Source organism: Bos indicus x Bos taurus, chromosome 16, assembly GCF_003369695.1.
Source record: "Bos indicus x Bos taurus breed Angus x Brahman F1 hybrid chromosome 16, Bos_hybrid_MaternalHap_v2.0, whole genome shotgun sequence".
NCBI classification, from domain to species: Eukaryota; Metazoa; Chordata; class Mammalia; order Artiodactyla; family Bovidae; genus Bos; species Bos indicus x Bos taurus.
The window spans coordinates 54453327-54566273 of record NC_040091.1 but is presented as its reverse complement, the minus strand read 5'-3'; the positions used below and the strand labels follow the sequence as shown (position 1 = coordinate 54566273).

The 112947-nt window shown below is 40.3% G+C and overlaps 4 protein-coding genes, 1 long non-coding RNA gene, 10 other non-coding genes and 1 pseudogene across 23 annotated transcripts; 13 read left to right on the top strand and 3 right to left on the bottom strand.

Moving 5' to 3' along the window:
* Positions 1-11021: 11021 nt before the first annotated feature.
* SERPINC1 (serpin family C member 1) lies at positions 11022-21713 on the top strand. Its single transcript, XM_027565377.1, has 7 exons — positions 11022-11196; positions 13155-13524; positions 14188-14403; positions 15218-15355; positions 17431-17821; positions 18736-18800; positions 21456-21713. Exons 1-7 carry the CDS (start codon positions 11156-11158, stop codon positions 21630-21632), a joined length of 1398 nt encoding a protein of 465 aa, XP_027421178.1. The 5' UTR covers positions 11022-11155; the 3' UTR covers positions 21633-21713.
* Positions 21714-35038: 13325 nt separating this feature from the next.
* Positions 35039-50649, bottom strand: ZBTB37 (zinc finger and BTB domain containing 37). Of its 5 annotated transcripts, XR_003514971.1 has the most exons (6): positions 50365-50649; positions 49635-49833; positions 47660-48616; positions 45884-45983; positions 45605-45734; positions 38985-39247 (listed from the first exon to the last, which is right to left on the bottom strand). XR_003514971.1 is itself a non-coding variant. In XM_027565373.1 (5 exons), the coding sequence occupies exons 3-5, from the start codon at positions 48580-48582 to the stop codon at positions 38759-38761; spliced, it is 1512 nt and encodes a 503-aa protein (XP_027421174.1). In that variant the 5' UTR covers positions 48583-48619; positions 49635-49833; positions 50365-50646; the 3' UTR covers positions 35039-38758. The 5 variants fall into 5 exon arrangements, 4 of the variants coding, with proteins under 4 accessions (XP_027421174.1, XP_027421173.1, XP_027421175.1 ...); XM_027565373.1 differs by lacking the exon at positions 45605-45734 and having other exon boundaries at positions 35039-39247; positions 47660-48619; positions 50365-50646; XM_027565372.1 differs by lacking the exon at positions 45605-45734 and having other exon boundaries at positions 35039-39247; positions 50365-50645.
* A 73-nt stretch (positions 50650-50722) lies between these two features.
* Positions 50723-54539, top strand: LOC113906770. 2 transcript variants are annotated; one of them, XR_003514972.1, is made up of 10 exons: positions 50723-50837; positions 51363-51415; positions 51603-51635; positions 51837-51878; positions 52175-52206; positions 52514-52557; positions 52820-52860; positions 53141-53196; positions 53923-54168; positions 54349-54539. It is a non-coding gene; the product is annotated as an uncharacterized LOC113906770 (long non-coding RNA). The 2 variants fall into 2 exon arrangements; XR_003514973.1 differs by having other exon boundaries at positions 50791-50837; positions 51837-52206; positions 53923-53953; positions 54139-54168.
* Positions 51035-51114, top strand: LOC113907139. Its single transcript, XR_003515122.1, has one exon. It is a non-coding gene; the product is annotated as a small nucleolar RNA SNORD74 (small nucleolar RNA).
* LOC113907099 lies at positions 51469-51531 on the top strand. The gene has a single exon (XR_003515093.1). It is a non-coding gene; the product is annotated as a small nucleolar RNA SNORD75 (small nucleolar RNA).
* On the top strand, positions 51691-51772 carry LOC113907133. The gene has a single exon (XR_003515117.1). It is a non-coding gene; the product is annotated as a small nucleolar RNA SNORD24 (small nucleolar RNA).
* Positions 52038-52106, top strand: LOC113907096. The gene has a single exon (XR_003515090.1). It is a non-coding gene; the product is annotated as a small nucleolar RNA SNORD77 (small nucleolar RNA).
* Positions 52382-52442, top strand: LOC113907140. The gene has a single exon (XR_003515123.1). It is a non-coding gene; the product is annotated as a small nucleolar RNA SNORD44 (small nucleolar RNA).
* Positions 52684-52748, top strand: LOC113907098. The gene has a single exon (XR_003515092.1). It is a non-coding gene; the product is annotated as a small nucleolar RNA SNORD78 (small nucleolar RNA).
* On the top strand, positions 52990-53070 carry LOC113907135. The gene has a single exon (XR_003515119.1). It is a non-coding gene; the product is annotated as a small nucleolar RNA SNORD79 (small nucleolar RNA).
* LOC113907089 lies at positions 53241-53321 on the top strand. The gene has a single exon (XR_003515083.1). It is a non-coding gene; the product is annotated as a small nucleolar RNA snR60/Z15/Z230/Z193/J17 (small nucleolar RNA).
* LOC113907138 lies at positions 53992-54068 on the top strand. The gene has a single exon (XR_003515121.1). It is a non-coding gene; the product is annotated as a small nucleolar RNA SNORD47 (small nucleolar RNA).
* LOC113907134 lies at positions 54202-54278 on the top strand. Its single transcript, XR_003515118.1, has one exon. It is a non-coding gene; the product is annotated as a small nucleolar RNA SNORD81 (small nucleolar RNA).
* A 2394-nt stretch (positions 54540-56933) lies between the features above and the next one.
* On the bottom strand, positions 56934-84683 carry DARS2 (aspartyl-tRNA synthetase 2, mitochondrial). 3 transcript variants are annotated; one of them, XM_027565367.1, is made up of 18 exons: positions 84567-84682; positions 83966-84123; positions 83225-83324; positions 81903-81969; positions 80058-80159; positions 79576-79671; positions 78005-78128; positions 76295-76341; positions 74042-74148; positions 73185-73254; positions 72237-72416; positions 70848-70955; positions 67932-67994; positions 64101-64253; positions 61361-61579; positions 61058-61168; positions 59058-59133; positions 56934-58155 (listed from the first exon to the last, which is right to left on the bottom strand). In XM_027565367.1, exons 2-18 carry the CDS (start codon positions 84081-84083, stop codon positions 57941-57943), a joined length of 1956 nt encoding a protein of 651 aa, XP_027421168.1. In that variant the 5' UTR covers positions 84084-84123; positions 84567-84682; the 3' UTR covers positions 56934-57940. The 3 variants fall into 3 exon arrangements, with proteins under 3 accessions (XP_027421168.1, XP_027421169.1, XP_027421167.1); XM_027565368.1 differs by having other exon boundaries at positions 56934-57909; positions 83966-84683; XM_027565366.1 differs by having other exon boundaries at positions 83966-84682.
* Positions 84684-84933: 250 nt separating this feature from the next.
* CENPL (centromere protein L) lies at positions 84934-109204 on the top strand. 2 transcript variants are annotated; one of them, XM_027565371.1, is made up of 6 exons: positions 84934-85410; positions 86350-86393; positions 94890-95066; positions 103282-103533; positions 106841-107383; positions 108605-108725. In XM_027565371.1, exons 3-6 carry the CDS (start codon positions 94893-94895, stop codon positions 108674-108676), a joined length of 1041 nt encoding a protein of 346 aa, XP_027421172.1. In that variant the 5' UTR covers positions 84934-85410; positions 86350-86393; positions 94890-94892; the 3' UTR covers positions 108677-108725. The 2 variants fall into 2 exon arrangements, with proteins under 2 accessions (XP_027421172.1, XP_027421171.1); XM_027565370.1 differs by lacking the exon at positions 86350-86393 and having other exon boundaries at positions 84948-85410; positions 108605-109204.
* LOC113906768 lies at positions 97268-97891 on the bottom strand (annotated as a pseudogene).
* Positions 109205-112947: the final 3743 nt, after the last annotated feature.

The following is a 112947-nucleotide window of genomic DNA, read 5'->3' as shown; positions in this document are numbered from 1 at the left end:
GAGACTCATTGATTAATAAGAGTTTGTGTCTGTGTGTATTAGCATTTCAGTCCCAGTAACCAGCTAGTCTGCATGATCAATTTATAAACTCTGCTTTCCAACATGGTAGCTCAGTTAGAATGACTTGCCACCCTTATTGGGACCACCTAGCACATCAGAACTTGCAACTACTCACTGAATACTTACTACAGTATTTACTAAAGTAATTTACTGAGTACTCCCCATATGGCACAGTACTGTAGAGAACAAAGAATATTCTCTACCCTCAAGGAGCTCAAACTCCAGTTACGGAACTTGACGTGTACATTTATGGATAGGTAACAATCATCTACAAAACACCACAGACAGAATTACCAAAGGATCATTGTTGTGTTAGTGGCTCAGTCATGCCCAACTCTGCGACTCCATGGACTGTAGCCCATCAGGCTCCTCTGTCCATGGGATTCTCCAGGCAAGAATACTGGAGTGGGTTGCCATTTCCTTCTCAACCCAAAAGATTATTCATCCACGATTATCTTCAGAAGAAAAGAGCAAGGAGCTGTGAGACTATACTCAAGGAAGATTTAATCTTGCCTGGCTGGGCACCAAAGGCTTTCCTGAGACAATGGCCTTGAAGGTAAGAAATGGCTTGGGGCAGGGTGGGGAGTTCTGGGGGCGGTGGTGGCGGGGGTAAGGAGACCCCTAGTCAGAGAAAAAAAGATGTGTGAACTCCACAAAAAAAGAAAGACTGTTACGGAAACTGAAAGAAGGTCATTGAAGTGAGAGAGTGAGATGGCTTCAGATGCAGAGCCAGATCACAAAGCTGGGTTTTATTCTGAAAGTAAAAGAAGGGTTATAAGTTGGGGAACTAAAGTGATCAGATGTGTGCCTCTTTAGTCTATTGAATAGGCTCTGTGTCAGCAAGCTTCTCAATCCTAAGGTGAATATAGTTCACCCGGGGCTCTGGTTAAAGTGCAGCTCTTGTTTCAGCAGGTCTGGAGTGGGTCCAAGATTGTCCAAGAGGCTCCCAGATGATGCCGGTGCTGTCTGTCCAAAAACCAGCCCCAAAGAGACCACACTTTGGAGTAGTAGGGTTTTCTTGATAGGCAATTTTAGAAGCAGAGGGATCCAGTTTCTGCCTGTTTTAGTGAAGTGAATAAGATATGAGGCGTAACGAGGGTAACTCGGAGACCACTTAAAGACAAATGTAAGGCTGGAGAAGCACGGTGACTCAGCAAAGTTTTTACATTTCAGGAGTTGGTCCTGAAAGGCACAGAAGTGTTTGTATGGGGAACAGAGCAGAAGTAGAAGTTCTAAGCCTGGGAGCACATAGTATATGGCCTGGAACAGAACTTCAAGGAGTTGGGGATATAGAAAAGTTTGGTTGAGGACAGGACTTGGAAAGCTTTATGTACCCCTTCTGAGCTGTTGTGATTTTTTTCCCTTAGCAATTAAACACTAGTAAAGATTTTCAACCTGACAGTGATGTGATGATTGTGATTTGAAGTGGAACAGGGCCTAAGGCATGGCTTCCTTGGTGGCTCAGTGGTAAAGAATCTTACCTGCGATGCAGGAGACTCAGGTTTGATCCCTAAATCAGGAATATCCCCTGAGTGGAATGACAGTTCACTCCAGTATTCTTGCCTGGGAAATCCCATAGACAGAAGAGCCTAGTGGGCTACAGTCCCTGGAGTTGCAAAGAGTAGGACACAGCTGAGTGACTAAACAACAAAGGGCCTAAGGCAGAGAGCTCAGTTACAAATCTGTTGCAACAGACTTAGAAGAAATGATGAGGGCTCGCAGCAGGACAAAGAAAATGAAAAGGAGGGGAGGAATTTCTGAGACAGTGTTTAGGCCATACTTGAGAACAGCACGAGTATGATTGGCATTTCTAAATACCCAAATGGGTGCCACCAAAGTCAGCTTCTCGTAATTCCCTTGACCAAGTGCACAGCCTGATCCAATATTATCAGGTTAAAGGGGAAAAAATTACCTTTACAGTTTCAAAGCCCTTAAAAAATTCAATTTTAAGGAAAACGCACAGCGACCTTAGTTTGTCATCATCTTGTTATCCTCTCAAGTACAAAAATGTTCAGGTTATTAGGATCTAAAGCATACCCTCTAATTTTCCTCAGTCCCTATGCTTACCATTATCATCTAACTGGACATTTTGTTAACCTGACAACAAGCTAGACAACCAGATGAACTCCTGGCCTTAGGGCATGATACAGGCTGTCTCTCCAGAGTGGGCTGGCCCATTTCTCTCTGAGCGGCTGGAGGGTTTGGTATCCAGCACCATTTCCTGGTAAGCTGAACCTGTGAAGCCACATGAGATGTGGTTCTTAGAACTTGTTTCTGTTCAAAGTTAGAAGCCTGCACCCGTACAGTATCTGTTGATTTTTAGCATTGGCTGTTTGGGAAGGACCTGAAACCAACTGTGTCTTGATGGGATAAAAGCTGCCAAGGTACATTCATTTCTACCCCCTCATTTCCTCCTCCACCCTCAAGTGGACTTAAATTTGCTAAAGCAACCCTTGGCAGAAGTAGGAAAAGACACCAGTCACATAATTGACCTGTACTTGTCAAAACATACACTCTTGACTTCAGCTTTATTGCTAGTTCCTGCCTGTTGCTTCTTGGTCTGTCTAACCCACCCTCTCTCCGTGGAACTTTCTCCCACTACCTCCAACCACTGCCTCTGCTGTCTTCTCAGTTTCTCTTTTACCACCTACAAGTTGCTTAGAACTTCGACCCCGTGCAGCCCTCTCTTGCTCAACCTTCCAAGAGGTGTCTCTATTCATACAAGGTGTCAATTCCTCTGGATAAGTAATCTTTTCTACTTTACTTGATAATCTTAACCTTCCATTTGGGAGAAATTTAAAATACTTCCTTCTTAATAAGTCAGCCAAACTACTCTGAACCTGGGTTTCTTCAAACACAAATATTTATTGAGTACCTGGTACATTCAAGACCCAGTGGCATGTGCACTGGGCATGTTCAGTAAGTATTTGTTTTATTTGATTTCCATGAAACTGAAACGGAACTTTCTCACATTTGTGAGAATTTGGACAAATACCAGTGAGATGCTTTGAGAGTAGCTGCCAAATGATACTGCAGGATTTAGTTTGAAAATTTTTCTTTCACCTTAATTACTAGATGGCCGTAGCCATCTAGTAAACTAGAAACCCAGGAGAGTTGGAGACAACTCTGTGTGTGTGTGTGTGTGTTTGTGTGCTAGATGTTTTGCCGAATTTCTGTGGAAGAATTAAGCTTTGAGTTACTCAGTAACCACAGCAGGAGCTCATTTCTACTGTTTGTTCTCTGCCAAGGTCTTTCTCTTGGATCCAAAGACAAGAATAGAAAGAAAAGCCTAGGATATGTGGTAATGGTGAGGACCAGCTCGATTTCCTGCTCACAGGAGTTACTACTGAGACCAGAGGCAGGGCTAGGGAAAGAGTTGTATATTTTATTACTGGCCTTGAAGGAAGCATTAAAGAGAGGACAATTGAATGCTACATTCTTTCCTCTCCATGGCTCCTCAAACCTATACACAGCGCGCAAAACGTAGAGAGGCCCTCTGAGCTCCTTCCAACCTTGTTTATGCTCAGCATAGAAGTAGTGCTACTTTTTATCTAATAGAAGTTCCGAAAGTCTGCCTCCACTTCCAGAAACGGTTAGACCTTTCCATGAAGAATTTGATTTTAAGGTACATAATTATTAAAACATCTCACAGGGCTTTCCTGGTAGCTCAGTGGTAAATAATTGGCCTGCCAATGCAGGAGACAAGTGATTGATCTCTGATACGGGAAGATCTCACATGCCACAAAGCGACTAAGTCCATGTACCACAACTATTGAGCCTGTGCTCTAGAGCCCACATGCTGTACCTACTGAAGCTGGTGTACCTTAAAGCCCGAGCTCCACTGCAAGAAAAGCCACCACAGTGAGAAGCCCACACATTGCAACTAGAGAGTAGCCCCTGCTCACCACCAGTAGAGAAAGCCCGCATGCAGCAATGAAGACCCAGCACAGCCAAAAATAAATAAAGTTATTAAAAAAAACATTTTACAGAATACTAATGACTCTGTGTGTGTGTGTGTGTGTGTGTGTGTGTGTGTGTAGACAGAGACAGAGACCCAAATTAGTCCACCCAACATACCAGCTGCTTTTTCTTTTCCTCATCAAACCAGTCTAAGCTGTACCAAACCAGTCTAAGCTGTACCAAGAGGAAAGGGATTTGGGGTCATCAAAATCTTCACAATGAAAGCCAAGAGGAGTTGTGTGCAAGAGAATTAAAGACTGGGCTGGTATTAAAGACTCTAAAGGACTGCCTGGAAAAATCACATTTGGAATGTGCCTCAAAGACAAATGCTCTGTGATAAAATTTGGGTAGACAAAGGAAATGGTGGCAGCCCCTGAGTTTTCTTCTGGGCCCTGGATTTTGAGGGACTCCTGGACAAAGTTGATAGAGACTACTCACAGGAGGGTGAGTATATTCCTTTGTGGTTCAGACAATAAAGAATCTGCTTGCAATACAGGTTCCATCCCTGTATTGTATTGTTCATCCCAGGGGTCAGGAAGATCCCCTGAAAAAGGGAATGGCATCCCACTCCAGTATTCTTGCCTGGTAAATTCCATGGACAGAGGAGCCTGAAGGGCTACAAGTCCATAGGGTCGCAGAGTCAGATGTGACTGAGCGACTAGATAGTGACTTAAACCCTGCCTCAAGAAAAACAACTGGACACTAAGTTTTAACCTGGGAAAACAGACATTTTCTTTGTGTGTGTGTGTGAATTTTTATTTGATTCTAGGTAACTTTGGTTTGTTTAGTTGTGTTTTTTTTTGACCTTTTAAAAAAATTTTTTAATTTATATATTTATTGGCTTTGCTGGGTCTTCATTGCTGCTCAGGCTTTTCTCTAGTTGTGGAGAGCGGGAGCTGCTCTCTAGTTGTGGTACAGAAGCTTCTCATTGCTGAGGCTTCTTCTGTTGTGGAGCATGGGCTCTAGCAGTGGGGCTTCAGTAGTTGTGGTTCTCAGGCTCTAGGGCACAGTCTCAGGAGTTGTGGCACACGGGCTCCATTGCTCCAAGGCATGTGGGATCCTGCAGGATCAGGGATCGAACCTGTGTCTCCTACACTGGCAGGTGGATTCCTATCCACTGTGCCACCAGGGAAGTCCCTGGACATTTTCTTGATAGCTGTCCTGTAGGAGCCCAAGACCTGTGAGACAGGCAGACAAAGGTTTGAATCTCTGCTTTGCCAGCTTTGTAATTTGGGGCAAGTCTTTAACCCTTGTAAATAGTAGTTGCTTTGTCTGTAAACTGGGCATAATATATTCCTGGTAGAGCTGACAAGAGAATTGTAGAAGCAAATGCCTATAAAGCACTCAGCATAGATCCTGGTGTGTAGTAAATGCCACATATTATTATTATCTCATTCAAAGATTTAAAGATTTTGACCTAAGCACAATAAACTGGAAAATTCTGAATGAGATGGGAATACCAGACCACCTGACCTGCCTCTTGAGAAATTTGTATGCAGGTCAGGAAGCAACAGTTAGAACTGGACATGGAACAACAGACTGCTTCCAAATAGGAAAAGGCGTACGTAATAAGAAAATAAGAAAATAAGCTTATTTAACTTCTATGCAGAGTACATCATGAGAAATGCTGGGCTGGAAGAAGCACAAGCTGGAATCAAGATTGCCGGGAGAAATGTCAATAACACCAAATATGCAGATGACACCACCTTTATGGCAGAAAGTGAAGGGGAACTCAAAAGCCTCCTGATGAAGGTGAAAGAGGAGAGTGAAAAAGTTGGCTTAAAACTCAACATTCAGAAAACGAAGATCATGGCATCCGGTCCCATCACTTCATGAGAAATAGATGGGGAAACAGTGGAAACAGTGTCAGACTTTATTTTGGGGGGCTCCAAAATCACTGCAGATGGTGACTGCAGCCATGAAATTAAAAGACGCTTACTCCTTGGAAGGAAAGTTATGACCAACCTAGATAGCATGTTGAAAAGCAGAGACATTACTTTGCCAACAAAAGTTCGTCTAGTCAAGGCTATGGTTTTTCCAGTGGTCATGTATGGATGTGAGAGTTGGACTGTGAAGAAGGCTGAGCACCGAAGAATTGATGCTTTTGAACTGTGGTGTTGGAGAAGACTCTTGAGAGTCCCTTGGACTGCAAGGAGATCCAACCAGTCCATTCTGAAGGAGATCAGCCCTGGTATTTCTTTGGAAGGAATGATGCTGAAGCTGAAACTCCAGTACTTTGGCCACCTCATACGAAGAGTTGACTCATTGGAAAAGACTCTGAAGCTGGGAGGGATTGGGGGCAGGAGGAGAAGGGGACGACAGAGGATGAGATGGCTGGATGGCATCACTGACTCGATGGATATGAGTCTGGGTGATCTCCGGGAGTTTGTGATGGACAGGGAGGCCTGGCGTGCTGCAATTCATGGGGTCGAAAAGAGTCGGACGTGACTGAGTGACTGAACTGAACTGAACTGACTGTGAAGCAATGGTTAAAATTCTAGACAGTGAAATATGATACAGTCATTAGCAATTATCTTCCCAGGCAGAGCACACGTAAACACCACAGTTCCACCTGCAGACACTGACCTTGGCTACTCTCATTCTTCTTTCCTCCTCTGTCACCAGCCAGCGGCTCAAGCTGCGTCTAGTTTCTCTTTGGTGCTGCCACCACTTTTCACGTCATGCCCTTATACTCCTGTCTCCCCAAGCCTCTGTGGAATACAACACTGATGCCCTTGTTGCTCACAAAGTCCATACCGTCTTGACTAAATGATGCATTGACATGTTCAAAAATAGAAAATTAATTAAGATTCATATTGACAAAACTCACTCCCACCCTTGTCTGTCGACACCTACCCCTATCAACCCCAATATGTGATACGAAAGGTAGCACATTCTAAGCACTGCTTGGCAGTGCTTGCTTCTTTCTACTTAGTGGTCCTAGAAACCCTTCCATATCAGCACATAGAAAAGAGCCTCATTCTTTTTGACAGTGGCATAGTCTTCGATTGTGGGGATGTATGTTGGTTTAACTAGTTTGCTGTAAGTGGAAATTGTTTCTAATCTTTTGCTATGCAAATCAAGTTATAACTGGTAACCTTACTTATACCCATGCAGATATATCTGTAGGATACACTTCCTGCAGTAGAATTTCCAGCTCAAAGGGTAAACTCATTTGTAATGTTAGTATTGCCAACTTTTCCTTCAAAGGGTTATAGCAGTCTGCGTTCCCACCAGCAATGAGTGAAAGGGCATTTTCCTCACACCCTAGCAAGAGAGTGTGTTGTCTAACTTTAGTTGAAGTCTGAATTCTAATGGTTTCAATGATAATTCTTCTTAAGGAATCAGATGGGAACTAGGAAAAGTGCTTTAAAAGCCTTACAGAAGAACCACTGAGGGATGCTAAAATTAGCATGTGACAGTTGGATGAAAAGTAATGTTATCATGTTCTCAAGGTATCTTCTTACAGGATACTTACTTAATAAAAAGGGAAATGTTATAATTTTACAGTCCTGATCTTATTTAACTTAAGTGATCAAAACTGACATCAATTATCCCAATTAATGGGATAAATTGATACCTCGTGCCTCCTGATATGATGCACTGAGAATGACACAGTATTATTTCTTTAGTATTCCTACCAAAAAAAAAAAAGTGTAACTTTCAAATCCTGTAGAAACCTCAGATATACTCAAATTGAAAGACATTCTTCAAAAATAGCTGGCCCGTACTCTAAAAAATTCCATAGTCATGAAAGACAAAGAAAAGAGAGCAACTGTTTCAAACTAGAGGAGACCAAAGAAGCATGACAGTTAAATGCAGTGTGTGACCCTGGACCTGGAAGTGGTGGGGCAGGGACTTTCAGGGCCTGAAAATTAATGTTTCCCAAGGTGTGATCCTGGGAGTTCCCCCATGCAAACCTTTCAGTGTATGCATGAAGTTAAAGTTATTTTATGTATGTATTATTTAAATAATTATGTTTAAATGTAATTTAGCAAGACTAAAAAGAGATCCTAAGACCCAAATTTTTGAGAACCAGTTGCTATAAAGAATATAGACATTTGGTAAATTTAGAATAAGAGTTATGGATTTGAAAATGGTACTGTATTACTATCAATCTTGTGTATTTTATACTGTGATCATATAAAGAGATGTTCTGGTTTTTAGGAACCTCACTCTATATAAGGATAAAAAGGCATTTATATCTGCAAATTATTCTAAAACAATACAGAAAATATAGAGATGGGGAGGAAGAGAGGGGTATGAAACAACAGAAAGCAAATGTAAGATGAGAACAGTGTGAATATTTGGGGAATCTGGGTAAAGGATGTATAAGAATATTTTGTATTACTTTTGCAACTTTTTTGTTACTTTAGAATTATTTTAAAATAAAAAGACTTTGTATCTTAGTCTTGGAAATCTCTTACACTATTATCACCTCCTGATCTTCCCCTCTCCTGCTCCAGCTTTAGTCAGATGACCAGTAGCATTGATGGGCATGTTTATCATCATGTCTGGGGTCTACTGTGAAGCATGGAGCTCCTGGAGAGCAAAGTCATCTTCATATACCCAGGCCCAGCACCAACCATGCCTGGTACCTATAGGCATTTATTAAAAGCATGTTAATTAAATGAGCATATGACTCAATGAATGAACATATTAAACCCAGTTGCTGATGTATAGTTCTTCACTACCTGGTCTGGTGGTATCTGCATCCTCATCTCTTTTCCCACAAATGTTCACCAGACCCTCTTCACCCCTTGTGCTCCATCTCTTCGTCTGCCTTCCTCCAAGGCATGTCTCACAACTTCTACAAGTTGGAACAATAGGTCTGAACTGCATATTCCACCTCAGGATGTTTGTTATCTCCTGTTTCTTCTATGTGGAAAGCTCTTCCTGAAAGTACTATGTGGTTCCTCCTCCCCCCGCCCCCAACTTTATTCTGTTTCCTTAATGTTAGTTCATGAGGGAGGACTTTCCTACCACCGTTCTACAATAATGTCCCTATCTCCTCTCATCACTTTCTACTCCCTTGCCCTGTTGTATTTTCCTCTGTAACCCTTATTAATACCTAATGTGGGCTTCCCTGGTAGCTCAGATGGTAAAGAATCTGCCAGCAATGTGGAAGACCTGCCACCAATGTGGGAGACCTGGGTTTGATCCCTGGGTTGGGAAGATCCCCTGGAGGAGGGCATGGCAACCCAATCCAGTATTCTTTCCTGGAGAATCCCCATGGACAGAGTAGCCTGGCAGGCTACAGTCAATGGGGTTGCAGAGAGTGGGACATGACTGAGCAACTAAGCACACACAACATGTTACAGATTTTTTTTTTAAGTTTATTTTATTTTATTTGGCTGTGCGGGGTCTTTGATGCAGCATGCTAAATCTTTAGTTGCGGCATGTGAGATCTAGTTCCCTGACCAGGGATCGAACCCAGGCCCCCTGCATTGGGAGCACGGAGTCTTAGCCACTGGAAGGGAAGTCCCAGGTTTATTTTTTATATATTGGTTCTTTATGTGATCGCTGCATGTCTTCCTGACTGGAGCTCCCAGCCTCTACAACAGTGCCTGCTGTCTAGGTAGTGCTCTATGTTTGCTGAGAACAAGTGGTTGAACAGGAGACTTTCCAATTGCCTTTAATCTGGAGTGACAAGAGACTCTGACCGTTCTGGGGCTTTTTAGGACTGTTCCTTGTAACCATTCATACCATACACAGAGGCCGTCATAGTGTCCAAAGTTTAAATCAGCCAAGACTTAGACATAGGAACTTCCCCAGTGGTCTAGGGAATAGACTCTGCCTTCCAATGCGAGGGGTGCAAGTTCAATCCCGAGTCCTGAACTAAGATCCCACATGCCACAGGGTGCGGCCAAAAAAGTTTAAAAATAAATTAGACACAACTGCAGTCTGGGTAGAGGTTTCTCCTGTCTAATGAATAGAGAACTCTTTAGAATGCCTATGACAATACCAACTTAATACTAGTCTTCAATCACACAGAAGGTGGCTTATATCTACATTTGTAGCAATCCTTGTCATACTGTTTTTGGTTTGTTTAGGAAGAGGGAAATAAATATAAACCTTGCCCTTTATCTCCACTAATTTGACTTCATCTCCCCAATTACTAAAATAAGTAAAATTAACAATATACATAAATATAATTCATTCTGTTTGCTTTTTAGAAGTATTTCAGCAGTTGCAAGCTTGTTTTTCGCCTGCCCCACACTGTCTCCCAATCCCCCAATAGAATTTTTCTAAGTATTCCTCACCTAGCTCCTCCACCTTAAGAAATGTCTGTGGTGGCACCTTGAGGCCCCTGCTATCGTGTCCCTCTCAAATCACTTCAAGGCTGAATGGGGAATGAGGCCATTTTACACAAAGGTGTAACCTGTCTGGGTCACAGACACATGGTCTCTCAGAGGCCTGAAGGTAGCGCCTGTTTGATTTCTCTTCTCTCCCCTCTGATTAGATAACATCACCTCTTTTATTCTGTCTCCTTAAAAAGCTATGAGAAAGAGGGCATTGCACTGAGAGGTAGAAAGCTAGAATTTTCTGGACATTCAACTTGGCTAGTTATATACTGGGCTTCCCTGGTGGCTCAGATGGTAAAGAATCTGCCTCCAATGCCGGAGACCTGGGTTCAATCCCTGGGTCAGGAAGATCCCCTGGAGAAGGGAATGGCAACCAGTATTCTTGGGACTTCCCTGGTGGCTCATACAGTAATACTATTTTATTTATATAGAGTATGTACTATTTTCTACTTCCCGGTTTGGTTAACCAGGAAAAAAAAAGTTCCTGCAGACAGAGTTCTCATCTGTCAGGTATTTTCTGATGAAATTTTGTGAACATGTCCTTTTCCTTTTCTGTAAAGATGAAAAGAGGAAGAAAGGTGGGCCTTTTTCTCTGGACCTGACTGAACTTTAAAACTTCTCTACTAATTAACCAACACTGGGCTCCACACTTTACTTAACCCTGGGAGCCGGTCATCAGCCTTTGACCTCGGGCCTCCCCTCCTCACCAGCTCCATCCCCCACCCTAGCCTCTGGAACCCCAGTCAGATGTAGAGGAAAGAACCAGTCCAGAGGGATTGCCTCAGACCACACTATCTCCACTCGCTCAGACCTGTGGAAGATTAGCGACCATGATTTCCAATGGGATAGGAACCGTCACCGCTGGAAAAAGGTAAGAGGGGTGGGCTTCCCCTCCGCATGCCCTCACTGGGTTTCCTGACCTCTGAGGGGCTTGCCGGGGTGACCGCGACACCTTCAAGAAGACCGGGCCCTCTCACCCTGGTAGTTATAATGAGACTCGTTTGGAAGACATCATCCTGAGTACCCTCCCTCCCGCTTGGTTCCTGGGATAAGGCCTTTCCCTAAGCCACACCTTGGATTCCCAACCCAAGAAACAAGGGGGATGTGTTCCCTCAGAAGAGATGCTGCTCTGCGGCAGCCCTCTCAGCAGCCCAGGAGACACTCCAAGGGGAAGCGCTGGGCCTGCCATATATCTGGAAAGAGGGAGCCAATGTAATGCGTGAGGATCTCCTAACTCTCTTTTTGCTCCTTCCACCCAATTCCGCCCTGCCCACCCCGCTTTCCTGTCACAACCCCAACTCCCTCCCAAGGTCTCAGTGACCTTTGACAAAGGATCATCTCTTAACATCATACACATTCCTTCCTTTTTTTTTTTACAGGAAGCTAAAAGTGAGGCTCTGGCTTGATCACCTTGGTTTTTCTTTGTGCTTAACAAAGCTCCCAGGGCCCCCACAGCCTCCACTTGTATTTCTAAGGGTAGCTGAGGGATAATACGGGAAACAGAGGCAAGCCAGCTGGAGAGATGAATGGCAAGTTTCTCCCTGCTTCCTCACCCTGTCGTCCACAGCTCGCTCAGCACCTCCGCTCTCCCACTCAGTGCCTCTGTTCTTAAAAAGACTTCAGGGTTGACTTCAGATCATGCAAGAAACCAAGTACCCTTCAGCTGCCCCCAGCTTCCAGCCAGCCCCACACTTGCCCGGAAGACCACTCTGGCGAGTCCTTTCTACACCACCTACATGTCTTGTCTTTTTCTGCTGCGGGAAGATTGTGAAGAGTCAGTACCCATGTACAGACTCCTTTCTGTAGGCCTAGGGCCCCAAGTCAACCAGAGGAAGTGTCTGGCTCCTCATGTCTTATCTATAAAAACACGATAATAGAGTTTATCACTTTGTTTACTTAATTGGGTGTCCCGATTTTCCTAGTTTGTCAATTTCATGATATCCTTTTTTTTTGAAAGTGAGACTGGTTTTATTTACTTTAGTGAACACACTTTGGAAGTTACTAAAATTTGCAGGCAACAGAAAATGATGAGGACCTGATCTAAGGCAGTGAGAGAACAAGAAAACAATGCATAGCATCTAGGGTCTGACTACTGAGAAGGGAGAGAGGGAGAAATCCTGGATGGCTCTCAGGTCTCTAGATTGGATGACAGGGTACCTGAAGGTCCCATTTGCTGAGCTGGGGGACATAGAAGGAGAAGCAGGTGTTTGGGTGAGAGACAAGTTCAGTTTATTTGTATTTCACTAAGGGATCAACAGGACATCCAGGTGGAATTGTCCAGCAAACAACTGGTCTGGAACTCAGTGGAAAGACTAGGACTGGAGCTAGAGATTTCAGAGTTTTCAGCACATAGATTGTAGTTTTGCCCCAGACATTCCTTCTTAGCCCTCTGGTGTTGCTGTCAATCAAACTCTTCCCAGTCCTTTAACATCCAGGTTAAAATCCCTTCCCTAAATAGCTTCTGTTAATGGCTCCTCCAACTGACCTAAGTTTTCCCTGGGCACTAAAATTCCCTGCCATATTTCATGTATGCATTGTCCATTTCACCAGTTGGAAGCTTCGCATTCTTCATTTCTTCCAGCATGAGGCATTGAGCACACAAGACTTCTAATAACATCGTTACTCCCACAGTTGACTCTAATTTCAACAGGACTATGTCCAGGGTAAGGAGTCCAGGAATGAACTTGTCCTTGGCCCTTGTACTTTTCAAAGGTGTTGGCCCTCTTGGCCACACAGTGTGGGCTGGTGATCTACTAGGGTAAATCTGTGGTGGACAGTGGGGAGGGGATTTCTCAGCCTAGCTTAACTCAGGTTTCTGTCCCCCTATAGGAGTATATGTCTTCTCCCTTTGCTGCTTATTGGCCTCTGGGGCTGTGTGACCTGTCATCGGAGCCCTGTGGAAGACGTCTGCACAGCCAAACCTCGGGACATTCCTGTGAATCCCATGTGTATTTACCGTTCCTCAGAGAAGAAGGCAACTGAGGGCCAAGGCTCCGAGCAGAAGATCCCTGGGGCCACCAACCGGCGGGTCTGGGAACTGTCCAAGGCCAATTCCCACTTTGCCACTGCCTTCTATCAGCATTTGGCAGACTCCAAGAATAACAATGACAACATTTTCCTGTCACCCCTGAGTATCTCCACAGCTTTTGCTATGACCAAGCTGGGTGCCTGTGACAACACACTCAAGCAGTTGATGGAGGTACAACTCAAAGCCCTTCTGCCCAGCTCCTTGCTGTAACTCCTAAGAGAACATCCATGTGCTTAAGCACCCTTTCGAGACTTTGGGTAGTGTCCCCGGCTCTTTGTGTTTCTTTTTCTCTCTCTCCTTCCTAACCCCACCACCCCCCCGCTTTTTTTTTTAACACATCCTTTATTTATTTATCTATTTATTTATTTATGGCTGTGCTGGGTCTTTGTCGCTGCATGGGTTTTTCTCTAGTTGCCCAGAGAGGGTGACACTCTTCCGTTGTGGTGCTCGGGCTTCTCATTGTGGCGACTTCTCTTGTTGCAGAGCATGGGCTCTAGCGCTCACAGGCTTCAGTGGTTGCAGCACACAGGCTCAGTACTTGTGGCGCATGGGCTTAGCTAACCCATGGCATGTGGAATCTTCCTAGACCAGGGATCAAACCCATGTCCCCTGCATTGGTGGGCAGATTCTTAACCACTAGACCACCAGGGAAGCCCCCGCTTTCTTCTTCTTTTTTCCATGTATTCCTTTAGAAAGCATGAGTTGAATGTTTATGCTGTGCCAGGCACTGTGCTTGATGACTATTGGTCAGGGGCTGCCTGGCATGATGCTCACCGATCATGTGAACCAGGCTGTCCCACCAGACCCACCATTATTTTCTTTTGGCTTCTACAGGTTTTTAAGTTTGATACCATCTCTGAGAAAACTTCTGATCAGATCCACTTTTTCTTTGCCAAACTGAACTGCCGACTCTATCGAAAAGCCAATAAATCCTCTGAGTTGGTATCAGCCAACCGTCTTTTTGGAGACAAATCCATTACATTCAATGAGACCTACCAGGACATCAGTGAGGTGGTATATGGGGCCAAGCTCCAGCCCCTGGACTTCAAGGTGAGTTCCAGATGTCATCCCAGACCTCAGAGTTCTTCCTCTCTACTCAGAAGTTAAAGAGACAAGGAAGCAGGATCCTAATGAACACTGCTATGCTAATTGAAGGCAGGAAGAGGTGTTTTAAGTCAGAGCCCCTGGGATATGTATTCTTATTTGAAACCTGAGAAATCAGTGCTATCTATGGATTGCAGAGGCTCCTCTGAAAAAGTTATAAAAATCCTGTAACAGTGGCATTCAGAACGTGGGCACTCGTTCACATAACAGAGCAATTGTAGACCTTAAATGTTGCAAGCATTATTACTATTTTCAGATCCTTTCAATAAACAGACTTACTTAAAAAGTTAAAAAAAAAAAAAAAAAAGTCCTGCAACAAAGAAGTCTACTGATTTTATTCAAAAGTATTTCTCAAACTTTTTGGATCACATGGACATCTCTCCTGTGCCCCCTGCACCTCCACCATCACTCCTGGGCTTCCTAGAGAACACATCTCATGAATACTCATAAGAGTTCAGGTTTCCAAAGTCAAAGAAGATAATATTTTGTTTTCTTTTTCTAGACTATTTTTCTCTTCTTCTGTTTCTTTATTTCTTCCTCTTTTTCTTTCTCTTTCTTCTGTTAATATTTATTAACTCTATGGAAGATCCACAACAATATGCTAGATATGTGTGGTTTCTCCAATCTGGGTTAGAGTGATGGTTTAACAAAATGGTGGGAAAGAGTGGAGGGATGATGGACAAAATAAAATTCTGCATGGGGAGATGGAGAAGCCAATTGAATAGCACAGTTGGGTAGGTTTGTTTCCTGTTCTCCTCAGGGAAATGCAGAGCAGTCCAGATTGACTATCAACCAATGGATATCCAATAAGACTGAAGGGCGTATCACTGATGTCATTCCCCCACAAGCCATCAATGAGTTCACTGTCCTGGTGCTAGTCAACACCATTTACTTCAAGGTACTCAAAAATGGTGCTGGAGGGAGGCTCAAGAGGGAGGGGACATATGTATACCTATGGCTGATGCATGTTGATGTATGGCAGAAACTAACACAATATGGTAAAGCAATTATCCTCCAATTAAAAATAAATATATTTTAAAAAAATAAATGCAAAAAAATAAAATGACCCTGGAGAGACCTCAGGGATGACATATTTCCCTCCAGCTCACTCTCCTTCATACCATTGGGCATGTGTAGGCAGATCATTTTGAGAAATAGTACATGCGTGGTCTGGGCATAAATACAAATTTGCTGAGTCTAGAGTCATGTCTAGGGCTGTGGTTGCTGGACTGAGGTCCAAAGGGGGCCTGGTAATGTCTCTGGGCCCAAGGCAGCGTGTACACATTCATAGACCAGCATGCTCAGCAGCAAGGTGTGCATGATAATAAATTCTCATAAGTATGTGATGATTTCTTCTGTCCAGTTAACTTCATTTTGAAATCTGGAACAAAATGACAGAGTCTATAGACAATCCTCAGTGATGAGGTTTTCTCCATCATCTAGAGCAGCTTCTGCAGCATCTCAAAATTCCTCTTGCCTGAAGCTTCTGAACCTCCTGGTACCAGACTAACCTCAAATTTTGCAGAGGACTTGTGACATGATCATGCAGATGGCTTTGTCTTTCTCAGAGAGTCAAGTTCTGAAGATTGTTCCAACTTGATTACATTTAGGAAAAAGGATGAGGGGAGAGGATAGTGGGAATAAACAGACCACTGACACTCAGGAGGCCCACCAGCTTAACACAGGTTGAATTGTGCCCTCCCGGGTCATGCTCTAGATGTGTTCTTCTCCCCGACTGGGCCTGGAGGGTTAGCCCGTCACTGCTGTTGCCAACTGCTTTGTTGCTTGGGGGTTCCCTCATGCCAAGAACGCAGTAGGTTGCATTTCTACAGTGTGTACTGACTGCCCTTTGCAGTTTATGAAACACTTTGCCTTCTGATTCTCATGACATCACAAATGAGAACTTGAGCTGCTCAGACAGTATTTAGTTTAAATTCTGACTCTTCCACTTGTGACTACAAACTTGAGAGAGTTACTTAAGACCTTTCCGTGTCCCAGTTTCTGCATCTATAAAGTGGTAACAATGATACATCTGCCTCACAGGGTTACTGAGGGGATTAAGTCAATGCATACAAAATGCCTGGAGCGGTGACTGGCACACAGTAAGCATCCTACAAATATTAGGGATAACCAGCTCCTAATTTTACAAGCGAAGAACCACCACTGAAAGAGTTAAGTGACTTGTCCCCAAATCAAAGAGCCAGAAGATGACAAGGAATGCTAACTACATCTTGGAAATGTCAAAGCAGTATCTTGTATCCCTTCCCTCTTTGAACAGGAAGTTGGCCAGGCCTCATTCTCTGCCTGGCAGGACTCCCAGATGACTCCCTGGGATTACTACCTTTGTCTGGCTTTATTCATCAGGGAGAAAGCCCAGCATTTTGGAGGATGGTCTTTGAGAAGGAGGCTGGTGGGAGGCAGAAGGCAAAAGGCAATTAGATTTAAACTCCAGAAGAGACTTGCCAAGAGGCCAGTAGGTTATTTTTGTTTTTATGTTTTTCTTGTTATAAAAGCAAATAGTCATTGATGAAAAATCTAGAAAATACAGAAAATTCATTGAAAAAAAAAACCCCACTCATGATTCTGTCACTCTGACACAGTCAGTATTAAAAAGCCTTTTTATGCACATCCCTCTAGGTCTTTGTTCTTAAAAATTGCACTTCCATGGTCGTCCCTGGTGGCTCAGATGGTAAAGTGTCTGCAATGAGGGAGACCTGGGTTCAATCCCCGAATTGGGAAGATACCCTGGAGAAGGAAATGGCAACCCACTCCAGTACTTTTGCCTGAAAAATTCCATGGACGGAGGAGTCTGGTAGGCTACAGTCCATGGGGTCACAAAGAGTCAGACACGACTGAGCAACTTCACTTTTTTAATGTAATAAAATATTTTGACTGTTTTTCATGTCAGCATTCTCCTACGGATGTTTCTGGTCTTCTTGCTTTGTGATTCTCGCACCTGGTGTCTTCCTCCAGGGCCTGTGGAAGTCAAAGTTCAGTCCCGAGAACACAAGGAAGGAACTGTTCTACAAGGCTGATGGGGAGTCATGTTCAGTACTCATGATGTACCAGGAAAGCAAGTTCCGCTATCGGAGAGTAGCAGAAAGCACCCAGGTGCTCGAGTTGCCCTTCAAGGGTGATGACATCACCATGGTGCTCATCCTGCCCAAGCTGGAGAAGACCCTGGCCAAGGTGGAACAGGAACTCACCCCAGACATGCTGCAGGAGTGGCTGGATGAGCTGACAGAGACGCTGCTGGTGGTCCACATGCCCCGCTTCCGCATCGAGGACAGCTTCAGCGTGAAGGAGCAGCTGCAAGACATGGGCCTCGAAGACCTGTTCAGTCCTGAGAAGTCCAGGCTCCCAGGTGAGGGCAGGAAGGGTTTCCTCCTTTCTCTACCCTCAGAGTTGTCTGACCAAAGGTGGAAGAGATGGGGAAGGAGTAGACGAGAGGGAGTCCAGACACCTGGATTCTAATCCCAGTCCTACTGCCAACTCAGGGGAATCCCTTCCCTCTCAAGGGATCAGTTCTCTCCTGTGTACGAGGGGAAGCTGGCTCTTGGATCTCCATGGGCCCAGCTGGCACTGGAACCTTTGGAGTCTGTAACTCATAGAAGAGGTGGGACCAGGTAGAGAGAAACTTGAAAACCACCAGAGTTCAGAGCAAAGAGACAGCTAGGATTAAGAGCCAAGGACATCCAAGTCCCACCAAAGAGCTGTAGCTGACATTTAATAGCCCTTCCTGATATTCTAAAGGGCTTCTGGACAGATGCAGACAAGCCTTCCCAGTTGTGATTCTCTGATAATAGTGTTAAGTTGTTTTGGTTCTTCCAACACACCATCCTTGAAAAATATGCATTAAAATATCTCATTTTTAAAAAGAAGTTTACAACATTAGTTAAGTGGATTCATGTGTAATGGGCTGCCTTTAAACTAGGTCTCAGAACCATACCCTTTCTTCAAGGTGTTGTCACCCTGGAAGGAAAGACATTGCTACTAGATGGAGTGAGCATTTCTTTAAGAACAGGGTCCTCAGCCTTAACCCCCAAACCCCCATAAGCTAAAGCACCAGATTAACTTCATAGGAACCAGGCTGAATAAACCCAAAGTATTTTATTATTTTTAATGTGTATTGATTTTGAGGGTATCATTAGGTGAGGGTCCAGGATTTCTATTTTTCTAAAAGTCCCAAAGGACCTCTTAATCCAAACTGAATTCCTCTCTGTGGGTTGAAGCCAACTTTCTCCCATTTCACAGATCTTTCTCTGGTCTTCCTTCTAGGTATTGTTGCAGAAGGTCGGAGCGACCTCTATGTCTCAGATGCATTCCACAAGGCATTTCTTGAGGTAAATACACCTCTCTCCGCTCTCTCTTCTTATGCTTGCTTTTTTTGTTACCATGCTGCTTTATTATTCAATACATCAGTATCTCATATGATGAGTAACTTTGGAGTCATTCCTTCATTGGCTCTTACGGTGTAGACAGCAGATGTTTGAACAGTAGGTGACAACTGTGATAAAAGGCATGTTTCCAGGTCCCTCAAACCCCAAGTCTATAGTGTCCTCCTCTATACATAACTCTAACTTGAAGCCCTCGTGGTCTAATTGTTCTACCCTCCATCCGCTACCTCTCCTGGGAACACAGACATTAAGGTGAAGGTGATACCGGAAAAGCAGCCAGCAAAGGCATTAAAAGGAGAACCAGGAGATGATGAGCTTATGGAAACCCAGGAAGGAGTTTTAAGAAAATGGAAAGCATCTAGTGAGAAGACTGAAAAGTGACCGCAGGTGACTTTCCCCTGAGGCATTTGGACAGTGTAGTGGGGGCACGTCCTAATTGTAATGATTGAAGAGCAAATGGAAAGTAAGAAAGAGCTGGTGAGTGTAGACCATCACTGTAGTGTCCTACAGTGTGTTCCAGAAAACTAGAACTCTAGACTACGCTGCAGGTAATAAAAAGTTAGGTGGTCAAATAAATGTATATCCTCTTCTAGGGAAGTTAACAGAAAATCAAAGCACATTGGAGTGTTGATGTCTGAGCAGTTCCACAGTGAAGAAAATGATTCAATATTGCTTAACCCAGTGTTGCCCCAACTAAGATGCCCATGGAAACCTTTACTGGAGTAAGAGCTGTGTAAAGCCTATAGAACTTCTGGCTCTCAAACAAATACTGAACTATGGATCAATAGCATTAGTTATCTAGAGAGCTTGACTCAAGGTCTGAATATCTGTATATTTACAAAGCTCCTCAAAGAATTCTGATGCGCATCCAGGTTTGCGAACCACTTATGTAGACCATTCTTTGGGGGACCCAGGCTGTGAGGGAAATGTGATAGGCCAATGTTAGAGGTCATAAAATTTAGAAATCTCAAAAAGGAGACTGTGGTCGAAGAGATAGATTTCAGAGCATGGTGCTAGTAAATATAGTTACAAAGTCCAAGCTCAGTGGGAAATATGTCATTAGGAGGAAAGTGGAAGGATCAAGGGACAGGAAAAAGCCAGGGTAATTTTAATGGGAGTGAGGAAATGTGATAGTTTGAAAAAAACAGAAGGTTATAGACTGAGAGGATAATGTAATTATAATTTCAAAGGTCGAGATGTTCTGAGAGATGGCAACTTCAAAGTGTAGCCACGGACTGGTTTGCTGAAGTGAAGGCAATGCTCATTGGGTTCAATGAGATGAAAGAAATGGAAGTTTAGAGTATTGAATGGGTCTCCTACCAAGACATTTTAATTGTCTAGGTCACACGATAGCAGGAGTTAGGTTAGAAAGGCAATGGGCTAGGCAATAAAATCCTCAATGCGGGACTATATTCTATAGAGCAATAGGACCAAAGCAAGAGTAGAAAGATATATATCTTAAAAGATTCTGAGGTCAGAACAGGGGATTTTACATGAATACTGGATTAATGATTTTGGAAGTGAAAATACTGAAGCCATATTGATTATGGAAGAAATAACATTTAGACTGCAAGAGAAGATGAGTCCTCAGGATTTTAACTATGACTGAGAATCTTCTTCCATGGACCCCAAATGGAAGTGGTCAACTCAGACCTCCATGAGGGCCTTGAGTTACGATCAAGAAGAAGCAAAAGTTCAGTTTCATTTTGTCTACCTGAGCCCACTAAACAATGATGCAAGGTTCCTCCATGGCTCTTGGGAGCCCTATACACAAGGACCCTAATTGATTGTCTCCTGAGAAGCCACTGAAAACCAGAATCTGATTTGAGTAAAAGGGCCCTGGTCTTACAAAAGTTCATCTGCTCTTAGTACTAAAACGATCGTGAATTCGATAGCATGTGTAGAAGGGAGAGGTGGTAAGGAATGAGGAAGGGGAAATCATCAACCAGCTTCTCTCAAAGCTCAGGGGTCTGAAATGCTTTCCTTGGAGGCAGGGACACAGTTTTAGTGACATTCTAGGTGCTCAAGCAAAATTTCTAAAGGTGTCTCCCATCTCCCTCCAGATCTGTGGCAGTTCTACTTATCAGTAAGCTCCAACACCATCCTTTCAATCTATTACTCTGAGAAATATTCATCTCATCCAGCCAGAGGACCATCCTCTTTTCACAGGCCCTAGTTCCTGAGTGGCTGTTGACAGTAGTTCTATCTAGGATCTTGATGATCCAGAGTGGAACTGTCTCAACTGCGGTGCTCTAATTTTGAGTCAATAGGTCTTTCAGTATACAGTTCAGTATCATGTACAACATTGCCAGCCAGAAATGTGACAACTTTGTGTACATCCAGATTTCTGGTTCAGAGAGTATCTGAATGGACCCTGGCACTTTCTTTCAGCACAAGGCTTGGATGAATACAAGTCTTACATCAGTACAGTGGATGAAAGAAAAGACTAAAAGTAAGGTTCCAGAGGGGATCCGACCTAACTCATAGCAACTGGAAAATAAGTGGCATGTTTGAGGAATTGCTGTGTCCATGGATGATGTACCTCTTGTAATGAGCTGCAGAGTAGCTAACGTGGCAGTCTGTTTCCCATTTGACCTGCAGGTAAATGAGGAAGGCAGTGAAGCTGCATCAAGTACCGTCATTAGCATCGCTGGTCGTTCGCTGAACTCGGACAGGGTGACCTTCAAGGCCAACAGGCCCTTCCTGGTTCTCATCAGGGAAGTTGCTCTGAACACTATTATATTCATGGGTAGAGTAGCCAACCCTTGTGTTGATTAAAATGTTATCCTTTGTACTTCTTCCTATTTTGGTTTGTGAATACAAGTAAAAATAAATACAACTTCCCATATCTGACAATTATGAATGGACTTTGCCATCTGAAATGAAGGCAAGGAAAGGAGAAATGGATAGAGATGCTGCTCGGCATTTGGTATAACGAGGCTTTCGACTTTTCTCTACCAGTGAACACATCTGGGTCAAGAAAGTGAAGGAGGGAGGTATGTTACTACTTCACCTTGAAAGACAGTAGGCATCTTGAGAGGGCAGGGTGAGCTTGAAATCTAGATAATCCCTTTATACTGAAAAAAAGTCCAAAAATTTAAAAAGAATTAATATCTATACAGAAGAGACAGAAATGCAAATATGAATATTAAATCATTTAATTCTCAAACCACTCACATGCATAATGTTCTTTTACACAGTGTTAAAATAAAGAGGAAAATGTATTTTTATACAAACAGAATTTCAAGTATACATTAATAGACTTTTCAAATTACTAACCAAGTTGCTAAATTTCATTCACATTGTTCTTAAAGCTGTTCAACGAGAAAGCTTTTGCTAAACTGCTTTAAATATGTTTATATAAACCCATATATCTTCACTCTTTCTCTGAATCTCCCTCCCCCAGCCCGTCTCTGCCCACCCTCCTACCCTCCCCGCTTCCCCGACACAACAGGGCTCCTGGGGCTCTAGGAGACATGCAACCCCACCAAGAACTATTGGCTTGTCATCAGGGGAAGGACAGAATCTACAGGAGGAGAGACTTGAGAACACCTGTCAAATTAAGGGAGAGAACGAATCAGATACTTCACAAATCAGGATCGTATTTTATAGCCTGTGTGATTCACTTGGCCTTTTCATTTAAAAAAGGAGTCTCAGCCTCCCACAAAATCACCCTCAAGTTTCTGATAATTTGGTAGCTGAGAAAATATTGGGTATATCCCCTAGTGAAACATCTCAAATTAAGGTAGGCATTTTGAACTTTTGCATTTGGTTGTTTCTTTTGCCCTCTGGCTGGGGGTGGGGGCAGCTTAAAAATGGTTGACTTGTGTGTTTACATTAAGGAATTTGGTTAATTTCACAGGGTCTGCCTAGGGTTCTCCCTCCCCAACTCTCCTCCTGAAGTAATCTGGCTTAGGGGCCAGGAACAGCCACTCTCCTTAGGAATTAAAGTGCATTTTTTTCAGTAAAAGTGGGGACAGGGGGAGGTGTGGTTTACACTTAAGTGATAATGATTACAAGAGGGTGGGGTGAAAATCCTATTCCTATATATAGGTATTTATAGTTAAGGGCATAATAAAAACAGATATTCTCTAAGGAAATAAGATGTACAAACCCAGTCCAGCACCCTCAGGGGCATGAGAGCGCTAGCCTTGGCTCACTGACTGTTCTGAGACATCTTTATGGAGCGATCATTGCAGACGAAAGACACAAACCTCAAGTGTTAGTTTTTTCAAAGGGAAAAAAAAACAGGTTCTTCTAGTTAAAAACTCTATCTCATTCCCTTTCAGGGATAACAACATTTTAGAAACTGATTGTCGGTTTTAATATGAATCCTTGATTAACAAGTTGTGAAAAAAATGTTAGATAACTTTGTTGCTTAGAAATATTATGCTATCCTTAGAAACTGAGGATGAGGAGGCATAGTTGGTCCTTGCTATCAATAAATATCATCTAAGGGGAAGCTAAAATGTTCCTGTCATCTTTGATAGCTACCACCAGAATCTTACTTTTCCTTTAAATGCTTTACTATTTCTTGGGGGGGTCAAACCCAAGAATTTTCCAAAGAGAAGTATATGCTACATTATTAGCTGTATGAAGAAGTGATGAGAAGGGGGAAATCGTCCTGGATTCTGGCCTCTGAGTCCAGTGTGATCTGCTTTTCACAGTGACCAGTGGGAAGGCACAGTGCCAGGGACGGGAAGATGGGAGACAGCTGTCACCCATCGTGTAAGCACCATTGAGAACAGCTGGACAGATGTCTTTGAGATTATGTCCATCTGAAGGAAACCACATTTTGACTACATTGACTTTTCTATCTTTGAACCCTCTGTCTTTTCTTCTCAGACACAGAGCGTAAGTGGGTCCCACCTGAAATTATGAGAAGCCAGGAAATCTAAGTGGCTTGCAGGATCCTATTAGTTCCTCAACCAGGGATTGAACCCCGGCCCTCAGCGGTGAAAGCACGAAGTTCTAACCCCTGGACGGCCAGGGAATTCCCTGTGTTCTTTCAACGTACTTCTCCCTTTACTCACTTGTGCTGACAAGCTAAAGATTGAGAGTTCTGGTGTTAAGATTTCTTAAAGGAGAAGCCAATGGTTCCTGACTTATGTGGCAGATCTACTTAAGTTCTGCCATTATATTGCAAAACAATGCAATAGGCTACAACAGTGAACACAGACCATAAAGGATGAAAAGTTAACGTACTGAGACTTTTTTTTTTGCCTATAGTTTGGGTATGTTTTTCTTTTGTTGTGAGTAAGGGAATGGGGCAGGGTGGTGAAACTGCAGTCAGACTAGTTTCTGTTTAGCTCTTTCAGAAAGGATTACTTAGAGGTTTAAGAGGAATCACAAGCCAATCAGTAGGACAGAAGAATATGGCTGGTTAGTCCTGACAGAGAATTCCTGATAGGGAATTTGTTTCATTACTTGTGTAAAATATAGTACAAGTTCATATATATATACTTTACCATTAATTACTTCCCCTTCTCCTCCTCTACTTCCGTCCCCTAAATCTTTAAAATCCAGTGCGATGTGATCTGCATAAAGTTCAACATTTCACAGTACTCAAGGTTTCTCAGTATGAGAACCCTAATGGGCTTCTCTCTGGATGCAGACAAGTCTCCAAGGCTACTATTGCTTTTCTGTTCCACCCAACGTAAGGAAGCCTTCTCAGATCTTCTAAGGCATAGGAGGCATTTCTGACATTGCAGCATACACATGCTAAGCAAATAAGTCAGGCCTAAATGTTATTTTAATGAAATGTCAGAGTCTGATGCTAATTCAGTCCTCTGCACTTAAACAATCTTTCCTTCCACCCACTTGTTTCTTCTCAAACACACCACCTATTTGAAATTTAAATCATCGATTATTTGCAGGCAGTATAGGAATCAAAGTTTCCACAGTGCCAGCAGTCTCTCAGATGAGACCATCACATTTGAACTTGCTCTTGAACACAAATTTCTTTCATGAATTAGAAATCACTTAGTAGTTTATTAGTTTGAATGGTGGCTCTCACTCTTTAAAGGCTAATCAAACAGTCCTCCTCTCCCCATTACCACACTGAGGTTGCCATGGGCAGGTTTTTTACACCTGGGTGGGTGAATGAATCGACGATATGAAAACTTGTTTGGGAATTACTGGGTTAAGTCTTTGACATCCTGGAACAAAGCTGCTAAAAGGACTCATTTCACATTTCATGTAAAACTCAGAAATATTTACGCCTTAGCTAGTGCATTTAATTCACAAAGGAACATGGAAAAGTGAAAGTCACCGTACATTGAAATCCCACTTAGAAGACAGGCTAAGGGACAAATAATCAACTACATCACCATCACACCAGGAAGGACCCTTCTATTTCATTAACTTTAACAATGCTACCTGATTATTTTACAAATAAAAATCACCCTAGGTGGCTTGGGCCTGGCTCTTTTTTTTTGGGGGGGGGGGGGCGGTGCCTGGCTCTTTTAATAAATTCAAGTGCTCTATTTTAGCTAGCAGAGTTTTAAAAATCTCCACTTAAATCACATATGAAAGGGAAAGAGGATTCTAGGGAGCAGACTCAGAAAATGTCTTTTGCTGACTTGTGCAGGCTTTGGTACAGAGAGGAAACTGGGTGCATGGCAACAGCTCTCTGCTGAATGACTCTGCGGACAAACGGATGGTCCATTTTACCACCTGAGCCGTGGCCCGTGCTAAGTTTTAAATGCCAAGCCATGCCTGTGATACTAATAAAGGTACCTCTGACAAAAGACAACCGGGTGGAGGTTATCCTGCCACAGACCCCTCAGGACTACCTAGAAAATGATTCTCAACCTTGGCTGCCCATTAAAATCACCTGAGCAGCTCTTAAAGCCCAGGCTGCACAGCCAGCCAATTAAACGTGCATGTCCAGAGGGGGCCCTAGGCGGCAGTCATTTTGTAAAAGCCCCAGGTGATTCTAATGTGCAGCCAAAATTGAGAACTACCTGCCAAGGTCAACTAGCTCTGCAGTATTTTAATAGAAAGCATTAAAGTCACTGTTCACCCAAGCCAGACAGAAGATAAGACTCTATGCTTCCTCCCAGATTCACAGGTTGATTCAACGTGCCTCCCAGAAATGACCTAGGCATCTCTCACTTTTTTTGTTTTGTATTTCAATAAATCACTTTGGCTATAAAACAGACTGCATGGCTGACAGTGTATTATTGACTTAGGTAAGACTGCACCTTAAGTATGTGTTTGTAGCAAAACAGCTGGGGACAGGTCTAGGCCAAGACTCCGGGCACAAACAAAAGATAAGCCAGAAGGAAGAATTTTCCTAAGCAGAAGTTAATTCCTGAGTCTAGGTTCTTAGTAGCATGGCTTATAGGCTGACAATTATTCTATAGTTAGAAAAAAAACAGCTGTGGTGAAGAGATTCACATGATTTTAGTATCTCATCTCCTTACAGAATTCATACTGTTACACGGATGAAGGTTACTATTGGGCTGGCCAACCCAATACATCAGTCGTCACCAATGAGTACTGCTTACTGAATTTGGAATTTCACACTGGCAGTACTGTCACTTGCCCTATCCAGTCAACAGGAAAAGTAAACACTTATCAGTTAGTACCTAAAACACGGATGTGAAAACTCTCCAAGTCTGCAAATGGGTCCCTCTCTCGTTTTCACTACTAACCAGCAAGTCCCTGTTTGGACATTACAACCAGCTATTCTAACCAGTGCATTTGAATGAAAAGGTGGAAAGCATTCTGAGATATTTCTGAAAGGCCCACAGTCCTTTCTCAGCTGTAACAAATGTTCAAAAGGTAGGTAACCTGATTTGGCTCAGTGGACTAGGGTGCCCCCAACAGCAGATCAGCTGAGTGCTCCAACTGCATTTAAAGATTAGGTGGTCTGCCTAGTGGCATTTACTACCGAAACTGAATTTCCTGACACCCACAATAGGCCATCCTAACTATTATAACATTCTTGGCATTATAAAGAGAAGAATTTCAGAGTGTCTAAAAGCAAAATAGGTCATCCAAAAATCCAGGTCATGCAAAACTGCATGTCAAGATACTGGCAGAAGGCTCAACATCAGGAAAATATGGTTGATATTCCAGTCCCCAAAATGGGCTGCAAATGGCAATTAAAAAATAAAAAAAGCTCAGGATTCAAACAAAATTTTCACATCATTAAAAGGAATTGAGTGCATCTTTAAAAACAGCAGAAAGACTCCACTTCCAAGGGCTACTCTTGCCAAACAGAGGCCAGTGGATAAAAGTACTAAACCCAAGTGTTCTGACACTGATTTGGGCAACAAAACCAAACATTAACATGTGAAGATGACAAAGAGACATGAGATACTGCAACCTCTATATTTCGGGTCTGGCTTTCCTTTGCTTGCTACAGAAAGCTACACTTTCTTCAGCCAAGTGCTCAGAGGTAGAGGAGCTAAAGCGAGTACAAAAGAGAATGAGGTGGACAGTGGCTGAGGAATCCAGCCTCCTGCGTAAGGGGCTACAGGGCAAACTTGGAATATTCTGTCTTTAATGGGAGGTAGAATTTTCTACACTGACTTATCTGCCTTCATCAGACATTTTTTTCTCACACACATACATACAATCACATACATATAGCGGGCAATTCATAATGATATTGCAACTTGCAGTGACTGCACACCTATTCCAACATATATTTTCAACCTAAATTTTCTATTAACCCCCAGCTTTTCTCTGGTAGATGCAAGCCAAATTTGTTCTTTTGAGAACCCTCCTTTTGCCGGGCTTCTAAACATACATTTCACTTTAACGCCTACATCTTTTGTCACTAAAGAACAGCTGCACTAAGTGGGTGCAAAGTGTTATAACATCTTTATAAATACAAAGTGCAAGAAATCATTTTCTTAGCCAAAATACAAACAAAGCAACTAAAAGCTCTCATAGCCTACTATGCCAAGAAATTGATTTTTATAATCAATGATACAGCTAACAAAATGCTTCTAAAGCTACCAAGGTTATAGAGGATGAGTAAATATATTTATAAACATACATTTATGAAAACGAGATATTAAGAAAATAGCCAAACTTCCCACAAAAGTTATTTGCATGAACTATCTTTAGTATACCACTCTGTGTTCAATGCACATGCATATACAATTGAATTATATTAGTGTTATTTTTATTGGCCCACTTTTCCAAAAAGAAAACAGGCTCACTTTTCAAGTTACATGATTTAAAATCATTTTTGTAAAAATAGCAAATACCATATAAATTTTACATATCTTTGCTATCTGACTGATAGCCATTCTTGAAGTGGATTTCAGCCACACTCTTAGTGACCCCTGCTTTAGCATTTTGGCTTCCAGAGGAAACACATTTTAAGTTTTGTTCCCTGTGTTGTAATTCGGTTTTTGCAATAGCTCTTTAAGAACCACTAGAGTTAGGATTCTGTTAATTTACAGGAAACTCAGTAGATCATCTTCAAATATGTCAAAAATATCTGCTTTAAGATGTGCTAAATGCAGAAATCTAAACCATAGTAATTTCTCAGGTAGTTGTTATTAGCTTTAATAGTTTAGACTTATGATGCTGAAAAGAAAAAATAAGTATTTTGAAAAAAAAAAAAAAAAGTATTTTGTCAATCTACAGGTTCCCTTTCTTCTTTGTCCTCTTTTTCAATTTGAGACCACAGTACACTGACCCTTGATCAACAAAGGTTTGAACTGCATGATCCACTTATACCCACGTTTTTTTCAATAGTAAATGCTACATTACTAACCTCCAGCAGTTGGCTGAATCCCCAGATACAGAGGAACCTCAGAAACAGAGGCCCAACTATTAAGATATAGGTGGATTTTCCACTTGCAGAGGGCTGCATCCTAACTCCCACATTGTTCAAGAGTCAACTGTACTTGGTTTTTGTGCAACCACCAGATGATTTCAAATTTAAGAGTCAGAGTCTAGAGGAGGGCCCAAAGGGCTATAAGACACCGAACGAGAGGCATCTTCATAGATTATCAAAGATTTTTCAAGTAACCAGTATTTTTGCCATGAGCTTCTTTGCTGCAAACATTTTTGCACCATGACTAACTGGCCATAAGACAATTTTGCCACAAAAGATAAAATAACTGGGTGACAGTTTTGCTTTGATAGTTTGGTTTTGACAGGCATGTCTCCCAGTTAGTGACATTACTGATGGTTTTATTGAGCTGACAGATGATAATGATTGGCCCCATGAGTTGGTGTCTTATTTTGAAATACACTACACTGGAGGATAAACAGGCCAAAAGTCTCAGGTGCAGAGCTGAACCCACATTTCCTGTACAACTATGGAAAGTATGAACAGACATATGACCAGATGCCAAGAACAAACAATAGTGCAGAGGCTTTCAAGATGCGACAGAAAGCATGGCTACGAATATGCATCCTGGTTATTTGGAAACTGACACCTCTCTCAATGAAAGAAGTAGTTTAAGGAAAAAGAAAATGCACAATGCTGATGAGGAGATGATCAAAATACTCAATACTAAGAATGAAAGACTTGGGAGACAAGTACTTAGGTACAACACACAAAATATGAAAATCAAGTTATTCGTGCAGGATTGCCATGAACTACACACATTTTAGATGTATTCAAATATTTTGTAATTTGCTTTCAAGTTTTCTAAAAAAACTGTCATTCATTTATCATGTTTCATTATGTCCTCTTTAATATCCCTCTTTTATTTTTTACTATTTTATCTTTTATGGGAAAATTGCCTTGCAGTGAATTAGTAATTAAGGTGAAAATGCCTGCAGCAGAGATGTCTACGGCGAAGATGCTTAGAGCAAAAGTACCTAGAACCACTTTTTCATTCCCTGGGAATATATTTTCAAAGGTTTTCTCTGTCACAATGGGCAGACTTTGAGGTACAGCAGAGCGGAAAATGTTAAGGCTCACTGATTTTTATTCATCAAAATTTGCCCCAATCATTATATGATAAAATCTAATTAATCCGGATGCCTAAATGACTCAAACATTCCATACCTGGTTATTCAACCACAAATGCCAAAGTCCTTTTTTCCTGTCCCAGGATTTTCTAGAGTCCTAATTTAAGTTTTCAGCCCCGAGTACCCTTTTTATTTCCTGTATTTGTAATTCCTGAGGCCTGACCCAAGAACAGAGATCCCTTCGACTATATGATCTAATTGGGACTGACCAACAAGAAGCCCTCACAACTAATTCTCTAAGAAACCACTGCAGATGGAATGGATAGGTAACACCAAACCTTTCTTCTCTTAGAAAGTTGATTTGGGGATGATCATTTTTCCAATATAATTTATTCTTTGCCCTATTTCTTCTGAAAGCAATAAAAGTCCTTTTATAAGCCAGAAGGAGTTAAAGCATCCTAAACTTGACAAATCTAACCCCAAATCATAACACTTCAATGATATGTCATTTCAGACAACAAAAGCCAGTAGCAACTGATAATTTTTAAAGGATTAACAACTATAAAATGGAGCAACAGTGTCCAAAATGGAAGGTAATATAAATGGAATGAACCTCTTTTCCAGCACAAATTTGTGCCAGAGGTGGCAGTAAAGATAGGTAGGGGGCTTCCCCAGTGGCTCAGTGGTAAAGAATCTGCCTCCCAATGCAGGAGACACAGGACACGAGGGTTCAATCCCTGGGTTAGGAAGATCCCCTGGAGGAGGAAATGGCAACCCACTCCAGTAATCTTGTCTGGGGAATCCCATGGACAGAGGAGCCCAGTGGGCTACAGTCCAAAGGGTTGTTGTGAAGAGTTGGACATGACAGAGACTGAGCACAGAACAAAGATATGCAGTATATGCAGGCAAAATTTTCAATTATGTCAAAAATATAATCCATCTAGCCACTTAACAGAAACTCCTGTTGAAACAGATTTAGCAGCTATATGAATTTTCCATACCACAGGAGTTTATGCCTATTTGAAAATGAACTACAGCTGACATCTCTAATAAATCAAGGTCTGTAACAGCAAGGTTTTTACTCCCTCTATAGATTATTTCTGGTTTAGCATGGATAATTACTGTTGCTTCACAGGAAAAAAAAAAAAAGGGCAAATGCAATAATTTGGAACTTGTACAAAAGAAAACATGGAAACTTTGCTGTAAGTGAAACTTGGGGGTGGGAAGCTAATGAAATCTGTTCCAGGTATTTGTTTCATTCTCCTTCTAGCTTCTTCTAACTCATGGTAAGTAGAAGAAATGGTTTCTTACAGCACAAACAACTGACCTAAATGAACACACGAGTTAAGACAAATCCAGAACACATACTGCTGCCTGTAAAGATGGTCTCAAATTCTTGACACACCTTCCATCAAGTGGTAAGGTATCTCCTCTCCCTTCGAATCTGGGCTGACCAGTGACTTCTTTGACCAATAATGTGTGGTGATGACTCTTATGAAAGCTCTGGGCCTGGCCTTGAAGAGGACTTGGAGGCCTGAGCTGCGATCTCCTAAATTTGACTACTCTGACAGAGAGATCAGATGGAGGGTCCCCGAGGCTCCAGAGATGCGGACAAGGCCTGCTGGGCCAAGTTTTCTGGTCAACCAAGGTGTCAGGACCGTGAGCTCACCTTGGACACCCTGACCAGTCCAATCACCTGCTGAATACTATCAGATGACCTGAATCATCACCACAGGGAACATGAAACTGCCTAGACAAGCCTGTCCTGAATTTCTGATTCACAACATCATGAAATGTATAAAGTAGTTGCTGTTTTAAGTCACTGAGGTTTAGAGAGTTCGTTACATGGCAACAGGTAACTGGAATGCAATCTTTCAATTTCTGTCTTGGTAGTAGTAACTCAAGCAGTTGTTCACAATTAGAACCACCAAATGGGTGACTCCTCTAAATTGGTGGGCAATATCCCCAAAAAATGTTCACCATGCAATATCTGCTCGAAATCAACTGCATTATCTCTTAGAGAAACCTTCTGATCACTTATTCCTGAATTTAAAGTTCACTAAAACCAGTGCTGTTACTGGTTATAGTATATTCTAGTTTACTTCAACTCTGTTAAGTAAACAGAGTTAACATGATGTACTGGAGATAGTCTGGGCTTTGGAATCAGATTGGTAAGTATTGGCTCTGCGATTTATCGATCGTATAATCTTGGGCTCAACAGTTTCCTCATCTATAAAATATGGTATAATTATACCTGTTAAAGGCAACATAGTCCATTAAAGAGTGTCAAGTCTAGAGAAAGACTGCCTAGGTCAACCTCTCTGTCTGTTTCTTTTTAAAGCGAGGATAGTAACAGCATCTACTCTAATGGGTTTGTCTAAGGAGCAGCAGAGTTAATTAATGTGAGGAACATTAAACTGTGCTTAACACATAGTTAACACTCAAAGTCAGTGATTTTTAGCTACTTCTGTTACTACCTCAGAGAGTTATTTTGAGAATTTACTGCAGTTATGTCTCTAGAGCACTTAGTATGGTTAATTTCGTCCCCTTCTTTTTGACCCTCATGGCTTTTAAATACATATATCAGCCTCTAACCAAGTGGGTTTAGGACTCTCAAGTACAGGAAGCCACATCTAAACTATGTATAAAATCAGTTTTGCTATACAAATCCCAAGCACACTGTCTGGTACCAAAAACTACTTAATGGAACAAAAATGTACTTAATAGAACAGATTCTCCTCTTGCTACCTACCATATAAGTGATTTCACAGGGTAGGAAACATTTCCCCATGAGATACATACTTTGACTTCCGGCATTATGGATAAATTCAGATTCTAAGATTCACAGTATATTAAATTGTGCTGTTGGTCGTATGAGATGCTGAACAAATATCTTAAGTGGGTGGTGAATTCTAGTTTCCTTAACAGGACTTACTGAGTCGACATAAAAAAAGCAAGCATTAGAAAAGTGGTTTTTCCCCCCTTAACTGCTCTGCCTTTGTAACTAAGCTTTGTGTTTAAAGCTTCCACTATTTGAGCTAATGGACCTTTCCTAATTACGTTACAGATAATGGGGAAGGTATAAGATAAGAAATTTATTTATATGTGTACCCACTGTGAACGTAATGCATATTTCAGGCAATGCTTGCCTTCTAAGCCACTGCTGTTCTTCACAAAGGGAAGGATAGTCTGCCTACACAAAACCAGATAGTCTGTACAGATATCTTGCAGGTGTGGAATGTAATTAAGTCAGGTTTGAAAGTATGAAACTATCCAACTTTGGTTTGTCCTGAGCAAGAAAAATTACTTAATGCAAAGTAAAAAGACTGGTCCCAGGAAAAGCACCACTTTATAATAAGAAGAGTGAAAAACAGAAAGACACTAGAAAGCAAAGGAGGCAAAACCACATTAAGATTGATAGTTATCAAAGAAGTCATAATGCTCGGCAAACTCCATTATTTTCAACAGATTCTTATTTAAATGACATCTGTTACCAAGCCCTCAAATGAAGGTGTATGCAAATGATTCACTGGACTACCTAAATACAATTTCTTTCAAAGTCCTATACCCTAAATTAACTGGAATCCCAAATTAACCAGAAAAACTACTCTAAAATCTCAAGAACTCATTATTAATATAAGTGCTCCAAGACAAAGCAGATCTGACCTATGCAAATATACTGGAACCTTCTAGATGAAGATTATTACTGAGGGTGTAACATATAAAACCTAATTTCCAACTTAGAAAAAGGCAACTTTAAGAATAAAACCTATAGTGAAGAGGTGCTGTATATGCGACTAGGTAACTCATCCAAACTTTGCATGTGTTGGTAGAACTCACAACAAAGTAAGAATCAAACTCACTGTATTGTATGAGCATGGCCTAGAACACTCTGCCCAGATAAATTTAACTCAGAAGTCCATGCACTGTTTACAAATGGGGAGCCATTATATTTTCCTCTTGCAAGGAATTATGTTTATTATCATCCTAACATTTTCCATTTACTTTTCCACATCTAGCATAAATAAACTAATTGAACAGTAAGAATGAACATTCACAAAGCAAATATATAATGTCCCAATATATATTGAGAATTATAAACAATAACAGAAATTGGACGATAGTTCTAAAAAGAACTTTCAATCTTCAGATATTTAAGTTTTAAAATATTCTTTTCTTTTTTTAAAAAAGGAAGATTTTGGCTTTTTACTACACCACATAGAACAGAGTGAGTTTACTTGAGTAAATTAAAATGAAGATTTATAGTGAAGAAATGGATAGTTTCTAATCTAGAAAAACAGATTTCGGATAGGAATCAAACCACTTATTCTTAAGAGAAATTAATTTTAATACTAGAGAGAATAAATCCATTCTTGCCACCATCATCTGTTAACTTAGAGAAATGGCAAAATTTACTTATAAAAACATTACTTCTCTTCCCCAGTATTTTCTCTAAAGATGATATTCATTTAACTTTACATTATTATGCATGGGAGTTATTTTTAAAAATTACTTTCTTAAATCTGTAATTACCATCCTCAACTTAATCTACCTTAAAGGAAAGGACAAATCATAATGCCTGCTCGAAATGCTTTAAAGCAATGGGATTCAAGAAGGAGCACAAATGAGACAAGCATCTAGAAAAAAATGGCAACTTCTTTCAAGAAACCGATGCACACACGGCAGTACAAACTTAAAACCTCAACCAACCTGTTATAAAGGCAAAATGACAAGAGCGACAAATTGAGGGGGATGGCATAATTCTTTAAATCTATTAATAATTCTGGACGTGGCGACCTTTTCTGTCAAGAGCCAGACAGCAGGCCCTGTGGTCTCCGTCAGCTTTGCCAGGACTGTACAAAGTAGCCGTAACACCTAAATGGATAGGGGTGGCTCTCTTCCACTACCACATTCTTTATACATAAAGGTGACCTCAGGATTTGGCTTGGGCACTGTGGTTTGCTGAAATCTTGATCTAATTCCTAAATCCTAGAGATATATTTTGCCCCCTTAGGGCATCCTCTCAAATGGAGGGATTTATCTGGCTTAATTGCTACTTATTCTTTTTCTAAATCTCAGCAACCAAAATACTGAATGAATGAATATACAGATAAGGAGAACATCTGAGGAAGAGAAAAAACAAAACAAAACAAATCCACATGCCGGTTACAGCTGAAAAAATAAAAACTTCCAAGACTCCAACTCCTCCCTGATTAAACGCCTTTCCACTATGACTACAACTTTTTATCTTTGTTCAAATTTAATTTCCTTTCTATTGCTCATTGCTTTCATTTCTTTAAATTAGATCTTTTAGTCAAACAAAATGTTGTTTTTACCAGTTAAAATAAAATTAATGTTAAGAAACAGTTAAAACTTTTGAAAGTTATTTCCTGACCAAAGACTATTCAGCTATTAAAGATGAAGTTCGCTATTTCACTCTTGTATCAAACCACTTCCAACCAAGGTCAGATTTCAACTATGAAGTTAGTAGGAAAATGGTTTATTTCTATTGTCATGCCATCTTTGGAAAACCCTGTTTCACTGATACAGAGGGAATTGGAAACACTAAAAAAAACAACCCCCAAACTTCCCTTAACTGCTATCTCCCTTATTTACCAATCTTTATCCTTCAGGAACTAATTTATGCTTACATATCCAAGACTAGCTTTGACCCTCTGGTATAATGAATAACTAGGGGGTAGTTTGCAACTCACAGAAAACTCAACTCTGTTCAGAGGTAAATACGGTTCTGAGTAAAGAGAGGACAAGTCATTAGAAAGAGCCTTCTGCCTAAAGTACAGTATTACTGTTCATGCCAATGCCATATTTTAAACTGGTATCAGAATTCTGAGAGAGAAATAAAAGGTACCTTTTAGAATGAAAGTAGATTAATGTCATCTCTCTTCTTTTGCTAAGAATATTAGGTAGCTCCTTTGCAATTAAGGGCCACTCAACAAATGAAAACAGTCCCAGTGTTAGCTATTTCACGGCATTAGAGTATTTAATGATGATTTAGCTCTCACTGCTAATGCTGTTCCCTTCACAAGGTGACACGTGCAAGCTAAAATTTGGTAATGAGTTTCAGCGTTAGCTAAAAGTCCATGTAGTACATCCTTAAGAGAGGTATCCTCTGTGCACATACCTATAGAGCTTTCCATTAATGTAGATAGAACACTACTAACTCCTATGTCCCTACAAGGATGTTAGCTAAGAACTAAGACAATGTCACAGTGAATCTGGATAAGAATCTTGGATAGTTATTTAGAATAATAATCTCTCTTCTAACTAAAATGAAGAAATTGTTTTCAGAAACTTATGTGTTTAAAAGTTAGGCTGGTTTGAATTTTCATGAATTTCATGGCTCTGCACTAGGCCAATTAAGAGGCGAGAACCAGCAAATATGATTGTGCTGCAGTGGTCCTAGATGACCGAAAAGCACTCTATTCACAGTATAGATACAGCAAAAACCTGTTAGCAGTGAATAAAAAGGGAGGGGGGAACCCATCAAACCCTCACAGCATTTCCACGTCTATCAAACAGTTCCCAGTTCACTTAAAATGTCTGTTGCTCACCCCGGATGGAGCACTGACAAATGCTGAAGTTCCTCTTCACAGAAATGACTGCACCTCACTTTTACAATTTGGTAATAGTTTTAAAAGCTGTATTTTCTCATATAACATCTAAAAAACTAACAAAGCAATACAGAACTTCCCAGCATACTTCTCACAAGTAAGATGGACGTATATATTTTTGGTAGGCTTCAACAGTCCTTCTAAAGCAGCATACTCTGTACCTCTCACCTCTGGCCTATTTAGTAACGGCAGAATCTGTCCACTGAAAACCTTGACTGCCAGCTAAAATGCTTCTTTAAAGATTTCAGTCTAATTTCAGCTCCACTTTTTCTATGCCACAGAGCACAGTTGCTCCCTAAGATGGCCCGCAGCGGCAGTTTTCACCCTATCATGCTGTTGCGCAACTAAAGAGAATGCCAAAGTCTGTTTTCTGAAGACAAACATGGCTTTAACATGACTTTTAAGGGTAGGCGCTCATCAAATGGTAGTAGCCTTATTACATTCCTGTTACAAGACACATTCTGTTTTTCCAGAAAGAAAAATAACCATTCACTAGTGATAGGGCACAGATGTATGTATATATACAGGTCTCAGATTGCTTAAAAGTTACCCTCTACATTCTAACTTCCGATCATCAAAGCAAGGCCATTCTTTCCTACCCACTTTTCCACATAACCAAAGCATTCCCAGGAAGGGGGCACACCACTAATGTTCTCATGAATGGCTCACCACCAGTGCAGGCATGATCAAATTCTCTCCCAAATCTCTTTTACAATCATCTATGCCCCTGTACCAAAACAATTTCTTACACCACTACGTATTTAAATACTCTCTAAAAGATCAGTGATCAATTATGAGAAGCCAGAGAGTTTTCTTTCTATTTGCATTGTAACTTGTAAGCATCTACTTGCCTGCATCCCTTAATGATCCTCCTTCATTCTCTGCATGCAAGACAGGGCATCTGAAGCTCTACATTTGGTAAATTCTTTCTGACTCTTGGTGCTGGATTAAGAATCTCAGAAATACCCAGAATTACCAAAAAGGTCCCTTGAAGTTTCAAAAATCTTAGGAATGATTAAGTAACCAAACCTGATCAAAATTGATCCCCTTGATCAATTTATTGCAACATGATTGTGCATGATGTTTTCTGGTAAATGCCCTGTTGTGTATTATTAAAAAGCAAAGCTCTTGGAGTCACCAGCAATTTGCTAATGGTTGGTTTATGAATTACTAGGTTTGCAGACGCAAGACATGGATTAGTGAGGTTCTTCTATTGGACTGAAAATATAAACTATCACATATGCAGGAGGAAATGGAATTGTGGTTGCAGTAAGAACCATAGTGTTGAATTTCTACAACCACAATATTGCAGAAAAAATGTTTAAAATGTCATATAAAAGTTATCAAATATGGAGACCTGTGAATTTAAAAATAGAATCCAGGCTCATTTCACTGTAAAGTGACATTTTTGATGTATAATATTGCTGTTATGTGAAACTAGGAGCCGAAGAGACTAGATGAAACTTTGGTAGTCAGCCTTACACGTTTATCCATCTGGACTAGAGCCATTTCTTAACACCCGAAGATATGCAAGCATTATGGCTTACAAACACTGATCAGGAAGTTGCAGTACAGCTGGCTCTGTGTTACTCGATATTCGGTAACTGCGACACAAAAACACTTCCTTCCCGTGCTCCCCTCTTGCTCGACACAACACTCAAGCCCCCAAATGCAGGAATACCTATTGTAAACACTTGGCTGCTCATTTCATTTCCAGGTGCCTAAAGTGCTTCAGATGCTGCTGCCCATTAGAATACTGCTCCAAGATGGCCAATTACGTGAAACAATCAGGCAAAGCATCCGGTGCCCTGCCTGGGCAAAGATTAAGTCTAATCTTTCAAAACAAAAAGAACTACCAGGATTCTTTTTTTTCCTTGAAATATGAAACTGCAAGTTCTGGCAGGGAAGGAAGAAGAGAAGCTCCCCCTTATCATCACCATCATGATGACTTCCTTCTCTTTCGTGGCTGGCTGGTTCAGATGACCGAGGCTCCTGCTTTGTGTTTTACACCTGGGCAATGACAGCCACCAGGGTGATATGGACCAAAGTACAGTGTTCAAACATGACTGGTAGAGAAATGATCATCTGTCACTGTTTAGTTAAAAAAACTTTTATAAAGTTAACAAACCAAGGCTGTTGATCCCTGAATTACAAAGTTGATTTGCTTGATTATTTTCCAAGTGTGAGGTGGGAAGAAAGAGGGGAAGAGCCTCTAGTGCTTTTGTGTATGTTGCTGATGCTCTAGTTTGGCAACATCTTGGGAGCATCTTCTGATCTGGTGATGTGGCATTTCATGAATCTAAGTACCAGTCCATGGCCCTGATGCTGGTTACTTATGGCCCAAAGGGGAAGAGGGTCTGCCCCCTTCCCCTCACTGTTTCAATCTGGTCCAGTAGTGGACACAGAGCCCTGGGCAGTTTCCCCAGAAGCAACTGTCTCTTCTTGTGAAGGTGATTCTTCCTCGGCTTGTCCCCGAGATGTGACAGTCGTTTCAGGGGAGATGCTATGAGGCCCCTCCAGGGGTATACAGCCAGGGTGGTTTTTGCGAAAGTGCTGATTCAAGATGGCCTGAAAGGGGAAACTTTTGCCACAAACATGACAGTGAAAAGGCTTGTTGCCTGTGTGTTTGCGGATGTGGTACTCCAGCTGATCTTTCCGGGTATATTTCTTGCCACACATGCGGCAGACAAACGGTGTGATCCCCATGTGCAGGCGCATATGGCGGTCCAGGCTCCCCTTCTGGTTGAAAGATTTGGCACAGTAGATGCAGGTGAGACGGGGGTTGTACCGGAACCACCGCTCAGATACTTCCTGCTCTCGGAGATACTCCACATAGCCACTTACTCCCATCATTGCTGACTCTTCTACCTGTACCAGGTGAGGACAACAAGCAAGTGAAACTATGTAAGTATATACAGTAAAAGACATCAAATCGTTTTTTACTTCTGTCTCTACGCTAAATAATTTTTAGCAGAGATCCAAACAGTGCATTAATTACTACCCAAAAGTAAAGATTTTAAGATAGGAATCTTAGAACACTGAGGCCACTCTACTCTATTACCATAAAAGAACAGGACAAATGAGTTACTTTCTGGCTGAAAAACCTCACGCTTATTAACCTCCTGCTAAATTTTTAATTTACAGTGATAGGAGAATCTAAGCCCCCTCTTACCATCCATTTGGACTCTAATTTGCAATCAGAATCTAGACAACCAGGTAGGTACTTTGGCAGTGTTGGTCCAGTAGAACTTTCTGTGATGATGGAACTATTTGATAATCTGCACCATCGAATATAGTTGTCATCAAACACACGCGGCTATTGAGCATGTGTAATATGCTAGTGTGACTGAGGAACTGAATTTTTCATTTTAAATGCTTTCAATTAATTAAAATTTAAATAGCCACATGACATGGCTAATAGCTATTATATCTGACAGTACAGAATACACTATGGCAAGCACATTATAAATTGTATTTTTTGCATTATCATTAATACCAAAATTTAACCCAGTAGTAACTAGCTTTATAAAAATGTGTATAACTTGTAGGTGACAGTATTCCTTTTTATCCCAAAATATTTTAGTACCACATCAACATATTTTCTTTATTCTAAAGACTGATCAAAATTTAAGTGACCTCAGAGAAAATTAGCAAAAGAACTGGGAAACTAGGCTGAGATATAAATTTACTAACTTAGTTATTCCTTCCTATAACCTCTTCACAATTTGATATCCAGTATTTACCAACTGGCTATTGTCTACCAAATACAATGACAGGTGCCACAGAGAAAGAAGTACAAGACCTGATTTCTGATTTTGCCTTCTGAACAGAAAGATAAAACTGAACAAAAAACAGACAAAACAAAGAGAAGGGGAATACATATTCCTAATGATTTCGCTAGTTCACTCTAATCGCTCTTAATTTATCAAGTATCTCCCTACTAAGCTACATTTCTTGCATTGTGAAAGAGAATTACTTAAGACATTCAAAAAAAGCAATTACCGTAAAAGTATTAAACCTCTGCTGTTGCTACTTAGATAACTAAGCCTTTACATTATTGAAAAATAAATGCTTTCCTTTTCTGATTTAACTTTTAAATCTCACTGATTTACTTATGGCTGTGCCGGGTCTTCACTGCTGCGTGCAGGCTTTTTCTAGTTGTGGCGAGCAGTGGCTGCTCTTCATTGTGGTGTCCAGGTTCTAGGCATTTGGCTTTAGCAGTTGTGGCACACAGGCTTAGTCTCTCCATGGCATGTGGGATCTTCAGGGACCAGGGATTGAACCATGTCCCCTGCACTGGTAGGCAGACTCTTAACTAATGGACCACTAGGGAAGTCCCTAATTTTTTTTTTTTTTAATTGAAGAGGAAATATATATAGTTTTAAAACTTTTTATTAAGTTTTAGACACAACAGTATATTGAATCCTCATCACCCAACAATTTCAACCCATGCAATTTTGTTTTTTCTTTACCTTCACCCATTTGTCTTTTTCACATTATTTTTTGAAGAAAATCTCAGGCATAATTTCATATGTAAATATTCTAGTATGTATTTTTAAGAGATAAGGATTCTTTTCTTCTTAATGTAATTAAAATACCACTATCACACCTAAAAACTTCCCAGTAATTCCTAAATATCAAGTAAAATCTTAATTTTGTTTTACCTAATCTGAACATAATCTAAATAGTTAAAGTATTTAATATGTGAAATAAACAAGTCTTCCTCCTATCTGAAAGCTAGAAGGGAGAGGGAATACTATATTCTTTTGAATGAATAATTGAAAAACCTTGCATTTATAAAAGCTTTGCATTTAAAATTCTGTATTAAAATATCACCACTCATAAATTTCTGATTTATCCTGATGACTTCTGAAGTCATTGTGTGTGTGTGTGTGTATATATATATAACACATGTATGTTTTATGTATAATGTTTTGAACAAAAATTATATACATATACACAAATATATATAAGCATTTAAAGTATGTAGGAGGGAAACACATATATCTAGCAGAGGCAAAGTACCAGTGCAAAGAGGAGAATATGTGAAAGCTGACTCTGGATTAACTGGAGAAAGATGAATCTAGCAATTAATCTTACATCCTTTTCTTGAACTTCTAAAAATGCATTTTATCTCCTTTCACATTTGTTAGCCAATAGCGCTCTTCAGTATTTCCAACAGAAGAGAGGCAGTTCTCAGCAGGTTTGGGAAGCAGTATGTAAAGAAAAGCATGGACTGGTAAGGCTTTAGATGATTCTGATTTATTTCATATAACATTTCTACTCTAATTCACTGGATAATCAAAACTGAACTCACATAAAGAATGAGGGATTATCCCAATAAAAGGTCCTGGATGAGCACTGACAGAGCACAGAACAACTTCTCTGAGGCTTAGTTTCCTCATCCATAAAATAAAGTTAGCGTATGTTTTGCCAATTCTATTATATTCTTATGAGAATCAAATATGATAACAGTATACCTTGAGATGTCCCTGAAAGCCTCTGGTTATACTTTACAGCAATTTAAGAGTGCTGGAACCTGGGTTTAAATCTGGGAACTTCCCTGGTGGTCCAGTGGATAAGACTCCATGCTTCCAGTTCAGGGGACCCAGGTTCGATCCCTGGTCAGTGAAGTAAGATCCCACATCCTGCAACTAAGCCTGCATGCTTCACCTAGTGGTCCTGCACACTCTAGAGCCACCACACCACAGGGAGAGAAGTCCATGCACCACAACGAAGACCCAGCGCAACCCCATCCCCCAAAAAAGGAACAAGCAAACAAAAAATCTCCATCCCACTTATTATTTGATTTTGAACAAGTTATCTAACTACTCTGTGCATCAGCCTCTCCATTTGTAAAATGAATATAATAATAGCATCTACCTTGAGCAGATGCTATGAGCACTGAATGAATTAATAAAGTGCTTAGCATAACTCAATGTTAGCTATTATTAAACATTACAAAAATTGCTAATACTATTCATAATCTTGAGGATACCAATTCCCTAAAAAAAAAGGCCTAACTTTAAGGAAAATAGTGTCATAGCAGTACTGTCCACAAAAAGAAAGTAAATTTGTTCTAGTTATCTATCATGAACCATAATCAGAAAACTCACACATTATGATCAATTTCACCTAAAAATTACTGCAATAAAGTTGCAATAAAAGAGCAAATAAATGAGCATAAAATGTAGATTGGTCCTTGTCATAGGAAACAATGTCTCTTTGGTAGTTTTATTCCTTTGAACTCTAAAAAGAAGCAAGGACAAAAACAGCTGCCACCTAGTTGTCTCTGTCACAAAGAGCTGGATCAGGCTTCCCTGGTGGTCCAGGGTTAAGAATCTGCCTGCCAATGCATGGGACACACATTTGATCCTGGTTTGGGAAGACTCCACATGCCTTGGAGCAACTAAGCCCTCATGCCACACTACTGAGCCCACAGGCTGAGACTACTGAAGCCTGAGCGCCCTAGAGCCTAGACTCCGCAATGAGAGAAGCTACTGCAGTGAGAGGCCCGAGCATTGCAACTAGTGAGGAGCCTCTGCCTGTCGCAACTAGAGAAAGCCCATGCACAATGATGAACACCCAGTGCAGCCATAAATAGATGAATAAATAAAAAAGTTGAGTTTTAATGAGGTAGATGAAACTGGATCCTATTATACAGAGTGACATAAGAGAGAAAGAAAAACACCAATACAGTATACTAACGCATATATATGGAATTTTAGGAAGATGGTAACGATAACCCTGTATGCAAGACAGCAAAAGAGACACAGATGTATAGAACAGTCTTTTGGACTCTGTGGGAGAGGGAGAGAGTGGGATGATTTGGGAGAATGGCATTGAAACATGTATAATAGTCCAGGTTCGATGCATGATACAGGATGCTTGGGGCTGGTGCACTGGGATGACCCAGAGGGATGGTACAGGGAGAGAGGTGGGAGGGGGGTTCAGGATGGGGGACACGTGTATACCCATGGCGGATTCATGTCGATGTATGGCAGAACCAATACAATACTGTAAAGTAATTAGCCTCCAATTAAAATAAATAAATTTGTATTTTAAAAAAAGTGGATAATTTCACTTTTTCCACTTGGCAATTCCCTAGTAGACTGTAAACTCTTTACACACAGGGACAATCCTACATTGCTGAATATGCTAGAACCTGACAGTCCCTGATATGTAGCTGGTATTCAAGAACTGTTTTCTAAATGAATTATTCCATACAATGAATAAATTCCATATAAATGGATGCTTTCCATATTTTCTAAAACAAATACCCGTCTAGATTCTTGACAAGGGCTTCATAGCTGTCCACAATCCCAATCTTCAGTTACTAATCAGAGACTCGAAGAACTGAAGGGAATTCAAAAATCATCTGATTAGTTCTTAATTTTATTTAATGATCTCTAAAACTGAGGACTTAATTTAGTAGCTGTCTCTTTATTGGGCCCCTTTTCAGTAATTTTAGCTATTCAGAACTACTTAGAGGTAAAACGACTCCCATTTAGTGGCACTTGATAAGACAACACGAGATACTAACAAGATCAGAAAATGTGGGCTTTGCTATCAAGGAGATTTCAATTTAGGAGACAAATTAATGTAAATCAGAAAATCATTTATATGAGTCAGTAGAGAATTAGGAAAAAATTACACGTTGCCACGTGTAAATGCTATAGTGGTTTAAGAAGGGGAGATCAAAAGGGACAGTTAGGACAGATGGAACTAAGAGTCGGGCCTTGTGTGGACCCAGATGCCTGAGTGAGTATCCCTGACTCAAAGGGCAGAGACAGAAGTTTGATGTGGTTCTGAGGCATAGAATCTGTCTGTTTGGGATGGTTAATGCTGATGAACGGTAGGAAAAGCCAGGTTTGAAAGATTATAAATGACTTAGAAAATCAGGCCAAGTATTTTAACCTTCCTGTGAAAGAAAAAGGAAAAACACAGAATGTTTAGAATAAAGGAGTGCCCTTAGTAGTCTTTTCCAGTCAAATCACGCTTATAATCAAGAAGCTCTTCAAACCTATCAAAATTTGTTCTTAGTATAATGTAAGTCATGTCCTGTTTTGGTTCTCTGTGGTGAGAAAACAATAACTGGTGAGTAGACTCACCATAATAAACTTTCATGCATGTCAAGGCATATCTTACACTCATCTTTTAATATCAATTCCAGACAATACTACTTATCTTCTATTTCTTTACAGCCTGTTCCTTCTGTTTCAGTCTGGTAAATACCCTTGTAGAATTCCAAGTTTTACTCCTATCCTATTCACATATGGAATAAATTATCTCTTTCTAGTTACTTTAAAAACCACACTTAAACTCTCCTGAGTAACACTTTCCTTAAGCAGATACTGATTCCTATAACTGCATTTTAAGCACTCCTATTCCCACAACACCATTACTTAAGTTTATATAGTCTTATCTGTATGTGTTTTGTGTATTTGTTAGTTTGTCTTATGCCCACATTAAACCGTAAGGTTGGTCTCACTGCTCTATTTATTTTTACAATAGTTTTGGTCACATAATCATCACATTCTATTGGAGAGATGAGAAGAAAAAGAGCCCTAATAATACGAGTAAATTTACTTTTCCTTCAAGTTCATAAACACTTTTTATGACACCTTACTAAAACTAAAAAATTCTTTCATGGTTACAATTCCTTTTCTGGTACCAAACAGCATGATAATATACACATAGATACAGTTGATAATAATGTCTTGCTGCTGTTACTACACTATATACATAATAAACATCCAATGGTTTAGATAAAAATTTAAAAAGATACTATCAGTATTGTGCAGAAGATAAAAAATTAGCTATGTAATCTTAATCTACCAGTGTTTCCTTTTAAAGGGCCACAGTGTTTATAATTTATTGTGCTCTACTTGGTGAGTTCACAAACTTTTTAAAAACCAATCTTCAAATGATAGACACCTGTGAGAAAATATAAACAAAAATATCAACCAACTACATACTTATACTATTTGCTAAGGAGTCACAAATTAAAGACATAATTTCTATCCTCTCTCAAACATTTTAGTCTAACAAGACATTTAGGAAGAAAATAAATGAAAGGATACAAACATACTAAAAAGCAAGCAGGATATAAAAGGCATAAGCAATTTGTTTACAAAGACACAATACATATCAACTAGTAAATATGTAGTCTTATAACCACATATGTACAAAATCAAACTTTCTCCATCCCAGGTCCTAAATTACCTGCATGAAGTTTTCAGAGGTTATTTTTATTACACTTAGGGCTACAGACTGGCTCCTATAATCAGGAAAGAGTTCCACAATCTTATCCTTTTCTACTTCCCAAACTCTGCTGACACCAAAAGTGCATTTCCTGCATGCTCACAAGCAAAAATAAAGAGAAAAGTCATCAAATGCAGCATTTATTTAACAAAACATCTTTCCTTTCTTATTCGTTATGCTATGTTCACACACAGTGGCAATTTCTTCAACCACCGCAGCAATCTCAAATCCACTACATACCTGGGAAGTGGGTTGCTTAGGTTCATCCATTCTCCCAGGAGACTCACTTCTGGCTCTGTGTCTCTCCGTCAAGGGAACAACACTGCCGGAGGGGCTAAATCTGTTGGAAGAGGAGCAAAAAGGGGACTAACAGGAAAGTAGTGTCGAGGAGCTTAAAAACTGCTGACGTCTGCCTCCTTTATAGTCTAGGAAGGGGGAACAAATCGAACAACAGATTTCTAAGAAGTCCTTCCATGGAGTCAATATAGAATCATATGCAATAAGAAGGCTTCTCAGGTGGCGCCAGTGGTAAAGAACCTGCTTGCCAATGCAGGACACATAAGATACACAGGTTTGATCCCTAGGTCAGGAAGACCCCTGCAGGATTGCATGGCAACCCACTCCAGTATTCTTGCCTGGAGAATCCCACTGACAGAGGAGCCTGACTACAGTCCATGGGGTCACACACAGTTGGACACGACTGAAGCGACTTAGCACGTTGGCATGAAATAAGACAAGTTTGCCCTACTAAATTTTTAAGAAATAAAAAATGACACAGCTGATAGACCATATGATCTGGTGAAGCTAAGGCTAAATATAAGCTTCTATCCTTATGTTAAGTACTAGAAAACCAAAAAGGAATAAATTAAAACTAGGTCTTTTGTTTCTTCTATGTAAATTTTAGGTTTTTGGTTAATCCTTTCCCCAAGTCCCATGATAATTTGCTATATATTTCAGATACAGACCGTGGAGATCAAAAACCTTTGCCTTTAAAGCTATTTAGTTCCTGACACAGTTCTAACAAGAGGGACAACAATGCTCATACAGGTGACAGTAAGTATTAGGCTCAAGAATATTTTAACTATGAAAGACAGAAGAAGGAAAATACTCAAACCAAGACCAACTGAAGTAGATACAGTATATCCTCTCCGAATTTATGACACATTTATCTCTCAAGAACAGATGCAAACCAAAGGAATAGCTTCTTTAGTTACCACTGTTCATTCACTCAATTTTAAACTTTTAAGAAAGGAAAAGAATATTACCGATCTCAGTTGGTAATACTTTTCTCTTTAAGACTTTCTTTCAACTTAGATTAAAATTATTGTTATTTCCCCCCAAAAGAAACAATCACAATGTATTGCAAAGAGAAAAGTAAGGCATAGCGCATAGTAGCACTGGTGAAAAAAAGAAACTCTCAGGTTTATGGTAGCAGCTGTCATCAATGAAAGAAATGGAAAAGATATAGTCAAATGACAAGTGAAAAAAAGGAATGAAAAACACTCAAAAAGCTTTTCTTTGGAATTACTGTGATTACACTAAAAAGAACCATCACTGCTAGTACCATACTTCCTCAAATTTGGTAGCAGGGGAGGCAAAGAAAGGTAAACTGCTACAAAGGAAAGTGAGACTCCCAGAGGCCACCTACCTGTGTGAGACCATACCAAGGAAGGGCAATGCTGTCAGATTCACAGCTGATGATCAGCTCTCTTCCTCAATTCTGAAGAGGCCCTGGCAATTACTGATCCTAGTGTGACTGCAGATGCTATTCTGATTCATGAAGTGTCTAACTTTACCATAGTTCTCACAACACTGTGAACACTTCAGGAGTAGGAGCTTCCTGCTTTAAAAAAATTAGAATGCAAGTCTTTTGGCACACTTTCAGTTTCCCCAACATAAACTTATTTTGACGAAGAACATCAAGTAAGGAAGAAGATGCTCTTTGTGTCACACAGAGGGCCTGCTTTAGCTATGTCTACACAGTAAGCCACTAGATGGGCAAACAAAACAACTTACCTGTCAATCTCACTGCTTGTTGGCCTAGCCACCTTGGCTCCTGAAGATCCTAAAGCATAATTTTCCTGTCCTACAGAACCATGGCCTGTGGTGTCAATCACCATGGCCGTGACTTCCTCTGCACTACTCCCATCTTCTCCGGAAGGCTGATTCTCAGGCCCAAGCCACTCCTCTAGATTTTCCGTTTTGATGTGTACTGCTCCCAGGACTCTAACTTCATCGTCACTCCGGGCTCCTCGGTCTGCTACCCCTGTCTCCACGTACCACTGTCCTGCTCGGTTGATTCGAAGAATGGGTTCCCGGCTCTCTACATCAGAACTCTGTTCAATAATCTGCGGGCTGGTGGACTCCTCGGGAGGACTGAGCTCCCGGATATCCAGGACAGCACTCACCTGACCTCGCCGGTTTCCCTTGGGGGTATTATGTCGGGGGCTGAGGGAGCGGTTTAGATTTGGTGTAACTCTGTGAGACTCCGGAGGTCCCTCTGCATGCTTGGTCCTCGTTTGACTTAATTCGGCTTCAACCTCAGCCACGTTAATTTTGAAATGAATGCCCTCCAGGATCTGGGTACATTTGTCTATAATGTGCTGCATCTGCAGAAAACTGGCAGCGGTCAGGTAGCTGATGATATCCGCCAGTTGCAGGCAGATCCGCCCCGTGTAACAGAAAGAAAGGAGCTGTTCAAAAACAGTAGGGTTCTTGATGACTGATATGGAGACAGTACTCATCTCATTCAAGGACATATGATCCCGGAAGTAGGGGGAGCTGGCAGCCAGGACCACTTTGTGAGCCCGAAAAGCTTGTCCTTGCACGTTGACCACGATGTCACAGAGACGGCCCTGCATGCGCAGCTGGTTCAGATGGCTCAGGACAGAGTTGCTGAAGTCAGGGATCTCCAGTTGTATGTTCCCACTTTTCTCCATGGTCGTGCCTGAGGGTGTAGGCAGGCATTCAACCCTGCTGCGAGAGACAACCGAACCCTCATCAGTAATTACAACCACTCCTTTGCAATTCAAACCTATTTTAAAATATTATTCAGTGAAATTTCAATTTCACTGCTTGAAATTTCAAAATCTCCAAGTAGATTAAGATACCTTCCTTATGTTTAAATATGGAAAAGAAATAGCAACAGGTTTAGTAGGTTAGGTTTCTAAGCAAGATACCATTACAACCAAAAACATTAAGACTCCTAAAAATTCAAGTTATGCCCATACTTTCCTTATTAACAAACTATGTAACATCAAAACTGAAGTTCAACAGAATAGAGGGGATAAAAAACCAGTGTGACAATTTTTATTTTCTAAATGTTGATCATAACGTATTTGCATACAATATAATGAAGCAGCTTTCTGAATAAATTTAATTATACACAGGTGGGAAATCTGAACATTTTACTACTTGCTGCATGAATTAACGTTTACTATTTTACAAAGTGACCAATATCCCACATAAACCATTATTTCTAAGCTGAAGAGTCAGAGCCCACACAAAAAGACTTTGGGTTTAGCACTTGGAGGGAGATGCTAGGTTAGGAAAAACTCCAAGTTTTGTCAGCACGAAAATAAAGATTACTTGAAGACGTTCACCCTCAGGATTAGGAAAGGGTAGATAAAGCTGCCTCTACCTAAATCCAAAGTTGGAATTTTCAGGGTGGTAATACTTTGATTCTAAAGTTTAGTTGCCCAAAGCTGGTGAAAAACAGCATTTGCTAAGTATGGCCAATATTTTTACTTTAAAAGATTTTTTAAAAAACAAGCCTGTAACTGCATCCAATAATCTTCACCGGTTGAGAGTAGTTTGCATAAATCCCATTAGAAAGACACTGACTTGAGCACACGTAGTTACCTAAGATCTGAAAGTTCAGTAAGTTATCCTGACAAGCTCACAGTATTGCCCGAAATTACAACACACTTATCAGTAAATAGGGAAGTATTTGTATACACTGCGTTCAAGAACCAACTTTAGTCAATCTGACCTTTTTCCAAAGCGTTTTTGTTTGTTTTGAAACTTTTAATCCAATAAGAGCCTCTGTCGATGCCATCATGAATTCAGATGTTTATTTTGGAGCCTACACCAGCGCCTTTTTTTTGTTTGTTCTTTCCGGCAATTCCCCAGTGAGGAGGAAGCCCCTGGAGTAAGGTCTTTTTCTACCGTCGGCACTGGAGGGGTGAGAGCTGCAAGAGGGAGAATCGGGAACGGCATGGGGTTGGCCACTCCGGTATTCAAGTGGCTTTAGTCCGCGGTGGGAAGCGTGGGGAACGGAGAACAGGCAAAGGGGCGAAATGTCACTGAGGTGCGGGGGCGGAGAGCAGAGGAAGGCGAGCCGATCGGGAGCGAGCAATCAGGTGAGGGTAGAGGACCGGGAAGGGGGCGGCGCCCCGGGACCCGGTCCAGGCGGCAGGCGTAAGCGGGCGGGGAGCTGCCCAGAGGTGGGTGTGTGTATCTGGGTGTGTCGGGCTGCGGTGGGGGAGGGGGCCGCCCATCCCGGGGTCCTGAGGGAGGGGCCCACGAGGGGGCGGGTCCCGCAGCTCGACGCGGCCCGGGGCCAAGAGGGTGGAAGGTCTCCGGGTTCCTTGAGGCGGGGTGGAAGGAAGTGGCTGAGCGCCCCAGGGGCAGGCTGCGGCGGAGACCGGGCGAGGCGGCCCCAGTGCAGGGCAGCGGGACTACCGTGTGGGGCCCGAGCCCAGTCAAAGAGCAGCACCTACCTCCGGGGGTGGAAATGGGCCGGAATGGGCCGGAACACCGTCCCGGAAGTGAAACCCCCCACCCCCTCCCCCGGAGCGGGCGACGTGCCGGAAGGAAATCACTCACCCTTATACCGCCCCCCTTCCCCCTCCCCCAGCGCTTTCCGTCCCTCGCGCCCCCTCCCCTCTCTTCCCCTCCTCCTCAGTCTGTAGGAGGGCGGGAATCCTGCATCACGTGGGCAACTGTATCCCCGCCCACAACGGCGAGGTGAGGCGGGGCCGAGGGCGGGGCCGAGGGGCGGGCTTGGAGGACTGGACGGGGGTGCGGATAGAAGAGGAGGAGACTGAGGCGGGGGGGAGGGGCTGAAGCCGTCTCTGGCGGAGAGTGTGCGTCATGACGTCATGGCGCAGAATACTTATATACAGGCGCCTGGGCGCCATCTCGGTCTTTCGTGGCTGCGAGCCGGGTGTTCTCCGTTTTTGTATGCTGCTAAGTAAGTACTTAGCCTGAGTCCTCCAGCCCTTAGCAGTTTGGGTATCCTTGAGTTGGCTGGTATGCCTAGGCCACTTGCAGGCCTTCGCAGGGCTCTCTCAAGATGAGATGGTGGAGGATTGCGAGTTGAGTGCGGGGAGGATCTAGTTTATACTCTGTTGATTATAGGGCCTAACTGCGGGAAAAACCGCAGCTCGTTTGCTCTGCCTCTGATGAAGCCTGTGTTGGTAGGGACATCTGAGATTGTTGATGAATGCCAACGGCTCTGATGGCGGCGTAACCCGACTCACCGGATGGGTCTTTGTTAATAACCTGGGAATGAACCTTCCTCGGTCCCTGTTTTCGGGAAGGGCACGTGGTTCTTTAAATGGCGGCGTTTCGCATTGCACCATTTTGTCATCGTCTAACCTTAATTTTGAGGGGTTCTCATGCAGTTATGGATGTGTAAACGATTTGTGTACATGATATGTAAGTGACGTAAACTTACAGCAAAATACATTTTAAAAATTCCTCAACCTTTTCTTAGGAAACGCGGCAGGCATGACTCCAGTGTGGATTTTGATGGCTTCTGGTGGGCAGGTAAGAAACTGCTGGATACGGTGGGAAGCGTGAAATCTTAGACGTGGTCTTTAAGCCTGTGATGGTTTACAGAGTAGTGGACAGAAGGGATTTCTGAAAATTTATATTCTGAGGCTTAAATACTTGAGGCAATGATTAGCTTAGCACCACAGTATGTTTCATTGTGTACTCTTTGTCTGTTTTCTAGTTGTGTACCAGAAGGATGACAACTACGGCTGTGGTGAGTTACTGAAATTCCCTTGCAAGGGAAAGTTAGGTTGAAAGTCCCCTGAATGTGCCACAATGATGAGAGTTTATTTGCTACTCTTGACTGTGAGGATGACGAGAATTATTACCACCATTATTCTAACTGAGGCACACGAAATGGCTGTTCAGAGAGCGCAGAGATTGCACCTACCTTGACATGAAACTTTCTTCCCAGGTCTTAAAGCTCAAGCTTGATGCTCTATCTATGAGCAGACAGGTGAGAAACCATTTTTTAATTACTATGAATTTTTTTCAAAAAGGGACTAGTGAGTGCCAGGCGGATACTGGTGCTTATATTAGGAACTTCTCCCTTTTCAAATGTTAATCTTTGCGTCCTTTTATTATAATGAATACTAGGGGGAATCTGAAGAAACAGATACTGTGATGGTTGCATAGTTCAACAGATAGGAATCATGAAAGAGAAACCATTTTATCTGATGTATCTGATTTAGTAAAACTTGCTGATAGTAGATGTAAACTACTACTACTAATCTGGTTTCTCTTTGTTTGTAGCCATTAAGCAGACTTGACTGGAAGTTGAAGAGGTAAGTAAAATTTCCAGTGAACTAAACATTGGTGACTGGGCAAACACGACAGAATGCCACTAATGATTTTTGGGTTGCCTTCCAATGCACAGGAAGCAGTCCTACCTTGAAATGTTTGAAAAGTGTACTGAAAGCATTAAATAAAAGCCAGGTCCTTGTCCTTTCTTAAAAACAGCCTGTGTGATGATAAGCAAATGCTGACTGAATATGAAGGTCTTAATTAGCTCTATCTGATTTCAGGCATTTTAAAAATTTGTGGGGCGAAAATTTGTCTTTGGCTATAGAAAACCACTCTTTTATTTCTTAGGTGAACTTGAATCCTTGACCTGTCAAAAGCAGTTGGCCTTTTTGGTGAGTATTAATGGCAAAAACATTGTTATAGAGACTGCTGATGAAGTTGAATGTTTAACTACCAAGCTAATCTGCCTGGTTTGTAATTGCATGTCGAGCATGGTATGAAAAGGATGGAGAGGGTTTTTGCAATGATGTTGAGCAAATGTCTGACCTGAAATTAGCATGTTGACAAGTCTAACTCTGAAGAACCCTTTGACAAAACACTTGAGGATTTAACAATAAGATTGACCTTTTAATGAAAAGGTCTTTTTCCTTACAGATGATGGCTACATGTTTTTTTCTATGGATGACTTCTTTGGGGTAAGACACGAAAACACTCACTACTGGCATTTGGGCTTACATTGTTTCTGAAATGTGCTGGTCCAAGTAGTTGACGTTTGATAGTGTTCTCTGATGGACAAATCAATCTTGCCTAATTATTAAGCAAGGTACTGTTGGTGATGATTTTTATAATAAAACAGATGGGAATCTCTCTGAAAAAGAATGAAGTTTTTAAAAACTGAAACAGTATCTTGAATCAGTATCAATAGTATTTTGAAATCTATTACTACTTATTTTAAAAGTAATTTAATTTCTGCAGGTGTGAAGAGAGGTAGAGACTACGTCCATGCAAGGAACCAAGAGTTCTAACCAAAGGTATGGAAGTCTCAAATTTGGTTTTTGTGTTTTGTGATTTAAAGCCGATACAATGATGAAAACATAGTTCAGCAGACTAACAGTGATGAGCAAATACTGTCTTTCGCTCCTATCTGATGTATCTGGCTACAACAATTCTGTTTTATACCTTTGAAAGTGGAAATTAGTCATATTAGTCTTTGTCTCACTGAAATGTTCAGGATTTGGATAAGTATAATGTAAGTGTCCTATATAGTTAATTTCAGGATTAGGAGTTAACATTTTGATAAGAACAGGCTAAAACTGAGGAAATTTCCATGTCATAACTGTAGACAACACCAGAATGAGTAGTTGATGTTTGATAGTAACTTTTTAGAGCAGTTCAGGTTCACAGCAAAATGGAACAGTAACTTCCTATGTAGCATCCTCGTCTCACTATCAACATCTAGCATGAGATTGGCACGTCAGATTCTGAATCTAGGGCTACAGTCCGTGTGATCACGGCTGAGCTTGTACACTGCGTATTGACTTGCATTGGAGTTAAATCAAGGTGTTGTATATTCTGGGTTTGGCCAAATGTATCATGAGAAAGATTCACTTTGCCCAGAACAGACTCACTGACCTAGAATTTTTTTTGAAAAATGTTAAAATGGGAGAAAGGGCAAATTTTTAAATGAAGATTTTAATGGTATCATATATACAAGGCCATGTTGTAAATGAAAGTCTTTATTGTTCATTTTCAATCAGGCAGATGTTTTGTTGTCCTGAAGATTTCAAGGTAAGTTATTTTCTGGTATTTTTGATGAGTTATAAGGTAACCAGTGATGTGATGATTCTGCCAAATGAATAGAATGATATCAACCAAAAAACCGTTCCATTTTGATTCTGAGGTTACTTTAGCAACAAGTATCACATTTTTTTTTTTCGTTTACTGTGATTTAACATATGGTCGTGTCTTTTCAGGGCATTTATGATACCAGTCAGATAGAACAGGTGAGCCTTGAAAATAACTGTACTGTTTTGTTTAAGAATATGTGATGATCTCAGCCCAACTTGAACTCTCTCACTGATGCCTTGATGATGTTCAAAGATCTGATATTCTTTGTGTATCCCAAATGGCATTAGAATTGAAACATGGAAAGGGGACTAAAAATGGCTTCTCTGTTGTTACAGGCAGCCTGATGGATGCACATGGGATAGAAGAGCAAACAGCTATTAATTGACTGCTGCTCTGCACAGCTTTTGGGATCCTAGCTTCCTGACAAGGGATCAAACCTGTGACTGCTGCAGTGGAAGCTCAGCGCTAACCATTGGACCCCAGGAAATTCTCCAGCTTTCTATTTTAATAAATGTTTATAAATCATTCTGAAGTATGCTCATTTTAATTTCATAAGGTGTAGGTAGGAAAATAGGACACTTGTAATCAAGAAGATCCCATGGCATGTTTTTTGAGATCTTTAAGGTAAATACTGCAGTTGTAACATCCTTCTCTAGAAAATGGATACTGGTTTTGCAGATGTTGGGTGTGAGTGTGGTTCAAGTTAATGAGAAAATTAATTAGTCAGTGAGTTGCTAATTCCTAAATTACCAAGGAAACCATTAGCTCTGGCAACATCCAAAAGTGTAAGTACCTGCTAATCGAATTTAAGCTTTATAATTTGGCACTCAGGTGTGTAGCCACATTAAGTTGGGGTTTAAGTCTTGGTTGCTTGCCAAAACATTTAAGTTCCCAATAGCTAAAATAGCCAAAAATTCAGTTAATATTAGCTTAGCAGTTTGGGATTTATTTCTGTAAAAGGTTGACATTTTTTTTTTTTGGCCACACTGGTTGATCACTGTTGACCCAGGGATCAAACCTGGACCAGGACGGTGAACCTGAGTATACTATATTACATGCAGATTCTTTACTGGCTGAGCCACCAGGGAAGCCTCAAGTCGCATTACCTAGCACTAGGGGTCCACTACAGACCCTCAGATTCAATCCCCGAGTTGGGAAGATACTTTGGAGAAAGAAATGGCAGCCAGCTCCAGTACTGCCAGGTGTGCTCTGGCCCATGGGGTCACAAAGTTGGACAGGACTAAGTGCATATAGTATTACAGTAGGCCCGACGTGGATTTTGAAACTTCAGTTTGAACGTTTATTTCTTGGAATATTCTAGACCATGACAGTTTGAATTAGCCTTAAGATATTCTGGGCATAAAGATATTCATGATGCAGAAAACAATACATTGTAAAGCAATTATCCAATGTCCAGAAGGATCTTACCTGGTGGCCGAGACAGGAAAGAATGCCCTTGCGATTGGGAGATAGAGTTTGAACCCTGGGTTGTGAAGATCCCCTGGGGAAGGAAATGGCAACCCACTCCAGTATTATTGCTTAGAGAATACCCACAGACCATGCTTGACAGTCCATGGGGTCACAGTCAGACATGCCTCGGAGTAAGCAAAGCATGGTTATAACAATTGTTCAACTAAGCTCTTCCATCCATGAGATTTTCCAAGCAAGAACACTGGAGTGGGTTTCCTTAGCCATTGTTAGCTCTAAGATACTGAGAAATAAGTCGTGTTCGGCTCGTGCGATTCCATGGACTCTGCCCACCAGGCTCCTCTGTCCATTGGATTCTCCAGGCAGGAATACCGGAGGGGTAGAGAAAAAACCCCTAAGCAAACAAAGGTATTTTGGGCCAAATTACTGAAACCTCGCTTAGAGTTTACAATTAGCTTGTGTGCTTCAAAACCCTGGTTGTGTTATTTCTGATTTATGATCCCCTGTGTTTCAGCATAAGCCTCTTTTTGCCCTGACAGGACTGAACGACTGATAGCAACATGGCATTGTATGAACCTCTGGGGACTTGGGGTGTGGTGTCTAGGCTACAGTAATTCTTTGGATTTAGGGAGTCACTTGTAACTCATTTTGAGGACAGAAAGACATTATTGTGGTCAGGATTAGGTTCTAAACAGTGAATTGTAAGTTACATTTAGAAAGTAGGTATTGTACTTGTGGGATAAATAAATGTAAAATTGCATTTTCTTAACTAACAAAGGGCATCTATAAATTACACTGAGAAAGGGTAGGCAGAGCTGGACACCTTTCTCATAAGATCTCTGCCAGCAAGGATTTTTCTGGCTCCAGAGTACATCCACAAATGGGAAAAGATAGGGTTAAGGGACAAACTAGGGAAAAGCTCCACCTCCCTGATAAGCTCAGCTGGTAAAGAATCCGCCTGCAATGCAGGAGACCTGGGTTCGAGCCCTGGGTTGGGAAGATCCCCTGGAGAAGGGAAAGGTCACCCACTCCAGTATTCTGGCCTGGAGAATTCCATTAACTGTATAGTCTATGGGGTAGCAAAGAGTTGGACACGACTGAGCGACTTTCACTCAAAAGACCCTGATGCTAAAGGTGGGAGGAGAAGGGGATGACAGGATGAGACAGTTGGATGGCATTAACGACTCAATGGACATGAGTTTGAGCAAATTCTGGGAGCTGATGATGGACAGGGAAGCCTGTCCATGTGTGCTGCAGTCCATGGGGTTCAGAGTTGGACACAACTGGGCAACTGAACAGCGTCATGAAGGACATGCACTCTTCACAGCCTACTGAACATCATAAATTAGACCTGGACAGGTGATTACTGTATCACACTGCTTATGGCAATGTGAGAAAAACAGACTGGAATGTAAGAATATTTGGTATTTATAAATTGTAAATCAAAAGAATGTCAAGGCAAAAGATAAAGTAGAAAACAATCAAGACCTTATTCACATTTTATAAGTCTTTATTTGTGTCAACAGAATGTGTAAAAAAATGAGTAAATTCCAGTGTTCACTTTTCTACATTTGAGGTTGGTTTAAGGTTAATATTTTCAGTTATAATTGAGGAAAATTTGTTCAGGAATTCATGATTATTTTAAAAAATAGAAATATAAATAATAATGATTAGTGAGATTATTGTTTTCCTTTTTACCATAGATGTCAGTTTTAACCTAAAATTATAAAGTACATAGTATTTTAGTATTTTACATAAAGTATTTTACTTTATATACTAAATAGTATTCTATTTCCAGGTGCATAATATTTCATTTAAATAATGCCTGAAAGGTTTTCAGAGCATATTTACTCAAGTTATCTTCCACATATATTTATCTCCTAGGATTCTGACAAGAAGAGAGATTCAGGGAAAGTACTATTTATATTTCATATAGGCAGAAAGGGAGGCCAAGAGAGATTTACACAACTTGTGGGGTAAAGCACTGATTAACATTTGTGACCTTTATTTCAGTGATTTTTTTTTGCTTTATGTCGTGTTGCTTCTCACTATATTACATTGATAGTATAAATGTCATTATCCAGGTTATTTTATAGGATTCTTGTGGTGAAGCTGGTTGCACTGACCCCTCCGTCAACTGACCAGTCTAATGGGGCAAGAATTTTTCCACATTTTTACATGTGATTTGACTACCTCTGTCCTAAGAGAACAGTCTACTATCTGAGTATAAAAAATGTGATTAGAAAATACTATGCCTTTATGTTACTCCAACAAAGAGCCATCTTTCACACCTTTCCAAGTAAAAAGAAACTTTAAAAAAGTTCCAAATAATCCCAGCATTGCACGCTATCATGAAAACTGGATACCTTTTATCTGTTTATTCATTGAGGTGAAGAATGTAGCCTGGATTTCTTCCATCGAAAAACTTGAAGTCAGATCTGTGGCCGAACTCCAGATCTGATTTTAGCCTTGGGGAAACAAAGGACAAAATTCAATAGCTCAACTTTCTGAACGGCATGGATGATTCGATGAGCTCTTTTCTGTTTCTGCATCCATTGGCCAGGAGACCTGGATGTGATAGGGCTTCAGTTCCTCAGGAGGGATAGAATCTGGGGCATTGCTCATGAGATCGTGCCCCCGGAAGGATTTGGGGAAGGCTATGACATCTCTGATGCTTGGTGCTCCAGTGACAAGGCACATCAGTCTGTCTAACCCTGTAAAATATAAAGTTGATAACTGAGAACATAATCTAAGGTTGAGGGTGACTTAGTTTTTCTTAAAGGTTGTATAAAACAAATAAGAGCCTTTAATAAGTTGCAGCTAATCACAGTTCCCTGGCCTTTTTAGGGAACTTCTGTTTGAGAGGTTCTTTTATCTCATTGTAGAAAAGTGCTCAGGACTAATATTCACATGTGACTGGGATTAATAGTCACAGCAATTAATGAGACCTTAGCAAGTGCTCACTGAAGGCCTAAAAGAAATTAGGTACTGTGCACAGGACTCCAAAAACACAGAAGGAGGTCCCTGTTGTTGAGGGCCTACAATCTAGGTAAGCTGCCTAGAACCTCTCACACTTTTCTTGTTTGAAAAAACTAGCAATGTGAGCAACCTGGGCCATCAGAAAGGCACTGGCATATTCCTAATTTCACATAAGCTGAATACTGTGGAGCAGTACTTTTCATACTCCAATGAACGTGTCTGAGCTTCCAGGGAAGTGAGCAATATTGACTTAAGACTTGTCTAGTTTTATTCTATTAAAAAACATTTTCAAATGCAAATTATCAGTTAACTTTTATCTTTATAACTGGTTAAATATATTTTAAAAAATATATCATCAGGGAATCGCCTGGTGGTCTAGTGGTTAGGACTCCACGCTTTCATTGCTCAGACCGGGTTCAATCCCTGGTCTGGGAACTAATATCCCACAAGCCACACAGCATGGGCAAAAAAATATCAAAATGAAAAACACCAAATTCTTTTAGAACTCTTGGGCTCACCTCATACCCTCTTTACTCCTCCACTTCCCCAACCCCACCCTTCCTCATAAACTGAGAGCCCAAATTTGACACTTAGGCAATGGATTGAAACAAGGCTTAAAAAAGGATAGATTGTTTACCTAAGGCAATTCCTCCATGAGGGGGCGCCCCATAATCTAAAGCCTGGAGCAGATGGGAGAGCAATTTCACATCTTCCTGAAATTCAAAAGATAATTTAAATACATACTGAGGGCCCACTAGGTGCCAGAATAATATAATTAGTTGCTAAAGGGAAAATAAAAGTTGAATTTAAAAAGTACCTTTAGAGGCCTATATTTAGCAAGAGAATATGACAAATCAGGGGTACTATAACATGCAGAGAAATGCCTGGGGCTCAGTAAATGCAGCTATTATGCTGATAATGCAGACAGAGTTAAGACCAATTAAGGACATGAGATGTGGCCTCAGAAAAAGGGTGAAAAGGAGGACCTGGTCTTGTCACATGGGCTAAGAGGTGAGGTTATCAGGAAGGCAACAGTGCAGATGCTGCCAGAAGATAAGACAGCTTGTGGGCCAACAAGAGGCTGCTGGATCTGATGACCACGGGCAAGATAGCTTTTATGGGCAATGCCTGTGGAAGTGTTGCAGCTGTGTCTGAAATGGGTCCCCAACCAGACTACAGGTCACAATCAAGTCGGGGAAACTTCAAGGAACAAATGTCCAAATCTCACATCTAGAGCTTTTTTATTTTAATTGGTCTGCTGAGGAAAAGTGAGTGGTTTTCTTGTTTTGTTTTTAATGCTTTACCGGTGATTCTGTTCTAATGTGCACAAGGGCCGAGAGGCACTAGGGTGAATGAAGAGAAGAAGTTCAAGCAATGTATTCTCACTGACATTTTGAGAAGCTTGAAAGGAATGAAGAAAAAACAGAAGTGGTTTCCCACTAGTGGGAAACTAGCGGTTAGGGGTTTTGACTTAAGAGGAGAAAAGTTAAGGGAGTTTGTAAAGTTTTTAAAGCTAGAGTGTTCTGAGTTCTCCAATGCTGTTCCCAAAGTTCCTCAATCTCAAATAACCCACTCCACAAAGTGATCTTTTAGGATCAGACTCTCTTGGACTTCCTGGACCAAAGATTTCCAAGGATTTCTTGGGCCTCCTGAAATCCATCCTAGCCTCCTGAAGAGTCATCAACAAACCACAGATTCTTAGGCTTGCATCTATATAGACTCTTCTGAAAATTCTGATTAACCCACTCTCCGTCATTATCATTAAAATCTACCCCACCTCAAATACTAAGTGACATAAAATTCTTTCAAATCACTCTCCTTTTCTCTAGCAGTATCAATATTTTCAGGACTCCCCTGGTAGTCCAGTGGTTAAGATTCTGTACTTCCACTGTAGGGAGCATGCGTTCGATCCCTGGTTGCAGAACTAAGATCTTGCATGCCCTGTGGTGTGGCCAAAACTGCACCCCCCCACCCCCGCAAAACAACACAATTTTCAGCCACTTCAGACTGCATCCATTTTGGAGCAGTGCCGTGATTAGGAGGTTGGGAGCTTGGGTTCAAGAGCAACCCTGCCTGGGCCTGAATCCTGGCGCTGCTTGTTTCTGTGCTATGTGACTTTAGGCTAGGTTCATTAATCTGTTTATCTTTAAAATAAGTAGAATAAGGGTCTTAATTTAAAAAGTAAGTGTGAGGGAACTACCCTGGTGGTCCAATGGTTAAGAATTTGCCTTGTAACACAGAACATGTAGGTTCAATCTCTGGTTGGGGAATTAAGGTCCCACATGCTGCCGAGCAGCTAAGCCCTTGCACCACAAGTACTGAGCCCATGTGTTCCAGAGCCCATGCCTAATGACGGAGAGTAGATAACTATAGAGTCCACAGCTAAGCTGACACAAAAGAAATAATTGTGAGGATTCAGTGTGTCCATGCATATAAGGTACTTAAACAGTGCTTGACATATAGTAGTCACTAAAAAATACCCATTATTTTAATTTATTTTTCAAAGTCTAACACTAAAGGTAGAGAAATAAGCTGACACTATTCTGTAGCTAGTGAATCCTCCATTCATGACAAATTTTAACAAAACAGACAAATATTAGGGTTTTAAAAAAAGGCCAGGTTAGAAGATGATGTTACCTTTAGTACTGTGTCCAGGACGTAATGCTGAAGCTCTGAATTATGAATTCGGATAGAACCACCTCCTATCTCATTGCCGTTTAAAACCAAGTCATAGTGTTGGCTACGGACCTAGAAGATTCAAAGAACCTTTGTGTTAGAGAAAAATCTCTGGTTTTCTGTTCTGTAGGTTGAAGAAACTGTAGCTACTTAGGGACAATGGCTCAAATCTGACAATTTCTTCTGGGGCTTCTGGAACTGGGTCAGACCATGAAACCTGAAGTTTCCGTATTTCCGTTTAATTTGGAAGTATAGCTATCATACCTTGTGGGGCTCAGTGTAAAGAAGGTGAATGTCACTCGGATGGGGAGCAGTAAATGGGTGGTGGGCTGACTCCAGCTCTTGGGGATTTTCCTCCTTGGGAAGGAAGAGGGGGAAATCCACCACCCAAAGGAAAGAGAACAGAGCGGGGTCACGAAGCACCACTCCTCTTGCTTCTAGAAGGTCAGCACACTCCAGTCGTAATTTTCCCATCAAAGAGCACTGCAAACAGAAGATACAAACGTTAACTGCTGTAACAGAACAGGCAGCAAATGACACATGTGGATTCTAAAGCCAGGCCTTTCTCTGAGAAGTGAAAGTCGCTCAGTTGTGTCCGACTCTTTGTGACCCCATGGCCTATTCAGTCCATGAAATTCTCCAGGCCTGAATATTGGAGTGGGTATCCCTTTCCTTCTCCAGGGGATCTTGCCAACCCAGGGATTGAACCCAGGTCTCCCGCATTGCAGGCAGATTCTTTACCAGCTGAGCCACAAGGGAAGCCTAAGAATACTGGAGTGGGTAGCCTTTCCCTTCTCCAGGGCATCTTCCGGACCCAGGAATCGAACCGGGGTCTCCTGCATTGCAGGCAGATTCTCTATCAATTGAGCTATCCAATTTACAGACGAGACACTCTCTGCCTCTCAGAAGAGAAGGATCTGAGGATGATTTGCGACATTGCTGAGGATGATGGCCACACTCAGCAGATTTGGTGAGTATTTGCTAACACAGTGACTTGAGAACACAGGTACCAGAGCTTGATTAACATAGGTCTGTATCTCAGTTTGGCTACTAACTCCTGTGCACCTTTTCCCATAGTAAAATGGAGATAAAATATCTACTCTAAAGACTGTTGTGAAGATCAAGTCAGATAAGCTCTGTAATATGAACCAGCCATTATGATGAGTATTTCCTTACTGTGCCTGAAGGATTGTGGGGAGGAGCTGATGAGAGGCTGTATACACTTAACATTCAATAAATGTTGGCCATTATTAGAGAGACAGTATGGGTTAGAGGTTACATTAAGAGTGAGACTTCTGGAAACAGATTTTGTGGGTTAGAAGTCAGGGTCCTCCACCTCCTAGCTGTGTGAGTGTGAACAAATTCTTAACCTCTGTGCCTCAATTTTCATAAATGAATTAATTTAAAAAATGACTGTGGTTTCAAAAAAGGTTGTAATTAAATAGCTTTCTTCACTCTTACTGCAGGGAAAGGGAAGGGTAGTAGATTAAGTTAGGCTTGTAGATGAACCCTGAAACTATTCCTTTGGAAGAAATAATGATAAATAAGTACAGCACAAATATAAATTAGTAGAATAAACTTGATAAAGTACAAATTAGGCACTATAAAGATATACTATAGTGCAAGGATGACTTTTTATCATGCTTGACATTTACTGTATATTTAGTATATTTTCTTTCTTTTTCTTGGCTGTGCCATGTGGCATCTGGGATCTTAGTTCTCCAACCAAAGACTGAAACTGGTTCCCATGGGGTGGAAGCACAAAGTCTTAACCATGGGGCCACCAGAGAATTCCCTACAGTATATTTCTTTTTAAGTATTTCTTTTTATTTTTTGGCTGCATGGGACATGGGATATTAGTTCCTCGATTAGGGACTGAACCCATACCCACTACATGCATAGAGTCTTAATCACTAGCCCATCATGGAAGTCCCCCCCCGCCACATTATATTTTCAATATTCATGTTTGAGTTTTATACCACACTTTGTATATTTTACAATGAGGGCACAATACAGTCCATAGGGTCACAGAGTTGGACACAACTGAAGCGACTTAGCATGCACACACAAACCACACTTTGTATATTTTACAGTGATCTCTAAAGTTAAATCCACTGTTCCATATATCTCCTGAAGAATGGTGATTTAGCCAGTGTGTGGCAGCGTGTACCACCTGCCAGGTGCTGCTCCTGAGGAAAAAGGATTCTGTTTCAGCTAAGTAGGACCAGGAGTGTCTGCCAACCCAGCAGCCCTTCAGCAGTCTGATCCGTCCCTTCACATTTTCAGAAATGCATTCTGTACAAAAGTTTGGGACTACCAACTTTTCTTAATCTGCGAAACTTCAAAACTGAAAAATTTTTTCACAGTTGTACAATGAGTATCAATAGCCCTCTCTCCACCTAAGTGGCTTTCCTAATCAGCCAAATCTAATCTGTGTGAGCAATGCCAATGGAGGCTGGCAGATGATGCAAAAACTATAGTTTTTACATAATGCATTATAAAATGCCAAAAGACATTTATTAATATAAAAACTGGCCTTCTCTATTGGCGCACTGGATAAGAATCCACCTGCCAATGCAGGGGACACATGGAACTTTATCAATAAGACCAGAATCCTGGTCTGGGAAGATTCCACATGCCATGGAGCAACTAAGCCTGTGCACAACAACTACTGAGCCCGAGCTCTACAGACTGCGAGCAGCAAGAACCAAGCCTGAGTGCTGCAATTACTGAAGACTGCACGCCCCAACTGTATGCTCCACAAAAAGAGAATCCTGTGCAATGAGAAGCCCCTACTGGCTACAACTAGAGAAAAGCCCATGCAGCAACAAAGACCCAGTGCAGCCAAAAATCAATAAAATTATAAAACATATATATAAAACCATGCGGAGCAGCTCCATTTTATGAAATTAACAGTCAATTTCAAGTATGTACGATACACATAGGAGAAGAGAGGCATCATTCAACACCAACAGCACAGAAGCCTGGAGGTAATTTTTCTTACTGCTTTCTTGTGCTCTCCGGCAGTGAGCAGGACCACGTCCTCCTCTTGGGTCTCCAACAGTTTGACGAGCCCCAAGCCTTGCTCCTCCATTATGAACTTAGCAACTGGAGAATTCCAGTTTTCATTGGTTTTCAGGAATATAGGTAAGACTTCCTGATAAAGAAAAAGACTTACAGTTTTTAAAAAGCAGGGGTGATTTATTTTTCCTGTAGTACAAAGATTTCTTGCCTCCAAAAGAAAAAGAAGAGGTTATCTTGAGATTATCTCTATTTCCTCCTTGATACTAAAGGAATCTGAAAAGTAATCTCACCAAAACGAAAAAAAAAAAAACACAAAAAAAGAAAAAGGAAAGAAGGATGGGAAGGGATGCCAGCAAATAAGAGATTCGTGAAAATTTTTGGCAGGTTGCATGTGAGTGAAATAGGAATGACCAAAGAAGCAAGATGAAGGAAACTCTAGCCTAGAGAACACTGGAGCAGCTTCAGCACAAGAAGGAATTGATATGGCCTAACACGTGGATCGGAGAAGGCAATGGCACCCCACTCCAGTACTCTTGCCTGGAAAACCCCATGGACGGAGGAGCCTGGTAGGTTGCAGTCCATGGGGTCGCTAGAGTCGGACCTGACTGAGCGACTTCACTTTCACTTTTCACTTTGATGCACTGGAGAAGGAAATGGAAACCCACTCCAGTGTTCTTGCCTGGAAAATCTCAGGGACGGGGGAGCCTGGTGGGCTGCCGTCTATGGGGTCACACAGAGTCGGACACGACTGAAGTGACTTAGCAGCAGCAGCAGCAGCAACACGTGGATAAACCCCTATCTTCATCCCATATAAGGAACAAGCTCACTTCTGTCCCCTGCCCGCCCTGTCCCCATCCTCCAGTGAACAAACAATTAAGGGAAACTGTCGTTTGTTCTTGCTCCCCTCTGTTGCAGCAGGGGCCCCAGTAAAGAATTGCCTGAATTTTTTTTTTTTTTTTAAAGAAGGAACTGATCTCACCCTGCAAAATTCTGAGGCACAGGGCCGCCGGGAAACAGGCAACCATCTTGCTGCTCACTCGAAAGTAAACCTAACCATTTACATAGGGCCCTTTAAACAGCTTTTGAAATAGCTCATTCTTAAATATGTGTAACTAATAATCACTACATATTGAATAAGCTATAGCATTAAAAAAAAAAAAAGACCCCTAAGGAAAGAGATAATTTAGGGACCAAAAAAACTTGAATCTTCAAAGGTACTAAAAAAGATACTTTATCAATAAAACCAGAATAAAATGCAAAGAAGCAAGCAAGAACTAATAGGATATAAAAATATGACTACTTAAATTTCAACAGGAGAGCTGAAGAAATCTTCGTGAAAGAATAAAAAAGACAAAATGATGGAAAGGACATGAAAACAAAAGAGACAGGCAAGTTACAAAGAGAGGTCTTAAGCTTCATATTTAAAAGGCCCCTCAAAGTGTGCAACACACGGAATGTTACTTCCATGTCTTGGTTATTGTAAATAGTGCTGCTGTGATCACTGGGGTTCAAACTAGAGTTTTCCTCTTTTCTAGGATATGCCAGGAGTGTGATTGCTAGATCAAATAGTTAACTCTATTTTTAGTTTTTTAAGGAAAAAAACTCCATACTGTCCTACATATTGGCTGCATCAATTTACATTCCCACCAACAGTGTAGGAGAGTTCCCTTTCCTTCACATCCTCTCTGGCTTTTATTGTTTACATAGACTTTCTGATGATGGCCATTCTGACTAGTGTGAGGTGATATCTCATTGTAGTTTTGGTCTGCATTTTTCTAATAATTGGTCATCTGTATATCTTCTTTGGAGAAATGTCTACTTAAGTTTTCTGCCCAGTTTTTGATTGGGTTCTTTGGTTTTTTGATATTCAGTTGTATGAGCTGTTTGTAAACTTGGAAAATATGCTCTTGGTGGTCACATCATTTGCAAATATTTTCTCCCAGTCCATAGGTTTCCTTTTTGTTTTGTTTATGATTTCCTTTACTGAGCTAACGCTAGTAAATGTGGCCAGGTCCCATTTGGTTGTTTTTACTTTTATTTCTTTTGCCTTGGGAGGCTGATCCAACAAAGAATTGCTACAATTTATGTCAGAGAAAGTTTTGCCTATGTTTTCTTCTAGGTGTTTAAAGGTGTCATGTCTTATATTTTAAACATTCAAGCCATTTTGAGTTTACTTTATTTTGGTGTGACAGTATGTTTGAAGTGTGTTTTTACATGTGACTGTCCAGCTTTCCCAATACCACTTGCTGAAGAGACTGGGTAGTCCATTTTCAATCCATGGAGTTTATATAGTTATGATCAGTGAGTATATAATTCTGTATTCTCCTTTTCTTACAGATCATTATAATCTGAACATTTCCCCTACATTACAAACTTCAAAAAGGAACTTTAATATTTATTTCCTTAATTCTTCCTTAATTAAACCACTCCCATATGATTTCATTTTATTCCTGTAAATAATACTGAGAGGGTAACAGGCAGGAAGGCCAGGGGTCTCCAACAAGTGTCAGACATTTTTATCTTTCTTAAGTGGCAGGAGGAAAAAAACCTAGTGATATTTTTTTCCTTCTCTATACAAATTTAAAAGGAGGTTTCTCTTAAAATACTGTGTTGCCATAATGACACCTGGTTGCACCTGAAGTTAACTATTCTCAAACCTTGAGATAACCAATGCATTTTTCTATGGAAATATTTGTCTTAAGCTATGCTAATGTGTTATGCATTTATCCCAAACTCTGTCTTCAAGTCGGTTCTCTCATGGCTCAGAACCTACTTGAAAAACCAGTATGTTATACTCAGATATCGTCGCCCTAATCTATGTAAATGAAACTATTTGTATGGTAATCTGTCCTTCTACAAGATTCAAGTTAATCATTTTATGGCCCAGGATGAACCATTTGGTGCCAAGATTATCCCAAAATGCATCTTATGGGTTAGGGGCCTGGTGCCATTCTGAGTTTTAAGACATTCCTTTCTTTCATTGACAGACTGCTAGTGACTATATAACATCCAGCTGAAGACTAGCAGCTGGGTACTCTTTCTGCCCCCTTCTGATGCCTATGTCAGAAGCTTTCTCTATCTCCTTTATACTTTAATAAAACTTTATTACACAAAAGCTCTCAGTGATCAAGCCTCGTCTCTGGCCCCGGATTGAATTCTTCTCCTCTGGCGGCCAAGAATCCCGGCGTCTTTTCATTCAACAACAACCTTTCAATACTGTCTATAAGTGTCCTCATATCCAAGATCCTTCCTTTAAGGTATAGAAAATTACTGACTCAAAGAGCATGACTATTTTTAAAGTTATTGATTCCAAAATGATTGAGGCAATTCATACTTCCAGTGACAGTGTAAGAATGCCCATTTCCTGCTCCTTTTCCTCTAGATTTTAGTGTTACCATTCACCAAGCCAAGAACACAAAATATATCTAAGGACAGGTATATTCAGAATTTAAAAAAAGGGTATGGGAAGAATAATGAATATTGGCTTTCTTTCACACTAACCATGCTTCATTTAAACCTTGGGCCCACTAAACCTTGGGCTTTATTTAATCTTCCCAACTGCATTAAAGTACTATTATTTATTTTAAAAGGCTATGGTTGAAATTTGCATTCTGATTAATGGTAAATTCATCTAAGTTGGAGTCTTGGAGTTATATCCAGGGGTAAGATTAACTTTCAAAAGAAAAAGAAGAAAAGTAGAAGACTGATCTGAAATAACAAACCTCTCAAGACTAATGATAGCATAAGAGTACAAGCAATTAATAGTTAAAATATTGAATCCCTAAAAGAAAGGAAAAAACCTGCTCCTTACCTCATTAAAATGGTCAGCTGCAAATTTTCTAATGGATTCAATGTCCTTCCTTTTCAAATATTTCTGATGAAAGAAAAAGTAAATTCATCAATATGATAGCCTCACAAACATGTCAATGAAATGGGAAAGAAATATATTTTGTGTCTTTCCATTATAATATAAGGTTCAATAAAGATTTAATTTCTATTGTCAAATGACAAAATTTTAAGGCTTGTTTCAGGTGTATTCTTTCTAATTATGCAGGTCTCAATGGAAACAGCTGTGAATGTATTCCACAGAAGACTGTGCATACATAATATGTTCAAAATATATCTTTACAACTGAATTGTGAAAGATCAACAAAATCAATAAGAAGGCTTGGAATTTGATTATTTCAGGTCACTTAAAATTCTTTATATCTTATTTCTTTAAATTATCCCAATGTGTTTCTAAGTGAGATACTATGGCTCTCATCATCAGTAATACTCATGGAGCTCAGGTACGGGAGATATAAAGAGGTTTACATGGCTCATGACCCTTCTAATCTACCTGGGAAAGAATGGATATACTCAAATTGGGATAAATAATATCAAGCAATATATGTTATACTGAGCTTACCTGGACACATTCAATATATCTGGACTAGAGTATGGGCACCAAATTACTTTCCACTGAACATATGAAGTGAATAAAAAGTAATGGTACTGAATTCTTATACTCATTTTAAATATACTAATATGCTTATATATTCAACTGAGTAGTCTTTCAAAATAGTCATCCTATTCAAAATACATTTGGAATTCCTCTTCCTAAATTATTTCCAAAGCAGATGTGCTAACTACATAAAAAAGACACGTCCCATTACTAAAGAGCCCATGCTTAACCAACCCAACAATTCTCCTACTCTCATTTCCACTCCTTTTGCTTTTCATAGCTCCACCTCCTTTCTCTTCCCATTATTAATACAATAGATCCCAGAGCCTCAGAAAACCCGAACCAACAAGCAATGGCTATGCTAAAATTGATACAGAACTGGGAGCCTTTGGACAAACTGAGGCTGGAAACAGAAAAATAATCCCAAAGGAAGTACAGAACTTTACAGCATTAAAAAGAAAAATAAAAGCACTAGACCTTGAGAGTGTAAACTCAAATTCATAAGGTTTTATCATTCTCTCCTTATAGTTCTAGAGACACTCAGTTCAGTTGCTCAGTCGTGTCCGACTCTTTGTGACCCCATGGACTGCAGCACGCCCGGCCTCCCTGTCCATCACCAATTCCCAGAGTTCACCTAAACTCATGTCCATTGAGTCGGTGATGCCATCCAACCATCTCATCCTCTGTTGTCCCCTTCTCCTCCTGCCCTCAATCTTTCCCAGCATCAGGGTCTTTTCAAATCAGTCAGCTCTTTGCATCAGGTGGCCAAAGTATTAGAGTTTCAGCTTCAACATTAGTCCATCCAGCGAACACCCAGGACTGATGATCTCCTTTAGGATGGACTGGTTTGATCTCCTTGCTGTCCAAGGGACTCTCAAGAGTCTTCTCCAATACCACAGTTCAAAAGCATCAATTCTTTGGTGCTCAGCTTTCTTTACAGTCCAATTCTCATATCCATACATGACTACTGGAAAAACCATAGTTTTGACTAGACGGACTTTTGTTTGCAAAGTAATGTCTCTGCTTTTTAATATGTTGTCTAGGTTGGTCATAACTTTCCTTCCAAGGAGTAAGCGTCTTTTAATTTCATGGCTGCAATCACCATCTGCACTGATTTTGGAGCCCAGAAAAACAAAGTCAGCCACTGTTTCCACTGTTTCCCCATCTATTTGCCATGATCTTCGTTTTCTGAATGTTGAGCTTTAAGCCAACTTTTTCACTCTCCTCTTTCACTTTCATCAAGAGGCTCTTTAGCTCTTCTTCACTTTCTGCCATAAGGGTAGTGTCATCTGCAAATCTGAGGTTACTGATATTTCTCCCAAGCAGTCTTGATTCTAGCTTGTGCTTCATCCAGCCCAGCAATTCTCATGATGTACTCTGCATATAAGTTAAATAAGTAGGGTGACAATATAGAGCCTTAACGTACTCCTTTTCCTATTTGAAACCAGTCTGTTGTTCCATGTCCAGTTATAACTGTTGCTTCATGACCTGCATACAGATTTCTCAAGAGGCAGGTCAGGTGGTCTGGCATTCCCATCTCTTTCAGAATTTTCCACAACTTATTGTGATCCGTATAGTCAAAGGCTTTGACATAGTCAATAAAGCAGAAATAGATGTTTTTCTGGAACTCTCTTGCTTTTTCTATGATCCAGCAGATGTTGGCAATTTGATCTCTGGTTCCTCTGCCTTTTCTAAATCCATCTTGAACATCTGGAAGTTCACAGTTCGTATATTGCTGAAGCCTGGCTTGGAGAATTTTGAGCATTACTTTGCTAGCGTGCGAGATGAGTGCAATTGTGTGGTAGTTTGAGCATTCTTTGGCATTGCCTTTCTTTGGGATTGGAATGAAAACGGACCTTTTCCAGTCCTGTGGCCACTGCTGAGTTTTCCAAATTTGCTGGCATATTGAGTGCAGCACTTTCACAGCATCATCTTTTAGGACTTGAAACAGCTCAACTGGAATTCCATCACCTCCACTAGCTTTGTTCATAGTGATGCTTTCTAAGGCCCACTTGACTTCACATTCCAGGATGTCTGGCTCTAGGTGAGTGATCACACTATCCTGATTATCTGGGTCATGAAGATCTTTTTTGTATAGTTTGTGTATTCTTGCCACCTCTTCTTAATATCTTCTGCTTCTAAAGACACTATTAGACTCTATATGACAAATTACATTTTTATTTAAAGAGAATGTTTCTCTCTGAAGCTTAAACATGCCAATGTTGAACATATTTACTTCCCAAATACAGATTCTAGAGAAGACATAGAATTGGCTCCACTTACTGCTCCTTTACGGATACATATGGCTTTGACAGTTCCTTGGGGTTTACTAAGGGCATCTTGGAGAAATCCAACTTCTGTGTTTCTGAACATGTCACTGATATCTACAATCTGGAAAATAGAACAGAAGAAGGTAACTCAACGTGAGGTCATTTTTATCACAAAACCTTTTACAAACAAGATTTTAAAGAGGAGAATAGATCTTAACATTTACAGAGCACGTTCATCCAGTGTTTACTGCAGGTTGGGCACCATAAAAATGTTAAGGTACTAATGTATCAGTAATAGTTCATTTCATCTGTACAATGAGAGTATGAGGTAGGCCCTCTTATTATCCCCATTTAATAAAGAGGAAACCAAGGCACAAAGAAATGACTTGCCCAAGATAACACAGCCAGTAAGTAGCAGAGCCAGAATTTAACTTAGGCAGCCTAACTTAAGAAGAACGACCATTTCATATTACAAAAGAAACAAGGAGTAGTTAACCTGGCTGCTGTAAGCAGGTAGGTATAACTTTTTCTGTTACATTTTTTTCATTATAAGAATTAAGTGCTGCCTATTTGTGGACCAGGCAGAATTCAGTTTCTAAGGAATCTACACTGAGAACCAAGATAAATGTCATCAGCATTACAGCAATGAAGAACTGTTGCTCTCTAAGAGAAAATAAAAAGTGGCTTCCTAAGGGAAACTGCTCTGCGAATAAACATTTCCCATGTTTGAGCTCTTTATAGACCAGGGAAAGAGAATAAATAACCCTTAATCATTTGCCTTCCAAGTCCATTTTAGCTTAAGAAAAATTCAAGAGGAAAGAGTAAGTTTTTTTTTCTTTCAAGTTACCATTCACATCCATATAACTAATAACTTGTCAGTAGGAAAAACCTTGCTCTTGAAAATGGATCTTGGAACACAGTAGATAGAGAAAAGGTATTGTAATGTTACTGCTGCTGCTAAGTTGCTTCAGTCATATTCGACTCTTTGCGACATCATAGACGGAAGCCCACCAGCTTCCCTCGTCCCTGGGATTCTCCAGGCAAGAACACTGGAGTGGGTTGCCATTTCCTTCTCTAGTGCATGAAAGTGAAAAGTGAAAGTGAAGTCGCTCAGTCGTGTCTGACTCTTCGTGACCCCATGGACTGCAGCCTACCAGGCTCCTCCGTCCATGGGATTTTCCAGGCAAGAGTACTGGAGTGGGGTGCCATTGCCTTCTCCGATTGTAATGTTAACATGCTATTATTCTCTCTTGCTGTCGCTGGGTAACAACAAAAGTAACAAGCTAAGAGAACAGCAAAAAATATGATACAACAGTGTAACTGGTTGTAAAGGTTAAAGTGGTTCAAAATTGACTACAGGACCATTTGGGGGCGGAGTCCTGGGAAAAGTGAAGAAAAGTACCTTCATCCCAAAGCGAGTGTCAGGTTTATCGGTTCCATAGCTGGCCAGTGCCTCAGCAAAAGGCATAGAAGGAAAAGGGACCACCAGAGGATCTTTGTCACTGGGCCACGAATACTGGAGCAAGCCCTCAATTAGACTCTGGACGCCCGTCTGGTCTACAAAGGACATCTCTATGTCGATCTGAAACCGAAACAACATACGGAAACTAACTTGAAGAGCCACCGTATTAATAAAGACATACACAGTTATGTATTCCTCTTGTTTCAAGTTACCATTGGATTCTGTTCTTACTACGTGGGGGAGCAGGTTAAATATTGTAGTATGTCTGTTTTGTGCCAGGCCCTGTGCTAATGCTCTACATACATCCAACTGTTAGTGCCCACAACTATCCCATGGCTGAAGGCTCAGAGAGGCTAAGTGACTTCTGAGTGTGTGCAGTTAAACTGTATTTGATCTTAATGTCTGTCCATCTCTAAATCTTACGGCTTTTGTGCTTCACCTACACTGGTTAATATGATATAACATAGAAACTAAATCATAATAGCTTTGTTCACACTGACTAGATCTGTTTACAGATTAAATGTCAACACGAGAAATTGTTGGTTTTAGTGCACAAGAGATTTTTTTAAAAGAACTTTATCATATCATGATCATTGAAACACTTTAGGAATCTGTTCATCCTTAGTTTATGACCATATTCTTTTTCTTTTAATTTATTTTTTAATTGAAGGATAATTGCCTTACAGAATTTTGTTGTTTTCTGTCAAACATCAACATGAGACCATATTCTTTGTAAATGGATCAAAAATTAAATAATTAATGCCTTAACTACAGGTTGGTTTAATTAAATATCTGATAGATAAATGGAATGAGAAGAAAGTATAATTTCTGTCCACATTCTTGGGTGTAGCAAGGCTGAATCAATAAGAGGCGAATGAATATAAGTACCTGAGTAAATTCGGGCTGTCTGTCTGGTCTTGAACCTTCGTCTCGGTAACATCGGGCAACCTGAAAATATCTACAATTGGAAAACAGCATTAATTCAGTCAGGATTCTAGAAACACACACACACTTTCCCCTAATAGTTCCTGGCAATGTAGGCTATGAAATAATACTACTACTAAAGCAACGCAAGAAACTGTAAAATCCTTAAGATGCTCTAACCTACTCCGACATATGGTTGACCCACGAGAAGTTAACTACTCTGTATATTTTCTTAAAAACATACAATGGCACCTTTGGATGTCCAAATATTAGACTGACACACAGGACAGTCCATGCTTCTTTATATACATACTCTTTTGCTTCAGCCAAACTGAAATACCCACTGCTCCATGAGTACACTTGAGCCTTCCTGGGCTATGCTGTTCCAACTTTCATTTTCACCTGCTGAAATGCAGCTCTGTCCCAGAAGGCCTAGATCACAAAGTTTTTAATGATATTCCCCAAAACAATATAATTTCCAACTACTTAAGGCAACCAGTCTGCAACTCTCAGCATACTTATTTTTGGTTTACGTCACACTTGGTTTTATTATCCTGTTTTGTCTTAGATTCATCAGCTCAAGAGCAAAACCTATTCTTTTTTGTTTTTAACCCCTTGTCCCATCTATTAGCATAGAACTTTGTACATAATGGACACTGAATAAATCTTTACATAATAACTACACGTTTTTAGGGTATTTTACAAGTATTTTCCAAACTCTCATACATTTTCGAAACTTCTTTTGAAAGATTAGACAATTTTGTGTTTCCTTTCCCCTCTTTCCCTTTTTTCTGACCACTGCTAGCATAAAGAAAGCTCACCTGTCTAGACCACCAACCATCAGAAGCTGCTTAAACTGTTGAGGACTCTGAGGGAGAGAATAAAACTTCCCAGGTTCCCTGGATGGTATTACAAACTCTTTTGCACCCTTTGAATGAGAGAGAGGGAGTGCAGAAATATTATTAAAAAAACATATCCAACAACTGGTGGAAGTCGTTCCTCAATGAAATCAACTAAAGAGTAAAGTTCCCACAAATGACAGTTCATTTCTGACTCATCCTTCAGTCCCCAAAAGGTTGGCACATAGTAGGCTTTAAATAATGTTTGTACATATTAAGTATAATAATATTTGTACATATTAAGTATACTTAATATTCAGTTCAGTTGCTCAGTCGTGTCTGACTCTTTGAGACCCCATGAACCGCACGCAGCACGCCAGGCCTCCCTGTTCATCACCAACGCCCAAAGTCCACCCAAACCCATGTCCATTGAGTCGGTGATGCCATCCAACCATCTCATCCTCCGTCGTCCCTTTCTCGTCCTGCCCTCAATCTTTCCCAGCATCAGGGTCTTTTCAAATGAGTCAGCTCTTCACATCAGGTGGCCAAAGTATTGGAGTTTCAGCTTCAACATCAGTCCTTCCAATGAACACCCAGGACTGATCTTTAGGATGGACTGGTTGGATCTCCTTGCAGTTCAAGGGACTCTCAAGAGTATTCTCCAATACCACAGTTCAAAAGCATCAATTCTTTGGTGCTCAGCTTTCTTTATAGTCCAACTCTAACATCCATAATGACTACTGGAAAAACCATAGCCTTGACTAGACAGACCTTTGTTGGCAAAGTAATGTCTCTGCTTTTGAATATGCTATCTAGGTTGGTCATAATTTTCCTTCCAAGAAGTAAGCATCTTTTAATTTCCTTGCTGCAATCACCATCTGCAGTGATTTTGGAGCCCCCCAAAATAAAGTCAGCCACTGTTTCCCCATCTCTTTGCCATGAAGTGATGGGACCGATGCCATGATCTTAGTTTTCTGAATGTTGAGCTTTAAGCCAATTTTTTCCCTCTCCTCTTTCACTTTCATCAAGAGGCTCTTTAGTTCTTCTTCACTTTCTGCCATAAGGGTGGTGTCATCTGCAAATTTGAGGTTATTGATATTTCTCCCAGCAGTCTTGATTCCAGCCTGTGCTTCCTCCAGCCCAGCGTTTCTCATGATGTACTCTGCATATAAGTTAAATAAGCAGGGTGACAATATACAGCCTTGACGTACTCCTTTTCCTATTTGGAACCAGTCTGTTGTTCCATGTCCAGTTCTAACTGTTGCTTCCTGACCTGCATACAGGCTTCTCAAGAGGCAGGTCAGGTGGTCTGGTATTCCCATCTCTTTCAGAATTTTCCACAGTTTATTGTGATCCACACAGTCAAAGGCTTTGGCATAGTCAATAAAGCAGAAATAGATGTTTTTCTGGAACTCTCTTGCTTTTTTGATGATCCAGTGGATGTTGGCAGTTTGATCCCAACTTAGTATTATGCTTTTTGAGATGAATGCCCAATTGTGTTACTAGTTAAAAGTTTTTTGTTTTTTTTAATTTGGAATCCTGTTTATTTATTATTTTTGGCTGTGCTGGATCTTTGTTCTATGTGGTTGTTTTCTCTAGTTGCAGCAATCAGGAGCTAGTCTCCAGTTGTGGTGTGCAGGCTTCTCATTGCAGTGGCTTCTCTAATTGCAGAGCATGGGCTCAGGGTGCACAGGCATCAGTAGGTGTGCTGCATGGGCTCAGCAGTTTCAGTACATGGGCTTAGTTGTTGCACGGCACGTAGAATCTTTCTGGACCAGTGATAGAATCCGTGCCCCAGCACTGGCAGGCCGATTCTTCACCAAGGGACCAGGAGGGAAGTCCAACTAAAAGGATTTTGGGCATCAGTTCCTATGCAAGTAATTCTTAATTGCTTATCTAAACTTAAACTATAATTTTATAAGTCCATGGATTGTATAAATACCAGTGTTTGGAAATGTCAATTCTTAGTGAACATGTGATTTAGTTTTAAAGAACAAATTCATTATTGATTGGTAGCTATAAAGCTCAATGGAAAGAAAATGATATAGGATTAAAACATTCTGACTAAAAGTATTAACCCATATTATTTTTTCAACTCTAAAAACACCTAGTTAATGTGACCATCCTAAGGCAGTAAAATAAAAGAAATAGAACTAAGGCAATATAAAAGCAAAGTGGTCTAGTTTCATAACCAGCAGGACATTATTAGTAGGCTGACTTAAGGAATATACATACCCCTGGAGTCCTCTTGAATAATGTTGGTGTTTCTACATCCACAAAACCTAAAAAAGAGAGACATGTCAGAATTTAATAGATGGGAATTTACCAAACATGAATTTACCAAGTACTGTCCAACAAATCTGAGGCTACCATTTAATTAGGAATTTTGACTGTAATTGAGTTACCAAGCACATTAATGCTGGTTTCTACCAGTTCAAGAGGGAAGCTGAAGATTTTCTATTCTATTCATAAAGTTTGTACTCTTGTCCTGAAATAATTCTGTTGACGGATTCTTGTGTATTGAACTGTTCTGGTTTTCCTGTTCTGCTAGCATAGCAAATATAACACAAATATAGTAGAAAAAAGTCCAGGACTGATTGAAAAGTCTAGTTTCATTCACATGACATTTCTTCTTCTTCTTCTTTTCTTAAATTTTATTTAATTGGCTGCCTCAGGTTTTAGTTTGGGCATGTGGGATCTAGTTTTCTGACCAGAGATCAAACCTAGGCCCCCTGCTTTGGGAGTGCAGTCTTAACACTGAATCACCAGGCAAGTCCCTCATGTGACATTTCTGAGCTCCCAATAAATGATGTATAAGCATGAGAAACAACTAAGAAAACTTACAGATAAAAACCAAAGGGCTGGTCCACCTCAATGTGATGGGCAATATATAGCCGATATACACAGGCACTATCACCTTGAAAAGTCTATATTTATGACCCAGGTTCCAAATAGGAAAAGGAGTACGTCAAGGCTGTATATTGTCACCCTGCTTATTTAACTTATATGCAGAGTACATCATGAGAAATGCTGGGCTGGATGAAGCACAAGCTGGAATCAAGATTGCCGGGAGAAATATTAATAACCTCAGATATGCAGATGACACCACCCTTATGGCAGAAAGTGAAGAGGAACTAAAAAGCCTCCTGATGAAAGTGAAAGTGGAGAGTTGAAAAGTTGGCTTAAAACTCAACATTCAGAAAACGAAGATCATGGCATCTGGTCCCATCACTTCATGGGAAATAGGTGGGGAAACAGTATCAGACTTTATTTTTCTGGGCTCCAAAATCACTGCAGATGGTGACTGCAGCCATGAAATTAAAAGACACTTACTCCTTGGAAGGAAAGTTATGACCAACCTAGATAGCATATTCAAAAGCAGAGACATTACTTTGCCAACAAATGTCTGTCTAGTCACGGCTATGGTTTTTCCTATGGTCATGTATGGATGTGAGAGTTGGACTGTGAAGAAGGCTGAGCGCTGAAGAATTGATGCTTTTGAACTGTGGTGTTGGAGAAGACTCTTGAGAGTCCCTTGGACTGCAAGGAGATCCAACCAGTCCATTCTGAAGGAGATCAGCCCTGGGATTTCTTTGGAAGGACTGATGCTAAAGCTGAAACTCCAGTACTTTGGCCACCTATGCGAAGAGTTGACTCATTGGAAAAGACTCTGATGCTGGGAGGGATTGGGAGCAGGAGGAGAAGGGGGCGACAGAGGATGAGATGGCTGGATGGCATCACTGACTTGATGGACGTGAGTCTCAGTGAACTCCTAGAGTTGGTGATGGACACGGAGGCCTGGTGTGCTGTGATTGATGGGGTCGCAAAGAGTCGGACACGACTGAGCAACTGAACTGAACTGAACTGAGGGAACTAAATTATGCTTTATGTTACTAAATTATGCTCTAGGATAAAACACATGGAAATTATTGTTTCTTTCCTTACCATGTAGATTACAGAGATATTCCCGCATTTTCATGACCATCTGGGATCTCAGTCGCAGGTTATACTGCATTTGGGCACTACGCAAATCTAAGTAGCGGTACTGCAAACGAAGAGTCTCTGTTTTCTAAACAAATGTAAAGATTTTTATGTTTAAATATGCTTCAAATGTTAAAATATTTCAAATGTTTCAATCATTAAAAAGGTATTAACTTCAGACACAGACTGAATTTTCAAAAACTTTAGCTCTATCTTTAGCTTCTACCAGTTGTATATACACCAGCATCCTTAATTCTCACAATTTCTAGGCTTGTTACTAGTACAGATTTTACATTTTTCAGGGAACCACACTTCACTGACTGAAATTTATCTACTTTTCTAAACTTGTATCCATTCATTTCCGGCCCCCCCCCCTTTTTTTCTTTCTTGACCACACCATGGGGCTTATTGAAATCTCCGTTCCCCAACCAGGGATTGAACCTGGGCCATGGCAGTGAAAGGATTCTGGAATCCTAACCACTAGGTCACCGGGAACTCTCTATCCATTATTCATTTTTAAGCCTGGAGTTTGGTCTTGAAAAAACAGAAAAAGTAAAGATTTCAAAGATTATTAAAAAATCAACAGCAGAGCCAAAAACAGCCACGACTTTTCACCTGAATGGGAGAAGTGAAATGAAGGGAACAGAGGACGACGCTACAACTGTACTGGTAGGAACATAACAAGGAGGTCTGCTTATTTTTTAAGATGGTAAATCTTTGCCTCCCTCTTGTGCTGACAACTTTTTTTAAAAAGTCCTTTCCCCAGAATAGGTTATTTCTTTGATACTAAAATAGAAATAGAAGAACCGTCTGCACTTCTCTTTTTAAGAGCTTATAGCTGGGGGAAAACTGTACATTTCCTCCCTGCCCCCCCCCCCCCCCCCCATAACAAGGTCAACTCTGTACTTATATTGCTTTTTCTAATTAAAATATTAAGTATTGGGAACTCAAATATAAGACAAAGTGGCCATACAATTTAAAAATGTATGTTTTATAGGTTAGTTTACAAATTAGGTATTATACAGGTAGCTATAGATTATTTGTGACAACTGTAGATAATTGTCACAAAGCTGAAAAGTAGCTGGGCTTACATATTCAGGGCTATCTAGCTTTCTCAAAGAATATCCTAAATTAAAGTAATAATATTTGTATGATTTATGAACATTTTATCATTGTTAGAGGCTTAAACTTAACATGTGCATTGCTCAATATATGCCATTTGGCCATTCCAATGGTAGATACAAATTTCCCTTCAAAATGTAAAACCATAGCAACAAAAAAACTTGAACAAAATGACACTGAAGTCTTAAAGAGAACCATGTTTCCAACTGTCTGAACAAAAATTCTAGCTTAATGAAATGTTGATATTTAAGAACAGTTTACCAGGAAATTATAAAATTAGAAGAATATTCATGACATAGCTATAACAGAATGCTTAATTTCGTAGAAAAACTTTTTCTTAAAATTCCAAAAACACTTTGCTGGTTACCAGCATTTTCTAGACACTCTATTTTATTAGTAACAGAAGATGGCACCTTCATAAAGTCCTTAATTTCAAAGGGCAGCTTCTTGCAGGAATTCAGAAGTTTAGCTGTCTTAACTTTGATTTCAATCTCACCTGTTGGCATTTTCTTAAAGAGAGAGAAAAGACCTGTTTTAAAAATCATTCAATCAATCATGTACACAATGAATATTTATGAAATGCAAGCATTTATTTACATATGTAAAACGCATGGGATGCTAATAGTGCATAGTCTAAAACATAAATGTCTGTGTATGACTGATGTTCTTATGCATCTTTGTGGCTGACGAGCTCATTAACAAATGTCTTAACATGCATGTTTATTTAGGTGCTTATGTTCGCAGTGATGATTTTTAAATCTGTAGGTTCATCTGTAGAACCTGCAGAGCTTTAGTGCTAGATATCTAATAGATACACAGTCTCTGTTGCTTGAATGTGTTGATTGTGCAAATGTACACAGGTAAAATTTAAATAGACGGTTTCTAAATTACTAACTGGATTCTTTTGTCCTGGAGGTCGGGAAATTACTGTCCCAGACACTTGCACCACAGATTCCATGGGAGCTTCACATAAAATCTTCTTCACCGAAGCAGCAGACTACAGAGTAAGAGGGAAAAACAGTTCCAACAAACAAGTGAACTTAAAGAACTCTGCAGCAACTAGATTATGGCTTAGAAAAATGTTAATACTCATAGCTTAATTACCATAAATACCAGGGCTGCCGTTAATGACTTTATTAAAGAATTTGGTTAAAAAAAAAAAACAAAAACTTGATAAATTGAATCCCCATTTTGATGCCATATAACCGAGCATATAAAACTATTAGTTAAGAATTAAATTTGTTTTTCCTTAAGAGAAACTAAGAAGAATGATTAATGCAAACAAGCCCCACATACTTTAAAGGCAACTGTCTCCAAATTTTTTTTCCTTAATAGAAAGTAAGAAGAATGATTAATGCAAACAAGCCCCACATACTTGAAAGGCAACTGTCTCCAGGGTTAAACTTAGGGACAGTTAAATCTAGGAGCAATGAAAGACTTCTCCTAGGTTAGCTATGCTCATCTCTGATATCTGAAAGATAACCCATGACTCTTTACTTAATTCAAACATTAACAGCTGAGTAAATCTTATTTTTCTCAGGCATATAAAAATTTGTAAATATTACCACATTATAAACCAATTGGCCAAGAAGCATGGCGAGAATTATCTAATTTTAATGGTAATTACTTCTGGAGCAGGTAGTACTTCATATGGCTCAATCTCAAAGGGTACAAACAGATCTACAGTGAAAAGTCTCTCTCCTATCTTTTCCCTCCACCCCTTAATTCCCCTCCTCAATGTTATGTGTCGTTTCAGGTATATTTTGTAACACACACACACACACACAGACACACACACGCCCTTTTAGTACAGATAATATCACTCTACATGCTCTTCTGTATCCTGTTTTCATATCTAACAATACAATTTGGATTTTTTCCCGTATTAGTATATAAAGAGCTTCTTCCAGCTTTTCCTTGCTGTGAGGATGTACGTTAATTTTTATACCAGTCTCTTATTGGGGAATATCTAAGTTATTCCCAACTTTCAATTAAAAACAATTCAGCAGTGAATAATCTGGTATTATATTTGTGTCATTTTGCATCTATGTTAGTCTGTTTGTAAGATAACTTTAAGATAATTGATTGGAACTGGAATGAATGGTTCAAAGAATATATGCATTTATGATTTTGATATTGCCAATTGCCCTCCATAGTGCTAGTGCCAACTTGTACTTCCTCCAGGAATGGATGAGCATTTATTTTCCCAAACACTGTGTGTTGTCAATCTAATGCATCAAAAATAACAATTCTGTATAATGTTTTTTTTTGCCATGTTGCATGGCTTGCAGGGTCTCAGTTCTTCAACCTTGGGCCATGGCAGTGAAAGTCTGGAATCCTAACCACTAGGCCACCAGGGAATTCCCCAATTCTGTGCAATTTAATTCACATTTTTCTGCCTATGAGTAAAGTTGGCAAATTTTCATATGTCTACAGACATATAAAAAAACAGCCATTTATATCTTCTTTTCTATAGATTTTATGTTCATATTCTGCATTCATATTTCTACTGGATCACTGGTCTTAAAAAAATGTTTTTATTGATTTGTAGAAGCCTTTATGTATTAGAGAAATTAGTCCTTTGTCTGTAACATGAATTGTACATATTTTTTCCCAGTTTGTCATCAGTCTTAATGCTGCTTACAGTAGTTTTAACAAAAACCTCAAGCACACTGATCCAACATGCTTTGTTTCAAAGCATCAAAGAAACTTTCAGGTAATAGGAGGACCTTTCTATTACCTCATCCTGGGGAATGACAACTTGAACAAGTCCATGGAAATCTCTTAGGACCAGGAAGATATTTTGCCTGATTAATGAATAAAATGAACATATTAGGATAAAATCTCTGAGACCAAAATTTAAGCAGGCAAAACAAACTAAACAAAAAGCCCATGCAATTTCTCACGTTCTTTTTTTATAATAAATACTGTGCTTCATAGCTATCTATATTCATGCAATTATCTATGTAGGTTATTAAGGAAAAAACACTTTTTTCATTTGCAATATCAACTTTTATTAGCTGTATGTACAGCTTACGAATAATATCCAGATGAGTTATTAATAAAAAGGCAGATTTTTAAAAATTTTATTAGCTTAAGTCTTTATAAGAAAATTTAACTAAATTTGGAAACCTTGCACATATTAAAATCCAAAAGTAATATTTTAGGATATTAGAGACATCTGATTGGTCATTTCTTTAAATGCAGCAATATAAAATCTTACCTTTTTCTAAATATAAGACTCAAAGACATGTGTTTGAGCAAACCCTGGGAGATAGTGAAAGACAAGGAAGTCTGGCATGCTGCAGTCCATGGGGTCGACTTAGCAACTGAACACTACCACCAAATATGAGATGCAATCTAAAATTTTCTAAAAGAGGTCTAATACTAACTTAAACCTCTACAAACTATCAAAAGGTCCCCAAATCCCAATATTATAGCATTCAACCTACATTTCTCACGTTTTTAGTACCAAGAAGAGGTACAGAAAAGCCTCCTCAGATTTTCATTTCAGGAGATAGAAGTCACCAAAGGTCTGGGTCAAATATCCACCCAAAGGGGACATATTTTTTAGGAAAGTCACACAATCTATGTATTTTGGAGCTCTTCATTGTGAATTACTGTGCTATTCACATATGTTCTAGAAATAAAGAGCCAAACAACAAAAAAATGGACTCAACATCAAGGAATCATTGTTCATATTTTTAGGCCTTTCTCTACCTAAATTTAGAATAAAATATGCTTTTTTATGCTATTGATGCTTATCAGCTTACCCAATTACTAGTTCTAGGAACTCTTCAATCTTAGTAAATCTAGAGACATTTCTGTCCTCTGGTAGATCACACTTCATTATTATACGCTTCAACAAATGTTACTGGTACTTACTGAGTGACACTATTTGAGTTTTTCAAAACAAAATAAAACTGAAAACTCAATGACTTCTGAGAATCCTGCAAGAGCTGCAAAGCTTTTATTCTTCTGACGGTTGAAAATTAATAAAGGTTTGAAACTGCCTTGGGAAAACCATCACCATGTGTTCTTACACCACTTGCCTCTATCTACCTTCGGAACTGAATCCATCCACATAAGGTGACTTCTTGGCCTAAGTGAGAAGAACGCAACTCTCCACATGTGTTGGTCCGGGCAACAAAGCTACTGAGTTCTTTTGAAAAAGAGGGGGAAAAAGGCAAGATTAAAAGTATATCATTTGCAAATTTCTGAGAATAGACTCTTAAATCATACCATCTTTGGTATTTCATGTCAATGGATAAAATCTAAAGTTGAAGAACGTAATCAATCACTATTAAAATTGCCTGCAAATATGTCAAAATCCAAGTGAATAACTGTCAATGTAAAATTTTGCCTCCTCTTAAGACTATAAATATTTTTGATCACTCAGTGTTTGCACCGATCTGTTCTTTATAGTGCACATTCTTCCTCAAATGAAGTAAAAGGCCTGGAAATTACATAAGTTTGTTGGTGCAGTAACTGGTTTTAGTATATGAATCTAGAGTGAAACAGTCACTTGTACACTAGAAAACCCTATTTAAAGTATTCTCAAGTATGCAAGAAAATTTAGGCTTCTTATTTAGGCATCAACTAAATGAACAGACTATTCATGTGATTACTCTACTGGTCTTTTTAAACTTCAGGGGAAAAAATAAAAAAGGAAGAGGGTGAATAATGTGCTCCTATACATAAAGCTAGCCAGTCAAGACTTGTGGGGAAATGGAATAAAGCACTCTGGCTGCAGAGAACAAGAGGCAGTGCTGTTCAGAGGACAAAGTTCCATACTGCATTCACCTGGAATTCTCTGTGAACTCAGTACCATACTTCGGGCGGCAGAACTCCAGATCAACTGGGTGGTCCTTCTGGTGGGTGTGGATAATTCCCCGCACAGTCGACTTAACCAACAGAACATGTTGGAGCCGCAGGATGGTAAAACGCTCAGGAATCTCACGCTGCAGGTGTTGGATGGTGGTCAAAAGTCAGTTTAGGAACTGTAACAAATCCCTTAAAACGCCAGGAGTTCCCACTCTTTTTAATATTGAAGCCCTTGTCCTCTGAACATTCAAATGCTCGTGTAGGTAAACTAGATAAATCTGCAAAGTCGTTGGGGCCTTTGGGGAAAGTGAGTAGGGTAAAGATTTTTTAATACCCTTTCCCCCTTCTCAATGCATCCGTTTGCACTTCTATTAAAGGTAGGCCAGAAGCGACAAGCGAATGACTCCATACAGCAGCGCAAGGCGGGATACCACGACCGTGCAGAGGCAGCAAGGGGCCGGTCAGCAGGCGCACGCCCTTCCCGTCTTTCCACGCTTTCCTGAAGGTTCCCGCGGGCAGAACCGGAAAACAGGGAAGAAATCAACCCCGCATTTCAAACCTCCCAAACCTGTCGGCCGACCTCTAGTCTTCAGAAGGAGGAAAGCAAGCAAATCCACAATGCTTTTAGGGCCTGGAACCACACATACATGCCACTGAGCGCCATTCACTCCTTAACCCACCCCGCGACGAACCAAAATTACGGTAGAAGGAGTCAACCAATCAGAGCGCGGGGGAGGAGGCAGGGTGTCGTCGCAGCCATATTTACTACGGGAGGAAATTGGAAGGAATGCTTAACGCCGGTAAAAAAGGAAGACAGAGAGAAGGGAAGTAGACGGTAACGGTTAGATCGTTCCCATGCCCTCAGTTAAAATGGCGACCGTAGTTGCTTCATTAGCTTCACAGACTTGGTATCGGCACCGCGGAGACGTCCTGCGTCCGGCCGCAGAGCGAGTCGGGAAACGATTTTAAACGGAAGAGGTGGCTGAACGCCAATTTGCCGCTTCTCAAAGGCGGGATTTCCGAGCTAGCGTTGGCCTCTGAGGGCTCAAGTGGAGAGGGGCGAGGTGGGACACACTGTCCCTTGCCCTTTCCCTCCGCGGGCTGAAGCTGACTCCTTATGAGCGAGGGTCGCGGAGCTGGTGGTTGAGGCAGCGGATATATCCCTTCGGCTTGAGGTGCCAGGCTGGGCTGGCGTCTTTGGGAGCGGAGGTCTTTCTGGGCTCGTTTGCGTCCGTCTTGAAGCGTCTTGTGGTGGAGCTTGAGGGAATTTGGGAGGGCCAGGGGTTCTTCTGGACTTTCTCTTTGCTGTCATTTTGGCGGCTTTTTTACCTCGAGGGATTGCAGTTTTGATGGAGTTTTGGATCCCGGCTTGAAGAATGATTCGTGAAGGGAATGGGTGACAGCGTCATCACGGCATTTTATTGGTAAGATACTTTGTTATTGGTTCAGCCATAGCAGTAAACTTTGTGTTTTGCCCTGTCGTGTGGTCGTTACCTTTACAATACTTGGCTGCTCAGGTGCGTTTCACAGGACCTGCTTAGCTCTGGGCTAAGCATTTGTTGCAGGGTAAAGCCAATTCTGATTCCGTGTTGAAACTGTTTCTTTGACTTGCTTGTAGTTGCTTTTGTTATTGTAGTACATAGTGGCCTGCCTGAGAATTCTGCACCTCTGCCTGACTGTTATTAAAGTGCCTTGGTTTAGAACCCTGCCCGCCTGTAGATGACAGGAAGGAAGAAATTAGTACATCCCCTGCCTAAGGCTTGTTCTTCTAGGAGATACTTTCAAGATTAATGGCCTTTTTACTTTGTTTCCTCACCTCCTCCCATCTCTCATCTATAAAAGAACTGGCATCTAGCGCCGGATAAGATGGTTATTTTGAGATGTTAGTCTACCATCTTCTTGGTCAACTGGCTTTCCGAATACAGTCATAAAATAAAGAAAATTTATTTTCTTTATTGGAAAATAATTGGCTTCCCTGAACACCTCATCTCTGAATCATTGACCTGTCTTGTGGTGAGCAGAGGGAGCTTGGATTTGGTAATACATTGGTGTTATTGGGCGATTGGACTTAGGTGTTGGTGGCAAGGTACAAAGGTGATTTAAGTAAGGGTCCATTTCTTCACAGACTTAACCACAGGGAAAAAAAGACCTTTCTTCACCCCCTTCTCCTACCATTTACACATGCATAAAACATTTTGCATTCAACCTTAGAGGGCTGTTAGATTTTGGGAAGACCGTTTGTCCATGGATCTTGGGGTAAGAACTAAAGCAGTAAAGAGTGAACCCAAATAGGGTCAGATACTATGATCAGATAAGGTGGTGCCTTGAAGCCCAGACAGAGAGTTCTGACTCCATTTATTTAGGTGTGTGGGAATTGTTACGGGATCTCAAGCAAGGTAATGACAAGGTAAGAGAGGTGTCTATGGAAAAACTAGTCTTGGGTTGGGAAAAGGGTTGGGTTGGGGAAAGGGGCTTGAGTTGGAAATAAGTGGCTAAAATTAAGAATGGAAGTGAAGGTGATTTGAGAGGGCTAATAAATATATTTTTAAGGAATATATCACAATTTGATGGTACTTTGGATGTAAAACTTGAGTGAAGAGTAAAAGATGACTAAGGTGTATTTTAATAGGCAGGGAGAAAAATGAGAAGGAAGAGTTGGAATTGTTACCGAGAAACAGGGTAGTTGGAGAGGAAAGATTGGTCGTGGAATAATGTTTAGCTTTGAACTTAATGAGTTCGAGGACACAGAAGTTCAGTGTTTTACAGGAAATTGGAAATGCAGGTGCAAAAGTATGGGACTAGAGGAGTCGTATATTGAATGAATGTTTCCTTATGGAGAACAAGTGATTTCAGAGTTTGGGGAGACACCAGCTGTTGCAACTGGAGGAAGCAAAGGAGTCAGCAAATGAATCAGAAGAAACTATAAGAAACAAGGAGGAGAAATAGTTGAGTGTTTGAAAAGAACAAGATAGCAGAAAGTTTAGAGGAATAAGGATGAGCAAACTTGATGACCCAATGATTGTCCATGATTTTCACAAAAACATTGTTGACAGTCTTCAAAGGGCCAGTAGTAATCTTCAAATTGCAGTGTCTTTGTAGTGATAGATACGTAAGAGATTGCTAAAGATATCTAGTAAAATATTTATTAGTAAATGGAGGCAATAGTTGTATACCACATTTCCAGGAAAGTGGTCTCAAAAGGAATGAGATGAATAGGTTTTAAACAAATATGCTCAGCAGTGGAAGAAAAGTATCCTGTGGAGTAGAGATAAGAGATGATAGAGGTTTGAAATACACATGGAAGATTGTGCCTAAGGGGGATGTGAAGGACTATGGAGATCAAGAATATCAGTTGATGGATTGACTTTAGAAAGCAAGTAAAAGGACCTCTTTCCTTATAGTTGGAAGGAAGAATGTTAGGAAAGTAAAGTATTGAATCAAAATATATTTTAACCTCTTTAATTATCAGGCAGGGCAAAAATACTCATTGTTGAGTATGGAGTGAGAAAATAAAACAGATATAAATCATTTTCTGATCTTTAATGCATGGATTGGGCTATTTCACATTACTGTAGTATTAAATGCTTAAGGGAAATGTTTTCTCAAAACCAGTCCTTTAAGCTAGTAGTCTTTCTCTCACTTTTGTTGTTCAGTTGCTAAGCCTTGTCTGACTCTGCCACCCCGTGGACTACAGCATGCCAGCCTCCTCTGCCCTTCACTGTCTCCTGGAGTTTGCTCAGATTCATGTCCATTGTGTTAGTGATGCTATCTAACCATCTCATCCTCTGCCACCCCCTTCTCCTTTAGCCTTCAATCTTTCCCAGCATTGGGGTCTTTTCTGTTAAGTTGGCTCTTTGCATCAGGTGGCCAAAATATTGGAGCTTCAGCTTCAGTATCAGTTCTTCCAATGCATATTCAGGGTTGATTTGCCTTAGGGTTGACCCTTTTGATCTCCCTGCAGTTCAAGGGACTCTGAAAGTTGTCTCCAGCACCACAGATCGATTCTTTGGCGCTCAGCCTTCTTTATGGTCCAACTCTCAATTCCGTACATTACTACTGAAAACATAGCTTTCACTAAACGGACTTTTGTTGGTCAAGTGATGTCTCTGCTTTTTAATACACTGTCTAAGTTTAATACACTTTGTCTAAAGAGCAAGTGTCTTTTAATTTCATGTTTGTAGTCACTGTTTGCAGTGGTTTGGAGTCCAAGAAATCTGTCACTGCTTTCACTTTTTTTTAAAATTTTATTTTATTTTTAAACTTTACAATATTGTATTGGTTTTGCCAAATATTGAAATGAATCCGCCACAGGTATACATGTGTTCCCCATCCTGAACCCTCCCCACTCCTCCCTCCCTATACCATCCCTCTGGGTTGTCCCAGTGCACCAGCCCCAAGCATCCAGTATCGTGCATTGAACCTGTACTGGCAACTCGTTTCATACATGATATTATACATGTTTCAATGTCATTCTCCCAAATCATCCCATCCTCTCCCTCTCCCACAGAGTCCATAAGACTGTTCTATACATCAGTGTCTCTTTTGCTGTCTCGTATACAGGGTTATTGTTACCATCTTTCTAAATTCCATATATATGCATTAGTATACTGTATTGGTGTTTTTCTTTCTGGCTTACTTCACTCTGTATAATAGGCTCCAGTTTCATCCACCTCATTAGAACTGATTCAAATGTATTCTTTTTAATGGCTGAGTAATACTCCATTGTGTATATGTACCACAGCTTTCTTATCTATTCATCTGATGATGGACATCTAGGTTGCTTCCATGTCCTGGCTATTATAAACAGTGCTGTGATGAACATTGGGGTACACATGTCTCTTTCCCTTCTGGTTTCCTCAGTGTGTATGCCCAGCAGTGGGATTGCTGGATCATAAGGCAGTTCTATTTCCAGTTTTTTAAGGAATCTCCACACTGTTCTCCATAGTGGCTGTACTAGTTTGCATTCCCACCAACAGTGTAAGAGGGTTCCCTTTTCTCCACACCCTCTCCAACTGCTTTCATTTTTTACCCTTCTATTTGCCATGAAGTGATGGGACCAGATACCATGATCTTAGTTTTTTGAATGTTGAGTTTTAAGCCAGCTTTTTTCACTCTGTTCTTTCACCCTCATTAAGAGACTTTTTAGTTCCCTTTCACTTTTTGCCATTAGAGTGGTATCATCTGCATATCTGAGATTGTTGATATTTCTCCAGGTAATCTTGATTCCAGCTTGGTATTCATCCAATCTCGCATTTCCCATGATGTACTCTGCATAGAATTTAAATAAGCAAGGTGACAATAAACAGCCTTGTGGTACTCCTTTCCCAATTTTGAACCCATCCTTTGTTCCATGTCTTGTTCTGATTGTTGCTTCTTGACCCACATACAGGTTTCTCAGGAGACAGGTAAGGTGGTCTTGTGTTCCCATCTTTTTAAGAATTTTCCACAGTTTGTTGTGATCCACACAAAGGCTTTAGCATAGTCAGTGATACAGAAGTAGATGTTTTTCTGGAATTCCCTTGCTTTCTCTGTGATCCAGTGAATGTTGGCAATTTGATTTCTTGTTCCTCTGCCTTCGTGTACTGTTGAAACTTAGCTTGAAGGATTTTGACATCATCTTACTAGCATGTGAAATGAGTGCAATTGTATGGTAGTTTGAACATTCTTTGGCATTGCCCTTCTTTAGGATTAGAATGAAAACTGACCTTTTCCAGTCCTAAGGCCACTGCTGAGTTTTCCAAATTTGCTGACATATTGAGTGCAGCACTGTAAAAGCATCATTTTTAAGGATTTGAAATAGCTCAGATGGAATTACATCACCTCCTCTAGCTTTGTTTGTAGTAATGCTTCCTAAGGCCCGCATGACTTCACACTGCAGGATGTCTGGCTCTAGGTGAGTTAACACACCATTGTGGTTATCCAGGATCATTAAGACCTTTTTTGTATAGTTCTTCTGTGTTTTCTGGCCACCACCTCTTAATCTCTTCTGCTTCTGTTAGGTCCTTGCTGTTTCTGTGCTTTATCATTCCCATCCTTATGTGAAATGTTCCCTTGGTATCTCCAGTTTTCTCTTACCTAGATAGACTTTAATGATTTTTTGGAATTTATAGCATTTCTCTTTGAAGAGGAGTCAAATTTAGTTAGGCTTATTTTGTCTTGAAATTGATGCCTACTGAAAAGTGGCATGAAACAAGGAGGTAAGAGCACCTACTCTGGTGTTAAGACTGTCTGCATTTAAATTCTGGCTTTTGCATCTTTAACTGCATGACTGTGGCAAGTTACTTGATTTCTTTGTCTTTGCATCTGTCAGCTGGAAATATATAACTCACCTCATAGGATTGTTAAAGGGTTTAGGAAAGTACCTGGCACATGATGAATACTCAATAAATGTTAGAAATTATTCCAAATAACAAATTTGAAAAAGAAAACATTCTCTGTAAGTGATATTGATTGAAATTCCTTTTTGAATAGAATTCTGTGCAAATTTAAAGCTAGATTGCTTTGCAGTAGCTGCTATTTAAATTGTATGGTATATAATCTTGCTCTGGGCATTATCACTCAGGAGCTTTGAGAACTATGTATTTAATTTATGTATGGAGTTTTGTGCAAGATAATAGAGTGTGTCATACTTTGACCTAATGAAGTTTAAATATAGTAATAAAAACTCCTGTGAAAAAAACTTTAAAAGGGTAACTATGCCAATTGTAGTTTAGTTGCTAAGAGTCCAACTCTTGTGGCCCCATGGACTGTAGGACACCAGGCTCCATGGGATTATCCAGGCAAGAATACTGGAGTAGGGTGCCGTGCCCACCTCATGGGATTTCCTGACACTCATCTCTTGTATTAGTGGGTGGATTCTTTACCAGTAGCCACCGGGGAAGCACAACTGTGCCAGTACTTGGAAATAATTTTTATAACTTTTAAATCATCAGTTCAGTTCAGTTCAAACCCTCAGTCTTGTCCGACTCTTTGCGACCCCATGAATCGCAGCACGCCAGGCCTCCCTGTCCATCACCAACTCCCAGAGTTCACCCAAACTCATGTCCATTGAGTCGGTGATGCCATCCAGCCATCTCATCCTCTGTTGTCTCCTTCTCCTCCTGCCCCCAAGCCCTCCCAGCATCAGAGTCTTTTCCAATGAGTCAACTCTTCGCATGAGGTGGCTGAAGTATTGGAGTTTCAGCTTTAGCATCATTCCTTCCAAAGAAATCCCAGGGCTGATCTGCTTTAGAATGGACTGGTTGGATCTCCTTGTAGTCCAGGGGACTCTCAAGAGTCTTCTCCAACACCACAGTCAAAAGCATCAGTTCTTCAGCACTCAGCTTTCTTTATAGTCCAACTCTCACATCCATACATGACCACTGGAAAAACCATAGCCTTGACTAGACATACCTTTGTTGGCAAAGTAATATCTGCTTTTTAATATGCTATCTAGGTTGGTCATAACTTTCCTTCCAAAGAGTAAGTGTCTTTTCATTTCATGGCTGCAATCACCATCTGCAGTGATTTTGGAGCCCCCCAAAATAAAGTATGACACCGTTTCCACTGTTTTCCCATCTATTTCCCATGAAGTGATGGGGCCAGATGCCATGATCTTTGTTTTCTGAATGTTGAGCTTTAAGCCAACTTTTTCACTCTCCTCTTTCACTTTCATCAAGAGGCTCTTTAATTCTTCTTCACTTTCTGCCATAAGGGTGGTGTCATCTGCATATCTGAGGTTATTGGTATTTCTCCCAGCAGTCTTGATTCCAGCTTGTGCTTCATCCAGCCCAGCATTTCTCATGACGTACTCTGCATATAAGTTAAATAAGCAGGGTGACGATATCTAGCCTTGACGTACTCCTTTTCCTATTTGGAACCAGTCTGTTGTTCCATGTCCAGTTGTAACTGTTGCTTTCTGACCTGCAAACAGGTTTCTCAAGAGGCAGGTCAGGTGGTCTGGTATTCCATCTCTTTCAGAATTTTCCACAGTTTATTGTGATCCACACAGTCAAAGGCTTTGGCATAGTCAATAAAGCAGAAATAGATGTTCTTCTGGAACTCTCTTGCTTTTTCCATGATCCAGCGGATGTTGGCAATTTGATCTCTGGTTCCTCTGCCTTTTCTAAATCCAGCTTGAACATCTGGAAGTTCGTGGTTCATGTATTGCTGAAGCCTGGCTTGGAGAATTTTGAGCATTATTTTACTAGCGTGTGAGATGAGTGCAATTGTGCAGTAGTCTGAGCATTCTTTGGCAGTGCCTTTCTTTGGGATTGGAATGAAAACTGACCTTTTCCAGTCCTGTGGCCACTGCTGAGTTTTCCAAATTTGCTGGCATATTGAGTGCAGCACTTTCACAGCATCATCTTCTAGGATTTGAAATAGCTCAGCTGGAATTCCATCACCTCCACTAGCTTTGTTTATAGTGATGCTTTCTAAGGCCCACTTGACTTCATATTCCAGGATGTCTGGCTCTAGGTGAGTGATCACACCATCGTGATTATTTTGGTCATGAAGATCTTTTTTGTACAGTTCTTCTGTGTATTCTTGCCACCTCTTCTTAATATCTTCTGCTTCTGTTAGGTCCATACCATTTCTGTCCTTCGGAGAAGGCAATGGCACCCCACTCTAGTACTCTTGCCTGGAAAGTCCCATGGATGGAGGAACCTGGTAGGTTGCAGTCCATGGGGTCGCTAAGAGTCAGGCACGACTGAGCGGCTTCACTTTCACTTTTCACTTTCATGCACTGGAGATGGAAATGGCAACCCACTCCAGTGTTCTTGCCTGGAGAATCCCAGGGGCGGGGGAGCCTGGTGGGCTGCCGTCTGTGGGGTCACACAGAGTCTGACACAACTGAAATGACTTAGAAGCAGCATTTGTGTCCTTTATCAAGCCCATCTTTGCATGAAATGTTCCCTTGGTATCTCTAATTTTCTTGAAGAGATCTCTAGTCTTTCCCATTCTGTTGTTTTCCTCTATTTCTTTGCATTGATCGCCGAGGAAGGCTTTCTTATCTCTCCTTGCTATTCTTTGGAACTCTGCATTCAGATACTTATATCTTTCCTTTTCTCCTTTGCTTTTCGATTCTCTTATTTTCACAGCTGTTTGTAAGGCCTCCCCAGACAGCCATTTTGCCTTTTTGCATTTCTTTTCCATGGGGATGGTCTTGATCCCCATGTACAATGTCATGAACCTCCGTCCATAGTTCATCAGGCACTCTATCTATCAGATCTAGGCCCTTAAATCTATTTCTCACTTCCACTGTATAATCATAAGGAATTTGATTTAGGTCATACCTGAATGGTCTAGTGGTTTTCCCTACTTTCTTCAATTTCAGTCTGAATTTGTCAATAAGGAGTTCATGATCTGAGCCACAGTCAGCTCCTGGTCTTGTTTTTGCTGACTGTATAGAGCTTCTCCATCTTTGAGTGCAAAGAATATAATCAGTCTGATTTCGGTGTTGACCATTTGATGATGTCCATGTGTAGAGTCTTCTCTTGTGTTTTAGATCATAACTCCTTTCAATTTCGGGGTTCTATGAAATACTTCTGTTCAGTTAAACCAATACTTCCTTAACAGAGTATTCAGCATTATAGTAGGGTAATTATACAAGATAAATATAAAGAACACAGTTTCAAAGTAGTTTAGTCTTACTGGGAAAAGAGGAAATACACACCAAAAAAATAATACAAGGAAGTATGAATTTGGGCCAAAATTAGTGGTATAGACTAGGTGATCAAAGAGAGCTATATGGGCTGGTTTAGTCACTAAGTCATGTCTAACTCACTGTGACCCCAAGGACTGTAGCCCACCAGGCTTCTCTGTCCATGGGATTTCCCAGGAAAGAGTACTAGACTGGTTTGCCATTTCCTTGTCCAGAGGGTCTTCCTGATCCAGGGATCGAACCTGTGTCTCCTGCATTGGCAAATGGATCCTTGACCGCTGAGCCACTGGGGATGGGCTAATGTATTATTAATCTCCAAAGACTTTGTAGAATATTCTTGAGGGATTTTGTTAGAGTCATCTAGAGGGCTTTGGGGCTTTTTCAAAATATTTACCCCTGAGACCTCATTCTATACGCATATGTACACTGCTTCCGGGAATGAGCCACTGATACAGACACAGAAGTGTGTAACATAGGTCTTCTGGGGGGTGGGAAATGGTTAATAAAACCATGCTGTTTGAAAGGAGATTAAATTCAAACATAGTCTTAATGGAGATGGAATGGAAAAAGAACACTTGAGATAGGGAATATAGTTGATAGGCAGACACATGAAGATGAGAATGTGTTTATGTCTAGGAGAAGGGTAAGAACAAGCTGCATTATGAAATAAAGAGTACCCAGCAGAAGAGGAGACTTTATCTCACCACTGTAAAGTGTTTGTACAGGGGACTAATAATAAAGTGTCATTTCTTTTTGTTTGTTTTGTTTTTTATTTTAAAAGTGCCATTTCCGAAAAATGGATTGCCCTCAGATATGGAACGCTCGGTTGTGGTAATAAGCCCTGGTTAAGGAAGTAGCTTTGGGAATGAATGGGGAAACTGAGGAAGAAAAAAACGCAAAAGAATATGCTTAATGACTGTATGTTAAAAAGTAGAAATGGGAGACTACGTAAATAAATTTAAATTAACTTAGAAAGTTGACAGGAATTTGAAAATGGACCAGCTAGCTTTTAGAAGGAGGAGAATGGAAGGTGAATTTAGTTTTGAACATACTGTGTTTGAGGTGTCAGTAAGATGTTCATGAAGATAGCCTGTTAGCCAATGAGAAATACAAGATTTGGTTACAAAGCCAAAACTTGAGGCAAAGAGAGGGAGGGAGAGAGAAAGAATTCCTTTACAGGAGGGAGAAGAATCAGTGAAACTACAAGCATGAATTAACGTCTTAGTGTTTGGAATTCTGGTTTTATTTCTTTTTATGCAGACCATGGATTCTTATGATGCACCGGAATTGACTCCTAGACAAGACGCCTCCTCAAGGCTTAAAGATTTCTTTGTAGGCGCCACCCCTCTGCAGAAACGATTAGAATCAGTCAGGAAGCAGACTTCATTTATCCCAACTCCACCACGAAGGAAAATCCCCCAGGGTTCACAACTGCAGGTATGTTTTTTGTGTTCCTTGGTATTCCCAGTAACTGAGAATGTGAGCAAAACATTTAAAAATTTTGTTACTATTTATTATATATATATTATAAATATTTGTAACTAAAAGATACTTTTAATATCTTCTTAATCCCACAAGTAATGAATGAGAAATGGTTAAAACAATTATTTGTACTATCGGTGCCATATGTTTTTTAACTTCCTTTAATTTGGAATGTTTCCACAATATTTCTCTCTTATGATACTGACAGTTTTGAAGAATATGTTTCCTCCGCTTCCTTTTTTAAATAGAATGTCCTTCATTTTGTATTGGAATGGGTGGCCAGGCCCTCTGCCAGGGGATCTTCCCAGTCCAGGGATAGAACCCAGGTCTCCCGCATTGTAGGCAGATTCTTTACCGTCTGCGCCACCAGGGAAGCAATACAAAATGAGGAATATTGTAGTTGTCTGATGTTTTCTCAAGATTAGACTAAAGTTAGGTATCACTAACTGGAATATCGTATAGGTGCTGTTGTGTCCTTTTTGGGGGGATAACACCTGATAGCACATAGGTGATGTTAATTTTGATCACACTGTTAGAAAGTGTTGCCCCGAAATTATTGTTTTATTTCCCCTGCAACTAAGAAGCAGTCTGTGGGGAGACACTTTAAGATAATACATATATCTGGTGCCTTGTCAAAATTTCACCTTAAACTTAACATCCCTTATCCATTGATGTTTTTTGCCTGATCCTGTTTTTAAAAATTAGTTTTTATTTGTGTTTTAATTTTTTCAGTCTTACTGGTTTTCTTCTTAAACTTAGTATTTATTGGAGTATAAATTGGAGTATAAAGTTGCTTTACAACATTGTGTTAGTTTCTGTTGTATAGCAAAGTGAATCGGCTATATATATATACGTATGTCCCCTTTTTGTTGGATTTCCTTCCCATTTAGGTCTCTACAGAGCACTGAGTAGAGTTGCGTAATTCCATCTTTATCATAATGGTTGCAAAATAATGATTTTCCATCTCTATTTGCTCCGTATTTTCCAGCTAGCTTTTGGCATTATATTTTAGGCCCTTCTCATTTCTATTCCATTTGTTTATCCATTTATCAGTATGGATTCATTAAATCTTGTTTATTTATTATTTTAAATTTATTTTATTTTTTTGTTGGGGTATAATTACAATGTTAGTTTCTGCTGTACAACAAAGTGAATCAGCTATATGTGTGTATATATATGTATCAGCTATATGTGTGAATCAGCTCTATGTGTGTGTATATACATGTATCTCCACTCCCTCTTGGAGAAGGCGATGGCACCCCACTCCAGTACTCTTGCCTGGAAAATCCCATGGACGGAGGAGCCTGGTAGGCTGCATGCAGTCCATGGAGTCGCTGAGAGTTGGACACGACTGAGTGACTTCACTTGCACTTTTCACTTCCATGCACTGGAGAAAGAAATGGCAACCCACTCCACTATTCTTGCCTGGAGAATCCCAGGGATGGGGGAGCCTGGTGGCTGCCGTCTATGGGGTTGCACAGAGTCGGACACGACTGAAGTGACCTAGCAGCCACTCCCTCTTGGACCTCTCCCCATCCCATCCCACCCATCTAGGTCACCACAGAGCACTGAGCTCAGCTCCCTGTGCTACACAGTAGGTTCCTACTAGGTATCTCTTTTATACATGGTAGTGCATATACATCAGTCCCAGTCTCCCAGTTCATCTCAGCTCCCCCTCCCCGCCATGTCCACATGTCCTTTCCCTACATCTGCATCTCTATTCCTGCCCTGCATATAGCATCTGTACCATTTTTCTAGATTCCACATATATTCGTTAATATACGATATATTTTTTCCCTTCTGATTTACTTTAGTCTGATTTACTTCAGTCTGTATGACAGACGCTAGGTCCATCCATGTCTCTACAGATGACTTGATTTCATTCTTTTTTATGGCTGAATAATATTCCATTGCATATATGTACTACATCTTTATTCATTTGTCAGTGGACATTTAGGTTGCTTCCATGTCCTGACTATTATAAACTGTGCTGCAATGAACATTGGGTCTTTTTGAATTATGGTTTTCTCAGGATATATGCCCAGAAGTGGGATTGCTGGGTCATATGGTGGTTCTGTTTTTAGTTTTTTTAAGGAATCTCCATACTGTTCTGCATAGTGGTTGTATCAATTTACATTCCCACCAATAGTGCAGGAGAGTTCCCTTTTCTCCACATCCTCTCCAGCATTTATGTATTTATTTATTTATTTTTAACAACTGATTATCAGTTTACTAAAAAGTTTGATTTAGGCGTCAGCAGTGGTGACTTCCACCTCGACTCTTGGCTCAATACTGACAGAAGTGATCTGCTTGACAATCTCACAGGGACTGTGCAGGTCAGTGAGTCATTTTTGGATCCTCATCTGGAACTGATCCCAATTCTTAGAACCTTCACCACAAGGAGTTTTCCTTGTAGTTATTCTCAGAGTCGCGGTAGGCATCTGAAGAGGTCCTTTCACTTCGAGAGTCTTTTCCTTCACGCCTCTGATCAGGTAGGCACATTCCTTCTCTAGAGACTTGAGGCTGTGACTGGTGAGGGTAATCCTAATCTGGTGAATGGCCACCTCTGGCTCCACAGGAATCTTGCTGGTGCCTTTAAAGGCCATGGCTGTGATGTGGCTTCCTAACCTACTTGTTTGTCCACAAGAGCACAGTGATGAATCATGAGCAGGGGCAGGTGGCAAGGGCTCTGCTGCAGTGGCAACCATCAGAGATCAGATCAGATCAGATCAGTCGCTCACTCGTGTCTGACTCTTTGCCACCCCATGAATCGCAGCACGCCAGGCCTCCCTGTCCATCACCAGCTCCCGGAGTTCACTGAGACTCATGTCCATCAAGTCAGTGATGCCATCCAGCCATCTCATCCTCTGTTGTCCCCTTCTCCTCCTGCCCCCAATCCCTCCCAGCATCAGAGTCTTTTCCAGTGAGTCAACTGTTCGCATGAGGTGGCCAAAGTACTGGAGTTTCAGCTTTAGCATCATTCTTTCCAAAGAAATCCCAGGGCTGATCTGCTTCAGAATGGACTGGTTGGATCTCCTTGCAGTCCAAGGGACTCTCAAGAGTCTTCTCCAACACCACAGTTCAAAAGCATCAATTCTTCGGCGCTCAGCCTTCTTCACAGTCCAACTCTCACATCCATACATGACCACTGGAAAAACCATAGCCTTGACTAGACGGACCTTTGTTGGCAAAGTAATGTCTCTGCTTTTGAATATGCCATCTAGGTTGGTCATAACTTTCCTTCCAAGGAGCAAGCGTCTTTTAATTTCATGGCTGAAGTCACCATCTGCAGTGATTTTGGAGCCCCAAAAATAAAGTGTGACACTGTTTCCACTGTTTCCCCATCTATTTGCCATGAAGTGATGGGACCGGATGCCATGATCTTCGTTTTCTAAATGTTGAGCTTTAAGCCAACTTTTTCACTCTCCTCTTTCACTTTCATCAAGAGGCTTTTGAGTTCCTCTTCACTTTCTGCCATAAGGGTGGTGTCATCTGCATATCTGAGGTTACTGATATTTCCCAGCAATCTTGATTCTAGCTTGTGTTTCTTCAGGTCCAGCGTTTCTCATAATGTACTCTGCATATAAGTTAAATAAACAGGGTGACAATATACAGCCTTGACGAACTCCTTTTCCTATTTGGAACCAGTCTGTTGTTCCATGTCCAGTTCTAACTGTTGCTTCCTGACCTGCATACAGGCTTCTCAAGACGCACGCAGGTCAGGTGGTCTGGTATTCCCATCTCTTTCAGAATTTTCCACAGTTTATTGTGATCCACACAGTCAAAGGCTTTGGCATAGTCAATAAAGCAGAAATAGATGTTTTTCTCGAACTCTCTTGCTTTTTCCATGATCCAGCGGATGTTGGCAATTTGATCTCTGGTTCCTCTGCCTTTTCTAAAACCAGCTTGAACATCAGGAATTTCATGGTTCACATATTGCTGAAGCCTGGCTTGGAGAATTTTGAGCATTACTTTACTAGCATGTGAGATGAGTGCAATTATGCGGTAGTTTGAGCATTCTTTGGCAGTGCCTTTCTTTGGGATTGGAATGAAAACAGACCTTTTCCAGTCCTGTGGCCACTGCTGAGTTTTCCAAATGTGCTGGCATATTGAGTGCAGCACTTTCACAGCATCACCTTCCAGGATTTGAAATAGCTCAACTGGAATTCCATCAACTCCACTAGCTTTGTTCGTAGTGATGCTTTCTAAGGCCCACTTGACTTCACATTTCAGGATGTCTGGTTCTAGGTCAGTGATCACACCACCGTGATCATCTGGGTCGTGAAGATCTTTTTTGTACAGTTCTTCTGTGTATTCTTGCCATCTCTTCTTAATATCTTCTGCTTCTGTTAGGTCCATACCATTTCTGTCCTTTATCAAGCCCATCTTTGCATGAAATGTTCTTTTGGTATCTCTGATTTTCTTGAAGAGATCTGTAGTCTTTCCCATTCTGTTGTTTTCCTCTATTTCTTTGCATTGATTGCTGAAGAAGGCTTTCTTATCTCTTCTTGCTATTCTTTGGAACTGCATTCAGATGTTTATATCTTTCCTTTTCTCCTTTGCTTTTCACTTCTCTTCTTTTCACAGCTATTTGTAAGGCCTCCCCAGACAGCCATTTTGCTTTTTTGCATTTCTTTTCCATGGGGATGGTCTTGATCCCTGTCTCCTGTACAGTGTCACAAACCTCATTCCATAGTTCATCAGGCACTCTGTCTATCAGATCTAGGCCCTTAAATCTATTTCTCACTTCCACTGTATAATCATAAGGGATTTGATTTAGGTCATACCTGAATGGTCTAGTGGTTTTCCCTACTTTCTTCAATTTCAGTCTGAATTTGACAATAAAGAGTTCATGGTCTGAGCCATAGTCAGCTCCTAGTCTTGTTTTTGCTGACTGTATAGAGCTTCTCCCTCTTTGGCTGCAAAGAATATAATCAATCTGATTTTGGTGTTGACCATCTGGTGATGTCCATGTATAGAGTCTTCTCTTGTGTTGTTGGAAGAGGGTGTTTGTTATGACCAGTGCATTTTCTTGGCAAAACTCTACTAGTCTTTGCCCTGCTTCATTCCGTATTCCAAGGCCAAATTTGCCTGTTACTCCAGGTGTTTCTTGACTTCCTACTTTTGCATTCCAGTCCCCTATAATGAAAAGGACATCTTTTTTGGGTGTTAATTCTAAAAGGTCTTGTAAGTCTTCATAGAACCATTCAACTTCAGCTTCTTCAGTGTTACTGGTTGGGGCATAGACTTGGATTACTGTGATATTGAATGGTTTGCCTTGGAAACGAACAGAGATCATTCTGTCATTTTTGAGATTGCATCCAAGTACTGCATTTCGGACTCTTTTGTTGACCATGAGGGCTACTCCATTTCTTCTGAGGGATTCCTGCCTGCAGTAGTAGATATAATGGTCATCTGAGTTAAATTCACCCATTCCAGTCCATTTCAGTTCACTGATTCCTAGAATGTCGACATTCACTCTTGCCATCTCTTGTTTGACCACTTCCAATTTGCCTTGATTCATGGACCTGACATTCCAGGTTCCTATGCAATATTGCTCTTTACAGCATCGGACCTTGCTTCTATCACCAGTCACATCCACAGCTGGGTATTCTTTTTGCTTTGTCTCCATCCCTTCATTCTTTCTGGAGTTATTTCTCCACTGATCTCCAGTAGCATATTGGGCACCTACTGACCTGGGGAGTTCCTCTGTCAGTATCCTATCATTTTGCCTTTTCATACTGTTCATGGGGTTCTCAAGGCAAGAATACTGAAGTGGTTTGCCATTCCCTTCTCCAGTGGACCACATTCTGTCAGATCTCTCCACCATGACCTGCCCATCTTGGGTTGCCCCACGGGCCTGGCTTAGTTTGACTGAGTTAGACAAGGCTGTGGTCCTAGTGTGATTAGATTGACTAGTTTTCTGTGAGTATGGTTTCAGTGTGTTTGCCCTCTGATGCCCTCTTACAACACCTACCATCTTACTTGGGTTTCTCTTACCTTGGGCGTGGGGTATCTCTTCATGGCTGCTCCAGCAAAGCGCAGCCATTGCTCCTTACCTTGGACAAGGGGTATCTCCTCACCGCCGCCCTTCCTGACCTTCAACGTGGGATAGCTCCCCTAGGCCCTCCTGTGCCCATGCAGCCACGGCTCCTTGGACATGGGGTTGGTCCTCCCGGCAGTGGCAACCACGTCTTCCTCAAAGAGTCAACATGTGATACTTAGATATTTTTTTGATGATGACTCTTCTGACCAGTGTGAGGTGATACCTCATCGTAGTTTTGTTCTGCATTTCTCTAATAATTAGTGATACTGAGCATCTTTTCAAGTGTCTCTTGGCCATCTGTATATCTTCTTTGGAGAAATGTCTATTTAGGTCTTCTGCCCATTTTTGATTGGGTTGTTTTTTATTTTAATATTGAGCTTCATGAACTGTTTGTATATTTTGGAGATTAATCCCATGTCAGTTGCTTTGTTTGTAAATATTTTCTCCTGTTCTGAGGGTTGTCTTTTTGTCTCATTTATGGTTGTCTTTGCTATGCAAAAGCTTTTTAAGTTTAATTAGGTCCCATTTATTTTTGTTTTTATTTTGATTATTCCAGGAGGTGGATCAAAAAAGATCTTGATATGATTTATGTCAGAGAGTTCTTGCTGTATTTTCCCCTTTGTGATTGGTCTTACATTTAGGTCTTTAATCCATTTTGAGTTTATTTTTGTGTATGGTGTTAGGGAGTATTTTGATTTCATTCTTATGAATTCCTGTGTTTTTTTTAAAATTTTTCTAATTCCTTACTAAATTATTTTGGTTTTTATATTGTCCCAGATTTGTCTAGTGGCAATATGCTGTTTTGATCATTCATTAAAAAACCCTAAACCTTGTATATAACATTCATAATTTTTAATTTTACTGAAGCATGAAATAAAGCCCTAGTGGATACAAGTTTGATGGATGCTTCTGAATCACTTAGTAAGAAGTCTGACCAAGTCACCCACACCTTCCTTATAACTTTGTTTTCTTTTCTCTGTTGTAGGTCTAGTATCTTTTGGAATATGGGAAAATTTTTGCTTCTTTATGAAAACTTCCTTAAAAATTCCTAGTCCTGGTAATGAAAGTGATAGCTTTTAACCAGAAAACAGAGATTGTATATAAATTCAAGAATAGAATGCCTGGTTCAGTGTTTCCTTTTCTCTATGTGATACAAATAATTTTGCCAAATCTTTTTTTGGTTGCACCAAATGGGCTTGTGGGATCGTAGTTCCCTAACCAGAGGTTGAACCTGGGCCCCTGCAGTGAGAGCACCAAGTCCTAACCATTGGACTGCCAGGGAATCTGCCCCCAGCCTTTTTTTGCCCCAAATCTTTTGAAGTAATAAGAAAAAAGTTTTATGACTTTTCCGTGAGTACTTCAGTCAGGACAAATATTTTTGTCAAGTGGAAAACTGTGTTGAAAGTTCTAAAAGAGGTGGAACTGTGAGACTATATCAGGAAGTATGGATTCTATAGAAAATTTCAATTCAGGATAAAACTAGAAGCTTATATGGGGGTGTATGTGAAGACCCTCAACAATGCCCTAGGGCCAATAGAAATGAACTATTTTGTTTTTAATGGTACCTGTGATTCCAAAAATATAGACAAGTACATAATGTCACATAATAAATGTTGTGGCGGGGTGGGGGTGGGGGGAGGCGGGAAACATGTTCAGGAGATACAGAGTGACAAAGTTGGAATGGATGCAGGTGCTGCTTTAGATAGGGTGCCCTCTTGAGTGACGTTCGGGCAGAGAAAGGGAAGGACCATGTCCTGTAAACACTCTGGGAAGAACATCAAAAAGGGAAGGCACAGCAGATGCAAAAGTCTGTTCAAAGATCTTCAAAGAGTCCTACAAACTCAGTTTGACTGGAATGCGAAGATCAGGTATCCAATAATAGATCTGTATTAAATACTTAAAATACTGTGATTAAGTTCTTAGTTTCCAAATTCTTTTCTTTTCTTTATTTATTTATTTATGATTGCACAAGCACAGGGGCTTAGTTGCTCTGTGGCATGTGGAATCTTCCCAGACTGAACTGGTGTCCACTGTGTTGCAAGGCAGATTCTCAGCCACTGGGCCACCAGGGAAGCGCCTGATGTTTCCTTATTCTCTGACTTCTTTTGTCTTGATTTTTTTTAGGAAGATGTTGATCCTCAAAAGTTTGCATTCCTTCTGCATAAACAATGGACTTTATATAGTTTAACTCCCTTATATAAATTCTCCTATACTAATTTCAAAGAGTACTCTAAACTTCTGAATGCATTTATTGCTGCTGAAAAGCAGAAAGGACTTGCTGTGGAAGTGGGAGATGACTTCAACATCAAAGTGGTTTTCTCTACTCTCATGGGAGTGAAAGGAACACAAAGAGATCCTGAAGCATTTCTTGTCCAGGTATATTGTAAAAGTCGTACTTGCTTCCTAGGAGAAAGGAATGTGCATTGTTTTGGTTTAGAAATTGTACTATATTCTTACTGTTTTTAAAATTCTCAAATGTGTGATTTATAACCTATGTTATATCTTGTTTGATCAAATTACAGCAATTAGATTTTTCCTTTTACAATATAACCCTGTTTCTTTTAATAAAACTTAAATATTTAAGTACAAACAAAGTTAAAAACCACAGGATAACAGTTTGGTATACATCTGTTTGGCAGTAGACAATCTGAATAGACCTAGGTCTAGTAAAGAAATGGAGTCAATAATTAATAACCTTCCAAAACAGAAAGCAACAGGTCTGGATGGGTTCATTGGTGAATTCCACCCAACATTTAAAGAGGTTATACCAGTTTCCTACAAGCTTTTTCAGAGGCTAGAAGCAGAGGGAATACTTCCTAAGGGGAAGGCCAGTATTACCCTAATACCAAAACTAGGCAAAGACATTGTAAGAAAACTGCAGACTCCATCATGAACCTAGATATGTCTGTTTGGCTATTTGTATCTATTAAAATCGTGGTCATATTGTCCATATTTTTGCAGTATGATTATGGCTTCTTTTTAAACTAATAATCTGCACTGTAACTAGTTAACTCATGTCATTTTGAGTAACTAAATGTAAATTTTGCATTTTTGTAAATTTATCTGTATATTTCTATGGTTTTTACTGGGATTAAAATCCTAGAAGTAGATATATCATGCCAAATTACTCTTAAAAATGTAACATTTTACATTTCTTCCTATATGTAGTGTATAAAAGTAGTATGACTATCCTTTGTTTTATTAAGAAACCAGATTTATTTTATTATTTATGCCTGCTACTTCTGTTTCTGCTGAGTTAACTCATTTTAGTCATTGGTAAGTTCTGAAACAGTTGAAATTTTGTTTGTTCGATAAGGGGTCAGCAAACTATGACCTGAAGTCCAGATATAGCCTGCGTCTTGGCTTTGTAAGTTATGTTTTCTTGAAATAGATCCCCATTCATTTGTTTCTGTAGTCTATGGCTGCTTTTGTGTTACAACAGCAGAATTGAGTAGTTGCTACAGAGACCATATGGCTTGCAAAGCCTCAAGTATTTACTTTCTATCTGACCCTCATGGTATTGGCAAGGTTTTCAGGATTATTGGGATTAGGTTCAGGTGCATATAACAGAAAGTCTAAATAACAGTGATGATAGAGGTTTAGTTATTTTGCAAAAAAGTGTCCAGAGGTAAGCTTTTCAAGGCTGATAAATGCTTCATGAAATTATTAATAATCTAAGCTCCTTCTGTCTTCTCTATCATCCTTGGTCCGTGGCTTCCATGCTTATGGTCTCATTGTAATCTAAATTGGCTCCTGGAGTTCTAAATATTATATGTAAGTTCAAGACAAGGAGGAGGAGGAGGATGGGAAGGGCAGACAGGTTGCCTGCCACTGAGTAAATTTTGAATGAGACTTGCTGAGAGCCAATAGTAACTTCTCTTTACATCCCAGTTGGAAGGGAGACTAGAAATTTTTTTCAGTAGGTACTTTGCCAGCCCAAGTAAAATCTCTGTATTATTGTGGAGGGAAAAATAGATACTGGGTAGATAATTAGCAGTCTGTCATGTAAAGCAGTTGAGGCCTTAAGAAGTTATATGGTTTGCATGTCATCAGGCAAGCAAATATTCTTGTGAGAAATATAAATGACCTCTTGAATTCCTAGTGTAGTATCCTAATAGTTTTCAAATTAAATCTATTTCTTGACAGAGTTATAGGACTTTTAGATTATGAAAATATGATAGACATACTATATCTGGGCTTTAAATGTATTTGAAAGTCTCTTATAACTTTTTGAACAAGGAGGAGAGTGGTCAAAGTAATTGTTTACATGATTGTCTCTAAAGGGATATATAATATAGGGCTGTGATCTTCACCTTGTCCTGGTTGAACTTAAATTAAAACTTCTATAACTATCTGGAAGGTATGTTTGTTATATAATTTGAAGATTTGACATTTGAGGGGTTAGTCAATCTACTGGAAAATATAATCAAGATTCTAGAAGATCTGAATGGATTGGCACAGTGGGTCAAATTGAAAGAGATTAAATTTTTAGTAGGTATACGTTTATTGCCTTAGTATAAGTTGTAGGGGGTGGGGGATTTACTTATTAACAATGAAAATGAGTATGTAGGGCTAATTTATGTAACGTTTTCAACTAAAAAGCAGAAAACTACTGCAATCTAAGGTAGATTAGTAGGAGTATAATACAGGTTAAAGGTGTTAACAGTCCTGTAATCAGATGTTTTTGAAGTAATTACGTTCACTTACGAATGACTCCTGTGCCAAAGGTTTTCAGAGAAGTGTGTCCAAATAGTGTGAGAACTCGAACGTATGTCATAGGAAGAATGGTTGAAGAAACTGGAGATATTGACCTTGGCAGCATATGATAGAGACCATCAAATATTTGCCGGGCTTTTTCTGTAGAAGAGAGATTAGATCAGATTTGATCTATATGCATGTAAGGAAAAAAGTAGGACCAGTGGTTGGAAACTATGGGGTCTAACACACAAAAGAGCATTTTAAGTGGATAGACAGAGCTGCCTTAGGAAATAGTGGCATCTTTCCCAGTGGAATAATTCCAGCACTTTGGATCTGGTGAACTTTTTACTTTACAGTCCCTTCTCAGGTTGAGATTTTTTTTTTCGGGATACTGTACCTGATTATACCTTATTGGTATTCTTATTTTGTATTTGATTGCACCAAGATCTTGCCATATACTTTGTCCTAATCAGAGTATTAGGAGAAAGGTCAATTAACTTGAATAAACCCTAATAATGATTAAGGAGACAATTCTTTGTGTGGTTTTTGGCAGGTAATGTTAATTCAACATATCTTCTTATTTTTAAATGTACTATATTAATTAACGCTGAGACGATGTAATTTAGGAGTAAATGTGCTTTTGTTTTTTATTTTATTTATTTTTGGCTACATTGCTGTATGAGGATCTTTGTTACTATGTGAGGGCCTTCTCTAATTTTGGCGAGTGGGGTTATTCTGTAGTTGGCAGTGTGAGGGCTTTTCATTTTGTGGCTTCTCTTGTTGCAGAGCATGGGCTCTGGGGCACAGGTCCAGTGGTTGTGGCTTGTGGGATTAGTTGCCCCAAGGCATGTGAAATCTACCCTGGCCAGGGATCCAACCCCTGTCCTGTGCATTGGCAGGCGGATTCTTAACCACTGGACCACCAGGGAAGTCCAGAATAAATGTACTTTGGAATTTAATGAACCTGTTTGATTTTCCTTCATAGATTCTGTCCAAATCTCAATTGCCATCTGAGCACAAAGAAGGCAAAGTGTTGTGGACTGGTTGGTTCTGCTGTGTATTTGGAGACAGTCTTCTGGAGACTGTTTCAGAAGATTTCACCTGTCTACCCTTATTCCTTGTAAATGGTGCAGAGACTAATACAGCTATAATTGGAACCTGGTTTCAGAAAACTTTTGACTGTTACTTCCGTCCCTTAGCAATCAATGCATTTAACCTTTCCTGGATGGCTGCTATGTGGACTGCATGCAAAATGGACCATTATATGGCCACTACTGAATTTCTTTGGTCTGTACCCTGTAGCCCTCATAGTCTGGACATTTCTTACGCCATACATCCAGAAGATGCAAAAGCTTTATGGGACAGTGTTCACAAAACACCTGGGGAAGTTACCCAGGAGGAAGTTGACTTGTTCATGGACTGCCTGTATTCACATTTCCATAGGCATTTCAAAATTCATTTATCAGCCACAAGATTGGTTCGTGTTTCAACATCTGTAGCTTCAGCACATACTGATGGAAAAATAAAGGTTAGTTTGAACAAATCTAGTTATTTTTCCTTATTTTTGCATAGTTTTCAGAATGCATAGCAATAATATTTTCCACGATGAAGGAATACTTTGAAATACTTAGAATTCAATTTCATGAAGTCCTTATATATTTTTTAAATTTTACTTCCATATGCTCACATTCTATTAATAAGTATATTTTTAAACTATTTTATATAGTGTGTTTGTATCCATCTGTGGATATGAGGGTGGCCCTGTTTTATCTGGACTATTCTAAGAACCTCTCTTAATGATGTAAGAGAGTAATTGTGGTTCCTAGGTTCAAATAATGCCAAATGATAGCTAACATTTGTCAAGCACTAACCATGCCAAGCATTAGTAAGCATTTTTATACATATTGTCCCATTTAGTTTTCACAACAACCTGCTTGCATAGGTTGTAAAGAGGAAATTGTGGCACAGAAGATAAATAGACTCCCTAAGGATCACACAGCTAATAAGTGGAGTTGAAATTTAAACCCAGGCATCTGACTCAAAGACTTATATATTTTTAACTGCAACACTGTACTGCCTCTCAGAAGTTTGAAATTAATGTGTTAACTAAGTTTCTGCCTCTGGTTTGTTTCTACAAAACATTTTTGGTGTTGTGTATAACTTTGAGAGGTGTCCCTAGTGGTAAAGAACCTGCCTGCCAAGGTCGGAGACATAAGAGATGTGGGTTCAATCTCTAGGTCAGGAATATCCCCTGGAGGAGGACATGGCAACCCAGTCTAGTATTCTTGCCTGGAAAACCCCACGGACAGAGGAACCTGGCGGACTACAGTCCATCAGGTTGCAAAGAGTCAGACACGGCTGAAGCGTCTTAGCACGCACGTACATACTTTTCAGAAGGAAGCTATGAAACTTTTTCTAGAAAGTAGAGATATATACGTCCAAGGGGTTCATAGATACCCTTCCCCTACCCCCTCTCTTTAAGCAGGTAGGTAGCTAATCAGTGGAAGCCAGGATAAATAAGAACCTTAATCTAATTCCTTCTAAGCACCATTGACTAATAGTTGCAAATTTATTAAAGTCAGGCATCTTTATTAAGTAGTCTTGTTTGGCTTAGAATAACAATAGTTTAGGTTCCTATTCATAGCTTAGCTTATAGATACGGAATTTAAAATAAGTCTGGAATATTTATCAGATATCAAACTATATTATAATTAATTGTATTTTAATTTAAATGTCTTTTTTCCCCCAGATTTTGTGTCCTAAATACCTTATTGGAGTGCTGGCGTATTTGACAGAACTGGCGGTTTTTCAAATTGAGTGAGGTCTTATGGGGACTATAAGTTATGGATTAAATACCTTTTTCTCACTGACTGACTGCTTAATTGCCAAACTGAGAGGGACTACAGGAGAAATGGGCATCTATCCATGTGTTTTCCTCACAGTGCCTTGGAGTTACCCAGATGAAAGCCAAGAAGGATCTAGAAGAATCAAGAAGGTGGTAGTGGATGAACCACAGCCAGGTGCCTGTGTAACAGTCATGATCGTCTGGGATTCTAGTCTCTAGACTATGTGGAGTTCATTTTTTGGCCATCTTAATACTGGATACTTCTGGTTTGCATCTTTAAAACCTTTAATCCCTATTTTTAAGCATTTTAGACTTGCATTCAGAGAGATTTTCTGTCTTCTACAGACATTTTCCTAGCATCGTTTTGCTGTAGACAACCGGCAATCAAAATCCTCTCCAAAGGAACTAAAGTTGCTGTCCTTTTTAAGCCACTAATATGCTTCTGTTTTTAACTGTTTAATTCTTATTGCAATGTTGAATTAAATATTCACTTTTAAAATGAAATCTTGTGTTTATCAGTGTCTTGATGACGAACCTTTATTTAATGTCCCAGGAATGGGAAGTTATAGGCTTTTTCTCTGTAAAGGTTACACAATGGCTATTGTGGAATCATACAAATCAGAGAGTTGAAAGACAGCTGTGAGTCTCTGTTGAGGGCAGGGATTATTTTATGTAACTTTCATGTCCTTAGTTTTGTTTTAGCACAATGCTTACTAAATATCTGTAGATGAAGTGAATTAATTTTAACCTACTCTTCCATTTTACAGATGAAAACTGCAAAATAGTGCAACATAGACTTGCATAAGATGTTATGTCTAAAACTGCTTTTTACTCACTGAGCAGAGGAACAGTTTAACTTAAGAAAAACTGTTTTTTAGAATCTTCTTGGAAAGAAAATAACTTTAATAGGCTGTGATTGAAAAGCAAAGACTAACTTCTGGAATGGGTTATTGTTTCACGTATACTAGGAACAGCAGAGGTAGTGAAACAAGCATGGGCTTTGGAGTCAGACATTTCTTGATTCAACTAATGTTAAGCTCCTACTCTGTACTTAGAATTGTATTGGGTTATAAGAGATTTAGTAGTGAGGATAAAAAAGAGCCCTGGCTTATGAAAATTATATTCAAGGAGAAGAAGGCAAAAAATAGATAAATTCAGGTACAGATAAATGCTATAAATAAAGCAGTGCAATAAGAAGAGTGACTGGGATGGGGCCTATTTTATATACAGTTGTCAAACAATGTCTCTATGAGGACATTGAGCTGAGTCCTAAATGATGAGAGAGAACCAGCTGTATGAAGATCTGAGGAAGTGTGTGCTAGACAGGTGAAACTGCAAGTGCAAAGGCCTTGAGAAAGGTAAGAGCTTGGCTTCTTTGAGGAATGAAGGAAGTCTGTGTGGCCGTAGCGTGGGGAGTTTGGGTGGAGCAGCATGAGATGAAACTAAAGAGTGTTCATCAGAGACTTACTTAGGCCATGGTGTTATGTCTCCCAGTTTTCGCCTGGGCATGTGGCTGCCCAGTATAAAGATGACATTTTTAGCTTTTCTCAGGTAGCTATAAGTCAAATGACTTGAGTTCTGACCTACGGCATAAAAATGCAAGTGTCATATAGATCTTCTAGGAGCTTAGTAAACAGGCATGCACCCCTTGCCCTTTTCTTATTTTTCTTCCAATTTTGCTGTTTGGAATGCATATAATGACTGGTTCTCTAGCTGCTTTTTTAGGTCATTAGGGTGAGTGTCAGGTCATAGGGATGGCAGAGTATGGCCTGGAAGGAGTTTGTGCCCTGAGGACTCTTCTTTGGCTATGCTTGGTCTTGGGCCTTCCCAGATGGCTCAGTGGTAAAGAATCTGCCTGTCAATTCAGGAGACACGAGTTTGATCTCTGGATCCGGAAGATCCCTGGGAGGAGAAAATGGCAACCCACTCCAGCATTCTTGCCTGGAAAATTCCATGGACAGAGGAGCCTGGCAGGCTGTACTCCATGGGGTTGCAAGAGTCAGAAATGACCGAGCACACATACACACATGCTTAGTCTTGGTTGAGGTCTGTGGGCTCTTCTTTGCAGCACACAAACTTTTCTAGTTGTGAGGGCTTCTCCAGTTGTGGCATGCGGGCTTAGTTTCCCTGAGCTGTGTAGGGTCGTAGTTTACCAACCACGGATCCCAGTCCCCTGTACTGGAAGGCAGATTCTTATCCCCCTGGACCACCAGGAAAGTCCTCCTGAGAACTTGAAGCTGAACCCCAGTGCCATCCTTGGATGATGTTTATTCAGACTTATGTATCAGAGATGTAAACTTCTATCTTGGTTAAGCTCTTGTTACTTTGGTTCTCTTGCCCATAGGCCAAACCTAATTCTAAGTGATAGAGGAGGGATAAACATCATTTACGTTTTTACTGGTACTGTGAAGGAAGTGGATTTTATTCTAAATGCAATGGAGAGCCACTGATATTTTAAGCAGAAGAGTTAATGTGACCCAATTTGTATCCTACGAGATTTTATAAGATACAGTGGAGAAAGGGTTGTAGGTACGCAAGAGTGGAAAAGGGGAAAAAAGTTTGCTAGAGATGGTGCTGCCTCATGGGGAAGTTAGCAATGTCTAGCAAAATTATGTATGATTTACCCTTTGGCTAGCAATCCCACTGTGGGATTCTGTCCCCAAAATTCACTAGCAAAAATACAAATTGAAGTGGGAATGAGGCTATTTATTACAACAGTATATGTAATAGCAAGACTAAAAAAAAATCCAAATGCTCATCAGAGAGGGATTGTTTGAATAAATTATGCTACGTCTGCATAGTGAATTACTACTATGTAGTTATAAAAGGGTTTGAGGAAGATAGCTAATATTGCCATGGAGTTGTCTCTGCTGCTGCTGCTGAGTCGCTTCAGTCGTGTCTGACTCTGTGTGACCCCATAGACAGCAGCCCACCAGGCTCCCCTGTCCCTGGGATTCTCAAGGCAAGAACACTGGAGTAGGTTGCCATTTCCTTCTCCAATGCATGAAAGTAAAAAGTGAAAGTTAAGTCGTTTAGTTGTGTCCGACTCTTAGTGACCCCATGGACTGCAGCCTTCCAGGCTCCTCTGTCCATGGGATTTTCCAGGCAAGAGTACTGGAGTTATCTCTAGGATATAGTTATGTGAAAGAACAAGATGAGGACAGAGTGTATTGTATGCGTTTATGGAAGGAATGGGGTGGGGAATATGAGTATGTGTGTATATTTCCTTCCATTTTCAGAAACAATGGAAGGATAAACCAAAAACTAGTAAAAGTCATTGCTAGTGGAATGAGGAGAACCAACTGGGTAGAGAGGGGACAGGAATAAATTTAGAAGTTTTCTGAATATTCCTTGTTTGTAGTTTGGAACCATCTAAGTGTTTTATATAATTACAAAACAAAATTAGATCAAAATGAAAAAAAATCCTTAAAACTTGAAAATGAACCTAACTATATGATGTTTAGGCCATAAAGATACAAAGAGTTATTTTTAGTATCTCTAAATCCTTGTGTTTTGACTATGCCTTTGAGAGGGCTATATCCTAGGAAAAGATTCCTAGCAAAGGAATCTTAAATTGCGTTCAGTTACCTTATTATTAATAATATCAGTAGTGTTATACCAATATTCACAGGTGGCTCAGTAAAGAATCCACCTGCAATGCAGGTGACATGTGTTCAATCCCTGGGTTGGAAAGATCCCCTGGAGAATGAATGGCAACCCTCTCCAGTATCCTTGCCCAGAAAATCCCATGGACAGAAGAGCCTGGCAGGCTACAATCCATGGGGTCACACAGCTGGACATAATTTAGCAACTAAACAACAACATTTTTATTTTATCACTATTCATAATAAAATATATGTAATTATAACAATGTTAGAAACCAAGATTTTCAGTGTACAAGTGTATAATTTAACACAATTATAAAATCAAGTAGAAACTCTATAGTGTTAACTTTGAATTGGAAATAACAGAACTCATTTATTTATTTATTTATTTATTCAGAACTCATTTATTTTTGAAGTGGAGAAATTTTAAATTTTGAAGAATCCCAATTTGTCAATTTTTTTTCCTTTTGTATTTTGTGCTTTAGGTGTGGTATCTAAGAAATCATTGCTTAGTTCAAGGTCCCAAAGATTTATTCCTATGTTTTCTTATAAGAATTTTATAACTTTGGCTCTTAAATTTAGATCTGTAATACATTTTGAGTTTTTATGTATGGTGTGAGGTAAGCATTCAAATTAATCATT

What these genes read in the sequence shown, in the direction of transcription:
- DARS2 (XM_027565366.1), bottom strand. Translation starts at nt 84,083, where the DNA reads ATGTTCTGTTGGTTAAGTCGACTGTGCGGGGAATTATCCACACCCACC. An exon ending in AAATTAAGGACTTTATGAAG is followed by an intron (nt 78,129 to 79,575) that starts GTGCCATCTTCT and finishes ACATTTGTTTAG; the next exon opens with AAAACAGAGACTCTTCGTTT. An exon ending in CCGGAGAGCACAAGAAAGCA is followed by an intron (nt 61,580 to 64,100) that starts GTAAGAAAAATT and finishes TTCTGTTTGCAG; the next exon opens with TGCTCTTTGATGGGAAAATT.
- CENPL (XM_027565370.1), top strand. Translation starts at nt 94,893, where the DNA reads ATGGATTCTTATGATGCACCGGAATTGACTCCTAGACAAGACGCCTCC. An exon ending in CTGAAGCATTTCTTGTCCAG is followed by an intron (nt 103,534 to 106,840) that starts GTATATTGTAAA and finishes TTTCCTTCATAG; the next exon opens with ATTCTGTCCAAATCTCAATT. An exon ending in ATACTGATGGAAAAATAAAG is followed by an intron (nt 107,384 to 108,604) that starts GTTAGTTTGAAC and finishes TTTTTCCCCCAG; the next exon opens with ATTTTGTGTCCTAAATACCT.
- ZBTB37 (XM_027565373.1), bottom strand. Translation starts at nt 48,582, where the DNA reads ATGGAGAAAAGTGGGAACATACAACTGGAGATCCCTGACTTCAGCAAC. An exon ending in ACAAGCAGTGAGATTGACAG is followed by an intron (nt 45,984 to 47,659) that starts GTAAGTTGTTTT and finishes CTCTTCCAACAG; the next exon opens with ATTTAGCCCCTCCGGCAGTG. An exon ending in CTAAGCAACCCACTTCCCAG is followed by an intron (nt 39,248 to 45,883) that starts GTATGTAGTGGA and finishes CACCTGGTACAG; the next exon opens with GTAGAAGAGTCAGCAATGAT.
- SERPINC1 (XM_027565377.1), top strand. Translation starts at nt 11,156, where the DNA reads ATGATTTCCAATGGGATAGGAACCGTCACCGCTGGAAAAAG. An exon ending in ACCGTCACCGCTGGAAAAAG is followed by an intron (nt 11,197 to 13,154) that starts GTAAGAGGGGTG and finishes GTCCCCCTATAG; the next exon opens with GAGTATATGTCTTCTCCCTT. An exon ending in TCAACACCATTTACTTCAAG is followed by an intron (nt 15,356 to 17,430) that starts GTACTCAAAAAT and finishes GTCTTCCTCCAG; the next exon opens with GGCCTGTGGAAGTCAAAGTT.